Source organism: Canis lupus, chromosome 38 (assembly GCF_003254725.2).
Source record: "Canis lupus dingo isolate Sandy chromosome 38, ASM325472v2, whole genome shotgun sequence".
Taxonomy (NCBI): domain Eukaryota; kingdom Metazoa; phylum Chordata; class Mammalia; order Carnivora; family Canidae; genus Canis; species Canis lupus.
In genome coordinates this window covers 7,617,090-7,761,268 of record NC_064280.1, presented here as the reverse complement: position 1 = coordinate 7,761,268, position 144,179 = coordinate 7,617,090, and the positions used below count along the sequence as shown (strand labels likewise).

Here is a 144,179-nt window from a genome sequence, read left to right as displayed (position 1 = left end):
TTTTGAACATCTACCTTACCTAAGAGTAACTTCAGATTCTAATAGCATAATTAACTGATGCCAGGTTTATTCTCATTGGCTGTTCCATATGTGATGATGACATATTTTTATAAAGGATATAACATTTGTTATATAGAGGCTTTCGATTAAAATAGGATTTTACTTTTACAAAAATCTAATTTCTATCATTTATATCTCTGCCTTCTTAAGGCCATAGTTAATTATTGTAGTGCAAGTGGGATAAAACTAGCTTACAGGTTATATGGCAGTGTTCTTATAGAAAACTTTGGCTTTACCCTGCAAATCTATTTAGGGAAAAACAGTGAGCTTGTGTAAGAAAGAAGCAACTCATAAAGAATGAGGACCATGTAACTAACTGATTTTCTGCAAAGAAAAATACTTGCATGAAAGAGATTCACGACAAGATTTAAGATGACAAATGTTATGAATAACATTCTAAATGGCTGAAGTCAACTGTGCTATAAACCATCTGGCAAATCTAAGTCCTAACTGAAATGCATATGAATTATTGCCATTTAATGGACTATTTAATGGACCCATGAAAAAATTATTTGGCAAAACAACAGGTTTTCAGTAAAAAGAATCAATCTTTCCGAGAACCAAACCTAGAGAATATTTCCTCATTCAAATATAAATACTATACAGGATCAAATGACATATTCTTTGATTTCAGAAAATAAAACCATATTTATTATGTGTAAATAAAAGATATACATGTCAGTGTCAAAGATAACATTTAGCAGTATGACAGAGTAGCATCCAAATCCATAGTCATCAATCACTAAAATGCATAAAATCTCTTTGAAGAAAAATAAAATTATACCTGTATAAGATTTTGGAAATAACAGTATAATTTCAAAGCATGGATTTTTAGTGGACATAGGTTAATGTGTTAAATTTTATTAAATCAATAATCTCACTCAATGATAAAATAATATTTAGTTAATATTTCAATAAGATATTACTATTGGAAAATATTATAATTCATGGCTGATCAGAAACAAATCCAAAACCATTGTGTTATGGGATTTTCAATTACTGAATTTACTGCATTATTTTCACATAGTCAAGCAGAAGTTGGCAATTATGCTACTGCAGCTTTATGTTCCTTGAATCATTGATGTGGCATTGCTCTTTAATGAGGTAAAATTATTTTCTCAGTTATGTCATAGCTTTCTGCATTATTATTAGGCTTGATTTTTTCTTACCATCAAGGTAGGTAGAGGGAGGCACAATAATTATTTATATGAAAGAAAAATTGTGTAGGCTGAGGGTATGACATACTCTTGATGTTCCATGAATACTCCTACTGAAGCTGTGATTTTAAAGCCATATATATACATTACTTAAAAAAATTATCCTAAACTGCAATATCTGGAACAAAATATATGAAAAAAAAACCTGTCTTGATAGGTAGAGTAGAATCACATACAATAAAAAGAGAAAGATAAAGGTAGGTTGTTTACATTCGGAGCTAATTAATTCACTTATTAAGAGTGCTGTATTTTTAAAAAATGTCATATTCCTTCATGAGACACAAAATCTAGTTCTTTGAATCAATCATTTAATCTTAATATTATATATATATAATATGTAGTACATATTAATCTTAATATTATATATATATATAGTATGTAGTACATAGTGTGTATGTGTGTGTATATATAGTTACTTGGAATAGGGCAAAGAGAATGATGACAAAAAAATCCATCAGGTACAAATTTGGCATAGCTGCTGGCATATCTAAATGGAATGTTTATGACACAGAAGTATCAGGGCATTTTTTTCACACTTTACAATAAAGTTTGGCAAACTATGACTCACTGTGTCTTTCTTTTAAGTAAAGTTTCTTTAAGTAAAGTTGTATTGGAACCCAGTCATGCTACAATGGTAGAGTTGAGTAGTTGTAACAGAAACAGTAGTCTCAAAGACCAAAGTATTTACTATCTGGTTCTTCATAGGGAAAGCTTCCTAAACTCTTTACAACATACCAGCTCTTTTTCATTGCACAAGACATCTAACTCTACTATGGCCCCATTTGTTTAATTTAGCAGCTAAACTGGAAATTCATCCATTAATGCAACATTTATTTGTTAATGCCATTAGGCCAACTGCTTGCTCTTCTAAGCACCAGGGATACAGCAAGGCTTTGATCCCATGGACCCTACTTTCTTTTTTTTTTTGTCTTTTTTTTTTGTCTTATATTTTCTTTATTGAAGTTTGATTTGCCAACATATAGTATCCAGGGAAACAAACAATAATACGCAAGTCAACATAATTTAAACAAGATTAATTTCAGGTCGTGATTTGCAGAATGAAGACATTCTCAGAAAGACCAAATCATAGAATGTTTGCAGGTAAGAAATGGTGGGGGAGGGGCATTAGATTGAACCAAGAAAAACTTTGCAGTAGAGGTGATCACTGAACCTAACCTGAATGGAGAGTGTTTATTCATGCAAACACTGGGGAAAGGGCTTTCAGGTAGAGAGAACAGCAATAATAAAGGCCCTAATTAATGTAAAAACAAACTCAGGTTCTTTTGGTTTGATTGATTGATTGATTGATTGATTGATTTTCCCAGGGAAAAGTAATGCAGCTGAACTGTAATGAAGAAGAAAACAGTGATAGTATTTGAAGAGATGTAAGCAAGACAGAACAACCTAGTGAGAAAATATCTAAGTATTAAATTAATATAAATTATATAATACGAAATAACATTATGATGTTAGCAAGGCAAAAATATTAAATGCCCTGGTATCTTGCTTTCCAAGCTTCTGGAAATGGTGATTATGTATCTCTTTCTTTGGCTCTCTTTTAAACCAAGACAAGATGTTACTTGGAGGCAGAGATGAAGAGGGGGTAAACACAAGCATGGACAGACACTCTCCCAAGATGACATCTAATGTCCTTTCTTGTTCTATGCCCTTCCACAATCTCTACACTTCTCACGCAGTACCCAGAGGGCATTATTGACTCCCATTGCACAACCCATTATTAAGTACGAGGCCTCTATACTTGGAAATGTCTCTGCCAGGATAGTGAAGACCTTTTGTGTTCTGCATGTTCTCCTTTGAAGTGTTTCCAGACGACTCAGAATTATATTTATGAAGGCACACCCTTAATCTCTGAGTCAATTATCAGATACCCTAAGCAATAATTTCTTTATCCAAGGATGCTCTGTCCTTTCTTTAGTTTATGTATACTTTGTGTACCAGCTTTAATAAGATGTCTTCTTTGGTAAAATAAATAATAAATAAATAAATAAAATAAAATAAAATAAAATAAAATAAAATAAAATAAAATAAAAATTTAAAAAAGAGAGAGACCCAGCCCTAATAGAGAATTGATGAACTAAGACAAAAAAAAAATCACTCTTCATATTTATTCAATAATTTGCACCTAATAAGGTGTCATTTTCTTAACACTATCAATACTGTGGCAGCCTTTTATGTATTCTTATTTTGATTTTTATTTATTTATTAATCAGAGACAGAGACACAGGCAGAGGGAAAAGCAGAGAGAGAAGCAGGCTCCATGCAGGGACTCCAGGATCACTCCCTGGGCTGAAGAGGGCACTAAACCGCTGAGCCATCCAGGGATCCCCAGCTACTAGCCTTTTAAATTAGGAAGACTTGGGCAGCCTGGGTGGCTCAGCGGTGTAGCACCTGCCTTCCGCCCAGGTGGTGATCCTGGAGACCTGGAATTGAGTCCCATGTCAGGATCCCTGCATGGGGCCTGTTTCTCCCTCTGCTTGTATCTCTGCCTCTTTCTCTGCATCTCTCTGTGTCTCTCATGGATAAATAAATCAAATCTTTAAAAATTAAAAAAAAAATTAGGAGGACTTGAGTTTGTGGATTCTTTTTTTTTACTGACTCACCTTATGAATTTGGGTGAAAAATTAATGTCTCTGAGACTCCATTTGCTTATATATACAATAGGAATAATAATATTTACATTGTAGGATTATAAATATACAAATATTTACTTTGTAATCCCTTTACTGGGGATTACAATTAGTGATTGTAAAAGTCTAAGGAGGTAGGTAGTATTTTTTAAATCAAGTAGAGAGAAATAACCACTATCATTAACTATCTACTATTTGTAAGCGCTCAAGTTAATAGTTTATATATATTGTGGATTTTTTTTATTAAAGCAGTAGTCTTAAATAGGTATCACTGGTCCCAGATTAATGATGAGGAAAATTTAACTTTTATAGGCATTTAGGAGAAGGTGACAAGTTCCTAGTGAATTCAGTATCCATGATTTATATGGATTATAGTAACAGTGATACATAATCTGTTTTTATGATATCACTCCTTTGCCTCGGGCCCTTGATCTGGCACAGATATTTGTCTTCCTGTCATGACACTGGCTCCACCTCACTATGACCTGGACTTTCTTCTTCAAGAACACAGCACCTACATAACTGGCTCCCAACCAGATAGCCTCTGTCTTGTATAATGAATTTGGCAATCCTGTATCAGCTAAAGCTAATACCATATATCCCACAATATCTTCAGTTATCAGATATCTGATGTGTCTTTCTTTTACATGACATAGAAGCTGGGTATTGCCAAGATTTTCAAAACTAGACTGCACCTTCCTTTTCAGTTCCAGCTTATTCATATCATCTGTCTTCTAGTCGGGCAGAGCTTCTCTCAGTTCCTCAAATACATCATAAACAATCATGTCACCATGTTTTTTGCCTTCCTTTCCTGGATTATCCTAATTTTATTCCTTCTATACTCACAAAGACCCTACTTTTTCTTCAAGACATGGGAAAAAATTAAATTAAATTATTTCCTTCATTCCGATCCCAAGACTGATTTTGTGGCTCCATGTTCAGATTTCTCCAAACATTTCATATGCAATTCTATTGCAGCACTTCACTGAAAGTACCTGTTTCATATGTGGCCTTGCAAAATAGTGGATCACATGAACTTAATCTTTTTATTTTTGCTTCTGTATACCCATGTAAATCAATGTTTTTGGCCTGTATAAAAAGCTGCAGAATAAGGAAATAATGTCACTTAGATTCATGCTTTTGATAGACTCTTACATCAATGGCCCACAGTGAATGATGCTCTCTCGTAGAGTCCTTCCTGCATTGATTCTGTGCTTGGTCATAAAACCTTTGATCAAAGGCATTGTAAGAAATGATGTTAACAGAGGCTTGACAGACACACTTGTACATTGGGGCTCACCTTCTTGGAATGTACCTATTTGGAAACCAGTCTACATTATGTAATAAAACTCATGCTAGAGTACTGCAGGATGAAACTATGTGGTAAGAGACTATAGAGGATGAGAGGCCATTGTGAACATTCCAGCTCCAGATGAGCTCACAGTTGATAAAACCACATGAGTAACCTCAGCTGCACTACATGGTGCAGAACTGCTCAGCTGACCAGTCAACTCACAGAATCATGACAAATAATAAATTATTGTTGTTTTGAGCCACTACATTTTGGACTAATTTTCTACACAGCAAGAAACACTGAAGCAATCCTCTAAAATCTTTTAATAAAAAATGTATAATGTCATATTAGATATATGGCTCTGTTTCTTTTGGAATTTAGAGACTGCATATTTTTACAACTTGGGGATTTTCCCACCATACTGACTATAAAACATGTTGAGATGGCCTCAACTATACCAATCCAAAGATATTCTGAAAAGTGTTTCCATTTACAAAGACTCAAATCAAACAAACGATGTCATCAGTAACAGTAAAACCAAAGAAGCAAGATATTCTGGGTCCTGCTAGATTTTCTTTTTGCATTTTCCAGCAAAGCATAATGATTTCTGACATGTCATCTTCTGCTCTCTTGCTTAAATACATTTTCTCTTTTCTATTCCTTGTCACTATTTCTAACTGTGCTGGATATTTTTCACTTGCCCCTTAGGCTAGATCCATATTTCCACTTTCTGTAGCCTACTCTATGATCTGGAAAGCTATTCAATTCAGATTGTGTCAATAAACCTCCCTGCTCTCTTTCAGGAAGGAAAGTATAGCAGGAAATTACAGGAATGAAGCTGGTGATTGATATCTACTTACTCATTTTCCTCCTTAAAGATTCCTATAAGCATCACTTGAACAAAAGTCACAGCTCTTCACAGGTAGCCCCCCTCCATGTTTTGGTAACCATTCCAACCCCTTGCTCCCATAAACAAGTAATATGAATGGTGTCTTAGTAGACCTAATATAATGCATAACCTTGGGTTTCACTAGAGTTTGCCCACATTTTGTAAATACTTCAATTAGTAAATGACCCTCAACTCTCAGATTTAAATATGCTGTCTATGTCCTTTCAGGACTCTGATTTATTACTTCAGTGTATCTTCCTGAAGGTCATTCATACAAATGTCCCAGCTCACTTACAATCCAGCCATCTCTAAATGGACATGACAGCTGAGATTCCAGGTAATATTTAGCCAGTGGAGCCACAGTTGCTCTTTTCCTTGAGTCAACATTACAAGTGAAATGTGCAATGTTCATGCTTTTACATGGTATATGAATTTATAAAGTTCGTGTTCACTCATGAAAATAAAAAGAAATAATAGAAATGCTTCATAGTTGATGAAAGGATAACAAAAACTATTAAAAGTTAGTGTCTTTGTCTTCTTTCTTTTTTTCTCATATTTTCCTTTCTCTTTCTTATTCAGAAGTATGAGAGTTGACTCTCATGTCTCAGGAATCATTTTTATGTCTTTGAGAGGTTTTTTAAGAATGCTTTTGAATCTGCCAGAATGGCTTAAATGAACAATGCTTTATGCAGTCATAGTTACTGCTTATTTGACAAGTTCCTTCCCTTTGACTGTTTGTCTTTGAAAGGATTTCTTATCAGATGACGTTTATTTTTTTCTTTTTTTCTTTTTCCAAATTGTGTTGTGTAGAGTGAGGATTCTACAATGAATATATAACCTATGTATGTTTTATCAAGGGCATTAGATGAGCTGCTCAAAGTCACAGCTTCAGAGAACCTGAAAGTTTTTAAGGAATAATGGAGGCTTCTGGAATGTCCATTAGGAAATGCCTCTGATATCTTGGTCTGTTCATCATTCCAAAACTGTATTAGTGGATAAGAAGCATTTAGGGATAGATTATTAAGTCAAAAATGTTAACTTGCCATTTATCCTCTTCTCTACAGATCCAGTAATTCAGGTCTTACCTATGGATAAGGACTTTGGGGAAAAAAGTATTAGTATGTATTTATTTATTTTTAAAGATTTTATTTATTTATTCATGAGAGAGACAGAGAGAGAGAGAGAGAGAGAGAGAGAGTCAGAGACACACAGGCAGAGGGAGAAGCAAGCTCCATGCAGGGAGCCTAACATGGAACTCAATCCTGGGTCTCCAGGATCAAGCCCTGGGCTGAAGACAGTGCTAAACCACTGAGCCACTTGGCTGCCCAAGTATTAGTATTTAGTCATATTTAGTAAATTTTTGTGATATTAGGAAATCACTGTCAACTAGATTCCCATAAGAATGAAAATAAAACTAAATGTAGAATTTCCCTTAGAATCTTAATTTCTGAATTTATATACATACCATTTTAAAGAGCCAGAGTGTAAGCTCAAGAGATTAATAAATTGAAAAGTTCAGTATACTGAAGATATTTCATGTGACTTTAACTCAAAAGTGGCAAATCAAAAAGAAAAACCTTACAGGGGATCCCTGGGTGGCTCAGCGGTTTGGCGCCTGCCTTTGGCCCAGGGCCTGATCCTGGAGACCCCGGGATCGAATCCCACGTCGGGCTCCCTGCATGGAGCCTGCTTTTCCCTCTGCCTGTGTCTCTGCCTCTCTCTCTCTCTCTCTCTCTCTCTGTCTGTCTATCATGAATAAATAAATCTTAAAAAAAAAAAAGAAAAGCCTTACAAATTTTAACCTTACATTTTTTATAGATACACACATACATGCTTATGTGTATAAAGTTTACATATACATATATATTGTTTTTATTCCTCTAGAACTTTATTTACTAAAATTACTAAGTAATGATCTTGCCTATTCTTCCATTCTAAAAGCCAAGGTTAATCAAAATGAAAGAAAATGGTCTCCCTGTTTAAATAATCCATTCATACTGAATGGAATTTGAAAAATTATACTAATTGCATTTTGTTCTACGGTAAATACTCCTGATGTTGAAATTTATTTAGCTATTAAGTAATTTCTATAAGAAAAGAAATTCTAACTGATGACTGAGACTGAGCTGGCTTTGTATGCAAACAGACTAAATATATTGGAAAGGCTGTAGAGTTCAAATTCCCCACAGCTTTTTACAAATCAGGATTAAGGAGAAGCATTTTTGACAAAAGCCCCCCAGGAGGCATTAAGAAAATGCAGTGGGACTGTTTTTAACCTTTGTATAGTTTGTTGAACTTTCTTCAAGTACCTAGGCTAATTATATTTGGTCCTCTGTGGTAACAAGATTTTCCCTCAACATGATACCTAAGATGTTTTCTGCCTCTGTGCTGACAAACAAAAGAAATCAAACAGTGCATATCTGGGATGGACATTTAATACTGAATCATTCCAGAACGTGTGTGTGTGTGTGTGTGTGTGTGTGTGTGTGTGTGTATTTCTTGACAATTTTCCCAAACTGCATAGATTCAGCATCTAAGTTACAGAAACTCAGCAGAGTACTCCCTGGAATAAGTCATGTGTAAGCTACCAGAAATCATTCAGAAAGAAAAACAAAAAAGAGCCTTATAGGAATGAGTTCATGGTAGAGAAAGTGCAAAAATATTAGTGAGGGGAAATTATTTACAATCAGGGAAATAATACATGATGTGAATCCTCGGATTGTTCTGTAACCTTCCTCTAATTCTTCCTAGGGAGGAGAGGGGGAAAAATAGTGAAAATTAAAGCAGTTTTACTAAAATCTTTTTAAGATACTGAGATCCCATGGCAGTATTAATGTATGTTCTAAAATGCAGAGGAACGCAAGATTACTGTATTAATCTGAACGCAATCAGGACAAGAGAAATCACATAGTAATTTGAACAAAGAAAGCTTAATGTCAAAAACACAACACAAATGAGGTACAAATATTCTATGAAAAAATGACAAGCTAAAACAGGTTGTTCTTGGTCTTATACACCAACACAGTACTACAGTAATCGCTAGTTAGAACATTTCATTCAAGTTTGGTTCTAGGTATTCATGGAGATCAACACAGGATTGTAACTGATCCTTAGAGAATCCTTTACTTTCATATATACACAGAATCTAGATTATCTTTCAAAACAAAAGTCAACTGTGATATCTCTTTATTCAAAATCCAGTTTCTCAGCATATTGAGCATGAAAACCACAGTAACTACAAGAGCCCAGATGGTCCTAAATCAAATGATCCTAAGGCACAACCACTATTTAACCCTGCATCACCCTTCCACTATAAGATGACTGCTCCAGTTACACTGGCTTCCCCTATATTCCACCCAAAATACTTCAAGAATTCTCACAAGTCAATGGATTTTATATGTTTGGTACTTGCTGATTTCTATTTATAGCACGATTTCCCAAAATACAGAAGTACTGCTCAATGTTATAACAAAGGAGACCTTCATGGCAACCTTACATGAAGTGACAATCACTTATGCTCAGCGTTATTATTGTTTTCCCCATCCCTCAATGGGTAGAAATTTGGTTTGTTTCCTACTATGTACTCATATGCCTCAGAACAATGAAGATCATTCAATAAGCCATTCTTACCACAAGTTGGAATGCTCTAGACCTTGATCTAGAAGATATTTCTTTTTATATATAGCATCCAGCTCACTAAATGTCTCAAATATTTAAAATGAATTAATAAATGAAGGTGTTAAAATGACATTCCTCTCTTGCTATGAATCAGGATTTTTGTTGTCACTAATGCAAAAAAATATATAGCCATTGCCTCTGCCTTCACAGACTTCGGGTTTATTGTTTAGGCCAATCATCATAAAAAAAAAGGGTAGTCAAAACAAAACAGTTGAGGTAGAAGAAAATATAATTTAGAAAAATGTAGCATAGTTTAGAGCAGTTCATGAAGACTTTCTGGAAAAAGGAACTGGGTTCAGTTCTGAACAGAGTTGGTGAGGGAAAGTGGGGTGTTAATGCAGCCAGAGAGAAGAGCACAAGCATACTATTGAAATATGAAATATGCTTTGGGAGAATACGTGAAACTAGTATATATTTTATGCTCCATGGACCATAGGGAGAAGAATGTCAGCCTTTCTTTCTACTTTATAACTCTCTCATCCCAAATAGATTTCTAAAAAATATATTCATAGATTTAGGACAGTTCAAACTTTTAAGTTATTTTAAAAGCACTAGTCAGAAAGGTACCTGACCCCATTATCAAGCTTATTTTAATTTCCCATATTTTTGCTTCTTACATTTCTTACCTTGATGCTGGAACCGAAATACAAAAATCCTTTGTTGACATATATATCATACATGACACTCATGAGTAAGCTGATACTTGGTGTTTTTTTATACTTAACTCATGACCCAGTCTAAAATTCTTCAAACAAATCATGATTTTGTCAATAACATCATTGAATAAAGCAAACTCATTTTTTTTAAATATTTTTTAAAGATCTTATTTATTCATGAGAGACAGAGAGAGAAGCAAAGGCAAAGACATAGGCAGAGGGAGAAGCAGACTCCCTGTGGGGAGCCTGATGCAGGATTCAAGCCCAGGACTCTGGAATCGTGACCTGAGCCAAAGGAAGATGCTCAAACACTGAGCCACCCAGGTGTCCCATTAATCTTCAAATTTTTAATTAATTTTAATTTTTTTTTAAATTTATGTATCTTAACTTTCAGTAAAAACTGAGCAAACACAAAAATACTATCATGTGTCTATTATCAGAATATTTATAGTATATCATAAATGTTACTACAACTCTATACCACATGCTCTTGATAGACGACATAATTTCTTTTTTCAATTTTCCAATTCATTTATTTTTAAGTCTCTTAGAACTGTGAAATGCAGTTATATTCTTGGATCCGTTTATTATAGCTCTGAAATGCATTCTCACTGGCAACTAAATATGGCATAATTACCTAGAACTACAAAAGAAGCTTCAGATGTAAACTGAATAAATGATTTGTCTTTATTTGCTGATCCTAGTCCCCTTATACTTTATATAAGATTTTTTAAAGTCATCATAATATAGGAGAGTTTCTTCCCATTTTTTCAATATATATTTAAAGGCTTAATGGGTCCTATTGATACTGAACTTGTGCAAATAATTTGTAAGATGTAGAAAGTTGTTTAAGTATTCTGAATATACTCTCTACATTGTTCATGATATTGACAGCACTAATTTTCTCCCAAATCAAGAATATATCTATTTAGAAATGAAGGTCTGATTTAGACTGGACTCCCAGGATCTCATTATTTTACATTGAATGTTTTTGGATTTGTTAGTTAAATCTGTAAAATTATGGTATTATTCACAGTGAGTAAGAAAATTATAGAAGACTAATGAAAATATAATGCTCACAAATACACAACATACACACACAGTAATTTCTCAATAAGAAGTGATGCTTTGGGGATCCCTGGGTGGTGCAGCGGTTTGGCGCCTGCCTTTGGCCCAGGGCGCGATCCTGGAGACCCGGGATCGAATCCCACGTCGGGCTCCCGGTGCATGGAGCCTGCTTCTCCCTCTGCCTGTGTCTCTGCCCCTCTCTCTCTCTCTGTGACTATCATGAATAAATAAATAAAATATTTAAAAAAAAAAGAAGTGATGCTTTAGTTAATGTCTCTCTAGTCTTTCAGATATTTTGCAACTCAATCCATACTCATTTTTAAAGAGGCTATTTGTATTAAAATGTGTTTGCTAAGGCTCTTGGGTGGCTCAGTGGTTGAGAGTCTGCCTTTGGCTAGGGTTGTGATCCTGGGGTCCTGGAATCAAGTCCTGCATTGAGCTCCCAATGGATCCTACTTCTCCTTCTGCCTATGTCTCTTGCTCCTCTGTATCTCTCACAAGTAAATAAACAAGATCTTTAAAATTTGTTTAAAAATGAGTTTGCTTTATTCAGTGATGACATTACTGACAAAATAATGATTTGTTTGAAGAATTTTAGACTGGGTCATGAGTTAAGTATAAAAAAGCAGCAAGTATCAGCTTACTCATGAGTGTCACTTATGACAACAGAATGCTCTACACTGGCTACTTGTATAAGGAAAAGAGACATAAAACATGCCCTTACCAGTCTATAGTGGTATGTGTATGACAGACACAATGACTGCATTTAGTCACAGATAGTAACAATTCACCTAGCCATTAAACTAAAGCCAAACATCTATTCTTCATCAAACCTCCCCATCAAAGCAAGGTGTAAAGCACCTTTACAAGGTAAAGTGAATGAGACAAGTGAAGCACTTGGCTGGGATATGAAATTTAAGGGGCACGAAAATACTCAAGTAATCAACAATGTTTTAATGAAATATTTTTTAAAATTAACAAACCAAAAACATGCTAAAGAATGATATAGGGAACTCAGTGACTCCATCAAGCATAGTAACATTCATTTATAGGATTCCCAACAGAAGAAAGAGAAAAATAGGTAGAAAATTTATTTGAGGAAATCACACCTCAAAACTTCCATATCCTGGGAAAGGAAACAGAATTCCAGATCCAGGAGGTACAGAGAACTCCCATCAAAGTCAACAAAAGCAAGTCAACACCAAGACATATTGTAATTAAATTTGCAAAATATAGTCATAAAGAAAAAAATCTTAAAAGCAGCATGACTAAAGAAGTGAAATTTAGGACAAGATACATTAGGCTGGCTGCAGTTATTACCACAGAAACTTAGGAAGCCAGAAGCGAGTAGCATGATATAGTCAACAGGCTGAATGGGGAAAATCTTCAGCTGAGATACTCTATCAGTAAGGCTATCATTCAGAATAGAAGAGATAGAGAGTTTCCCAGACAAACAAAAACTAAAGGAGTTCATGACCATTAAACCAGTTCTGCAAGAAATATTAAAGGGGACTCTATGAGTGAAAAGGAAAAACCAAAAGTGACAAAGAGTAGAAAGGATCAGAGAAAATCTCCAGAAAGAATGACAAAAGAAGTAATGAAATGGCACCGAATGCATGTCTTTCAATAAATAGTCTGAATGTAAATGGACTAAATGTTCAATTAAAAGACATTTTGTCAGAATGGATTAAAAAACAAGACCAATGTGGGGTGCCTGGGTGGCATATTTGCTTAAGCATCTTCTACCTTAAGCTCAGGTCATGATCTCAGGGTCCTGGGATCAAGCCCCACACAAAGCTCCCTATGCAGAGGGGAATCTGCTTCACCTTCTCCCTCTGCCCTTGCCTCAGCTTGTGCATGCTCTCTCTCCCTCTCTCTAACTCAAATAAATAAAATCTTTAAAAAAATAACTAACAAGATCTATCTATATGCTGCCTATAAGACACTTCTTTTAGATCTAAAGACTCTTACAGATCAAAAGTGAGGGATAAAGGGAGAAACTGTATCACACAAATGGACATAAAAAAGTTGGAATTGCAAAACTTCTATCAGACAAATTAGACTTTTTTGTTCTTGAATTTTTTACCCAGTTTTGGGATCAGGATAGTACTGGTCTCACGGAATGATTTTTAATATGTTCCCTCTCTCCCATTACTTATAAGATTTTGATAAAAAATTGTCATTAATTACATTTTTAAAATATTTAGTAGAATTCACCATTGAAACCATGTGGTCAGGGATCCCTGGGTGGCGCAGCGGTTTGGCGCCTGCCTTTGACCCAGGGCGCGATCCTGGAGACCCGGGATCGAGTCCCACATCGGGCTCCCAGTGCTTGGAGCCTGCTTCTCCCTCTGCCTGTGTCTCTGCCTCTCTCTCTCTCTCTCCGTGTGACTATCATGAATGAATAAATTAAAAAAAAAAAAAGAAAAAAATTAAAAGAAACCATGTGGTCTTGGGCTTTTTTGTGCTGGGAGGTTTTTTATTCAAAATTCAACTTTCATTCTTGTTATTGGTCTAAGATTTCCTACTTCTTGGATTCAAGATTCATGATTCAGTCTTGGTAACTTGTGCATTTTAGGAATCGTCTGTTGTTGTTGTTTTTCCATGTTACCTGATTTGTTAGTATATAATTGTTTATAGTAACATGTTATCACACTATATTTCTGTGGTTATCTGTTGTATTCTCTTTTACTTCTTATTTTTGAGTCTTCTTTTCTTATTTAATGTAGTTAAAGCATTACCAATATATATATATATATATATATATTTTTTTTTTTTTGAAAAACTGGTCATTTCTTCCAATTCTATATTGCTGTTTATTCTGGTCTCTATTTTATTTATGTCTGATCTTTCCTTGTTCTTTCCTTCTTTTTCTAAATTTCAGCTAAGTTTCTTCTTTTTCTACTTCTTTCTGGTGTAATGTTATGTATTTGAACTTTCTTAATACAAACATTTATAGCATAAATTTCCCTGTAACATCTGCTTTTGCCGCATCTCATACAATTTGGAATACTGTGCTTTATTTCTCTTCTGTTTAGAGATGTATTTTGATTTTCCATTTATTTGGTCCACTGCTTATGCAGTAGTGTGTTGTTTAATATTTACATATTAAATATTTAATATTTACATCATATACTTCAGCTTTGTTTTATTGTTGATCTTTAGAATCAACAACATACCTGGTTGGAAAATATACCTATGTATCATTTTGGTCTTCTTAAATTTGTGATATTTGTTAAGTCTCTTTTTATTGTGATTTAACCAGGTGATTCTTTTGTGTGTACCTGAAGAAAATGTGTATTGTATTTTTCTTAAGTGGAATGTTTTATATATATCATTTAGAACCATGTATTCTGAAATATACTTCAAGTAAAAAATGTTGTTTTTGAAAAAATAATTACCAAGAGTACTCATTTAAAATAAAATGTATCAGAGGGGAGGTGGATGAGAGGTTGGGTGAAACAAGTGAAGAGGACAAGTATACTTATCATGATGAGCACTGAGTAATGATGTACAGAATTGTTGAATCACTATATTATACCCCTGAAACTAATATAACATTAAATGTTAACTAGATGGAATTAAAATTAAAAACTTAATTAAAAAAAGAAATAAAACTTAAAATAAAACCATGTCAATATTATTGATTTTCTCTTTTGCTCTCTCCACTTTGTTCCAATCACTATGAATGAGACAAAGAGACATGTTAAGGACACTCAAGGCATAGTTATTTTTCCAAAAGTAGATCCTGATACTTAATTTACATGATTGGTGTTAATTTATCTACTTTCTGTTAATGCAAAATAAAACTATTTGCAGGTTGAAAATGGGGATTGTGACAGGACCAACTGACCAACAGATTATTTATCTGCAGATACACCCTTAGTGTTTTTCCAAAAGAAATGAGATATTGTACCTACCAGTAATCCAAGTTCTTAGATTGCAGATGGTAAGGGCTGATTATTACTGAATATCAGGAGTAATTTTTTAAATTATTTATTTACTCATAAGATATACACACAGAGAAGCAGAGACAAAGGCAGAGGGAGAAGCAGGTTCTTCATGGGGAGCCCAATGTGGGACTCAATCCCAAGACTCTGGGATCACAACCTGAGCCAATGCCAGACACTCAACCACTGAGCCACCCAGGTGTCTCTGAATATTAGGAGTAATTAATGACACCTAGGAATAAACCAGGAAAGAAAGGGGAAATGGCAAAATAACAGTTCTCAAAGTCTGAGGCCAAACCAAGCCTATAAAAATGGAAGATCTTCCTTTGATAAGAAATTCTTAACTGATAGAGGTATTGAAACCAGGGAGAATTGTCAGATGATGGACAGTATATTATATATTGATCCACAAATCAGATGCAAGACTTATCTATCTACCTATCTGCCAAATGCAAATAGTAACCGTGCTCAAGCACAGTACAAGTAAATGGAGTACCACTCCATCTTATTGCTTAGCATAGAGAATCATTAAGAGTTCCCAGTGCTATTATATTTCAGTATGTGTATATGTATATATTTGTGTGTGGTTTTATACTTAAGTGTTTCCATGGCAACAGAGATAGTTTGATCTAGGGTGAGAGTGACAGTACAAAGATTGACTATGGGGAAAATTAAATAGATCATAATATCTCAGCCTTCTTGAGTTTAGATGAGTTACTTAACTTACATATTAACCTTTGAAAATAAAGTGAGCCTTTTTAGGGACCGTAGATTTTAAGACAGATAACTGAAGTTTTAGAATCACTGATTTTTATTTTCCATTAGATAACCTGCACTTTGGCAGAAAGACTTGCCAGAATTATCAAATAAAAATATAGAGTGGAAATCTAAATTTGAATTTAAGATAATGAATAATGCTTAATATATGTATACACCAAATTACTCATTGTTGATCTGAAATTCAAATGTAACTGTGCCCTATATTTTACCTGCCAACTGTATGCTCTTTTTTCAACATAAGATGCTTTATCTGTATATCTACCATACCATTAACTCCAAGTAAATACTCACTACATGTTTACCTGCTCGGCTTGTTATTTAACTGCATTCTTGTTCCCCATTCCACTTCTAATAGCTGGTTCTAGTCCCATGGTTGACAACCCTCTGTTGGAACCCAAGGTTCATTTACTCAGAGTTAATCAACCTTGTTTGTTTGTTTGTTTTATTACTCATTCTGGTGACTGTTAAAACATATTTTCGTTTTGTGTTTTTTTATTTTGTTTTGTTTTTTTGCATTTTATTAACTACTCTCCAACTTGCATACACTTTTAACATTACAGTTGTACTGTATTATCTCTTTATTTACTGTGACGTTTATAAAACCACAAACCATTATAATATCTAAGATATTTTGTTTCTCCCAAACCAGTTGATTTCCTGAGGCAATACTTTCCCCATTAAGAATGCATGCATTAATCCTTAAAGACAGATCTTATCCTGTGCTATTAAGTGGATATGCCTCAATATCAAATATTTCATATTTCTACTGTAGAAAATAGGAAATCATCTCATATCTCACCCTACTGCCCCCCCCCCAAATAAAAGAGCAACATTATACTCTACATGTCTGTCTACATATGCCAAATACCTAAAACCTCTGTAAGAGGTCATTTCTAAGGTATGTAAAGACTCATAAAAGGAAGAGAACCTACTGATGTTCATGCTTTCTTGAACATCTTAATCCTTTAAATTATAAGATTTAGAGATATTTGAAAATTCAAGTTTTTAATTTTTTTGAATAAGCAATTGAAAAATAAAATTAGAAAGATTTAGATTTTTAAGAGTTTATAAAGATAACATTTTTTCATAGTTCATTTTACTAGTGACACATGTATTTATCAGCTTGCCATATGTTGGCACAGCTGTGATGATTTTATCCAAATCTCTACAGATTTTTCTTCCCTGCTCAGAAACATTTTTCAATGTGGGAGCAGAGTGCCTTTGTGCTGTTAGGCCATGGTATAGAGTTAGCATATGTTCTCCAATACTTTTTGGCAAGACTGGCAACCACTATCCATTTATTTATGAGGTTCTCTATCTCTTTTTTTAAGGCTTTTGCAGATTTAAGTAGCCTTTTAAAAATGGGCATGACAGAAAACAACCCTCAACAAAGTAGGTATAAATGGAATATACCTTAACATTATAAGGGCCATATACAAAAGATCCACAGCTAACATCATTCTCAACGGAGAAAAACTGAGAGCTTTTCCTCTATAATCAGGAACAAAACAGACATGTCCATTCTCTCCATTACTATTTAACATAGTCCTGAAAGTCTTAGCGTCAGCAATCAGAAAACTCAAGGAAATGAAAGGCATCCAAATTTGCAAGGAAGAAACAAACTTTCACTATTTGCAGATGACATGATTCTCTATGTAGAAAACCTAAAAACTCCACCAAAACTTATTAGAATACACAGATTCAACAAAGCTGAAGGATACAAAATCAATGCACAGAAATCTGTTGCATTTCTATATGCCAATAATGAAACAGGAGAAAGGGAGTCAAGGGATCAATCTCATTTACAATTGCACCAAAACCCAATAAGATATCTAGGAATAAACGTGATTGAAGATCTATACTCTGAAAACTATAGGATACTTATGAATGAAACTGAAGAGGGCACAAAGAAACAAAAAAACATTCCATGCTTATGGATTAAAAGAACAAACATTGTTAAAATGTCTATACTACCCAAAGAAATCTACACATTTAATGCAATCTCTATCAAAACTCCACCAGCATTTTTCACAGAGCTAGAAAAAACAATCCTAAATTTGTATGGGACCACAAAAGTCCCTGAATGCCCAAAGCAATCCTGAAAAAGAAAAGAAAAGCTGGAGGCATCCTGAGTCTGAACTTCAAGCTATACTACAAAGCTGCAGTCATCAAGATAGTATGGTACTGGAACAAAAATAGACACATAAATTGATAGAACACAACAGAATATCCAGAAATGGACCCATAAGTACATGGTCAAATAATATTTGACAAAGCAGGAAAGAATATCCAATGGAAAAACAAAAACAAAAACAGTCTTTTCAACAAATGGTGATGGGAAAACTGGACAGCAATATGCAGAAGAATGAAACTTGACCACTTAATTTCATCATATACAAAAATAAATTTTAATGGATTAATGAGGGGCACCTAGGTGACTCAGTTGGTTAAGTATCTGCCTTTGGCTCAGGTCATGATCCCAGCATCCTGAGATCCAGCCCCACATTGGGCTCCCCGCTCCTTGGGGTGCTTGCTTTTCCTTCTCTCTCTGTCTGCCACTTCCCCTGCTTATGCTATCTCTCTCTCTGTCAAATAAATAAATAAAATATTATTAAAAGAAATAAAATGGATTAAAGACCTAAATGTGAGACAGAAAACCATCAAAATCCTAGAGAACACAGGCATCAACCTCTATGACCTTGGCCGTAGTGAATTCTTACTAGTCACCTCACTGGAGGCAAGGGAAACAAAAGCAAAATGAACTACTGGGACTTCATCAAGATAAAAAGTTCTTCACATAAAAAGGAAACAATCAACAAAACAAAAAGGCAGCCTATACGATGGGAGAAGGTATCTGTAATGACATATCCAATAAAGGGTTGATATCTCAATCCATAAAGACCTCATAAAATTCAACACCCAAAAAACAATCCAGTTAAGAAATGGGCAGAAGACATGAGTAGACATTTTTCCAAAAAAGAAATTCAGATGGCCAATAAATACATGAAAAATGTTCAATATCATTCATCAACAGGATAAAACAGATCAAAACCACAGTGAGTTATCATCTCACACCTGTCATCTCACATCTGGCTAAAATTAACAACACAAGAAACAACAGATGTTGGTGAGAACATGGAAAAAGGGGAGCTCTCTTACTTAGTTGGTAGGAATGCAAACTGGTGCAGCCACTTTGCAAAACAATATGGAGGTTCCTCAAAAAGTTAAAAATACAATTACCCTATGACCCAACAATTGCACTACTAGGTATTTATCTGAAGGATACAAAAATACAGATTCAAAGGAGTACAACCTGGGGCACCTGGGTGGATCAGTGGTTGAGTATCTGCCTTTGGATCAGGTCATAATCCCTGGGTCCTGGGATTTAGTCTCACAACAGGAGCCTGCTTCCCTCTCTGCCTATGTATTTGCTTCTCTCTGTGTGTCTGTAATGAATAAATAAATAAAATCTTTAAAAAGGGGTACAACCCTGACTTTTATAGTATATTTATCAACAATTCCCAAAGTATGGAGAAAGCACAAATGTTCATTGACTGATGAATGGATAAAGAGGATATGTGTATACATACACACACAGAGAGACACACACACATGATGGGATGTTACTCAGCCATCAGAAAGAATTCAATCTTGCCATTTACAATGATATGGATGGACCTAGAGTGTATTATGCTAAGTGAAACAAGTCAGTCAGAGAAAGACATATGATTTCACTCATATGTGGAATTTAAGAAACAAAACATATGGAACATATGGAAAGGAATTTAAAATGGAGAGAGGGGGAGCAAACCACAAGAGTCTCAATGAGAGAGAACAAACTGAGGGTTGAAGGAGGGAGGCGTGTGGGGGATGGGCTAAATGGGTGCTGAGTATTAAGGAGAGCATGTGTTATGATGAGCAACTGGTGTTATATATAAGTGATGAATCACTAAATTCTACTCCTGAAACCAGTATTACACTATATGTTAAATAACTAGAATTTAAATAAAAATTTGAAAGAAAAATAGGATAACAAATACTCTATTGTACTTTGGGATGAAATTTGATAGCATTTTATCATATCTCCTGTAGAAACATATGATGTCCTTTGCTCCTTGTTGACCTCTTACTTACTTAAAAATCACTTATTCGAACTAATGCCTTTAGTTTTACATATTTAATTTTGACATACAAAAAACTGTATATATTTAATGTATACAATTTGATACTTAGACAAATGAATTAAATCCATAGACATATCCATCACCTTCAGAGTTTTCTGTGTCTCTTTCTGTGCATGTGTTGTAAGAATTTAATATGAACTCTACCCTCTCACCAAATTTTAGAGTACATACTATAATTCTGTTGACTATAGGCATTACATTGATATAATTTATAGAAGATATCCAGAACTAATTAATCTTGCATGACTAAGACTGCATACTATCCGAACAACCACTCTCATTTTTATGTCACATGACTGATGGTAAACACCATTCCATTCTCTGCTTCTTTTTTTAAAGATTTTATTTATTTCTTCATGAAAGACACAGAGAGAGAGAGTTTGCCTATTTTAGCAGAATGTTAATTGCTATATCATTTAATAGTTCAATTTTTAATTTTTGAGAAATTTCCATTTTTTTCCACAGCAGTTGCACTACTTTACATTCTCACCAACAATATTTTTTTAAAGATTTTATTTATTTATTCATGAGAGACACAGAGAGAGGGAGAGGCAGAGACACAGACAGAGGGAGAAGGGAGAAGCAGTTTCCATGCAGGGAGCTTGATGTGGGACTCAATCCCGGGTCTCCAGGATCAGGCCCTGGGCCAAAGGTGGCACTAAACCACTGAGCCACCCAGGCTGCCCCTCACCAACAATATTATATATGAATTCCAATTTAACCAAATACTGCTTTTTGTTTGTTTGCTTTGTTTTTTGATAAGAATGATAATAACTTAAGGTGGTAACTCACTGTGGTTTTGACTTGCATTTCCCTGACGATTAATGATGTTGAGCATCTTCTTATATACCTGCTTGCCTTTATAGGCCTTCTTTTGGAGGAATGTCTATTCAAGTATTTTTCTCACTTTTCAATTGTTTTTGTTTGTTTGTTTACTATTGAGTTGTAAAAATTCCTTACGTATTTTGGATTATCCTCTTATCAGATATATGTTTTACAAATATTTTCTTACATTCCATAGAATGTCCTTTCATTCCAAATATATTGCAAAGCTACAGTAACTAAAGCAGTATGGTACTGGCATAAGATAGGCATATAGTGCAATGGGACAGAATAGAGCACCCAGAATTATACACACACACATTTAGTCAACTAATCTTCAGCAAGTGTGCAAAGAGTACACTGTTAGGGAATAGTCTCTTCAACAAGTGGGAAAGTTGGGAAAATTTCCACATTCCGAATAATGAAATTGGACCCTGTCTTACATCATACACAAAAATAAACTCAAAATAAAGATGCAAATAGAAGTTCTGAAGCTGTAAGGCTCCTAGAAAAACATGAGGGGGGAGTTTCTTTCTTTTTTTTTTCCTCATAAACTTTTGTTTAAATGGGTCTCAAAATTCTGTGACAGATTTTTAGTCAAGTTGTTTCCATTAAAAAGTATTGATTTTAAAAACTAATAACTTAAAACAGCCACACATGCACAACAAACAAATGGTCCATAAAACATTCTCCTTTCCTTCTGAAGGTTTTACGAGCATTGTTACCATTAACCAGTCTTTTACTATTAAACTTAAATGGCCAATTGACACAAACAGTTCTGAGACTGTTCTTCTACCACTGATTAAGACTGGGGTGGCAAGTATTGGGGATAATATTCATTTAGCCTTCCGAGCTTTCTGGGCAGACTTGGTGACTCTGCCAGCTCCAGCTGCCTTCTTGTCCACTGCTTTGATGACACCCACAGCAACCGTCTGTCTCATGTCACGAACAGCACAACGGCCCGAGGAGGATAGTCAGAGAAGCTCTCAACACACATAGGTTTGCCAGGAACCATATCAACAATGGCAGCATCCTCAGATTTCAAGAAATTGGGATCATCTTCCATCTTTTTTTCCAGAACGATGATCTATCTTCTCCTTCAGCTCAGCAAACTTGCAAGCAATGTGAGCTGTGTGATAATCCAGCACAGGTGCATATCCAGTAACAGTTTGGCCTGGATGGTTCAGGATAATCACCTGGGCCATGAGACCAGCTGCTTCCATTGGTGGGTCATTTTTGCTGTCACCAACCACATTGCCATGATGAAGATCTTTGACAGATACGTTCTTGACATTGAAGCCCACATTGTCCCCAGGAAGAGCCTCACTCAAAGCTTCATGGTGCATTTCAACATACTTGACTTCAGTTGTAACATTGACTGGAGCAAAGGTGACCACCATGCCAGGCTGAAGAACACCAGTCTCCACTCGACCCACTGGGCAGTACCAATACCACCAGTTTTGTAGACGTCCTGGAGAGGCAGACACAAGGGCTTATCAGTTGGATGCGTTGGTGGCAGAATGCAATGCAATCCAGGGCTTCAAGCAGTGTGGTTCTACTGGCATTCCCATCTTTACGGGTGACTTTCCGTCCCTTGAACCAAGGCATGTGAGCACTTGGCTCCAGCATGTTGTCACCATTCCAACCAGAAATTGGCACAAATGCTACTGTGTCAGGGTGGTAGCCAATTTTCTTAATGTAGGTGCTGACTTCCTTAACAATTTCCTCGTATCTCTTCTGGGTGTAGGGTGGCTCAGTGGAATCCATTTTGTTAACACCAATAATTAGTTGTTTTACACTCAGTGTGTAAGCCAGAAGGGCATGCTCACGGGTCTGCCCATTTTTGGAGATACCTGCTTCAAATTCACTGACACCAGCAGCAACAATCAGGACAGCACAGCCAGCCTGAGATGTGCCTGTAATCATGTTTTTGATAAAGTCTCTGTGTCCTGGGGCATCAATGATGGTCATATAATACTTGCTGGTCTCGAATTTCCACAGGGAGGTATCAATGGTGATACCATGTTCACGTTCAGCTTTCAGTTTTTCCAAGATCCAGGCCTACTTGAAGGAGCCTTTTCCCATCTCAGCAGTCTCCTTCTCAAAATTTTCGATGGTTCTTTTGTCAATCCCACCACATTTGTAGATCAGATGGCCAGTAGTGGTAGACTTGCCCGAATCTACGGGTCCAATGATGACGATATTGATGTGAGTCTTTTCCTTTCCCATTTTGGTTTAGGTTTAGTGGTGGTTTTCATGACACCTGTGTTCTGGCGGCAAACCCAAGGAGGGAGTTTCTTGAACATTGGTTTGTCAATGATTTCCTGGCAATGTGTATAACCCCAAAAGCACTATCAAAAGAGTAAAAATACACAGTGGGACAATAGTTGGACTAAAAAACTTACAATCATTTTTATTCTTCTTATATTGAAATTTAAAACCTTTCACACTGCTTCCCACAGGCTTACTTCAGTTTGACTTAACCCATGAGACATTTGTTAGTTTTCCATCATCAGTCCAATGGGAAATATTAGGAATTATATGACCATGTAACTGAAAAGGGCTGAGGATGAAGACAATTAACACAGGAGCAATAACAAGGGTGCTAGCTTGATCTCCCTCTCTTAGCCCCTGTTCCACTGTTCTACAAAGAAGCCAAGAAGCTGGGAAGATTCAGTGAGGTAGCAAAAAGTGTGTTTTGGCTACTGAAACTCATTTTTCAATGAAAAATCAAGACACATCAATCACTGGAAGGAGGCCTGCAATCTCCTTTTACTATGTCTATGTAACATTGTGATTTTCCTGTGTTAATAATGGAACAGATTTTCTCTTATTTTTCTTCTTTTGGAATTATGGTCAATAGTCAGTCTAAGACATATCTGACAATAGCAACAGAAAAGGCTTCTGGGAAAGACATAGAAGGCTAAAAGGAGGAAGAGGAGATCAGCAGGTAAATATGAAATAATACTCAGAACACAGAGAAGATCCAGAATCTCCTTCACACAGTATCACAGAGGTACTACTTCACATATTATATCGCCGATTTTTATCTGGCTAAATTTATTAGAGATCTTAGAACTCTTAGTGTTTGAATTAGGATTCCATTTATTGAGAGGCAGTTTCCAAGGGGTTTGCAAGACTTAGATTAGAACACAGAGCATCTTACATTGAGCAAAGTATTCATTCATTCATTCATTTATTCATCACATATTTTTAAATGGCTACTATAAGCTGGGAACTGAGTTAGTACTGAGGACATTTTAAGTTTATGCATATAATAGACACAGATCTTGACTGAATATAACTTAAATGATGTTATCTTTAGAAAAGGAGAATAAAATGCAGATCCTATTTTTAAGACAGAAGTGCAAGATCTAGGAAACAAAAAAATAAATCTAGTATTTAAATTGTGACACATTATCAGGAAGCATAACTTTCGTAAATCACTTAAGTAACACATGGAATTTACAAGGCTGCTTCTTTGACAAAGAATTTGATTCTTCATATTATTATGAAGAATAATATTATTTTCCTTCTGTCTCCATATAGGAATAATATATTGGCATAATGCTGACAGGTATGTGTTGGTAACACATTCTCAAGAAAGAAAACAAAACAAAAAACAGATTTCTAGCTTTTGGAAACTATGTTGTAAATACTACTACCCAATCTATTTTAAGTTACCACCTTTGCTGGCACAAGTCCTGAAATAACAGAGTCAGCTCACAGAAAACTACATAAGCAGATTCTAGCACATTAATGAATGCTGACCTCTGAATGCCTAATTGGTCTCTCAGCTATTAAAAGAACTAGCCAAATCTTTGGAATTAACCTTTGAAAACAATTTGTATTAAAACCTTAGTTTGTGGGTATCTCTCACTCTCAGTAGCTATCTGGTTCTGAAGGAGAGGAGGAAGTAGACACATTTATCTTATTTCCTTTCAACTTGTTAGCTTTCTGTCAGTGTTTATCTTAGAGATGGAATTAGGGCTTGCATTCCCAGGTGGTCAACTGGCCCAAATGATAGAAAAAAAATATATTTTTTGGAGTATAGAACCAGATCTATCCAAATCTATTACCCCATGCATAAAGAGCAAATCTATATATACGCAGAGTGTCTTGAATAATCATAATTCTTCTGAATACTTAATAAGTCCATATTACTACATGTTACAAATATATAGTGGAATCATAAAAGGAAAATATTCATTTAATACTTCATATTTCCTTGTCTTTTTAGGTACCTAGAAATTCCAGACAAGGCCTTACAAAGTCAGGTACTGGTTATCAAAAATAAGATGTAGGCTAACTCATGCCTGTCATAGATTTTAGTTTATTTCATTACTGATCTGTAAAAGAAAGAAAGAAAGAAAGAGAATGTGGAGGACAGATAAAGGTTGCAGGTAAAAACAAAACAAAACAAAACAAAAACAAAACAAAACAAAAAAAACCTATTGGTTTTAAAAATGTGGAAAAAAATCTGTGGGTTTTCTATTATTCAGGTCCCCATTACAATGGATAATCAAGAATTGACTACATTGTAATTAGAACTGAAGTTGAACAACACATCAAACAATTCACAATTTATATTATAATATAGCTCATCAACCCACTAAATATATATTAATAGAGCATTCAAAACCATGCAATTGGCATTTCAAAGGAAGCTTCCCACATCTGGGGTGATTTGGGATAAATTATTTAGTGCCCTCTCTGTCTTTCAACTATTTTTGGTGAGTTCTATTTTGCATAATATTGCAATCAGCCCTTGAGTAGAAAATGTTAATGTAGTGGAGGGGGGCAATCTTCATCTCTGGACAAAATTCTAAAGAAAATAATACAATCAAGAAAAGAACAGAGAAACCAAATTTTGAGGTAATTAGAAGAATAAATGAATGTTGATAAATTTTGAGATTATTCAAAAATTATAGGTTTTTAACTAACATTTGATTTTGGAATTTTCACTTTTTAGAAGTAGAATTTCAGTGAACTTGTCTCATGAAATTTTATTTAGCTATATTTCTCCCATAATATTATGATAATAGCCCAATATAATAGTATTTCAATCTGTTTGTTCTTTGATACTGCAAAATATTCTGATTTATCTGAATTTAGGAGTAACATTAATCATTATGCACTTCTGAGATGTAATGCTGGCAGAAGCTTGAGATAATGTATATTTGTTCCAATTTGCATGTAGTAGTAAATGAGACAGGTTCTAGGAACTGTAAGCTTGATGCTAAATGCCAACATTATTTGAGAAATCATTGTTAATCAGATTATTTATAGGTATTTAGGGGGGAAAAGCCATAGTCAAAAGTTATTGTTAGGAACTATTAGCTAAAGACAAATAAGAAAAATTCATTTCATGTTTTGATATGGTTGGAATAATCAGATGAATTTAGTATTTGAAAGATGATAGATGGTAGTACAGGGAATTAAATATTAGAATTATTGTATTTTTATTTAGCAAGTGTAAAATATTTCTTTTAAATATCGAGAGAAATAGGAACTCAATTACAATTATAATCATAGAGGCTATCATTTACCGAGCTCATTTCTATTCCAGAGACTGTTTTAGTTCTTTTAAAATCATCTAATCCTAACAACATTCCTAGAATATAAAGTGTTGTTACTCATTCTTATTTTAAGGACAAGAAACTGGGGTTGAATCAGAGACTATCCTGCTAAAGGTCATTTAGCTGTCAAATGAAGGAGCCTGGTTTAAAACCCAAAAGGTCTGAAAGCCAGGAGCTGTACTAACTGGTAAGCTGTTGGGCTAGAGAAAGACTGAACTGAGAAGCCACTTACATATCTTTGAGAGACCAGGGAGAAGTGGAGGAAAGATCATATTTTTTCATTCCAGAAATCACTACAAAATAAATACATAAAAAGAACAAAAAGAACAAATTTGAAGATATAAATTATTTTTTATCTGATTGTGAATAGAATAGAGATCCATCCAATAATGAAATGAGATTCCTTACAGAGTAGTGAACTCCTTTTCCTTGGATTTATTCAAAAGGATATTCTTGACCATAAGAAATATTGTGTACAAACTCTCCCTGCAAGGAGGATCACTCATTTTTCTCTTTAAGAAAAAAAAATGCACAAATTAGGACCTATTTTTTTAATTACTGATGCTAAGATAATAATTTCATTTTGATATTTTTTCCCCAAGAGGTAATAATACTCATCAAACTTAAATGTAAAGACATGTCCACATATTAAGTAGAAAAGGCCGGGATCCCTGGGTGGCGCAGTGGTTGGGCACCTGCCTTTGGCCCAGGGCACGATCCTGGAGACCCGGGATCGAATCCCACGTCGGGCTGCCGGTGCATGGAGCCTGCTTCTCCCTCTGCCTGTGTCTCTGCCTCTCTCTCTCTCTCTCTGTGACTATCATAAATAAATAAAAATTAAAAAAAAAAAAGGCCAAGTTTACTCTTGATTACTTGAAGAATTCTAAGCAAGAAATAGCAACATTTTTTTCTTTCCTTTACATCTTTTAACTTTAAAAATAGTTGTAGTTATTCTAAGGACATTGATTTTAAGTCATTTATCACTGAATGTTATATATATATGCCACAGTTCATCTCTAGTTTTATTATGAAATATTAGTAGGTGGATAAATGATATAACCCAGAAGAGATAAAAGGATACAGAGACGACAAATTAATGTATCACAAAAAAATTATTCTGAATCATTTTCCTTTCACTTGGCATAATTTCTGGCTCAAAGACTAATATGTAAATACATGTCTCTATGAATATAATACCATTTGATAAGCTGGAACTGTTTTATTTCTCAATCTCACTAGAGAATTCCATTGTTGATATGATTTTATCTATTGCTATGCACTAATATATTATTTTATCTCACTGTTTCCCAAAGGTAGTACTTTAAAATGTATGTTTCTTCTAGGTTTGACTCCTAAATATATCCGCTTTACACACTTTCTGCTTTCCATTGACTACAGGGTGATTTTGTTAAGTGCCGTCATTATCTTTCAAGAGGGCAAATACTGATTCTTCTTTGAATTAGAGACTAGCTTTCAAGCGTGTCCTTCAAATTTCACATGCAGTGAAATTCTCTATGTAGGTCCTAATGCTATAAACAAGACAACAAACCAGTTAAATCAGTTAAATTGTTACCATGCAGAATTGTTGAAAATGTTGGAAATAATTTTACTGATCCAAAGCAAATTCTCATAACTGATAATTAAGTGCATGTAATGTTTAGCATGATTAGGTAGGCAAACATGCATATAAGTTCATCTGCTAATATTTTTAGTCTACTTTTTATTCTAGCAAAGCCAATTTTTTTTCTCATAAATATATTAAACTTAGGTGTGTGTTTCCTGGCAACAGTAAACTACAACTACAGGGAAATATAAACATAATGTTTTTTTTTAAACATCTGTTTGTTTCTATCTTTCTTAAATCTATTCCTGTAGATTTTTTACTTTTCAGTTCCATTAAAGATCTATCCCCTTTTTTTAGGTAATATATAAATCTCCTATAATTTATTAAAGCATATCTTAGACTGTTTCACAGTCACTCTGGATGTTAGCAAAAAATATAGATTTCTGGTATCAACCCACATCTGTTTAATCCCATATCTATATCCAGGGTAGGAGCCCCACAACCTACACTCTGAACAAGCATTTCAACTAATCTTCTTACATTCTAAAATTCCAAGCCCATAGGTGCAATGTTTTTAAAAACTCATTCCGGTGTTGCATACACACACTATGAAATGGAAATTCTAGCTAATTTTTCATCTCATCACATTTTACTTTTCACAAAATGAGTATCATCCAAGAAATATGTATCTTCCCCCATGAAAATGGGTATAATTTTAAGCAGTTATAATGGTCATTTGCTACTCTGGCTTCTCCCTTGAAAATTTCTGTGCCACACTCAGTTTAAAAATAATTCTTTTTTTTTAAGATTATATTTATTTATTCATGACAGACACAAAGAGAGAGAGGCAGAGACACAGGCAGAGGGAGAAGCAGGCTCCATGCAGGGAGCCCAACGTGGGACTCGATCCCAGGTCTCCAGGATCACGCCCTGGGCTAAAGACAGTGCTAAACAGCTGAGCCACCCGGGCTGCCATAAAAATAATTTCTAAAATATCTCTTTCTGCTGAAGAGGAATTAAAATCTCCTTAATAGGGTTGGCAATTTTTTTAAAATAAAGAATAAAAGAAAACATTTATTGTTTATCAATCTTTATTAATACTTGTCATTTGTTATAATAGTTGCATAAAACTTTGTTGTAATCCAAAAAAGTCCAAAAACAAATATAAAAAAAAAATGGCACCTGTACTTTATTTGATCTCAGTAGTATATATCTGAAACCTTCTCTTCTCTATTTACCCAGCATTAAAAATGCATACTGTTGACTTGTTAATTAACTGACAATAATTTAAAACTGTATGTTGTACAACATAAGCCAGATACAATGCATTGATTGTGTCATTTTCCTATAATTGATGAATATTGCATTTACGTGGGTATTATATACAGATATATACACACATTACATACCTACATGTATATATAAACACATATATATCTCTATATACTATATATATACACATACACATAAAAAGAGAAAGACAAATGCAAACATAGTCATTTTAACTAAATATGGAAAAACAGCATATGAAAGTTATTTTAGTAACAGAAAAAGGTTTCAAAGAATCACAACATAAATGAAAGCACCAATCTGTTTCAAACCTAAAACATGAGTCTAACTTTTTATCATTATTTTTTTTGTAAATTTTTATTACATACCTGAGTAAGGCATTTCACCTCAGTTATTTACAAACTTTCTTATCCGTATTCATCAAATGTCCAAACTGTATTTCTTTTTTTATTTTTTAAGATTTTATTTACTTATTCATGAAAGACACAGAGAGAGAGAGAAAGAAGCAGAGACATAGGCAGAGGGAGAAGCAGGCCCCATGCAGGGAGTCCCCGGTGGGTCTCAATCCCGGGTCTCCAGGATCAGGCCTTGGGTCGAGGGCAGCGCTAAACCGCTGAGCCACCAGGGCTGCCCCCAAAGTGTAATTCAATTGGAAAGAATAGGTCTTGATTAGATAGAGTGAAGTATAAAATGTGCACATAGAAATTATAGAAAACATATTGACCTTTCATTCAAGGCCCTATAAGAGTACACAGAAAAATTTGTATATGTTAGTTAATTCCATGTTCCCTCAATGCCTCTCTCCCAACCTTTATTATCCTAATAACTTTAATTTGTGTTGTATCATAAAGAATTTGACCTTTGTCCTGGGTTCTTGGGAAGGAAACTAAATAGGAGGAATTTCACAATGAATAGGAATGTTTTGTTATTCAGAAGCCTTTGGATCACAGTGAGTTTATGCTATTCAGATGCCCCAGGATGAGGGCTGGCCACAAAAAAGACTAACCATGTGATTAAAGAATTGGGTCCTGGGCAGCCCTGGTGGCTCAGTGGTTTAGCGTCTACCTTCACCCCAGACCTGAACCTGGAGTCCTGGGATCGAGTTCCATGTCGGGCTCCCTGCATGGAGCCTGCTTCTCCCTCTGCCTGTGTCTCTGCCTCTCTCTCTCTCTCTCTCTCTCTCTCTCTCTCTCTCAAGAATAAATAAATAAAATCTTAAAAAAAAAAAAAAAAAAGAATTGGGTCTTTACCAGCCCAGCCTCCATGAACAGGATTGAGCTTAACTACTTGGTCTTTGATTCACTCATACATGCCAACATAATGAAAATCCAGTAAACTCTGGACACTAAAGCTCCCTGGAGCCTCCTGGCTGGCAAATACATGAATGAACCATAAGAGTGATGTGTCTGATTCCACAGAAGGGTATAGAAGCTCTGTATGTGAAGCCCTCTCAGATCTTGCCTTATATATACCTTTCATTTGTCTGGTCCTGATCAGTATCCTTTCTAATAAAACTGTAACCATTAGTGTAATGCTCTCCTGAGTTCTGAGCCTTTCTAGTTAACTATGAAACCAGAGGAAGCTATGGAAATGCTAGTATTTATAACCAGTTGATCAGAAGTGCAGGTGGCCCAGAGACTCCAAAGTGAAGTTTTGGCATCTATAGTGTGGCCAGTCTCATTGGAGACAGTGTCTTTGAATTTATGGGGTCTATACTAATTTCTGGTGGATAGTCTCAGAATTGTGTTACAATGCACTACTTAGTGTCAAAATAGTATGCTTCTCTTAAATAATTCCTCACCTCTTAAAGGAAACAAATCATTGTAGGCAGGCATACCATTGGTCTCCATGTATTTCTTCTAGCTCCATACAGATACAGATGCTCACCAATGCTTACTTACAGAGAAGGGGCTGTAGAGTCTTAGATTCAGATGTGAGAACCAGTGTCCAGTCAATAAGTTTGAAACTTGTAGAGAAAAATGATTTAATCTTATGAAAAGCAAAAATTGTGCTAATGCCTAATCTAGGATTAGATAGAAAACAAATGCAAAAGGCACATAGATCACAATTGCTACTTCTCTCTCATCCGTGACATAACACACAATGACATCCGAGGATAAAGTGAAAACAAAAGGTTCCTTGAACATGTGATCTATAAAAGAATGACCCAAATATGTTCCTCATTAGCCATTTTGTTGGGGAAAATTACACTATAAGTAAATGAAGAAAACATTCAAGTCATTTTCAATTGTATAGGTTTACACACAACCTTAGTGATAAGAAATACATATTACAATATCCCATAATCCTGTGAATTAAAGTTTATTTAATAAAGAAGCTACAGTGTAGGCTCCCTAACTTGAAGAATAACAGTTGATGTATATTATCAATTGAAGAACTGCCATCCTTGAAAGAATATTTAATTTATGGAGAGTCCAAATGTCCATTGACTGATGAATGGATAAAGGCAATGTGGTATATGTGTACAATGGAATATTACTCAACCATCCAAAAGAATGAAATCCTGCCATTTGCAATGGCATGGATAGAGTTAGGGAATATTATGCCAAGTGAAGTCAGTCAAGGAAGGACAAATACCACATGATTTCACTCATATGTGGAATTTAAGAAACAAAACAGGTGAACATATGGTAAGGGGAAAAAAAGAAGGAGACAAACTATAAGAGACTCATAACTATAGAGAACAAACTGAGGGTTGCTGAAGGGGAGATAGTCAGGGGATGAGCTTAATGGGTGATGGGCATTAAGGAGGGCACTTGTGATGAGCACTGGGTATTATATGTATATATATATACGTATATATGTATATATGTGTATATTATGTATATATAATGTATATCCACTTTCACTTCCACTATATATATATATATATATATACACATATATATATAATCACAATTGCTACTTCTCTCTCATCCATGGCATCACACACAATGACATATATATATATATATGTCTGTATTGATAATATGAAGCATATATATAAAATATATATAAGCACATTCATCTAAGAAGTATTATATTCCCTCTTTAAAAATCACACTATTATATCTGGTTTAAACTATCCAAAATGGGAAAATATTTGCTGCTTTGTTGTGTTTGGCTGCCTACAAAAGGCTAATTCTTCTTTACTCACTTTGCTAACTCACTAGCATATTTCTGTGTGGAATACTAGTGTATTTACCATCTCAAGACCTGAATACTTTACACCTAAAGGAATAATAATTGTATGTGTGCTGTTGAACTACTTGAGGGCAATGAACTACTCTTCCCTCTTGGTAAGGTGAAACCTTTATCAAAATCCTGTTAATATCATCAATATTAGAAGACAAAAGGTAAAAAAAAATATTGTCGTAACACTATAAGCAACAATGGTTTCTAAAAAAGGAATCTGAATACTGAAATTGGTTGTTTTAAAAACATGCTTGCTATCCAAGATAAGTACAATATGAACTTAATACTAAATGTATAGTCATAACCTAATGTATTATTTAAAATGATTGCAAGAAAATGGAGATTTTGAACTTGGATTTTCGGTCTTTATTCCTACCTGGTAATTATTACTTATCATAATGTGTAGATGTGCTCTCTCTTATTAGACTGTAAGCTCCTCTAAAATAGACATGCATCTTACACTTTTTTTTTAAAGAGAGAGAGAATGTGTGGGGTGGGGGGGAGGGCAGAAGGAGAGGGAGAGAATCTTAACAGACTCCATGCTGAGCACAGAATCTCATGTGGCCTTGAACTTATTACCTGACATTATGACCTGAGCTGAGAGAAAGAGTTGGAGGCTTAACCAACTGAACCACCCAGATAACCTTACATCTTATATGATCTTTGTAAATAACATTGTATATTGTACTTTGCCATTTAAATGTTTTAAAATTTCCCCATATTTTGAGGCAAAAACTCTCTCCCATGAACACACATCCTCTTCCACACTTAATTTCTTCCTTATTGCTAAATGCCTGGAGTTTCAAGGTATAGTTCAAAGGTCTCTGTTATCCTGTATATCATCATCCCTCAGACTATTGGCTTTAAATAATATCTACATATAATGTCTATATTCAGGTAAGTTCCAGTTCCAGCAGTGACCTCTTCAGTCAAATTCAATCTTATGAAGCCAATTGTTTACTTGATACCTTTTATAAGTTATCCATTAGGGATTCCAACTAAAACCTATCCTCCTTATACAGAGTGAGGGGGAAAAATAGAATTTCTTAAATCTATATTATTCACTCACACATTTTAATAGCTTCACTTCTTTTCCAATTAAACTTTCACATGTAATTACATATTTGTTTCAATTAATATTAAGTACAAGTTGAGATTAAAAGGAATCATACTCTATCTAGAGCCAAATCCACAATTTATGTATGCCAAATTTATCTATGAAAACACACCAAAATATATCAGCTGGAATAACATACTTACTCTTTGTGACATAGTCTCCACAGATTACAAATAGAAAAAGAATTTTGAATAGAATAATTCAAGTATAACTTTCTGGTATTTCACAAATATTTTATCCCAATTTCATTTTTAAAATTCAATATCAAATTACAAAAATAACATGTAATTTAATTATTTTAAAAACTTATAAAATAAAATAGGCATATGTTACATACCAGAGTATGGAAAATTTATATTAACTCTGCTGTTATATTAGCTAATTTTTTGTGGAAGCTAATTTTTGTGGAAATATCTATATAATGATTATATATACAAATATGATATGTGTTTTATCCATTCAACAACTGATCAAAATTAAACTTTTCTCTAACAGTACCCAACATCAAATCTCAGCTTGGCTACTTACCAGTCATGAGCTACTAGACAAGTAACTTAGTCTTCCATAATTTACTCTTCTTTAAAATGAGGATGATCATGGTATTAACTTAAGGAAGTTATATGAATAAAAATAGATAAAAATATAAAGCTCTCATAAGAGTGCTTGACCACAAAGTGCAATGTAGAAAAGAGAAGACAGGGTCAGGAGAATATTATAATAACCTAGTCAAGAAAAACTGGTGGCTTGCATGAGGAAGGTGCAGTGTTGTTGAGAAATGTGCAGATTTTGGATGTATTATATCTGGATGTATTATAATATACATTCCATCACAGGGATGAGAAGTGTGAAAGAAGACTCAAAGATGACTTTTGGTGTGACCAACTAAAAGACTATATTTGCTATTAAATGGGATAAGAAGTGGTTTTGGAATATTAATTTCAAGATGCTAATTAAAATATCTAGGTGGAGTATAAAGAGACAATTGGACTATAAATATTTGGGATCATCAATATACTAAATGATATTTAAAGCAATGAAACTGGATGAGATCACAAAGAGAGAATAATCTACAGAATAAATTCAAAGACTAAATTTTAGCATTCTAATATTAAAATATTAGTAGATAGGGTGGCCCGGGTGGCTCAGCGGTTTAGCGCCACTTTCAGCCCAGGGCCTGATCCTGGAGACCCAGGATCGAGTCTCACGTTGGGCTCCCTGCATGGAGCCTGCTTCTCCCTCTGCCTGTGTCTCTGCCTCTAGAGAGCTCTGTCTCTCATGAATAAATAAATAAAATCTTAAAAAAATATATTAGTAGATAAAGAGATATCAACATAAAGAAAATAAGATGGAACAGCCAGTGAAATAGAAAGAATGCCAGAATGTATGTCCTGTAGGCCAAGTAAAGAAAGTGTTTCCAGGAAGACAGTATATTAAGTTTGCCAAGGTGGATGAGGACTGAACACTGACTCTTTGTTCAATATACCTACTTAATAATAATGCCTTGTGTCGGGCAGCCCCAGTGGCCCAGCAGATTGGAGCTGCCTTTGGCCTGGGGTGTGATCCTGGAGACCTGGGATTGAGTCCCAGGTCAGACTCCCTGCATGGGGCCTGGTTCTCTTGCTCTCCCTCTGCCTCTCTCTCTCTCTCTGTCTGTCATGAATAAATAAATAAAATCTTAAATAATAATAATAATAATACCTTGTGTCAAAACATGAATAATGTTAGCAATTCTTGAGTGTTTTGATTCTTCATATTTCAATTTTCTCTTTCTTCCCACCCACAGTCTTGCTAGAGAAAAGAAAAAGCAATAATCATTGTTCTGACTTTGTATCAGTAATTCTTTAGGACCTAAAGATGCAGTTTGCATTGCAGAGTAAGTGTGTGTAAATGGAACTTTAATTTCATAAGAATGTATTATTTTAATTAAATAAATCAATATTTTATTATTTTATAAATTGCATCTCAGTATTCATTGTTAAAAGTTAAATTTGTCACATTCTTCAGTTCCCTTTATGACATCCCAATGTTTCCAGTGCTTTATAATTATATTTGGCTTGAAGCCTAAAGTTACTCAGCCCAATGATGCAATTTGTCATTTTTATGTGTAAGTTCCAAATGATTTCAATGTATTTCATGCATGTAAAAAATGCAGGACATGTCCCTGAAGATTGTGAGAACACAGTTTTGAATTACATGGTGAATTTTTATTCCTGAAATATTGACTTTTCTACTCAGGAAATAATATTGAATACCCTGTGGATACAATATGTAAAATGAATACCCAAGTAGAGCTAAGGATTTCTGAATTAGAGCTAACTGCTTTATTCACCAAGAGGCAATCACCAGAGTGACCTGGACTCTTTGTTCTCAGGATACATTCATCACCATGCCTGGTGCTCTTGTATAATACAGTAAGCAGCTTAAACTGTTACCTTAATCAACAAGCCTTTAATCAATTACTGATTCATTGATGAACTTTTTATGAAATATATGCTGTTTACATTGAGATATGTGCTGTAGAGGATATGAAAGAAAATTTCCTTTTATTTTTTTTATTTTTTATTTTTTTTAGAAAATTTCCTTTTATTCCTTGTTCCCAAGACCCCTACTTTCAGAAACATGGCTAAGGCATTAAAAAATTAAAAGAGAACAAAGCAATAAATATCTTTAGTTCTAAATTATGCTTACAAGCTATAGGACCCCGGCAAAGGGAAAGATGACTTCCCTTTGTGTGTGATTTAGTATGTACTTAAGCTTTCAGATTTCTTCTTTGTGGGCATGGAAAATCCATTTTCAGAAGAATGATGATGAACACTTCATGTAACAGTGTTTAAGCTCTGTCTCTCAGTAAGTATTTGCTAGAAAATAATTCTATGACTTTGAGAGGATTGGCTAGCCAGAGAGAAGGGAAGTGACCTGGTAATCAAAGCAGGCAAAAGAATTACCAAAGGAGGGATCCCTGGGTGGTGCAGCGGTTTGGCGCCTGCCTTTGGCCCAGGGCGCGATCCTGGAGACCCGGGATCGAATCCCACGTCGGGCTTCCGGTGCATGGAGCCTGCTTCTCCCTCTGCCTGTGTCTCTGCCTCTCTCTCTCTCTCTCTGTGACTATCATGAATAAATAAAAAAATTTAAAAAAAAAAAAAAAAAGAATTACCAAAGGAACAAAAGTGTAAATGTGCACAGCCTATTCAGAGCAAATACAATAACGATCTTGCTTAGAACAGAATGGAGATTCTATAGTAAAAATTAAAAAAAAAAAGAGTCTCACTTGCAGATTCCTCTGATAATATATTAAACCAGAATTACTTTCAGGAGATGAAGATTTTTACATTGACAATTTCTACTATATTATTCTCCTCAAATATCTATGTAGTTTTCTTTAATTGTCAACAAATAGCTATGTAAATACAGAGATAAATAATTTGAGAAAGGATATGACATAATTGTTAAAACTACTCTGCTAATCAAGACACAGGCAATAGATAATTAACATTCTGCTAAACAAATTGTTTCAGCTGATCTGATTAGGAAAAAAATGCATTGCTCCTACTATTTAATCTCTCTCTCTCTCTCTCTCTCTCTTTCCTAAGCCCTATGGCTTTCTTGCTCTGTTTTCAACTTTTTTTTTTCTTCTTGAATATTATCAGCCATAATAAGAATAGTCCAGGGTAAAAGGTATGATGAATCTGGGCTACCTACCACAAAGCCTATAGGAGAGAAACATTAGAAATTGAGAAAGGCCATGTAAGTGAAGGGTTTGGTGGTGTCACTGAGTCAAATACAGACTGGGGCAATTTATTTAGTAGCAGTGGCTAGTTTTGTTTATTTTTTGGTGTTGAATTTTTGTTTTTAAGTAAGCTCCATGCCCAGCATGGAGCCCAATGCAGGGCTTGAACCCACCACCCTGAGATCAAGACTTGAGCTGAGATAGAGTCAGACACTTAACTGACCGAGCCACCCAGGCACCCATAGGCTGGCTTTGTAAAAGATTGTTCAAAGAAAATGGAGAACTTAGAATTGAACTAAAAATAATAATGTGGGCAACAGATGAATCTGTGCTGGGTTCTGGGAGATCTCTGATTTATGGTGGAACTCAATTCCAGTGAATGGATATCTGACAAGTAGAATTGAGTAAGGGAACTAACTAGCAAGAATGGGTCACAGCATCAGAATTCTAGTCTAAGAAGCTGAGATTGGAGAGTCTGAGATAAAAACCAAGATAGGAGAAGTAGAGAATGGGATTAGAGAAGCTTGCAAATTAAGCAGTTTAGGAATTTGTTACATTTACCTTTGATGCACAAATATGAGGCTACTTTTAAATTGAAGAATTTCAACAGTTGTGAAGCAAGGGATGACCTCTGCAATCTAAAAGCACAGAAAAAAAAAAAAAAGCACAGAAAATTTAGGTTGTAGCTCCAAGAAAATAGGGGAACATATCCATATCGGTATAATTGTTTTCAGATATAAGTAGAATGACAACAAAAGCCATTGAGAATTTTTGAAAGCCTAAATGAAGAAGTAAAACAATGAACAAATAATGGTCCTGATCTTTGAGGCTAGGATAGTTAACATTACTCCAACTTCCACCAGATGATGGGACTGATCCTACTCTAGTTCTTAAGCCAAGCAATGAAGATGGCAGTACATTTTTCATAGACTCAGCAAAACATAAGACCCAAACAGATAGTAAACACTTGTTATTTCTTACTTTAGCAGTCTGTGGTAACTGAGACCATCTGTGTCAATGTGACTTAAAGTTTTGCCTGGAAAAGATAAGACCATAAAACAACAAATTACTGTTTGCTTTGGGAAATGCCTTAAGTGCAATTTATTGAAGACAAGAATCTTTTCACCTAAGCAACCATGCCTTTTCAGATAACAGTTTACTTGCCTTCAACACCATTTCCTTATGTGTCCACCAATCCCAAATGGCAATATTATGAATTTTACTCAATCCCAAATGAGTGTCCACCTTGGAGGATCATCTTAAAAGGATCTACCTTGAAGGCTGACTTTGACAGCCTTTTTTATTTTCCCAAAGTTTAAATTCAAGTTAGTTCACATATAGTGTAATAATAGTTTTGGGGGTAGAATTCAGTGATTCATCAGTTGCATATAGCACTCAGTGCTCTTTAGATGAAGTGCCCTCCTAAATACCAATCCCAATTACATCATCTCCTCACCCACTTCCCCTTCAGCAACTCTCTGTTTGTGCCTTAGTTAATTTATGGTTTGCCTCCTTCTCTATCTTTATCTTATTTTGTTTTCCTTCCTTTGCCTGTGTTCATCTGTTTTGTTTCTTAAATCCCACAGAGCAGTGAAATCATATGGTATTTGTCTTTCTCTGACTGAATGATTTCATTTAGTATATTGCATTCTAGTTCCAACCATGTCATTGCAAATGGCAATATTTCATTTCTTTTTTATGGCTGAGTAATATTTCACTGTGTGTGTGTGTGTGTGTGTGTGTGTGTGTGTGTGGTATGTATCAGGTACACATCTTCTTTATGATCAGTTAGTGGACATTTGAGCTCTTTAAATGTTTCAGCTATTGTAGATAGTGCTGCCATAAACACTGGGTGCATATGCCTCTTTGAACCACTATTTTTGTATCCTTTGGATACCTACCTACTACTGCAATTGCTGGATTGTAGGGTAGTTCTATTTTTAAACTTTTGAGGAAACTCCAAACTGTTTTCCAGAGTGGCTGCACCAGTTTGCATTCCCATCAACAGTGTAAGAGGGATGCCCCTTCTCTGCATCCTTGCCAATATCTGTTGTTTCCTGAGATATTAATTTTAGCCGTTCCTACAGATGTGAAGGGATAGCTTACTGTGGTTTTAGTTTGTATTTCCCTGATGATGGGTGATATTGAGCATCGTTTCATGTGTCTGTTAGCCATTTATACGTCTTCTTTGGAAAAATATCTATTCATGTCTGACAACCTTTTCTGAACCTTTTTCCCTTTCAAATCATCCCTAAATTCACCCATTTTGCAGTGAGTTTAAACTAGTTTTATCTTTGTATTTTAAAATGGGTTGTTTCATTATTGTACACCTGAAGTTAATGTTGTACTATATGTTAACTGGAATTTAAATAAAAAGTATAAACAAACTAATGAATAGGTTGGCTAATGCTGGTTTGGTAAATTCATCACCTTTCTTAAATTCAGTACCTTTCAACTCTTTCTTCTTGGCTACATTGATGGTTCTGGTTCCTGGCACTAAAGTTTGTTATGTTATTTATAACAAGAGAAGACATACTGGTGTTAGCACAGAGTGAGTACCTTAAACTCAGAAATATATAACACTATGTGCTGAACAAACTTCTGTAATTATATATAAAGTTAAGAGGTCTCTTAAACAAGAAAGATTATACAGTATTATAAAGGGTTGAAAGGTAAATGTGGATTTTAATGTAGGAAAGATCAAATTCAAAATGATGTACTACATTCATTATAAATAGAAGTTAAGCAACTAAACTATTATTAGTTATTATGAATAATTCACCAACTAAAGCATCATCAATACTAGCAAGAACTAAATTTGAGAATTTAATTAATGTTTAACAAACCAGAACTATTCTCCCTTATAGAACATGATAAATGACAAGGATATAAAGCACAATGTTTTTAGCATTTTTTATGTGTGAGGAGGGGTTGTTTTTTTTATCAAATAATATTATTATTAAAAGTCAGATTCTTAAGGTGACTTTTTGGAGCCTCTTATTCAATGCATTATTTAGAAAATTCAGATAAGCAAACCAAATTCTTATATTCTACTATACAAATACTGTTTCTGGAACATTATGTATATCAGAGCATCCATCTTTCATTCCCTCAAACTCTTCCAAAATATTGAAAAAGAAGAAAAAGCTCCAAACTTATTTTGAGGTCAGCATTACCAAAATCAGATAAAAACAATATAGAAAAACTAAAGGCCAGGGATGCCTGAGTGGCTTAGTGGTTGAGCATCTGCTTTTGGCTCAGGGCATGATCCCAAAGTTCCTGGATCGAGTTCTGCATCAGGCTCCTTGCATGGAGCCTGCTTCTCCTCCGTCTGCCTATGTCTCTGCCTCTCTCTCTGTCTCTCATGAATAAATAAATAAAATCTTTAAAAAAAAGAAAAAAGAAAAACTAAAGGCCAATATAGCTAATGATAACAGATGCAAAAATTCTCAACAAAATATGAGTAAACTGAATTCAACACTACATTTAAAAAAATCATACACCATGGAATATAAAGGTGATTCAATATATACAAATTAAGAAATGTGATATGCCACATTAAATAAAGATTAAAAATCATATTATCTCAGTAGGTGCAAAAAAAGCATAAGACAAAATTCAAAATCTTTCATGTTAAAAACTTTCAACAAATTCAGTATAAAAGACAAGACATAATCCCTAACATAATAAAGGCCATATATTACAAGCTCACAGTAATATTATATTCAATAGTGAAAGTTGAAAAATTTTCCTTTATGATCAGGAAGACAAAGATGCCCATTCTCACCATTCCTATTCAAAGTGGAAATCCTAGCTAGAGCATCAAGCAAGAAAAAGAAATAGTGGCATGGAAGAAGTAAAGCTGTCTCTGTTGCAGATGATATGATCTTATGTATAGAAAATCCTAGTATTCACCAGATACTATTAGAACTAATCAATCGAGTAATGTCACAAATACAAAACCAACATATAGAAATCAATTATGTTTCTACACGTGAACAAGAAATACCTGAAAAAGAAATAAAGAATACAGAGGCACATGGGTGCTTTAAGCATCTGCCTTTGGCTCAAGTCATGATCCCAGGGTCCTGGGATCAAGCCCAGCATCAGGCTCCCTTGCTCAGTGAGGAATCTGCTTCTCCTTTTCCCTCTACCCTTCCTCCCCTAAGTTGTGCACTCTCTCTCTCTCAAATAAATAAATAAAATCTTTTTAAAAAAGAAATAAAGAAATACCATTCATAATAGTTACAAAATGATAAAATGATAAAATTCTTAGGAATAAATTTAACTATGAAGGCAAAAAAAATGTGCCGAAAATTTTGATATTGATAAATTGAAAAAAAAAACACAAATGGAAAGATATTCCATGTTCATGGAAGAATTAACATTGTTAAAATGTCTAAACTACCTTAAGCAATCTATAGACTTAATACACTGCCTATAAAAATTCCAGTAGCATTTTCACAGAAATAGAAAAACAATCCTAAATTCATACATACAGAACAAAAACATCTGAATAGCCAAAGCAACATCTAGAAAACAAAACAAAACAAAACAAAACTGAGGGCGTTGCATTTCCTTATTTCAATTACATTACAAAGCGATAGTCATCAAAACAATATGGTACTGGAATAAACATATACAGACCAATAAAATAGAATCAAGAGCCTAGAAATAAGCTCTCACATTTGCAGTCAACTCATATTTGAGAAAAGATCCAAGAATAATCAATGTGGAAGAATAGTCCTTCATTGAATGGTGATGGGAACAGTGAATAATCTCTTTCAGAAGAATGAATTTGTACCTCTATATTATACAACTCACAAAATGAACTGAAAATAGATTAAAAACAGACGCATATGACTTGCAACTGTAAAACACCTAGAAACAAATAGAGGGAAAAACTCCTTGACCCTGGCCTTGGCAATGATTTTTCTTTTAGGGGGTGGGGTAGGATATGACATAAAAAGCCCAGCAATGAAAGCAAAATTTAGTAAGTGAGAGTACATCTCTGCACAGGAAAGTAAGTGATTAACAAAATGAAAAGGCAACCTTGGAATAAAAGAAATTATTTGCAAGCCAACTAACTACCTGCTAAGGAGATAATACCCAAAATATTCTAAAAAAAAAAAAAAAAAACTCATACAACTCAGTAAGAAAACAAAACACACTATGATTAAACATGAACAAACCATCTTGAACAGGTATTTTTTCAAAGCAGGTTTACAAATGGCCAACTATCACATGCAAATGTTCTCAACATCACTAATTGCCAGAGAAGTACAAATCAAAACCACAATAAACTATTACCTCACACATGTTAGGATGACTATTATTAAAAAGATATGTAAAATAAAAAAATAAAAATAAAAAAGATATGTAATTACAAGCATCAATGAGGATGTGAAGGAAATCCTGCTGGTGGGGATATACATTGGCACAACTATCATGGAAAGCAACATGAAGGCTCCTCAAAAATTAAATACAAAATTACCATTTGATCAATAATTATACATATATATCCAAAGAAAATGAAATCAGGATCTCAATGTACTCCCATGTCCATTTCAGCATTATTTATAATAATGAAGATATGAAAACAACCTAAGTACCCTTACAATAACAAATGAAACTTCGCATTATGCTGAAAAAAATAAGTCAGAGCAAAACAAATAGAAAAAAATAATAACAAATGGTATCACTCACATGTGGAATCTAAAAATGCTGAACTCCTAGAAACAGAATGTAGAATGGTGATTGCCAGAATCTGGGAAGTGAGAAAAATGGGAGATGTTGGCCAATGGGTACAAATTTCCAGGTACAAAATTAATAACTTCTGTAGATCTAATATACAATATGGTGAATATAGTCAATAATACTGTATTATATACCTGATAGCTTCTAAAAGTGTAGATCTTAAATGTTTTCACCAAAAAAAAAAAAAAAAGGTTATTATATGAGGGGATGTACTAGAGGTGGTAACTAACCATACTGTGGTAATACTTTTCAATATATATATGAAATCATCACATTGTACATATTAGACTTAAACAATATTGTATGTCAATTATATCTCAATAAACTTGGAAAAAAACATTTCTAAATGTAGAAAGGTTTTACATTCTCATGGGTAGGGTTATATAATACGAGTTAGGCAAGGAAATATGAGGGAAGTGACAGTTGATCCCAGGTAGAAGCTTTACGAGACAACAAATGGTTTACTACATATTGTTATTTGATTTTGATTCTTCTATCATGACAGTTTATGTCCAAGTAGAGACTCCAGAGGTGTCTGGGCAGCTCATTTGGTTAGGCATCTGCCTTCAATTTACGTTCCTGGTATTGAGCCCTGTATCAGGCTCCCCACTCACAGGGAGTCTACTTCTCCCTCTCCTTCTGCCCCTCCCCCTGCTCATGCTTGCTCTCTCCACTCACCGCTCTCAAATAAATAAATACAATCTTAAGAAAAAGAGAAAGATTCCATCACTCAGGATACTTAAGTGAATCATGAGAGCACATATTCCTTCAGAATCTACAACGGTCATCTAGCATAAGTAAAAGCTAAACATTTGTATTTCATGCTACTCTAATTTCAAGTTTGCCTTGGAATCTTATTGTTAAAGTCTAGTTACACTCCATGGTATTCTTTTATTTTAAGATTTTATTTATTTATTCATAAGAGACAGAGAGAGGCAGAAACATAGGTAGAGGGAGAAGCAGGCTCCATGCAGGGAGCCCCATGCAGGAGTCAATTGCAGTATCCTGGGATCGTCCCTGAGTCGAAGGCAGACTCAACCACTGAGCCACCCAGGCATCCTGTATGGTATTTAGTTCTTAATATAAGTTCTTAATATAATCAGTATTTTCTGCCTATTCTTATCAGCATGTCAGTTTTTGTTTTTGTTTTATTTTTTTCACTGTTATCATTTAAAACTATGCTGTCATATGGTCATCATTAGTGAACCTAAAATTTAGCAATTCACAATACCAGTTAATTGTAAAATAACACCAATAATAATTAAAATTTTCATACAGATACTTTATGTCTATACAGTAAGGGTTAACTCAGCAACACTGTTGTCCCACTTTTGTGCATTCCAGAAAAAAGACTGGCTTTTGACTATCTCTTGAAAGAAAACCTCTGAGATGTTGGTTAAATGTTTTTGTATGTCTGAGACCTTGCACTACGTTTTATCAGTGTGACCAGATTATAGTAACCGTGTGATTTATGGTAAACAACCATATTTATGCCTGAGGTCCTGGGCTATGCTATACTAATTTGACTTCTGGGGGTCTAGAGATTAAGTAGCTATCATAGTCATGCAATACATGCTCACAGAATAAACTCCCCCCCCCCCCAAAAAAAAAAATCTCTTGACCTATGCTTGGGTAACATTCCCTGGCTAGCAGACTTTGGAACTTGTTGACACTATCATTGCTGGGAGAATTAAGTTCACCACTAAAGGATTCTACTAGGAAGGGATGTTTGGAAAATCATACATGATTTCTCCAGGACTTCACCTTATACATCTTTCCCCTTTGCTAATTTTAATCTATCCTTCCACTAAAATAAATTATAATTATAAAATATAACAGCTTTTCTGAGTTCTGTGGTTTCTTCTAGTAAATTTTGCAGCCAGAGGGTGGTCTTAGGAAACACCTGACACAGTACAAAAGTTGAGATATCTTATAAGATTATTTACTAAATTTGTTTACAAAAATTGAAAATCATGACACTAAAAGCAAAGGCAAAAACAAAAACAAACATGTGAGACATATCAAACTGAAAAGTTCTGCACAGCAAAGAAAACCCTCAACAAAATGAAAAGGCAACTTGCAGAATGAAAAACTATTTATAAATCATGTATCTGTTGAAGAACATCTAAAATATAAAAATAATTTATATAATGCAATAACAAAAAAATCAATTAAAATGAGATCTGAATAGACATTATTCTAAACAAGCTATGCAGATATACAAAAATTATATGAAAAGATGTTCAACATCACCAAACACCACGGAAATGTAAATTAAAACTATAATGACATATCATTTCACAACTTTAGAATGGCTGTTAACAAAAAGGCAAGAGATGGGTTTTGGTGAGGATATGTACAAAAGGGAACAACTGTGCCCTGTTGGTAGGAATGTAAACCAGTATAGCCACTGTGGAAAACAATGTCGTTTCCTCAAAAAATTAAAATGAGAACCACCATATGATCCAGCAATTGCACGTCTAGGTATCTATCAAAAGTAAACACAAATACTACCTTGAAAAGATATTGGTACCTTCATGTTCATTGCAGCATTATTTACAAATAGCCAAACACGGAAATAACCGTGTTATTTCCATCCATGGAAGACTAAATAAAGAAAATGTGGTGTGTTTGTGTATGTGTGTGTATATATATGAATTTTATATATAATCCACATATTTATATATATAATTGATATATATATGATGAAATATTCAGCTATTAAAAAGGAAATTATGCCATTTCTGACAATATGGATGGACTTATGCTAAGTGAAATAAGTCAGAAGAAACAAAATATGATCTCACTTAAGTTGAATCTTAAAAAAAAAATTCTTAAAGATAACAAATTGCTGATTGCCAGAGGCAGGGAATAGGGGGTGGAAAAATAGATGAAAGTGGTCAAAAAGGATACATTTACAGTTATAAAATAAAGAAGTCCTGGAATGCAATGTACAAGATAATGACTATAATTAATAACATTGTATTATATATTTGACTGTTGCCAAGACAGTGAATCTTAGAAGTTCTCATCACACACAAACACACAGAATGATAACTATGTATAATGACAATGTTAATTAGGTTTATTGTGATCATTATTGCTAAATACACAAATATTGAATCATTATGTTGTGCATGTGAAACTAATACAATGTTACATGGCAATTATATCTCAAAAAATCATCTAAAAACTAATAAAATACAACTCTATCCCTCCCCCCCCAAAAAAAAGACTAACCACAGCAAACAATGAAGAAAATGTAGAGCAACTAAAACTCTCATATACTGCTTTCGAGTATATAAAGTGATAAACCATATTGGGAAAATAAGAGTTTCTTGTAAAGGTAAACATATATCTACCCTCTGAACCAACGATTCTACTCCTAGGTCTTCACCCCAAATCAGTAACAACATAAGTCCACATCAATACTTGCACAAGTATGTTTCTAGCAGTTGTAGTCATGGTAATCAAAACTTGAAGAACCTAAAAGTTCATCAATAAAACAATGTTTGAACAAAGCACATTTATTCCCATATGGAAATAAATAAGTGAAAAAAATGTATACAGTCAATATGAATTGGAGAAAAAGAGGCCAGGCACAAAAGAACAGAGAATATATGATCTAAGTTTAAGAAGTTCAAGAACAAAAAAAAAAAAAAAAAAAAAAAGAAGTTCAAGAACATGCAGAATAATCTATGATATAAATCTAAATAGGGAAGGAAGGAAGAAAGGAAGGAAGGAAGGAAGGAAGGAAGGAAGGAAGGAAGGAAGGAAGGAAGGAAGAAGAAGGAAAGAAGAAAAAGAAAGAAAGAAAGAAAGAAAGAAGAAAGAAAGAAAGAAAGAAGAAAGAAAGAAAGAAAGAAAGAAAGAAAGAAAGAAAGAAAGAAAGAAAGAAGGAAGGAAGGAAGGAAGGAAGGAAGGAAGGAAGGAAGGAAGGAAGGAAAGAAAGAAAGAAAGAAAGAAAGAAAGAAAGAAAGAAAGAAAGAAAATCTAAATAGTTATTTTATGTGTTATGGGAATGAAATGGAAAAAAAAGATGTGAGGAGCTTTCTAGAGTATGGAAATATTCTATGCCTTGGTTAGGATGTTTGTCACATGAAAGAATTTCTGTCCAAACTTATTATCTTGTATAATTTTGATCCATAACTTTCATTATATATAAATTTTACTTTGTTTAAAAATGGGTATTATCTGAATTTTCTTTGCATTAGAACTACAAGAACCCTTTTTGCTATTTCTTTAATTTTTTTCTTCCTTTCTTTTATTTTTTTTTTAATTTTTATTTATTTATGATAGTCACAGAGAGAGAAAGAGAGAGAGGCAGAGACATAGGCAGAGGGAGAAGCAGGCTCCATGCACCGGGAGCCTGCTTCTCCCTCTGCCTATGTCTCTGCCTCTCTCTCTCTCACTGTGTGCCTATCATAAATAAATAAATAAAATTAAAAAAAAATAAAAGAAGGTTGATCTTGTTTTCTTTGCAGACTTCTTTCAGGAGCCTCACTGCAGTGACATCTGAATGAATAAGTTGACAATGTCAAACACTATGTTCGTTTTTCCTTTCCATGCAATTTGTTTCAACATCGATGGGTAATATAATTCTATCAAATAAGATGCTAAATTATTTGAACATTTCCTGGGGAAAAGTTATCTTATTCTTAATGCACATATGGTTTCATCTTCTTGTTTTAATTGTCATGTTTGTTTGAACTGGTACATGTTTTGTGACCATTGCTAATGCCAGCCTAAAAACAACCTCACAAAAAAAGACAAAGATGGGAAAATTTGGTCCTCTCTGATGGCATTGGTTCAGTGACTTTTTGGGTGTATATAAAAGCTCCATATTACTAAAGCTACTTGAACCTGTGCCCTTTTTTAACTTGAAGCTGAAAATGTTCTAGTGATATATCAATTTAGAAATTTTCCTTATCTGTTTAGAAAGCAATAGAACTGGATTGTTTTTCCAGTTCTCAATGGAAATGGAGCACAACAGACGAGCAGATGAACAAAATTCTATCAGCAGCAATTCATTAAATAATAAATATATAGATTAATCATGTAGTCAGTGTTACTACTCAATTGCCTTGACCATCATAAACTTACCTAATAGCCTAGGACAAACATTTTTTTTTTGTTCCTGTATGCCCCAGTATGACAAAAAATGATAATATGTTGCAGTATAATCATTAGTGATTTAAGACACAAGAGAAAAAAGACTCTAAGTACCACAATCATCTTTAAGATACACAGCATAACATGCAATATTAAATTAGTACATTTACTCTGAGTAAGCAAATATGTAATTCCAAGTAATGTATTATTTACTAGAACTAAATTCATTTTCAAATTTTATTTCCAACATTAATGATTAAAAAATGAATGTTATTACTTAGTATTGCCTTTAGCTTGACTTTACAGAACAACTTTCGTATTGCAAAATATGTATCGAAAGTCTAAGAATATTAAAAGAAATTTTATCACAGTTTTTCTTAATAATATACTAATTTAATCATTTGGAAGAATTTAGCTTTCTAGAAAGAACTCTCAATTGTTCTGAAACCAAAACTATTCTGTCCTTAGGAAGAGAACTGATTGGAAAGTTACAAAATATACACAGTAGATTTAAACAATGAATACAGAGTAGACAGTTTCACTTTGATTTCTTCTAGTCAATTTCACTTTTAGTTCTCATGCAAAACTTCACTTTTAGCTCTCATGAGGTGCTAACAGAATATTTAAACACTAAAGAGAACCACTTTCAATTGTTTAAGATCGTAATATGATTTACATTAATTCTGTATTCTAAAGACTCTTAAGATACATATTCAAGAACCATACTTTGTACATTGCTTCTTTAAACTTGCAAACAGTACCTTAATGGATTATAAGAAGTGTTATTTGGTAGGGATGAAGGTACTCTGTTTGAATGGAATTTTTTATTTAGGCTTACCACATATTTCCAGTGAGTAAAGACACTGAATCTTAAATCACGAACACCGGATTATTAGGGCTGAGCAAGTTAACTCAGCCAATTGGCCCTTCTGAAAATAATTCCATTACTGAAGTCCATAAATTTTCAATTAATTTCCTTTTCATTACCTTTCCTTTCAATCTCATACACCCTTGGCTTTACATGTTCAGAACAATTCTCAAAAATAAACAAACAAAAAAAGGCACAAGAAGAGTTTCCTTTGTTGTTTATGAGAGTCCATAGTTCTCTTTCTCTGAGATGTTTGTTTCCTTTAATAGGGATTCCACTGAACAATAGAGTCTATTGTTGGTATCCTGAAAATTGTACCTTCCTATATTTATTTATTACCATGATTTCTTATAAAATATTTTTCTACGTTTCCTTAAAACACTGATAATTTTTCTTTGAGGAGGGACAGAGAGAGAGAGAGAGAAGAAACATAAAATGATATAAATCCATTTTTCACATACTACAGTTTAACTAATGTAACCTACACTATATAGCTGGACTACTTCATATTTAACATGAGGCTTTTACAGTACATTAAATAGTCCAATGCCATGGGAGTTTCATACATCAATAGACACTCTTTTGATAGTATATAATATTCAAACACTGACACTATAATATTAGCAGTACTGCTCTACTCCACATTATGACATGAACAGTATGAATAACTGAAATAGCATATCACAGCTATACTGTTAGGATTGCACAAAGGAAGCCACCATCACCTTAAGAAAACTTCTATTTTAAATCTGGGAGTTAATCATGCATCACTTTAGTGATTTGCTTTATATGTAGAATGTATCCTAAATCCTGATGATACTCTGTGATAATTATTAGAAAATAATAAAGAATCTAGCATGCAAGAATGAATCAAAACATTCTGAAACAAAAAGTAGCTTCGAATAGGATATTGCCCATAATATTCAGTAAGAATGCTTGTATTTCAGAATAAAATTGCTTCAACTAGATAATCAACAAATCAGTTTCTTCACAACTTTGTCAGATCACAGCATGCTTCCAAATTTAAGGAGAAGGAGTATAGACACCTCTAAAGGCAGGTCAAGTTTACAAAACATCAAACATTTTGCAGTTATAGAAGATACCCTTTTGTAGTTCCACATAATTTGTGTTTAGGTCAAAGTCTTCTGTTTCATAAATGTTTCTAGCAGTTTGATGAGAAATGAATGTTGTTAAATATCTAACAATAACGCTCACATTTACCTGATATCATTTGAACTACGTTGGCCATACAACAAGAATGAGGTGTTTTAAAAGTAAATACTATATAGAATTTTTTATATTTTATTTATTTATTCATGAGCAACACATAGAGACAGGTAGAGACACAAGCAGAGGGAGAAGCAGGCTCCCTGTGGGGAGCCTGATGTGGGATTCGATCCCAAGATCGTGCCCTGAGCCAAAGGCAGACAATCAACCACTGAGCCACCCAGGTGTCCCTTCTATATAATAATTTCTAATAGTAGTTATTTTCAAAGCAATTATATTTTCAAAACATATAGATATGGTAAGAAATTCTTTTCTTAATTATTAAATTTACTGTATCTATAACCCAGGCCACCTAAATAGCAAGATTTCATCCAGAAAATAATTCATCGAAAATTAACTGGATATTATCATTTACTAAGTAGATTACAGTTCTATGACTGAAATAAATTGCCAATTGGCTTTGTAGTATAGTCATTCTAACTTGACATACAGGCAAGGCAGCCATAGCAAAACCCAACATGGTTTAGTCATCCTCCTTGATCATAACTCCAGAAATTTGGTGACCCATAAAAATAAAAAGCATGCTGACCTTATAAACACATATATATCCTAGGCCTTGCACAGTGCCTGTAACATAGTAAATGCAATAAATTACTTGTTTAAGATGGCAAAGATTCCTCTAATCTTCATTTTGGCCATGAGTGAAACAAAGAAACAGCCTTTTATCCAGGAAGATCAAGAATCTCAGTAATCTCTCACAATTAACTCTCCCGTGTCTGTTGAGGCTAGGATTTGGTTTTCAAGATTTTAGTTAAAACACATGTTTTATTTCTAAAAACTCTGGTATGAATGCATAGTGTGATGCTGACTAAAACTTTTCTTTCATTATCACCTGATAACACTACTGAGAGCGAGAGAGAGAGACTTACCCTCAGAACACACCAACCACAGGAAAAGAATGGAGAAAATTAGTATTAATTGCATGCTTACTAATCATTAGCCACTTTTAATTTTTTTTTATTTTTTATTTTATTTTATTTTATTTTTAGCCACTTTTTTTTTTTTTTTTTTTAGCAAAGCAACTAATTTAACAAGCACATGTGCATTGTTTACAAGGTGTCAGGCTTTAGTCGGTACAATTTTCCACATACTATTTTATCTAGGTCTCAACAATCATCTTTTGAGATGAATATTACTAGCATCCTTTTGAATAAAATAGATACTCAAGATAAATAATTTTTTAAGACTCAGATATATTAAGAAATGAGAATTTAAAACAAGTATACCTAACTTATTAGGAGTTATTGCTTGTTCTCAAAACCCAAGCTTTCCCATGTATTCTGCGGTGTCATTGAAGGAATCCATCAACTAATCGCTCAAGGCATTCTCTGTGGCAGTGGTCTCATACCAGTGTGAGCAATTGCTACCCTGTGTGACCTCACTCCATTTAGTTTTATTTCAACAGTAATCGATGATAGCAATAAAAAGGTAATAAAATATGGATCTTTGCCCTAAGGTCTAGTATTTAGACATTATATCCATATAATTGGAAACAGAATTACATTTTGTTTAAGAAACAAAATGAGAGTTTTGTGTGTCTTTTTAAAGAGGATACAAATGGCAATACCTAATATACCATATTAAAAGTGCAATAATAATAATAATAATAATAATAATAATAATAAATACTTTTTTTTCTTTTTGAGATCACAATTTTCAGGAAAGATGTAAAGCCTTCATAATATTGTCCTTACTCCATAAAATAATATTCCTATCAAATACGATAACCTCCAATTTTGTAAAAGAGGGAAGTGAAAATCAGGGATGTTAACTTGCACTAAGACATAGAGTCACATGGCTGAGATTACAACACTATAGATTTAATAAGCATACATTTGTATCTGTTATATTGCACATGATAAAAGATACTTATAGGACGGGAAGAAGTTGATTTCTTTCACAGCAATTGAAGTCTTTAGGTTAGTGCGATCCATAGGACTACATCAGTGGAATTTGCAAAGTGGCTTTGCTATTTAAAGGTATTATGACCCAAATGCCTTTGAAATGATTGGATAACTTTTTTAAAAGCCATACAACATTGATTTTTCAGCTATGTCTGTAGTCAATGCACCAAAATCCCAAAGAAAGGAGAAAGAAAGTTTTGTCTGGACTCTATGCCTTAAGAATTGTAGATTCACTGGGTTTCTCTACACACAGTATTATGATTGGGGCAATCTCACAAACACAATTTTTCTTATTTAGAAAAATAAATAAGAATAGTGCCATAGTTCATTTTTAATAAGGCAACATAAAATAAGACAGGTATTTTCATTTAACTATAGAATACATAAAATTACTTTTTATATATGGTTCTAAATTGATTTTGAAATAATTCTCATTTGTATCAATTAAAATGTTTACTTTAAATATTTATTTAAAGAGCAAATAGTAACTGAATCTTCTTTCAAGATCCAGGAATGATATATTTTTTTCTTCCCCAGGAATCAACACAAGCCATTTCCTCTGAATAAATCTGTGAACCTCTTATAGAAAAACATGCTGAAGAAAAAACTTGAACTTCTAATCAGGCAAGATGTCCTTGAATCAATCACATGTGTCTTGTTCAGCTTCACCAATTAGGCCACCACACAGCTTAATGCTAAGGTGATGTCATAGAAGACTGTCAGATTTCTAATACATTAGTGCTTTTTTGTATATGACTCTTAGTCTTCATTTTTGAATCTCTGGCATATGATTTTAGAATTTCCCAGCTAACAGAGTAGTGATATTGCAGGTGATGTTTTTCTTAAGAATAGGTTTTTTTTAATGCAATAATTTAAAAAGAATTATTTTAAATAATTTAAAAAGAACAACAGATATGCAGAATGTTCTTCACAATTTCATGTGAAAACCATATGAACACCTTGAAGTCCAGGGAGCAAGATAAATGAGAAAAAAAGGTTAGTTGTGTTGATTTTAAATAGGAATGGTACCAACAGGACTGGCTAAGGGACTAGATAGAGGATGTTAGAAAGTAAGAATCAAGAATGCGTTTGATACACACTAACTCACTGTTTCTGGTTTAATAATTAAAATTGATGAGTCTGTTTTTCCAAGAATATTGATAAATTTGTGTCTGTGGGATGGTATTGAACACACATACACACAGATTATTGTATCTTTACCATATTATAGACTAGGGCTTCATTTAATTGCTTTATATGTAATGATCATTTTTAAGCTTTGGGTCATCCTATGACATAGAAAATTGTATTACCACAAATAAAATGAGGAAAATGAGGCACAGAATATTCAAGAAGAGGCTTTCACAAGGTTGCTCATATAAATATGAAGTGGCAGGTACAGAAGTGAAACCACAATACTCTGTCTCCAAATCAAGGGTTTTAAGCACTATTCCATAATGCTTCCCAAACCTGTCCTATTCATATAGGTATTCAAGGTGGGGGCGGGGAGGGGGGTATCATTATAAATTTGATCCTAAAAACAGCATATCTAAAGCAAGGTCAAAGGTGTAAATTAAACAAACTGAATTAAATAAGTATAGAATTTAAAGTTAAGGGATATTTTGTGATTTGTTGAAACAACTATTTCAGAAAGAAAAATATAAAAATTTGATATCTGAAAAAAAAATTGACATCTGTCTCTTAATTTTTACTTCTAGCTTATATTTAGCTATTAGTGAATTTAGCTATTAGTGCATTGTTATTTGAGTGGGGTTTTTTTTTCCTCCTACGTATCACAAGTTGGATACACATTTTTCTTCTTTTACATTCATTTTTATTTTATTATTTTTTAAAAAGATTTATTTATTTATTCAGAGAGAAGCAGAGATATAGGCATAGGGAGAAGCAGGCTCCATGCAGGGAGTCCGATGTGGGACTCGATCCCGGATCCTGGGATCATGCCTTGAGCTGAAGGCAGAAGCTCAACTGCTGAACCACCCAGGTGCCCCTTTTACATTCATTTTTAAAAAGAATCTCTATTTCAGTGTGATCATCTACTCTCATCTGCCTTTCAAACTTACTCTGTTTTCTCCTTTTTTTTTTTTCCTCATGTAGAACAAAAGCTGCATGTATAATTCAGATGAATTGTGACCATAGTGGGTATGGCTTGACTTACACTCACATATAAACAAGGTAACAGACTCAATTTTACTGTTACTTAGGTTCATCTCCCTCACATGCTCACATCTTGAATACCCCCAAACTGGATTCAAACTGTGTTCAAATATATCTGGCTAATGAATATTTGTCATGTTTACCATGTTTACTGTCCTAAGTTTCAGTTTTCCCATCTGTTAGACATAGACATAGAAAAATACATTACCTTCCTCATATGGTTATGAGATTTAAATGATATAGAAATTATTCTAGAATTTTATTCATCTATACTATAGCGATTATGTTGATTCTTTTATGTTGATTTTATCTATTAAAATTCCTGCTTGTTTGTTGTTCTTAGTGTAATCTAATTACATAAGCTATTACTTCCAGACTATGATAGTATTGACAGTATATTCCTGTATTGATCTCAACTTTAATGATAATTTTTCATTATTTTGTCATGCTGTACTTATGTTAATTATACTATGTTCATTATATTATGTTGATTATGCTATACTATATTACATAATGTCATAGGACTACTTAAAAATATAATTATTTATATTGTATGTATTATATTCATATTACTATACTACATATTAATATATATGAATTACATATTCTATTTCTATATTTTTAATTTATAGTTAGTATGAATATATTATCCAGCTATTTGTATTTAATAAGGTTTTTAATTGAAATGAAAGTTACTTTTGGTCAAAGATTATTAATATCTAAAGAGAGTATCATGTTTTTAATCTTTGACCCTATTCATGTGGGTGAAATAAATATATTTCTGAAGTTGGGAACATCTTTCCAGGGAGATGCAGTGCTTGTGTGTGTTGTGTCCTTCTCTTAAGGGCTGTAAGATTTGATTTAGTAAAAGTAAAAGGGAGAGGGGAATAAACAGTGGTTTTAGATGAAGTTAGAGAGACAGGATAAGACTAAAATAATAACCTGATTTTAGGAATTTAAAATCAATTCATAAGGAATTTATATTCTATTTTAAGTGCATACCATTTTATACTCTCTCTTCTCTGATACATTATCCTCTTTCTTTCTCAGCTGATGAACTTGCTTATTTGACTGAGAAATAAGCAATCAGAAGAGAATTTCTTAATGATCCCATTCTAAATCTAAAACCTCTCTACATCTGTACTCTGCCTTCCTTCATCTAAAAATTAATGAAAAGTCTCTGCTACTGTCTCAGCCAACAAAGGCACTCAGACACTTTTTTTTAAACCTGTTTCTTCAGGGGATTGGCTATTACAATTAATCTCTATCTTTTACATCAATTTTTTTCACCATTATATTTTACTCTACTTAAAAATTACTATCAGGCCACAAGCATTGAAATTTCTCCCATCTGAAACTATAACGGCATCAGTGATAACAACAAAAAATACCAAAGCAAATAGAGTTGTGAAACTGTTTCTCTCCAATGCTACTTTTCTTTTTCCCTTTATAGCAAAACTCCTTTAAAAGTTGCTTATATTAAAAAAAAAAAAAAGTTGCTTATATTTACTGTTTGCAAGTCTTTGTTAAAGTTGAACATGAATTACATGTTCTGTTTTTTTCTATATTTTATTTTATTTTATTTTATTTTATTTTATTTTATTATTTTTATTCATGGGAGACAGAGAAAGAGAGGCAGAGACATAGGCAGAGGGAGAAGTAGGACCCCAGGATCATGTCCTGAGCCAAAGGCAGATGCTCAACCACTGAGCCACCCAGATGCCCCTGCATTACATATTCTGATTCCTAAATACCCTTTAAAATTCTTTCCTTTTCTAACCTTATTCACCCTTGATCAAACTGCTAAAGCAGTAATGACCTCCTAGATTGGCCTCAACATTCTCTCACCTGAAGGCCTTTCTACTCTACTTCTTTCTGCATACAGCACTCTTCTGCATATTGTTAACATGATACTCTCTTCTTCCATTTAAATATTTTATTAAATAGCTACAAAGAGATCTTTTTTGACACTATACAATGTTGCTTTTCATTACTTTTTAAAATTCTCCATTCTCAATTCCTAGAACAATATCTGATATTTAAAGAATATATCGCTTCAAAAAGTAATTGTTGGAAGCAAGATAGAATCTACAAAGCCCACTTTTGAAGGTTATTTCAATATCTAGAGGCAAATGAACAAAGAAATAGAGACATGTTAAAAGAGTAATTTAGAAATACTCTCTTCTTTTAGAAACAAGGGCTAAACATTAAAATAAATTCTCTTTCAAGCCACAGGAAATGCAAATTGCAATGTTACATACACAACACATACACGCTGATTTCAGTTTTGCTTACAAAAAAAAGAGAAGGATAGAGAAAAACTTACTCACTGTACTGGATAAAATTACTTCCATAAGCCATGTATGTATGATGTTCTTTCTAGCTTGTGTTAGTTATTCAGAATAAGTGAGTTACACTTAAGAAAGATTTTTAAATTTGCCAAACTTTATATCGGAATTTATTTTAAGAGAAATATCTGCACATTTAAAGTTTGATTTCCTGAACCAATTAGTATATATACATTTCGGGAACATATACATAGACCTATATATATGGGCACCTACAGAACTTTCAGCATGATACAATATTAAGTGCAAAGAGCAAACAACTAAATGTCAAGAAAAACTTGATTTCAACCCTAGAGATGCTGTTTGAATTAGTAGTTTAATCTCTCTGGATCTCAATTTCCATATCTGTACAAAGTGGAAATAATAATACTTGGTCTATGCAGTATTTCTGAGATCAAATAAGTAATCTATGTGGTATACTTGAGAAGTACTTAAGCACTACATATAAATGAAATGTTTTACATAAAATCCAGTAAATCTCTTTATGAAAATGAGATTCTATTACATTTACCAAAAAGTGTAAGCAAATACATAATTGGGAATGAGTTGTTGACCAAAAATGATATACTTGTTTTCAGAAAGTGTTCCATTTTTGTTAGAAAAATTCCACATTTTCAGTCACCTAAAAAATTGGAAACTTGACTTAGAGCATTTAAAGCTTTATTTGCACCATGTTCAGCAAAAATACATTGGTCATTCTCCTTTAAAGATCTCATTTATTACTTGTCAAATGGGACAGAATTCAATACACAACTGTTTTTCCACTGGGGTAGTTTCTTGGCTGAGGTGAGTATGTCAGGTAGAGTCAGACAGTTAAAGAATTAAAATGTCCTAAATAGCACAGCAGCAAAAGTGTGATATGTGGCTCCTAGAGAATTTAAACAGTATAAAACCAATGGGTATTTTTCTTTAATATATTTACTTGGCTCAGAGCAGGGGTGGTATTGGTAGAATGAAGAGTACTGGTGGAGGAGGGAAAAAATTGGCAAATTCTGCCTTGAAGTTAAAGATCACTTAAGAAATGGAAAGCTGGGCAGCCCCGGTGGCACAGCGGTTTAGCACCGCCTTCAGCCCAAGATGTGATCCTGGAGACCCAGGATCGAGTCCCACGTCGGGCTCCCTGCATGGAGCCTGCTTCTCCCTCTGCCTGTGTCTCTGCCTCTCTTTCGCTCTCTCTGAATAAATAAATAAATAAGTATTAAAAAAAAAAGAAAGAAATGGACAGCTCAGGAAGCTGTGCCTTATACTAGCTGCTTAAGTGCTAAGTTGGTTGGAAGAGGGATAGAGTGTTGATAGTGAGTAGATGCACAAACATTTCTGCAATAAGCTATCTGAAAGACCTTAAAAAACAGCTATGTCAGCCAGGAGTTTTGGAAACCTAGGAGAATTCCACTTTAATTGTTTCCTTTAAAAATAAAAAACTAAAACTCAAGCAGCAAAATGTTAAGAGACCTAATGGAGAGATGAAGATATTCTTTCTATAATCGGCAAAACCCTAAGTTGTTTTTTGTTTTGATTTGTTTTGTTTTTTGGCCAGCTAAGCAGTTAGAAGAGGTTCCAGTATTATGTTGAATTATAGTCTCAACAGTGTTTGAGAAAGTGTTACATAGAACCCGACGGCTATACCAACTGACAGGAAATTCCCAATTCATTTCCTTTTTGTTCAATACTACTACTACTACTACTAAAAAAAAAAAAAAAAAAAATACCCTGATGGGTGAAGGATAAGATTAAGGACATCTTAATTATTTACCTCATCTTTGGGGAGAAGGAGAAAGTAAAATACTGAACCAATTGAGGTCACTGATTTTCTTTGCATGATAACACAAGGTAAATTTTTATGCTTCTTACTATATCACTTTAAGGTAACACTTTATGGGTTATTATGACACTTCTAAAAATGAGATTGCTAACGAATATTCTTGGCATGAAAATAATAAATGTGACTACCTCTCCTTGCATAGAATCTGGGATCATCCTTCTTCATTCTTTGACAAGTTCTTGGCAATTTCAATAACCGCTTGGAGAATCTTTCCAATTCTTCAACCGATTAGTTCCATTCTCCTCATTTCCAAAAATCTGTGTGTAAACTCAAGTCATCCCTTCACGTGATCATATCTTAGATCTTGTCATGGAACCAATGGCTGCACCCACTCAATAATCTCTGCCTCAGACATCCCCCTCTCTAATTACTATCTCTGATGATCTATTTCTCTTTGTCAAATTCACCTGCTTGGCCATACCATCTAATATGCTGACTCCAACAAGAATTCACACCACCATGATCTCCTACCTATTGACCCTACCATTTTTCTCTCTCAATTATCTCTTCATTTATCATTTGTACCTACCCTAGACAACATAGCTTATATTTATTAGTGTATTGATTTTTCTAATGTAGAAATTAAAGCTCAGAGCAATTAAATACCGTGTCCAAGCAATCATAGGATTCCAAATGAGATTTTCCAACTGCAAAATCTTGACTCTTCCTTTTAACTATTATAACAAAATTCCAGAATGATAAATAGTATCTGATAAAACTTGGATGCACATAAGAATTTAACTGGAGATCTTTAAGTAATGCCCTGATTTAATATCTTTTCCTTCTTGGAAAATCATCTAAAATCTATAAACTTCCTCAACAGACAAATGCTCACAGAACAAAAGGTTGCCTGAAACTTCAAAGGACTTTTGAACCATCTGAAATAAATGAATAATTTACTCATGAATAAAAAGTTAAGAACTCACAAATTACTCCTGGGAGGAATCATGTCTTGTGGGTGTCTGTATATTACACAACATTAGGAGCTAATCTTAAGAAAAATAATTCATTATAAACATAAATAGTGGCCAGCCCTTGAAAAAGGCCAGTATGGAGGAAGTATAAGCTTCACTAGCTTCATTGTTATTCCATTTGTGACTATACCATGTTGCCTTCCAAAGCAACTACTTTGTATACTCACCCCACCTTCCAAAAATAACACCCAGTGATCTTGGTAAATTAATGAATGGGAGTCATTTAGTCTGAAATTCATTTAGAGTAAAAAAACAAGAGTTTTTTGCAGGTGAAATTTAGGGAAAATTTCTAAGTACTTATTGTCATTGTACTTTATGTATTAATAAAATACATATAATAAAGTAACTATTTTCATATTTCTTTATGTATTAATATTTTAATTTGCCTGTTAAGTAGTTCCAAGGAAAAGTAAATATTTAATTGATAAATCCAAACAGTATTGAAAGTAACACAACTAAGTATAGTCCTAAATAGAAAACCACCCTTTAGTCTTTATCTTTCATGATTTAGAAATTATTGCAGGGATCCCTGGGTGGCGCAGCGGTTTGGTGCCTGCCTTTGGCCCAGGGCGCGATCCTGGAGACCCGGGATCGAATCCCACGTCGGGCTCCCAGTGTATGGAGCCTGCTTCTCCCTCTGCCTATGTCTCTGCTTCTCTCTCTTTCTCTGTGTGACTATCATAAATAAATAAAGAATTTAAAAAAAAAAAAAAGAAATTATTGCACCTAAAATGCTGCCATCCCTGGCCCCAGTGATTATGAGTCCAACATCATTTTTTAATAGATTTTATTTATTTATTCATGAGAAACACACACACACAGAGAAAGAGGCAAAGACCTAGGCAGAGGGAGAAGGAGGCTCCATGGAGGGAGCCCGAGGTGGGACTCGATCCCGGGTCTCCAGGATCAGGCCCTGGGCCGAAGGCGGCGCTAAACTGCTGAGCCACCCGGGCTGCCCCCAACATCATTTTCTACAACGCTCTTTTTTTTTTTTTTTTTTTTTTTCTCCTCAGGTGTATATGCCTCTTTTAAACCAAAATTCTAGCCAGGTCTTTGTGTCAATCCAAACAGTAAGTTCCATTTGAGATTATAAATGTAATTCAAAACTAATCTGCATTCTGAGTTTACCTATTACAGAATATTCTTTTGTCATTTTTATATTATCATAGGAATATTGTCATTTGTAATGTATTTTTCAAAACTATTATTAGTCACAAAGCAATATTACATGCTATAAGCAGTCTTAAGTATTCTTATAATGATAGATGCTATAGCAACAAATAGAATAGAAATTGGTTAATATTAATGATTTCAGTCTTTGATTATAAAAATAGAATCACATTCTACATATTATCAATTCAAAATGTCTTATTGCATTATATAAGGGATACTTTTTCTTGGAAACCATAAATCATGAATTAAAATTAATATATTATAGGACCGTAGATAGATAATCCTTAAGCTAAAATTTGAAATGCCTCATTTATGTTGCTAAATGTTATTTTTACATTAAGATTCATTCCAGCTGTTTGACATATTTAAACTGAAATAAATATTAAGTATTTACAACTTTCAAAATAAGTTAAGCGAAGATTTTTTGTCATCTTAGGTTCTTTGACTACTGAAGTTGTTACAATAACAAAATAATAATTTTATTAAAAATCAGATAAAATGCCAACACTAGTATGTCACCTCCAGCCACTAAAGAAAGAACTATTTTGTAAGAATTTAAGAATCTCATCACTGGGACGCCTGGGTGGCTCAGCGGTTGAGCATCTGCCTTGGGCTCAGGGCGTGATCCCCGGGGTCTGGGATCGAGTTCCACATTGGGCTCCTTGCAGGGAGCCTGCTTCTCCCTCTGCCTGTGTCTCTGCCTCTCTCTGTGTCTATCATAAATATATAAGTGAAACCGAAAAAAAAAAAAAAAAAGAATCTCATCACTGCTGTACTATCACCTGACATGCTTATTTTTTTCTCATTTGTAAAGTGCCTGCCTACATAGAAAGGTGACATGACAATAATAGCTAGCACTTAATAATTCTATGTGTTATGAACTGTTTTAATGTTTCTCCTATGTTAATTCCTATGTTAATTATCCTACGGCCTGGCCTTGCCTTGCCTGTGAAAATAACCTTCTCTTAATCAACTCTATTAAGTGGCTTTTGATCAGAAGTATCTTCACTGGATTCTTAATTTCCAAAATAGTACTCCTATGACCATTCCACAGATAACTATGCCTTATTATCCGAAATTAACAGTCCTTGCTATGACTATTCTAGGTTTTATTCTGGTAATTGAACTCAACCTTCTATCACAAAACCTAAAATCTGGTCATCTTTCAAACCTATTCAAATGCTCAAATGATATTTTCCAGCCATTACACACCACCTTCCACTACTCATAAATTTATCAGCAAGTCAAAAATCAGTACCACTATTACTAGATTTAATCTGATTAGAACCAAAATTCACCTACTTCCAGATTAAAACTTCCACATTAATCTGATAACAAATATCTGATTCAACTACATTTTTCTTCTTTATCCCATTAATCTTAAGCTTACTCCTATTTAATTTATACATTAACCTTCATAATAACCAGAACATTGATGAGTAGAAGTCAGCCAAGTCAGAACCACCAGTCAAGTCTCACATCTACACAACAGAGCAACTCCTATAGCTTCCTCAGAAATAACTTACTTACATCCCAATCCATTAAATTCAAACATAATTTCCATTTTACCCTTTTTCAAGGTATAAAAGATCACTATAACCTCTATCAACAATTCTAAAAAAAAAAAATCCTCAGGATGGTCATATTAGAGGGTCAATTTTCAGAATAATGTTTACTAAGCCAAAGCCCTTATTTAACCAAAAATGACCAATATCTGTCATTCCTGAAATAAATTACTAAATAAATTTAAAAACATTAAACATAAAAAAGATCCACCAATATTGGTTAGAATTCCACAACCAATTCCACCACTCACAAGCAACCCTAGTCCACCATAAATAGGTGAAGTTTTCAAAGAAAAACCTGGAAAGTAATCACAAAACTAGTTCTTAAAACAAATATGTGTCATCGATTTTCTCATGTGAAATTTGACCATAACCAATGACATGAAAAATCACCACTGTATTTCAACTATAAGAATTAAAATTTTTAAAAAAATTAAAGAATGATAATAACATCTGAAAATCCCACTCACTAATCAAGATTATCAACAACTCATTCATTGACCTACCAGCCCCATCAAAAGTCTCTCAGTCACTGGATCCTTTTAGGAATGTGTTTAGTCTTATAAATTTTAACAGGATTATTCCTAGCTATACAGTATACATCAGATATAATAACTGCCCTTTCATCAGTAAACTATATACACAAATTATGGATGAATTATCTGATATATACACACCAATAGAACCTCCATATTTTACATCTGACTACTCACTTATGTAGAGTGAGCCTATACTACAGATATTATAGAGAATATAGATATTATCTTCTTAGAAAGATGAAATATTAGAATTATTCTATTATTCACAGTAATAGCCACAGCAATTATAGATTATCCCAACCTGAGGCAAAAATCCTTCGGAGGATCAACAGTCATCACTGGTATTACAGGCCCTACACTGTCACTAGTCAAGTAGAAAGAATCCAAGGAGGATTATCAGCTGAAAAAGGTAGTACTTCCTGATTTTTCACTTTTACTTCATCCTCCTATTAATCATCTCAGCCAAAGTAGTCATATACTTATTATTTCTCCAATCAATGGGATCTAATAAACTATCAGGAACTTCACTCAACAAAGACAAAATTCCATTCCACCATTATTAAACAATTGGACATCCAAGGATTTTTATTCCTAATTTTTGGGTTATCCAATTTAGTATTATTTTCACCTGATCTTCTGGGAGACCTAAACAATCTCTGGCCAGTCTTCTCAATAGTCCCACACACATCAAGCTAGAATGATATTTCTTATTCACCTACTCAATCCTATGGTCCATCCCTAATAAATTAAACAACATGTTAGCCCTTATTTTCTTCACCACAATCCTGGCAATCATCCCTGTACTTCATATATCAAAACAACAAAACATCATATTCTAGCTCCTCAGTCATTGTCCTATTCTGATTACTTGCAGCAGATCTGTCGACACTAACATGAAATGAAGGACAACCAAATGAGTATCCATTCATCATGATTAGCCAACTAGCATCAATAATGTATTTTCTCTTTATTCTCATATCAATTACAAGCATTATTGAAAAACCCTTCTAAATAAAGAGTTTTGTAGTATATTTATTACTCTGGGTAAATCAGAAAAGAAGAATAATATTTATCCTTAAGACTCAAGGAAGAAACTTCAGCTCCACCATCAGCAGCCAAGGCTAAAATTCTATTTAAACTACTGGAAACTTGTGCATGAAAAGTGAAGCATTTTTATCATGTACTATATCAGTATTAAAAATAAATCATCTACTGGGGTGCCCAGGTGGCTCAGCGATTTAGCGTCTGCCTTTGGCTCAGGGCCTGATCCTGGATTCGGGATCGAGTCCTTCATCGGGCTTCTTGCATGGAGCGGGCTTCTCCTCCCTCTGCCTGTATCTCTGCCTCTCTTTCTGTGTCTCTCATGAATAAATAAATAATCTTTAAAAAATAAATCCTATATCATTCCATAACTATGTAATTTATACATCCAGTGGTCGCATGTGTTAGTACACATATATATTCTACATAATATAAACTATGTATAATCACTCTTTAACAGCTTATCCCATGCATATAAGGGTGTGCATTATTGATTTTGCAAAATACATAAAATGGTATATCATGCATACAATTATAAATCCTATGAATATCTACAGCAAAATTAACATGATTAATATTACATAGCACATAATATTATTGGTTGGATATACCCCATTAAGTCAAATTATTACCAGACAACATGCCTATCATAACTGATAACCACATTTAATTATGAATCTTCAAGAAACCTTTCTACAAATGTGTCCCTCTTCTCTCTCTCTGGGTCCATAACATTTGGTGGTGTCTAGAAATTAACTATGTCTGACATTTCATTCTTACTTCAGGACCATGTCACCTAAAATCGCCCACTCTTCCCTTTTAAATAATATTTCTCAATGCACTAATGACTAATTGGTCCATGCCCACATATAACTGTCATGCATTGCATTTGGCAATCTTTCTTTCTTTTTTTTTTAATTTTTGGAATGCTATGCCTTAGCTAAAGCTATCAAAGGCCTTAACATAGTCAAGCAAACTGTAGCTAAGCTTAAACTGAGTATTACTTACCATCATTATAAACCATAAGGTATAATTCAGTCAATGATTACCGGACATAGAAGAACCTGTGTATACACATACATACAAGCTTATCAAATAAATGATTACCTTAGCACACTCTTTAACCTGCATAAACCTTATACTGTATGTATTTATTAGCTATCTCACCAAATCACAAAAACAAGATTAATTATATATATATAAAGCTTATCTTTCATCTCATATATATTTTAATGATAGCTAAAATATTCAAACTCCTGATCCTACAAATGAAAACTCTATTCAAGATGATCTTAAAACTTTCCCACTGATACCAACATGCTACTTTAATCCATAAAGTAACCACAGATAGACATCTTCCTGGGTTGGATTTTTTTTTTAAATCAAAATCAGAGTATATTAAACTAAAAAATAAATTAAGTATGTTCAAAATTCTTTTTTTTGAGCTTGATTTTATTTACTTATTTGTTTAATAATAAATTTATTTTTTATTGGTGTTCAATTTGCCAACATACAGAATAACACCCAGTGCTCATCCCATCAAGTGCCCCCCTCAGTGCCCGTCACCCATTCACCCCCACCCTCCACCCTCCTCCCCTTTCACCACCCCTAGTTCGTTTCCCAGAGTCAGGAGTCTTTATGTTCTGTCTCCCTTTCTGATATTTCCTACCCATTTCTTCTCCCTTCCCTTCTATTCCTTTCCACTATTATTTATATTCCCCAAATAAATGAGAACATATAATGTTTGTCCTTCTCCGACTGACTTATTTCACTCAGCATAATACCCTCCAGTTCCATCCACGTTGAAACAAATGGTGGGTAACCACAAATGTTGGAGAGGATGCAAGATTCTTGACCCTAACAGAGAAGAATATTCAACAAGTAATTCCACTATCTATAAATTTGCTATTTAAAAGTATAAATCCCAGTAGATAGGGATCCTCAGTACCTCACCCACTTTGCCATTCTTTTATCCTTACTTTTTCTACTTAATCCACTAAGCCTTCTTTCAATTAATACTACTATGAAGCTCTTGCCTTCCATTGGAACTTTGCAAATGCTACCACCTCTGTTTAGAATATGATCTCCTCTAGTTTCCTCTGTGCTTTTCACTTGTTGAACATATGTTTATCTGTTAGTTCACATGTTGACCAGCCAACTTGTTTCCTCCAAATTCACTTCAGGCAACTCTGCTTACAGCTATTATGGGATTGCATAACTGTCCCCCTAAGTATGTATATAAGGCTATACTGACACAATTAATAGTAATTTTTTAGTTCATGTTCTTTCTCACTAGAGTCCAAGTGCCATGAAAAAAAAAAAAAAAAGAACCGTGCTAATTTTAGGGCTTCCATAGTGTCCCACGTGCTTAAGGACAAGGTTTGTGTCTACTATTGTGTAGCTGTCCCCAATTTTTATTGTAGGATGAAATAATCCGTGTACACAAAATAAGAACAAAGCTTGCTGCTCTTTCTACATTTTTAAGTTCTGTCCACGACTCATTGCTTGTTTTTTGACTTCCTCTCTATATAGGTCAATTCATCAAACAGATGAATCAAACAAAATATTCAATGAGTGTTTAATTGCTATTAATTATGTCTTGATTTTCACACTCAAAAAAAATGTATAGCTTTTTTATTTTTATCTTCTCTAATAATTTTCTCTCCAACCTGTATCTTGAAGGTTCCAAATAAGTCTCCCCTATTAGGATACCAGCCTTCTTTCCATAGTAAATGAGATATTAAGTTACTTTCATTTTTATCACAGAGATATTAAGTTAAATAAAGAAAATAATGCGTACCATTGGTACATTATCTTTAATAATAAATCTAAATGCCTCTGTATTTCATTGAAAGACTATATACTACAGGAAAATAGATCATGTATTAATACATTCTATAATTGTCATTGCTAACTAATTGTTCTTTAACATACACCGTCAAAATTTCCAAAGGAAAGATAAAAGGCCCATGCGCCGTTATACCAAACCCACCAATATAAAAAAAGGGACTCTCTGCGATGCAAGCTAAAAATTTTTATAGCAGAATGAAGGAAGGGCAATCATTGCATCACTACTTTCTTTTCCTGCTAAAAGCCAGATTGTTCTCCTGGTGTAGTTTTCTAGAGCTCTTTCTTTTTGGCCCAGTTTTACATGACTTAAACAGTAAGGCTGATGCAACTTCCCTAGAGAGAGAACTTCCTACAGTTTAATAAGTCTCCTTATTAGGATGCTTTTCCTTGTTGATCAGCCGTTGTACATATTCATTATGTAATTTCTTTATATTACATACGGTCATTATCTGGAAACAAAATGTTCAAAGCTCTAATTCATAATGTTTATGATAGTTATAATTTATTATTATTTATTACTAAAAGCAATAGTTTATTACTACTATTAGTAGTACCATTAGGAAATACTCTAAATGCTATGGGCTTGACTTGACATTAATTAATTAATTAAAAAAGGAACAAAATGCTAGCAAATACAAATGTGTAAATAACACATGCTAAGGAATTATCAACTTAATTAGATAGGGAGACCTGGTCCTTCATCATTTCATTTTATTAAAATAATGCTTCATTTTTCCTGACTAGTCAGTATTTTTTTTGAAAATTATTTGTTAACTTATTCTTCTGAATATAACAGAATTAGAATTATGGATTTATGACACAATAGTGAACTGCAATCAGAGGCATGACAATAAAAGAACAGTTCTCCATTCACTGAACTGCATTTAAATATAAATCCAAAAGAATGTTGCCTGAAACACAAACAGGGAACAATGTTCCCTGTTCAGCAGAACATAAAGCTGATTATGGAAAATGATTTGGTCAGTGAAAGAGTTGAATACTATTAAGAAACAAAGATGCTAGATAACAGGAGTACAATTAATTTATGATCAGTTTAATTATTTTTAATAATAGTTCAACTTCACAAGTACTTCAGAGGCACTGAAATGTGATAAAATTATATTAAGAACACATAACCAGGTTGATATAGAATTTCAAAACAAAGGATTTTTTATAGCTGCATAACTTCTAATATAAACAATATTATGACACATATTATGTAACTGTATTATGTAAATATCTAGATATTCAAAATTTTATTTTCTTAACAAAAAAATTCCATTTCATTGACCGTATATTTCAGTGTTTTGATATACAATGTATAAAGTATATCACTTACTTCTATTAAGGCACATAATATCAATAATTATAATTGCAATTATTTATTCATGGTTGGAAAATAGGTTCTGACAATTTCTTCATCAACTTTGTAAGCCTCTGCCACATACTTAGTAAGAAATTATCCTTTGAACTGTTTTATCATGGGGCTGTGCTCCAGATTATAATTGCTTTGATCAAAACTGTCCTTTAACTTGTAGCTGAATAGTAATTATCATCAGGAGGTCCTACACACGGTACAATAGCAATTTGAATTTAAGTTTGTAGAAAATTCTATAAAAAGCAAATAAAAAGATAAGGTATCTAAAGTTTGAAGTAGGTAGTTGAGGTTAACAACTTTGACTTCTCATCAAAATTTGCTGAAAATTTTTGAAATAGTACAAAGTAAAGTTGCCAAGATGCTAAAACTTGAGCTAATGGCAGTTTTCTAAACATATTTTACCAAAGTCCTTGGGAAATCAACAATCTACAGTAAATATCAGGATGACAAACTCTTCCAGGTTGTAACTGACTAACTCAGTAGGTAATTTGCAGAGAAAAAATGAGAGAAGTCTTCTCTAAGTATAAGTCTCATCAATTTCTTTATAGGTTCTTCATGGGTAGATTATCAACTAAGTGTTACACATATTTAGATATTAAAAATATGGCCTGAAAAGTCACTAACAAGTAAACAAAAAAATAGTTTGTTGATTCCATATCTTCACACATTCTATTTCTGATGGCACTGAATATTACCCAACTTATTATGTTTTATCCTATGAGACACAAAACCAAATCATGTATGTTTTATCAAGTGCTTTAACAGGCATTATATTGTTTGATATACCACATTTACCATATTTGCACAATTGTGAAATTATTTTGAAAATTTAATTAGTTTGTCAGCCAACGTATATTTATTGAACACTTTTTCTTAGCCTGGTAATGTGCTAAGTCTGGGATATTTACTCAGTCTCTCACATCATGGAGTTTAGTGATCTAGTTGGGTGGTTTAGTCAGAGGGATGTATAATACAAAAATAATTATAGATAATTAAATAATTTCAAGTTTGCAAAATGAGGCAAGAAAAGGAAAGCTTAACCTTAAAAAGGTTAAGAAAGCAAAGCTTAACCTTATTTTCTTATTTTCCCAAGGAAATATATCCAAGAAAATATTGATTCAGAACTCAAACTTACATGTACAACTTTATCCCTCTGTACTACATTGCACCTAGAATCTCTACACCAAACCCGTGTTGTGACCTCATGTGAGAGCAGAGCATCAGCTGGTGAGGGGAATAAGGGAAAATCAGCCACTTCTATCAGTCTCTCCCTAAAGCATTAAGCCACCAAAATTTTAAGACCTATTTTTTTTAATTACTTTTTTTTTCAATTTATCTATGATAGTCATACAGAGAGAGAGAGAGAGAGGCAGAGACATAGGCAGAGGGAGAAGCAGGCTCCATGCACTGGGAGCCCGACGTGGGATTCAATCCCGGGTCTCCAGGATCGCGCCCTGGGCCAAAGGCAGGCACCAAACCGCTGCGCCACCCAGGGATCCCAAGACCTATTTTTAAAACAACTATATAGTACTGATATATTATGGTACTTCTTAGAAAATAGTTCCAATAACAGTTTCTGACATATTTTGATATATTTAGGAATTTACATAAAAGAAAGACAACTTTCTTGGGCCATAGACACTGAAATTTTATACATATTTAGATATTAAAAATATGGCCTTCATTCTCATAACCTTAATAAGTTGTTTTCATGAAAACAGGAGCTATGCATTTCTGATCCCTGTAATCCCTTCCAGTGCTTCAAAGGCTGGTGAATTGCAGGCATTTCAGTTCCTTCAAATGAGTGAAAAACTAAAATAGAGTGTAAGAAAAGGAAAAACATAAAATGAAGAATTATATGCCAATTGGAGGAAAAGTAGAAAAAGATTTGAGCAAAATGATTATTCAAGACCCTGGTGACCCATTAATACAATACCTGTGTGTGTTGATGTTAAAGAGAAGGATTTTGGTGTTTTCTTCACTCCGTATCAGAATAAACTGTCATCATTTGTATGTTCTTACAATTACTGCATGTTTAATCTATCTGCAGTAGGAATATTCCAGCTTAACAGCAAAGCACAGCCGTACATTTAAACAGTCCTTTAGAGACTGTGTTTTGTGATAAGCAGGGAGTTTTTGTTGGTTTGGTTGGTTTGGTTTTTGTTTTTGTTTTAAGATTTTATTTATTTGAGAGAGAGAGCGCATGAGCAGAGTGAGGGGCAAAGGGAGAAGCCTACTCACAGCTAAGCAGAGAGCCCAATGTGGGGCTCAATCCCAGGACTCCTGGATCATGACCTGAGCCAAAAGCAGCCACTTAACTGACTGAGCCAGGCATCCCAGGAGGGAGATTTTTACTTTACTTATGTCAAAGAAGAAAGAAAAAGGATGAGATGAGAGAAAGAAGCATAGAACCTGGGATATTTAAATAATGGAGAAGAATTTTTCAAATTATGCTTTGCTGGGATGATAATGATGATGACAATGATGATAATAATGATGACGATGGTGATTTATACTTAAAACCTATTAAGTTACACCATTTATTATAATAACTATTTTCTGCTACAAAGCATTTCCAAGAACTCAAAGAGAATTTCATACTGAAAATTTATGAGAATTACAGGGCATATTTTTCCTAGAATGATAAGATTTGCAACAATGAAATATTGTGGAAATTTCTGAAAATAGGATCTTATCTTGTTTGAAGAAAAATAAAAAGCCTGTGTTCCTAATAAAAGTTAAATTGACGAACCTTAGAGTAAATCTTAAGGTTGTTAAGCTATTCACTTTCCTTGAAGGCAGGACTTCTTTAAGTTCTCATTGACTTCTTATCATGGGAATATTTGGTAAGACTAATATTATTTCTGTGGTAGACAGAATTCTAAGAACAGCTCCCAATGACTCTTACCTTCACCCTTGAGTGTTGGTGGATTTTTTGAATGATGATATATTATCTAAGATGCTATATTATAAAGCAAAAGGGAAATAATTTGAGTGGGTTCAATGTAATCCCATAAACACATAAAAGAAACTTTCTCTGGCTGGTGGTAGAAGGAAAAGTCAGAGAAATCTGAAGTACTGGATGAATTTGGCAGGCCCTTCTTGGCCTGAATTTGGAGAGGACCACATGTAAGGATTGGACACTAGGCAGTGATTCCAATTTGACAGCCATTGGAAAAAAAAAAAAAAAGTTATATATACACAGGCATGTGCAAACATGAAATTTTCCAAAATAATTCAGCACCAAATTTGAATCACGTAAATAGGAGGCTTCTCTAGACATCTAGAAAATCTTATTTTGGTATTAAATAAATGAATATGGTATAATATCTAGAAATATATTACATATAAATATGCTATAATTATAAATAACCATAATATCTAGAAAACAATTCTGAGCCAGGAACAGTTTATTTAATTTAATCTTTCTTGCTTTTTTAAAGGTTATTTCTTTTCAGACTATAATCAATAGAAGTATAACACATCCTTTTTATTAATTGAGTCCAGTTAGTAAAACCACAGAATAACTTCTTATTTTATTCCTAATAGTCTGATTTTTACTCATATCTCACTTTTTTTAATCAAATGTGAATAATGTCAGAAAACTACCACACTAAACAAAACAAAACATGAATAATTACTGATATTTGTATTCCATCTTACAGGTTCTAAAGAACTTAATCCCAAATCCATTTTGCAATTAGAAGGGATATAATTAAATTAGCAAAACACTTTTACATACAATATTTACTACTGAAATAATCTCTGTACCTTCCTCTCAGGTTTGGTAGTAGATCTAAAACTATTCTAAAATGTAAGGACTTGGGCAACTGGGTGGCTCAGTGGTTGAGCATCTGCCTTCGGCTCAGGTGGTGACCCCGGGGTCCTGGGATCGAGTCCCACATCGGGCTCCCCACAGGGAGTCGGCTTCTCCCTCTGCCTGTGTCTCTGCCTCTCTCTCTGTGTCTCTCATGAATAAATAAATAAAATATTTTTAAAAATAAAATTATATTAAAAATAAGGTCTTAAAATGAACAAACAAACAAAAAACACACAAAAAGTAGGGATAAGACACTCCTTAGAGTCTTAGGAAAAAATAAATTCCCAGGGTGCCTGGGTGGCTCAGCAGGTTAAGCATTTGCATTGGCTCAGGTCATGATCCCAGGGTCCTGGGATTGGGCCCTATGTGGGGCTCCCTGCTCAGCGGGGAGTCTGCTTCTCCCTCTGTCCTTCCACCTTGTTCGTGTGTGCTCTCTCTTTCTCTCCCTCTCTCAGATAAATAAATTTTAAAAAAATTAAAATTAAGGGATGTGTGGGTGGCTCAACAGTTGAGTGTCGTCTGCCTTTGGGCGTGATTCTGAAGTCCTGGGATGGAGTTGCACATGGGACTCCCTGCATGGTGCCTGCTTCTCCCTCCGCCTGTGTCTCTGCCTCTCTCTCTGTGTCTCTCATGAATAAATAAATAAAATCTTTAAAAATTAAAATTAAAATTAAAAAATGAATAGATTCTCTTTCCTAAAAATTGAAAGTGATATTTGAAACATATAGTAACTAATCACTAATTCCATGTGTCACCAAGATCAACTCATGTTTGCCTGTTTCTTTCCCTAGAATTGAGATGAAACATAAGAACATCTACTATTTTCAGAGTATGATTTTGAATTCTTTATAGTTCAGTTTTAAGTTACTAAAATGATTCTACAACTGTCAAATTCATGCATAGGCAGCAGTTTAACAAAGTTCTTTAGAATACCAACTAAATATTTTATGAGATGTATAAAATTGTATAATATTATCTCCTAAGAGCTATTCAGTAGATATCTGTCAAATAAAATAAAAGAACAGAACTGCTGGTTATGAAGTCATTTAAATACCACTATATTTAAGAAAGAGTAAAACTGTCCCTTGTTGGCTTTTAAATATTTCTTGCAATTCCTACATATGTAGAATATTATCCTATACATATAGGCTATACAATGCTATGCCATATATATATATATATATATATATATATATATATACTATTAAGTTTTTAAATAAGCAGTATTAAATTAAATTGTATAGAGAAAAACAAAACAGCATAAATCTAGTAATGTACTTTCAGATATTTTTTTTTTTATTCTGAAAATAATGTCAAAAAGTAAAACTGCAAGGCTATATACATTTGCTCTTCAGATAACTAACACAGTTCTAGGTGATTGCAGACAGCTACTACTTTATTCTTAAACTCAGCTACTCTATTTGTTAAAATTCATTTTATATCAGGAAGAGATCAAGTGCAGTAAAAGAATAATACATTTATAAATAAAATAATGATTGATATAATTATAAAGAAAATTTAAAATAGTGACTATTATGTAGTTAGTTGCAGCACTATTATTTTGTTTTATTTTTTTTTAAGATTTATTTATTTATTCGTGAGAGACATTGAGAGAGAGAGGCAGACACAGGCAGAGGGAGAAGCAGGCTCCTCCCAGGGAGCCTGACATGGGACTTGATCCTGGGTCTCCAGGATCATGCCCTGGACTGGAGGTGGCGCTAAACCGCTGAGCCACCCAGGTCGTCCAGTATTATTATTTTATAATAAAAGTCAATGTATTTCAAATTAAACAATTACATTGTACCTACTTTTGGCAATTTTTCCAGCACACTTTAGGCATTTGGGGCCTTTTGACTTCATGTGTTTAATCCTTCATTCACTCAAATAAATAAATAAGTAAATAAAATAGAGGGGGAGAGAGAGAGAGAGAGAGAGAGAGAGAGAATTAGTTCTAATGACTATAAAGGGAAAATAAAAAAGACAATGCCCACTTTATTATGAAGCTTATATCTGAGAACTGCAGACTTGGCACAAATGAGTGTATCCAACAAAATCCACTCCACCCCCCACACACTAAGAAACCAAAATCTAGCAGGGTTTTTTTCTATTCAAGGTTGCATCCCTTGACCAACAGTGTCCTTAATGAGAAAGTTCAATGTTGCCAAAAGTATTTACTGTTTGTTCTAGACAAAATGTGTAGGCCCCTGACCTCTCTCTTCTTAGAACACTGACTTTAGAAAACTTGCAATAGCAAATCCTTTTTCTACCCCTTTGAGAATTAAATGTTTTACAACCCAGAAATGTCTTTCTCAAGGACCTATGAACTATCCCTTTGAAATGTAATCATCAAAATGTGCTTCAGTACTCTTCCTTTAGCCCATTCTAGCATTTTTAAAGCCTTCCACCTTTTAGGAGCTTCTCTTCCCATTAGAGTAGTCCAAATAAAACCTGTCTAGGTGCCTTTGATAAATGCCCAGCACTGTTTCTCTTGGACAGTTTCTTGGAGTTGTCACTCAGATCTGGATAGGAACCATCATCGGACTATGGGACACAACTGAGCCTCTCAGCATTCTCCAAGACCTTTGTTTGCTTGCTTATTTGTGTATCCAGTGGTGAGTCTGGCTCCTGACCTAGTGTCCCAGACATATACCTGATGAATTAACATGAGGACAGATTGATTTGATTCTTAAGTTGATGAATACACTCTAGAATCTGGTTGAGAGGGCCAGGCTTACCTGTTTGTAAGGTACAGAGACTGAGTTAGAGTCCCAGGCTTCTCTGTTTGCAAAATATTCAATAAGAACACGGAAACTTCTTAGGCCACTAGAACTTTCCCTTCTTAACTTCATTCATACTACGTGCTTTACCATGATAGCCCTAATTCTACCCACTTTCTTTCTTGCTGGCAAAACTTTAGTAAAAACCCTCTTGAGCTGAAATAGCTTCTCTCAGGCTACTGAGGTTTCTCCAAATTAGTCTACTTGAGAGGACGGAACCCCTAGAGCAAAAGGGAACAAAACTCTTAGATACTCAGTGGTCTGCTTACTTTGACAAGAATGAAGAAGCTAAAGAGAGAGAGAGAGAGAGAGAGAGGGAGAGAGAAACTAGAGAACTCAAACCCTCCTTCAAATTTTCAAGGCTCTTAAATGATATCATTTGAAAAATCTGACTCAACAAGTGCCCTAGAGCCCCTGCAGTAACTTCGCATTCTTCTCCTAGCTTTCCCCTGCTTCTTTTCTCTCAGAGTGTTCTCCACCAGCAGTACCTCCAGCTCTTCAACCCTCTGTAAGCATCAAGTTCACCAGGGTCTCCATCATCTGCAGATGAAACCCAGGATGCAGTCCATACTGAACTTGAAAACTTGGGTTTTCAAGTTCTCTAACCAAAGTTTAGAGAACTTGAAAAATGTATCCCACAGCATGCTCCAGAATTGTGGGTTCCCACTGATTGCAACACTTGCTAAAACTGTAAGGAAGAGGGACACTGAGCCCAGGACTGCCTGGTCCTCAGAGTAGAGGGAAAATTTGAAGCTCCCACCACCTTATATGAAAATTACTGGTCCCCTCCAAGGATAGAAATGCCCAATTCTTTCAACTGCCACTAAACTCACAGGGGAAATGTCTCTAGAAGTTGAAGGGCACTTCACCACATTTCTCATCAACACTGGAGCATTACATTCTCCTTTCCCACCACCATATTTCCTGCCTCCTTTCCCTGGAGTCACAAAACTACCAGTGAGGGATTTTGATAATTCACCTCCTGATCTGCCTCTTCCTCAGCTTTTTATGATTTCTACAGAATCTGTTAAAGATCAGCACAACTTCCTTTTTAGTTAAACTACCACAATAATTCTATCAAGAGGGATGCCAGGGTGCTCAGTGGTTGAGCATCTGCCTTCAGCTCAGGGTGTGATCCTGGAGTTCTGGGATCAAGTCCCACATCAGGCTTCCTGTGGGGAGTCTGCTTCTCCCTCTGCCAGTGTCTCTGCCTCTCTATGTCTCTCATGAAAAAAAATACAAAATCTTAAAAAAAAAATTAAATAACTCTATCAAGAAAGGATCTTCTCATGAATTGGGATATCAAAATTCATTATACTCCATGAAGGAGTCCTTGTATAGATCCCCAACTCCTCCCATTTATGCTTGTGTACCTTTATCTTACCTTCTCAAGCTCCTCTTACCATTCACCCTAGTATTCATACAACTAAGGACTTAAGTCAATAATTAGACAAAATTATTTCTTTGTGGCCAAAAAAATCTCTGATTAGGTACATACTTCTAATATGTACCCACTCTAACCTGCATGTCTTCTAAATGGCTAGAAAGTTTTCCCTGCTGAAACACCTCAGCAACATCAGTTGCCAAATGTCTACTATGTCTACTGACAGAGGGTCACATTTTACTGGCAAAATTACACAGCAAGAGGCACCTGGCTCCAGTCAGTTAAATGTCTGCCTTTGGCTCAGGTCATGATCCCAGGGCCCTGGGATCGAGTCCTTTGTTGGACTCCCTGCTCAGCGGGGAGTCTGCTTCTCCCTCTCCTTCTGCCCCTCCACCCCTGCTCATGTTCTCTCTCTCATTCTTCTCTCTCTCTGAAATAAATTAATAAAGTCTTTTTAAAAAATATTATTAAATTAAAATCCTCACTCCTACCTCCTCAGTGATGGCCTTCTTTTTGAATCATTGTAGGAAGATCCATGAGAATGCTCTAGTCGTCCTCACTAACAGAGGATGCCAATCTAACTAACTTGGAGAGAGATGGGCAGAGATTAACTTAATGTACACAGTTCTATAATCAATAAGAAGTCAAGGACACCTTTCTCCTCAGACACTCTGGTCAGTCCTTACATGATTACAAAGAGATCTGGTATTCTGGAAATATCACCTCTGGAAAACTAACCTTGAATCCAAATGAAAAAGGTCCTCACACTGTTTTACTCATTGCTTTCACAGTCCCCCCCTCCAGCTCTAAAATTGGTATCCCCTTAATAATTGCCCCACTTATGATTTTAGATGTGGCTCTGGCAAGTAACATAAACACCAACCAGATAGGTCTCCTCTTTCGAATGATAGTAAACTTAATGACTCTCAAGGCTCAAACCATGCATGGCCTCTTTAAATAAAAAAATGTGGTGTTTTACTAGCAATCAGTTTAATGAATATAGTTGCCCTGTGGGACTCAGTAAATTGTCTGTGTCCCTATGGCAAGGTGAAATCTATTTTCCTGAGACTGGATTTGTTGTAAGGGCCAACCTCCCTTTATAGACACCATTTTCCTTTAATGTCCCTGTGATGTCAATATTATTTATCTGATATAGGATACACCAAAAAACAAACAAACAAGCAAACGAAAAATTTGGTTAAATGGGACCAAAATACTCAATCAGGAAATAACAGCATGACCTTTTCTTTGGAGTCTACTACCAATTAGCCCTTTGAGAGTCTGTTACAACCACTAGAGGTAGCAACCGAGGCTATTGTGCTCTTAAGGGATATTATTTTATACGCAGTCATAAAGCATACTAAGTACTGTCAACCCCCTTGACTGACCCCTGTTTCGTGGCTTATACTGTCCCTCAGGTGGCTGTCTAAAACAAACTTCTCAAAGTGAACATTAGAAACACGAAATATCTTGGAAACTCTGTTCCTTAAACTCCTGAACAAACCATTACTACAGCAGCCTTAAACAGGTCTTTGAGAAAGTCATGGACTCAAGCTAAACTTTCAAGGAACTCTGTTTTCAGTATCTTACTTATCATCATTTCAGCCTTCTTCTATACTGGAAGATATACTACAAGACTACAAATGGTGTTAGAAAAGTTAGCCTAGAATTGGAACAATCTATCTCTAACTTAGGACAACCTATTTTCATTAAACTATAAAATATTTGAGCTTCACAAAATGACTTTATAAAACAAGCCTGTCTTAGTCTATGTCCTGGCATCTGAAGATGTCTATGCACTGGTGGGTTCCCAAAGCTGTGCATTTGTAAACAATAGTTACAAAAAAAGTTTGTTAAGAAATAGTCATAGCAGAGATGAATGTGTCAGAAACAGTCAACAGAATTTACACCCCTCCAGAAAAGAACCAGCTTGACTCTTTTTAAGTGGTTTCCTTCACTTACTGGATGGCTTAGGGGACTCCTTCAGGGATCTGGATTCTTTACATTATTCCCAATAATCATCCTTTTGTCTCTTGAATGTATCATTGTCTCTATGAAACAGTTGTGTCACTGTGACACAATCAGTGACACAAGATTGCTTCATCTGGCAATGTGACCTCTCCTGAATTGCACCATGGTTGGAAGCGAAGGTTGGACTCTTTCAAAATCCTTGACATGATAATTAGTAATTGTTCTGAAAATAAGAGATCCACTTTCTCCCCTGAACAAAAATGAAGTGAGAACTGCAAAATTTGGCCCAAATGACTCCATCCAACACCCCATTCACATTCTCATGTGTGAGCTTGCACACACAAACACACACACACACACACACACACAGATTTGGTCAAACTTTAGCATGAATACTATCAGCACAAGGCCTTCTGCTGAGGATGAACCCAGCTTCCTTAAAATACAGATCTGAGAAAGTACAATACTTCCATAAGAATTTAATATTTGTTTCAACCAAAAACCTGACTATTGACCTCTGACTTCCCTTTCCATGGAGCATTTACTTTTGAAAATTTGCAGTTATAAATTCTTTTTCTGTTCCATCAAGATGTAAATCTTTTACAACCCCCAAAATACCTTCTTTTTCAAAGACCTAGGAGTCATCCCCTTGAAATGAAATCATCAAGAACAGAACCCCTGTCCCTGTCTCTGTGAGAGAGTAGGAGGCTAAATTCAATAAACCATGATTAGCAAACACAGATGGCCTAATCACATTGACCAATCCCTCCCTCCTATCCCACTCACTCCCCCCTCCTAAATCGTTTAGGACTTTTCCTTTAGCACATCCAGCATTTAAAAAGCCTCCTGTCTCTCTCTATCCCTCTTTGATACATCTCAGTGTGGTAAACAGACATTAACCAAATAAACAGACACATAATGCAATGAATGAAAGTAGTTTTTAATGCTGCTCCTGAAAATAATAAAGTGCTATAGGAGAGAGGAAAAACAGTACTTTTTTGGTGATGCGCTAGTTTAAACACTAAGAATGAGAAAAAAATCATATAAAGAATATTGTAGGAGCATCAAGACAAACTGAAAAATATAAGGAGTAATGAAGAAGACTGGGTGTAATAGGAATGACAGATGATGATATGCCTTGAATATAAACAGAAAAGAAGAATAGTGAAGCTGAACATGGTGAAAAGCACATCATACTCCACCTTCTTAGTCACTGAAAGAATTTCTATTTTATTACAAATATTTGAGAAATCACTGAAGGCAAGAAATGTTTTAGAAATCACTGAAGGCAAGAAATGAATAGAGAATAAATCATTTTATTTTCCTTTTTTTCACTGTAGGCCCCATGTGCAAAATAGTTTGGAAGAGAGAAAATATGTTAGTAAAAAAGAGCTATTAGGTTAGCGGGGCTGTCTAGGTGAGAAGAAAGGTGGTAGGTAAGAATAGTTGGCTGTGAAATATAGCTTTTGGCCAAGAATCATTGCTTGAGTATTGGGGATCAGATAAAGACAATATGTAAGAGATCTCTAAAGTTTCTGACTTCAATAACTGGGGAGATTGTTATTCCAGTTCTTGAGACTTGGCAAAAAAATTAGTCTTTAAAGGACAAAAAATTAAAGATTGCAATTTTGGCTTGGATAAGTTTAGAAGTCTATGAGCTATCCAAGTGGAAATATCAAAAGCTCAGTGAGAATATCTTGGCTGAAGCTATACATGTGAAAGTGGATGGTATTTAAGTGAATGGGATAACTCTCAAGTGATGACAGAGGGGAAAAAATATACAGAAGACAGTACCTATGATCTGAGAATCTGCATTATTTAGAAAAAAGAGATGTCTAAGAATGGTGGTCAGTGAGGCATGAGGGATGGCTGAAGAGGAAACTACCAGAAAAGCCCTGAGTAGATTTCTAAAAGTGAGGGAATGGTCAATTCTGTCAAATGCTACTAACTACTCAAATACAACAAAAAAAATTTAAAAAAAACAGCAACCTTGGATTTGATCAAAGTAGAAATAATAACTTTGACAAAAGTAATTTCAGTGGAGTTGTAGAATCTCCATTTGGAGAACTGGGGAGTGGGTTGTAGCAATATGTCAGTTCAGACTATTAAAACCTAAAAACTTACAGTACAATACTGGGAATACTAGCTAATTGTCACTTTTAAAAATCATACACAAATCATGACTGCAGCAAGGAAAAAAAATACCAGAAAAAAAGAAAATGAAACTGAATACTTAAGATTAGTTCAAAAGCTAATGGTATAATGGGGAGATAAGTAAAGAGAGAAAAGTTAGCATTTTAGTAACTAAAGGGTTACTAAGTGTTATATTGAAACAAACCTGCCAGGGGCACCTGGATGGCTTAGTGGTTGAAGGGTCTGCCTTTGGCTCAGGTCCTGATCCCAGGGTCCTGGGATGGAGGCTCATCAGGCTCATCAGGCTCCCTCCAGGGAGCCTGCCTCTCCCTCTGCCTATGTCTCTGCCTCTCTCTGCACGTCTCTCAAGAAAAATAAATAAATCTTAAAAAAAAAAAAAAAAAAAGAAACAAACCTGCCACTTTTCTGCCTGCTTACAGAGCACTTTCTTATTCTCCAACCCCTTTTTTGTTGTTGTTTTTCTTTTTAATATTTTCATACACAGGAAAAGTTTGGGCGAATTCTGAATATTTTTTCAGAGCTCTGACTTGTTAGCTCCATTCACCTATTTATTATTTATGGCATGGAAAATGGTGATCACTTTTTAATTAACCACTCATATCTTATCTCTCCTACCAAATGGTCATAATTATGCTTTCTAAATTTCTAAAACCAAATCTGACAAGGTCTGCACTTCTTTAAAAAATCCAATAGAATACTATCATGTTCAGGTTAAAATAATAGCTTGCTAATGAGGTGGCTCCCCCCACTACCCTGCCAAGTTCAGTTCCCTTAATTTCACCAGAGCATCTTATTCAGCCAAATCAATTTGCCAACATCAGAAATCACTATGTATCTCTGCTTTGGTTGCTACATTTGATATAAGGTCTTTTTAAGTTTTTCTTCACCTAGTCCCTCTGATAATCAACCTCACCTTTTCATGGTTCTTGATTAAACTCAAATTACTCCTTAAAATATTTTCTGACTGCTTTTCCCTCTTTCAGGCAGGAAATCCTTCTCTAGTCTTCCATAATGCCTTGATCTCCTTTTGTATAGTAACATTTACCACACTTTGTAATATGAAATTACCCTAGTTGACTATTATCTCCTTCAAGGTAGACCATATTCTTTTGAGCAGAGCTTAAAGTCAATAATAAACGTTAAATTAATAACTAAAAATATTCAGCATTCATTCATTATTTTCACATGTTAAACTGGTCTTAGTTGAAATCATTGTTCTGTGTTCACTTATTCTTGAGTCTATCTTTGTTTCCATTCTTAAAGTCATTTCTTATCTCTTACATGTTTTAATTCACTTCTTATAAAATATGTTACTTTGAAAACCTTTTCTTTTTTTTTTTTCTTTTTTTTAATAGGGGGAGGCGTACAGGGAGAGGGAGAAGCAGACTCCCTGCTCACCAGGGAGTCGATGTGGGGCTCGATCCCAGGACCCTGAGATCATGACCTGAGCCAAAGGCAGACATCCAACCGTGCCCCAAAAACCTTTGGTTGAATTTAAAAAAAAAATCCACATTAAACAGCTTTAAACAATAATAAAAGTCACCGATAACAAAATTGCAATTCTGATAAAGAACATGCACTAGTGTTATAGTATCTAATTATTCAATATGGCAAAAATTACCCTGTTTAGGGAATCTTATTGATATAAGTTGGGTCACACGTCAACTTCTGTTGGGGGCATACAATGCAACAATTGGCTTAGGTGTGGTTTCTGAACTAAGTGTTTAAGAGGGACATTGGCCTAGAATCATGAGGGGCCAATTTTCACCCTGGGCCCAGGTCACTACCAGTTCTCAGTCAATGCCTTTATTCTAAGCCAACTAAGAGAGCTTGGTGGTGTTATTGGAGAGGTAACACAATGTTCACTATACATGATTCTTCATTTAAATCTAAAATATTTAAATATATATGTTTGGATTTAAAAAAAATCGTATGGTGATGGATGGTAACTAGACATGGTGATCATTTTTGAGTTATAAAAAATATCAAATTATACATCTGACTTATACCAATTTAACTCGATAAAAAATGCATTTCTTTAAAGTGCTGCTTTTAAACAAAATTGATGCTTATCACTTCTTTTTGAGGTTATTTTTTTCCAAAAATATTTAACAGGGAAATAGAATTAAACTATACCCTTTATCATATAGATAATTAAAGATTTTATGTATTTATGTATGTATGTATGTATTTAATGTATTTATTTGAAAGAGAGTGAGCAAGAGAGGAGGAGTGGGGAGAGGGGCAAAGGGAGAGGGAGAAGCAGACTCCCCTGCTAAGCAGGGAGGCCGACTTAGGGGTTGATTCTAGGATCCTGGGATCATGACCTGAGAACAAAGGCAGATGCTTAACTGACTGAGCCACTCAGGTGCCTCCCCTCGCATAGATTATTATTTTAAAATCATTTTGATATGAATGGTTAACAGTAATTAACTGACTTTAAGAAAGTATCTGCAAAATAAAGACATGCACTTGCTTTAGAATGACTGATTCTTGCAAAATGTTGATTATTTAATGCATATAAAAATACAAGTGAAACAGGTTTAATGTTTTTTTCATTTCTGATTTTTTCTCACTTAATACAATTTTTTATCCTATTTAATTTGAAGATGAAAGATTATTAAGGACTCAAAAGTCAAGCATTATAAAATAAGGATGAATTCAATAGAATATATTAAATTGGAAGAGTTTTCATTCAAGATATTTTGATAATTTGTTTCTTCCAGGTAAGCTTGTTTGTATGTTAATAGCAATGGTAAGTTATTATAAAACAGTTACTTTACAAAAATAAATTTTTCCAATAAACTCACAAACAAAAAAATCAATTTGTGCTATATTTAGTGATTTATAATCTACAAAGTACATTCACAAAGTCTCTCATTTGCTTCCTATAAAAGCCCATTTAAGATAAGTTGGCAGAATTAAATATCAAATGATTTGTAGACTGCTAAGCACTGCTTCTAACAAATTCCTAGATGTCTACAATACCAGTGGAGCTTGCTGGTCAGAGTTAAGACTTACAAATGTTTTATGATAATAGCATTTTGATAAAAATCTACTTCAGGTTAAGCTCAGGAGTAATGTAAATTTACCAACTTTACTCCCTGAGTTCCTGGTTTTGTAGTAGAAACAAATTATTATTTCACATTGATTGATGAGAAAATGGAGATTCTGAGAGATTAAATTATGTAAGATAACGATAAGAGGAAGCAGAGCTGAAACTTGAATTTAAACCATTAATTCTCCATCAAGAGTTCTTTAACATTCAGCTTTTTACCATCACATCCTTTTATGTCCCTCATTTATGGGTTTGAAGAGGATTTATTATTCTGTCACAGACAAAATCACCAGACAACTTTGGCAACACCAGGAAACATGAGTGGGCTTCTTTAATGGTAATATAGGAAAGAGCTAGAGGAAAAAATAAATATCAAAGTTATGAGAAAATGAAAAGGATTATTGCAGATGGATCTAGGTAGGGGGTACAGAGCAATTAAGCCAATAGCTCCTACCTCCTCAATTATAAATTCTGCCATTAGGGAACCTCTGCTACATCAGCAGAGAACAAAACAGTGATTCCACTTCTATACAGCTTCCCTCTAAGGTAGCTTTCCACTAGCTGTGAGTTTAATGAAGGACAGGGATTTTGAGAGACTTTTACCAAGACAGTGTGAAACTACTGATTCCAGACTTGAAACAGTTAAAAGGGAACACACCCTAAGACCTATGACCAGAATAATGTTCACTATTTCTACCCCATGGGGTAGAAATTCCCATGGGGAATTCCTTGTTACCTGGAACTTCTTAATGAGAAACTGACCTTTTGTCTCAGACAAGATAAAAGATAAATGCCATTGACATGGCAGTAAGTAGAAATATGATCCTAGCTGAATATAAACATACTGGAGGAGTGAAGAGAGGTTCAAAATATAAAATTATAGATAGAAACTGGAGTAAAAAAGGTAAGGAGAAGCAGTTATTTCCTTCTCCTGGTTGTGCGTATTTGACCATAGGATTACTGGGGCAGAAGTCAAGAGGCAGCTTAGTAAGTGTCCATTGGATTTTTATGAGGGAAGATATCCCGGTATACTAAATAGGGTCATGAGTTGAGCATATATAACAATGAGAATTCCTCATCCAAATCCAATATCCAGGTCAGTTTACATACTGCCCTATGGGCCTTTAATGAAATAGATCCTGGACATTCTTTAAGAAGAAATTTGCAATTATTTTATAAGCAGCTCCCATGAATCTTTCTCCAAGCTTTCTTTAAAGAAATCTCAACTCATTCAAGATAAACTGGCAGAGGGACGCCTGGGTGGCTCAGCAGTTGAGTGCCTGCCTTCAGCCCAGGGCATGATCCTGGGATCCTGGGATCGAGTCCAATATCGGGCTTCCTGGATGGAGCCTACTTCTCCCTCTGCCTATGTCTCTACCTCTCTCTCTCCCTCTGTGTGTGTGTGTCTCTCATGAATAAATAAAATCTTTATTAAAAAAAGATAAAGTGGCAGAAATAAATACCTAATGATTTGTAGACTATTGAGCATTGTTTATAACGAATTTGTAGATCTCTATAGTATCACTGAGCTCACTGGTCACTGAGATTTACAAATGCTCATGATAATAGCATCTTAATGAACATCTACTTCATGTTAAGCTCAGGAGGGATATAAATTTACCAACTTGTTATTCCTCAAATTCCTGATTTTGTAGTAGAAACAAAATTTGTTTTGCTTCTTTGAGATCTTCACAATGGTTTCCCATCTTGTGAAGTCAATATTGTAACTGAAGAGAGAACCAATTAACACTTATGACCTTCTCCCTACCTAAATAGCAAATCAAGTAACAAATTACCATGTTCCTGGAAGATGGCACTGACTGGTGCCAGTATCCAACAAATTAGAGATGCAGGAGTGGCCAGCCTCACTTTCATTTAACTTTCTTGATTGGATTCATGGAAGATAGATAGTCCTTGGGGAAAGGGAGAGGAATTTATTAGAAGTTTAATGAGTTGGTGTCTCCAATTACATATGTTATTCCACATATAGTCTTCTTACTGGTGTAATTTAATACAGGGATTTTTTTAATCTCCTATGAAGCACAGTGACTTGGAGAATTACTTTCCTGTTCTTATAAATAAATGTTTGCTTTTACCTGACAAGAAGACCAGTATACCTTCAGAGTCATAACTCTCCAACACATCAATTCTGCAGCATTAAATCATATTCAGAATGAAGTGTCTATGAAATGTTTTTTGATCTATCGCACTGATGATTTCATGTTGGTATGTCCTAAAGTTTAAGAAGTACAAATGTCCTAAATTGCTTGCTAATATACATATGTATATAGGATATGTATTATCAGAAAATAAAAGTGTCTTTCAGTTAATTTATCAGTTGTGGTGATCTGAATAATGCTAGGATATTTTCTCCAAGAAGAATAGTAAGTTATTGTCTCTTATATCTCTATAAAAACATTAGCATTGATGGATCTCTAGACTTTAGAGAAAATATATATCTTATTTGGGTTTCTGCTTCAGCCTGCTGACCATGTGGACTCATAAGTTCTCTGAGTGGAGCTCATAGGAAGGGGAGTGTTACATCTCAGTTCAGGCTGAAGTATTCACAAAACTGTCATTGGCTCCTATGACCCTGCTGATGTTTGGTTTAAAGAGTGCATTGTGGTTATAAATTCTACACAAATTCTATAGAGAGCCACTGTAATTCAGAGTTTTATAGCAAAGCTATGTCTTCTGGAGCAAGTTATTGCTTTCCCTGAGAAGTAGTTTTTGACTGCTCTGTAGGCATAAACTTGATCATGAGATATCAGGAAACCAGGAAAGCCGAGTTCCCTTTCGTGAATTGAGTATAATCTGAATGATCTAATCAAATTAATTGAACATGCCTATCCACCATCTATTATTGGGTTGAGTGTTATAATCAGTTTTTGGCTGGAGGAGGTCCTGAAGGCACAAATAAGTTGCAGAAGCATGTCTGCTTCTCCACATGCCTACTTGTATCTTACTGACATTCCTCCCTCAATCTATATCTGTGGTCCTCAGGTAAGACTCCTATATTGTGTGGACTAAAGGGAGAGTGTTATACCTAGTTGACAAGTGATATTTATAGCTGCATCAACTAAGGTTGCATACACAGTGCCCCTATAAATGCAGAATATGCTACCCTTATCTTAGTTCTGAGAAATGGCAACTCTTTAACTTAGGCAGAGCATAACTTGCAATGTGTTTTTCATAATGGCTCAGACTTATCATGATATGTTAAACCAACTGGTCATGGCCTGCCCAACTATTAGATCAAGGGGCTTCTGATGGTCTGTGCAGAAGAGAAATAAGGAAGTCCTGCCATTGGTTAAAATCTAAGCAATGTAAATTACTGTCCACTTTTCAGGTGAAGGCAACATTAGTAAGAACAAATATCAATCTTTATGCATTGGATCAATGGCTTGGCTAGAGATTCAGAGACTTTGAAACAGATTCAAGAAGTTAGAAAACTGTTAACAAGAAAGTTTGGTAAGATATAATGGGATAGAGTAGAGCATATAACCAGAAGTATGTGGGAATATTTACATAACATATGAAATTTCAGCCCACTTTTGCAGAAGCAAAATTAAACAAAATGATCTGTTCTCTCGATATTATACAGCCACCTCTCCCTAGTATCCCACTTGCCAATGGGCTCATGAAAAGAAACAATAACAACAAGCACATAAGCTATGTTTGAGCTCATACAAGGACTTTACCTCAGTAAAAATGACCCAAATATCACTCTTTTGGTGCAACCTTTTAGTAGCATTGACACCAATATTTTCTTTTCTTTTTTTTTAAGATTTTATTAATTTATTTGACAGAGAGAGAGAAAGAGAGAGAGAGCAAGCACAAGCAGGGGGGCAGTAGAGGGAGGGAGAAAAGCAGACTCCCACAGAGCAGGGAGTCTGATGTGGGGCTTGATCTCAGGATCCTGAGATCACAACTCGAGCTGAAGGTAGATGCCCAACTGACTGAGCTCCACCCAGGTGCCCTGACCTCAATATTTTATCATACTTTATAACCTCACTGAGACTTTCAATGCAGTTTGATTACATTGGATTCTTTTCTTCATGGATGGAGGAGGAATTTATTTTGTCTTATAGAAAAACATTCTTTAAATTTATAGTTTACTTCCCTGTCATATTATCTGCCAGTATTTTTTTTAAGATTTATTTATTTATTTATGAGAGACATAGAGAGAGAGAGAGAGGCAGAGACACAGGAGGAGGGAGAAGCAGGCTCCACGCCAGGAGTCCGACGTGGGACTGATCCCGGGTCTCCAGGATCGCGCCCTGGGCCAAAGGCAGGCGCTAAACCACTGAGCCACCCAGGGATCCCCTCTGCCAGTATTTTTATTTCTGGATTTATTGAGTGCCTTTTACAATCATGACTTCCACCAATCTGATCAAGCACCGTATCTGATCAAAAGAACTCCAGAAGTTCATGTCTGTTTCTTCTACTTTATCAGGATAAGGAGCAGCAATAATCAGATCAAAGGTAGCCCTAGACTGTGTGGTAGGGGAAAGAAAAGCAATAACTCCCTTGGACTGGAATTTTCTCAATTGCTCTTCATAGGTCTTTGGATATGAGAACATTTCTTGTTTCCTTTTCCATGAAACCTCTCATGCATCCCAGCAGATAAGAGGGGGGCAGGTGGGGGGCAGATTCTTTCCTTTCAGGAGAAGGCACTCTCCCATTGCCTCTGACCATTTATAATGAGGAAGGCCCAAAGAGTTAGAGGTAGCTGGTAAAATTATTTGAGGCTTGTTTCTAGTTTAAGCAAAAAGGAACATTTTGCTCACTTATGAATCAAACTTGCCCACCAGGGAAGAGGACCGGGAAGAGGACCAGGCAAAGTTCAAAGGTCCCTGGTTAAAATGAAGCACATTAATTTCTTGGCATGGCCCTTCCACTGGGAACTTTTGGTGATTACCAGCAGTTTGTATGGATTTAGGGATGCTCTGTCCTAACTATGTAAGTCAAACAATTTCAGTGACAGAAAATACAATTTATTGTCAAATCCACAACTCAATGTAAAGGCATACATTTTTTTCATAAAACATTTACTAACGGTTGTTGTAAATCACAAAGATAATAAACACAACTGCAGTAGCCAAATGTATAAGCAGCCACTGGAAACGAATGAAACAAGAAAAGACAAATTAAAAGAATGTAGCATTAACCCTTCTTTTCTATCTGAACCAGATGAGATCCATTTCACCATAGAGGTCAAAACCAGTTAGGGTTTTTTGGTTGTTTATTTTTGGCTATCCTAATTCCTTAAACATTTCTCTCAAATACAACCTGAATACTATACACTTTTCAGTGTCTCCTAGCTGATTAAACAAGTACATCAAGGAATAAGAAGGTGAAAGAGAAAGAAGACAGAGCACTGATCATGAAACACTGAAAAATAAGTTTAAAAAGGAGAATGTGCTTTACAAAATGAATTTATATTGTACCAAATTGCCTGTAGGTTTTTTCAAAATAAGAACATATGTAATTTTAATTAATTTAGCACCAAGTCTATCTATCTAACCCAATTACAGAAATGCTATTAACTATTTAAATAATGAAATGTGTTTCAATCTCAAACTCCAACAGCCTATTTTATAGGTTTTCTTCTTCTGCCTTTCTTTCTCTTTTCTTCTCCCTGAAGGTGTCTTCCCCTCGCTCCTTCTGGCATGCCAGCATCGTCCCTGTCCTTCCAAGATGCAGTTTCTTCCTGTCTGTCTATGGAGACCCATACCTTTTCTTTGCCACTGCCTTCCCTTTCTCTCTCACTCTCATACTCTTCCTCCTTCACTACTTCCTCTTTCCCCCTTTCAACTACTTTTAAAAAGTTACATTATTCTCTATTTCTCAGAGGAGGAAGAGTATGAGCTATTTGGGGACAGAGTACCAAGAAAAAAACCTTTAACCTCTCCTCACCTGAAAATAATTGAAAATCTTCAGGAAATGACAGTATTTGAATTGTATTTTATATTGAGGTTTATGTTAAGGTCAGAAATCTCGGCTGAAATTTTTCTTGCTTAAGGCAGGAGAATAAAAATGCCAACCTGTCACATGTCTTTGCTTTGAATGTAATCTTAACTTACCTGCATTTGAGATATTCAAATTGCTTAATATAAGTTTCTAATTAAACTGTTCCAAGTGTGATGCATTTTTGATTGTGTAAAATCATCTCCATTTCCTGGCATTAAATGTAAAACTATTTCTGCCTGTAAGTGTCATCCCTTCTTTTTCTACAACAGAAAACATATCTGTCTATCTTCTAGGGGGCACTTTCCCTGACGTGAAACCTGGAAATGAAGGTTTTATCATTATCTACTGTGTCGTATTTAAATTCAAAAGGCTTTCCAGACAGCTATATAAAGAACATAAACTTAAAAAAAAAAAGGCCTAGGTCACCAACTGTATTTGAATGTTATAATTACAAGTGACAGAAAAATTTCATGTAACAGCATTCATGATGATGCCAACTTTTGTCATGTAGTGAAGGTTTAAATACCATTAAAGCATAGTATGCATACACTGCTTCATGATACTCATAGCTCCCCACAGAAAATAAAAATAAACACAAATACTAGCCTGGGCTCCATCATCAAATCCGGGTGGCAGAGGCTCCGAACTAATTCAGTGCAACATGCTTGAGCTAACCATGGTTTAAGCAAAACTAAATTTGAATAGAGACTTTTTCTACTATTACCTCTGCTACCTCTAATATAAGCTTCCACCCCCATTATCATTCCAGCACCAATAAAATACACCCAAAAATGGGAATGACCGCACAATTTCCCAAACACACAAAGAACATACCAATGCACAATATCAATATAGTTATTATCATCTTATGCGGTAAACTAACTTTACCACGTTTATTCAGTTTAATAACCTAGAGATATGGGGCAGAAAACAATGCTTTAATTATGCAAAAATATTTAATTTTTGAAATAAAGTAATTAAATGAACACAACGCATTGCCTCAGAGTATCCTTTCACAACGGTACCTAGAAGCTGTATTAATAAAGCTCAAATGTAACTTTATTCCCACATACATCAACAAAGAAAGCAAGTGTTTTCTGAAGGAACTGGAGGGAAAATATAATGCAGAATTTGGAACCAGATATTTGATTTATGATTTATCGAGTAGTTAAGTCATTTAGCTTCTGGAAGTTTTTGTTTTCTCACTTCTAAAACAGACTTAATAATTTGCAGCTTGTTGTGAGAATTAAATGTAATAGTTGTAAAGCACCAGAAAGTAACAGTACTCAAAAAATGATTCTACTTATATGATTATGAATTTATCATGATGAATACTATTGCATTAATCTGAAGAAAATTATTTGAGGTTGCTAATAAGTTGGAAAAAGGAGTTAAGTCAGTACCCGAATAAATCACGCACACAATATTCAATCAAGTTATAACTTTTATAGTATCTAGTAAAATTAATTTCAAAGCAAAGCTATAAAACTTGGAAATCATTAGATTAAGGTGAACATAACATTTTAAAGTATTAATGCATTAAAAACATGAGAAGACAAGTGTGTTGTCTTTTTGTTGTGATATGAATATTTCTTAGAAATCATTTTTTAAATCCTACTAAATGGATTGATGGAATGCTCTGGACTTACAAATGCTTTCTTTGAATCAAACTAGGATGCTGATAATATGATAAAGGCTAAAGTCTCCTGGGTCTAGCCTTGTCACAATTTGAGAATTCTGAATTAGATTCAATTTTCCTAACATAAGGAATTTAATTCATATTGCACATGTATTAAATTTGATTCTTGAACATACTCTTTTTACTCTAATTCTATAATGAGATATCCTAAGAAATACATTTCTCTATGGCTCTAATCAGTTTTTATATACAAACATATGTAATATAACTCATTAGTACCTTCTGTTTTTAACATAATTAGGCTCCTACAAAGGAAGATAAGAAAAGCTGTTAGATGTTTACTGAATTAGAAACCTATAGGACTATGGGTATAGACCAACTTTAGTGTTTCAGCTCCTGAAATGGTTCCAGCTTTCTGAGGAAAATTAGCTCTTGTAGATGCACAGGTCAAAATCAGGACAGTCTGTAGAATTTTCTTCAGGGATACAATTCTTAGTACAATAGGACTCCAGGAAATTTTTATATGATGCAATTAAGTAAAGGAATAAACAGAACATATTAAATAAATCCACTTCAACAGTTTATCTGAGCTTACCATGCATTATAAACATGGGAAATTTCAGTGAATAAAGCACTGAATAAAACATAGCTAATATTAAACAAAAAATAAAAATTAAATACAAACTTTTTTTAAGATTATTTATTTATTTATTCATGAGACACACAGAAAGAGAGAAGCATGGACATAGGCAGAGGGAGAAGCTGGTTCCATGCAGGGAACCCGATGTGGGACTCGATTCTGGGACTCCTGAGACGCTTAACTGCTGAACCACCCAGGCATCCCAAAATACAAACTTTAAAATAACATATCATGACAAGTGGTAATTAATGCTATGGAGAGGGAAAGAGAAAAAAATGACAGGAATGGGAAATAGGAAATGCTGTGTTGAAGGGTTGTAATTCTAAATATGGTGGTCATATCAAATGGAAAAAAAAGTTGTCTTTTTTCTTCCTTTCTTTCATTTATCTATTGTATAAATGCATCTCTAATAAAAGATGTTCATAAAGAATATATTAAAAATTACACCTTAATAATAAGTAGACAAAATGATATTAAAACATAGGCAGAATATTCAAACAGGGAGTATGGAAAAGATGAATTAATGGCCACTACACACACAGAAAAATACTCATCATCAGTCATTAGAAAAAGGGAAAAAATAATATCACTGCAAACACATTAGAATGGCAAACATTAAAAATATTGACAGTTTCAAGCCTTAAGAACAGTTGGAGCAACTAAAAAACCCTTATGCACTGCAAGTAGAAATGCAAAATGGTTCAATTACCTTGAAAAATATTTTGGTAGTTTCTTATAAAATTAAACACGTGCTCATCACTTGACCCAAGAGAAATGAAGACCTATTTCTATACAAAGACTTCTACACAAAATTTTGAAGTTGCTTTATATATAGTACCTCCAAACTGGAAACAATTCAAAACTAGAAACAATACAAATGTCTAATCAATGTCTTAAGCTGTTAGCTACTTGCTCCTTCGTGTGTCTTTTCCTTACCCTTCCGAAGATTGTTTCTTTCTTAAATACATCTGAAAGAAAGCATGTCTAATCCAATTAAATTTATCTTAATTTTACCAGAACATTTCAAAACAGGGTATAAGTTTTGAAAACACAATGGATTGACTGATTTGAAGTCAGTTGTGTATCCTTAGTCCATTCAGCTTGATCAGATTGGCCATATGATCCAGAATATGACAACAGTTATCTCTGAACATATTAATTCTGCTTTCATCAGCTGAGGCTGTAAAAGGTATCATTTGGTTTAGAAGTATCAGATCTAGAAATATCAGATACTGTGAATAAACTGTTTGGTACTAAATTGTGGATGGAAGGAAAAAAAAGGATGAAAAAAAATAACTTGGATTATTACGTAGCAGATTTCCTGTCACAACTGAAATGATACGAACAACTAATGAAAAAAATAAAATTCGGTCATTCTTCCATTTGCATATACCAGAGTAAATATACTGAAATAATGAGGCTAAAATAAAGGAATAACAACATTGTGGAACTGATGCTCAGCCATCTAACACAGATATCTATTATGAAGGAATGTATGTAGGTTTGTAATTCTTAGTCATTTTATTTTATTTTATTTTATTTTATTTTTTATAATATTTTATTTATTTATTCATGAGAGACACACACACACAGAGAGAGAGAGAGAGAGAGAGAGAGAGAGAGAGAAAGGCAGAGGGAGAAGCAGGCTCCATGCAGGGAGGCTGACGTGGGACTTGATCCCGGGACCCCAGGATCACTCCCTGGGCCGAATGCAGGTGCTAAACCACTGAACCACCCAGGGATCTCCAATTCTTAGTCATTTTAGAACATTATAATTGTTGCTGTTCATTATTACCATGATGTCATTCTAGATACTATGTCTACTGAATAATTTTAATTGATTGCATTATGATCAACATTGCTTTAAGTTTTTGAAAATCATTATGGTATATATATGACTTTTTCAAGGCATCAAAAACAAACATCAACTGAAATAATACAAAAGTATCAATATTTTATAGCAAAATTCTATGCAGCTTTTTAATGTAGATAATTATACTTCAAATAGTAGGACATTGGCATGGTAGTTAGAATAAGTTGGCATCATTACTGGGTTATAATGAAGAAGAAAGTCAATTTAAAAGGATACATACCCTGGTGCATTTATTTCTATTGTACCACCAATATTATATTTTTCTAGAATTACTCATTAGATTTTACTTATTTTTTTTCTCTATAGAGAGCCTATACAAGTGAAATGAAAGAGTCTGAGTATAGCTTATACCATGCACAAAATATCTCTGGTTATTGCCCCTATATAGCTGATGGACCATAAAGCATGATGCTTTTGAAAGGCCAAATATAAAACTGAGTTGTTAAAATGTATCACATCATTTTATAGATTAGGAAAGTGCTAAAATGATATTTCAAAGATGCCACAACAATTAAGCAAAAATGACCCCACCAATCATTTGTTAGGTTTAAAAATGCAGCCCCTCATAATTTAAATCACTCATTTGACATTTTACACAAAACTCAGGGACAGCCCTCATTTTTATGAGAAGAAGCATAACTGACTTGCACCTCCTTTCTTCCTTCAAGAAAATCTGGTGAAGGGGAATGAGTACAGTCTTAGAAGTTCAAAAAACCTAGTTTTAAATCCCTAACTGTCCAGCACTGACTAGCTATGAAACTTTGGAGGTCAATAATTTCTTTGGACATGAGCAGGAGTTGCTATAACAGTGTCAACAGGATTGACATGAGGATTTAAGATATGATGTCAGGCACATTATAAATGTTGTTCCAACACCCCCCACTCCCCTCAGGGGTCTAATAAAGGAACGGAAACATTTCAGCAGAAGCAATTGAAGACAGCAGCATGGTATACAACTCATGTGTTGGGTTTTTTGTTGCTTTTTTAAGAAACAATTATGCCAATTTTGGAATTATTGGATGTTCATTTTTAGGCACCTATAAGTAAAACTGAAGATATTCAGATATTTCTCATTAATTTGTAAAGTAAAAGAAGATGTTTAAAATGAAATAATAGTGGATATTAATAAAATTATAATTTATTTATATAAACTCTCCAATGTAATTTTTACTTGCATAGTATTTTATAATTATAAATGAATTGATAATGAGTTATATATTCCTTTTGATGCATTTTATACTATTCTCACATCTTTTCCTTTTATTTAGGTCCTGTCTTTATGCTGGGAATCATCAACTCCACATGGATGATAGATTCAATAATCTTCTATATCATATCTTTGACTTCACATCACTCCAATTTAATCTTACTTTTCACAGTCACTGTAGTAGTTCTTAGAGCTACTTTAACATACTACTACAATGTTAATGGCTTATAAATGTTTTTCTCACAGTTCTAGAGACCTTAAGTCCAAAATCAAGTTGTCAGAGCTACACTCCTCTGCAGTCTCTAGGGAAGACATCCCTTGCTCCTTCCAGCTTTTGATGCTTCCAGACATTCCCTTAATTCCAATCTCTGACTCTGTCTTCATAGAACATTATCTTTTCTCTTGTGTACCTTATAAGGATATCTGTCATTGGGTTTAGAGCCCACCTAGATAAATCAGGATGATCTCATTTGAAATCCATATATCTGAAAGGTACTTTTTCCAAATGAAGACACATTCACAGGTTCCTGGCATTAAGATATAGGTTTATATTTGGAAAGGCCACCATTCCATGCACTATAGTCATCATTTCAGTTTTCTCATCAGCCACAGTCTTTCTAATAAAAATTTAATTTTTCATGAGTTTGTTCCAGTCCTCCTCACAGGGATTCCAGTCACTTTTTCTCTGTATTCCTACAAAACTATATGATCCTTCCTTAATTTCTTTCCCAGAAAGCTAAAATCCTAAAACTTATCATATAAACTGTTTTCTTAAAGATTTCCCTATCATCATAACATTGCAAATACTTAGTAAAGCCCAAATATTGAAACAATTCAACCTCTATTTCTCTGACCTGCACACAGGATTCTCAGAAACACTGGTTTCATATGCAAACATGCAAACACACAGAGCTGCATTTTTATAATCTCACGATTGTCCATGCAACTGGGCTATAGGTATGCACTGGGCACACCATTTTTATTTTTCTTGTTAGATCTCTTAATCGATACATATTTTTAAAACTATTTTTTTCAAATATCTTATTCTAAATTTTCTTCATTCTTTTTCATCAGATGGTTATCAGCCATCTCTAAAAAAAAATCTGTTATGCTGATCCAATCACTGTTCCCCAGTTATAGTGGAATAAGCATTCTTCACCTTTTATCACAACCTGTACTTTCTATTCCATGGTATATTGGGGCCCCCAAGATCACCCCAAATTTCAGTAACTCACTAGAAGAGCTCACAAGACTCAGCATGTAGTTATATTTATGGTTATGATTTACTACAGAGGAAAGGCTACAAAGCAAACTCAGTAAAAGAAAAAGGCAAGTGGGGTACATCCAGAGGAAATCAAGAGTTCTCTCTTACTGGATTAATAAGACACCCTCAATTTCTCTGACAAGGAGTTATAACTTGTTGGAAATGCTGTCTACCAGAAAAGCTTATTAATTAGGGTCTTAGTGCCAAAGGCTTTTATTGGGGACTGGTCACATAGGCAGGCATTCTCTGCCTAGCACAAGCAAAGTCCCAGACTCCCAGAAGGGAAGTAAGTGTTCATCATAAAGCATATCATCTGTACAAATAAGTTAGGCATAATGAGCTACTCTTACCAGTTCTGGGGATGGTGGAAAATCTCCTGAAATTCACATTCCCTGATGACACCCACGGGTCTGAAGGCAGACGCTTGTCGGGATTGTAATCGCAACCTTCTCTTTGCTGTACATGTAGGCTCTGCCTAAGGCTACTAAGGAGTAGCCTTACCCTTTACATATTACTCCCTTACTTTCCTGCATTTTCCTTGTTTGTACACTTTGTTCTATTTTTGCACATTTTAATCAAACTATCTCCACACTCTCATATTTAAAAAATAAAAATAAAAATTTTCCCCACTCATGTTTCCCTTGAGCCACCACACTATCACTATCTTCACTGTTATATATAACAATCTTGATGGAATTTTCAATCCTGTATCTTTCATTTCCCCACCTAATTCTCATTCATCTAACTACTCTCTAACTCTATCCTCAAACAGTTCACTATATGATTACTTTAACATAAATCACCAACTGAAATTCTGGGTGCTAGATAAACCCAACTTTCTTACCATTTTAATCTGTCAGCAGCAGGCAATTCTTTTGAGAATGTTTGTTTTGTGATCCCTCTGGTCACTTCTCAGGCATATTTCCTCTGCCCAACCTCTAAATGCTGCTTTGGGACAGTACTTTGCCTAAGTTTACTTTCTGCCTCATATAATTAAATGGCCATTCTTCACTGGTCATGCATAAGTTGTTCTCCCACTCATATCACATGTGGGTGAACATAATAGGTATCTGATCTAAAGTCTCTCAAGTAATAGAAATATTATTAAAAATCTATTTAAAAATTTGTGAAGGGTATGCCCTTATGTTTAAAAAAATATGTCTTAAGATCATACATTCCCCAGATTCATTAAATAACTGCCATAGGAACTGGTCTCTGTCCATTTCTGGGATCTCATCCAGTCATCTGGTTAATCAGGTTTTATGTGCCAGGCTTTGTATTAGCCACTGGCGACAGACGTTTAATTGCTTACACATATTCCTTTTCCTTTTCTCCTTACTAAAAGTTATTGTGCAATTTCTGTACCACACAATTCCAAAAGTTATCATGTGCAAAAAGGTGACCCTGGAACTGTTGTATAATCCTTTTCTTTCACCTCTCTAATTCTGCTATTGCAAATAGGATGTCTGAAAATGGAGCCATCACCTTGAAACAATCAGGCAACAAGTATAATGAATAAAGCCAACACATTAAGGATGGCAGAGCAGGGAAATGGGTGAAGCCTGTGACCATGACTGCATTGTCGAACTGAGCTCTCTACCTATAAACTTGTGGAAAAAATAACCACTCGTTTCTTTAAGCCACCATTAATTGTGAGTTGCATTATTTATACTCTTGAAGTATTATTCTTTGGTTCTTATCCCAGGTTTCCTTGTCAGGTAGGTTGAGGTGAAGAGGAGAAATCCCTTACTGACTGAGATCCATTCTCTAACAATGCCGAGCTCAGGAAAGTAACAAGCAGTTGTGATCAGAGATGCTTTGAAAATATGCACGGCATTTGATTATTCTTAGTAGAAAATGAAGCAGTCTGCTAACTGCTAATCCGCACCGCATTCAGGGACTCAAAGAATGAGTACTAATAGCCAGTATTTATTGAGCACTTACAAGTACCAGTTATATGCTAAATCCTCCACAGCCATTATTTCAATCTAATCCTGACAATCAACCATTTTGTTGTATTACCCATTATAGTTATGAAAAAACAAAGGGTTGAAATAATAGAATTAATTCATCTATTGTTTGACAGCTGTTAATTGCTGTGGTCAGAATGTGAAGTCATTTTTAAATCATAGGCTACTGGAAAATTATGTATTATCCAGTCCAAACTTTTTTTATAAATTCCAGAAAAGTACTTAGCCTTGTACTAGATATCTCTACTGAAAATCCTGACAGACAACAAAAGAAATAAACATAACTCCAAACCTGAGCCTCCTCTTATATTAAAAATGAATTCCATACCTATACATGTATCTAAAGAAGCATTTTTTCTTTCACCCTATATTTCTGCTTACTGACTTGTCATATCCAATGAGTCATGAAGTCACATAATTTTTAAATTAATGAATAATTAATAATTAATAAAATATAAATGATTAATGAATAAAAGTATGACTGTATAAAGGGTCATGAAATCAGTTGAACAGGCCATAACCAACATTTTTAAAATAAAAGAGATTATGACAAGGTAAAAAATTAAAATCATGTAATCAGATCAATAAATGCACAAAAAGCAATTGACAGAATCTGACACCTGTTCATGATAAAAACTCTCACTAAACTAACAATAGAAGTGAACTTCCTCAACATGATAAAGATTGTCTTAAAAAATCTGAAGCTAACATCATACTTAATAGTGAGAAACTCAAATCTTCCCTACTAAGATCATATATGAGGAAAGGCTATCTTCTCTAGAAATTCCTTTCCAACATTATACTATACTGAGAGTTTCAGCTAATTCAATAAGGCAATAAATAAATAAATAAATAAATAAATAAATAAATAAATAAATAAGAATATATATGAACCAAAGATAACATTACTTTCCATGCAGAAAATTTGAAAAAAATCTACAAAAAATTTACTATAAGAAGCAATTATATCAAGTTTGCAGAATATAATATACAAAAGTTATTTGCCAACCTACATACCACCAATAAAGAAGTGGAATTTCAAGTTAAAAACACAATACCATTTATATGAACATCCTTCAAAATAAAATACTTAGGTATAAATCTGACAAAACACATATAAGATCTATAGGAGGAAAACTACAAAACTTGTCTGAATGAAATCAAAGAATTAAATGAATGAAGAGATATTTAATTTTCGCAGATAGGAAGATTCACTGTTCTTAAGACATCTGTTATTTCCAACTTGATCCATACATTCAAAGCATCTCAATCAAAATCCCAAGATGTCATTTGTGGAATCAATAAACTGATTCTAATGTTTAAATGAAAAGCAAAAAGCCCAGAATAGCCAAAACAATGTTAAAGAAAAAATCAAAGTCAGAGAACTAACCCTACCTATCTTCAAGGCCTGGAACAGAGCTTTAGTAATCTAGGCAGTGGTATTAACATAAGAACAGACAAATTTGGATGCCCACATGGCTCAGTGGGTTAAGCATCTGCCTTCAGCTCAGGACATGATCCCAGAGTTTCAGGATGGATCCCCCATTGGGCTCTCTGCTCAGCAGGGGAGTCTGCTTCTCCTTCTGCCCTCACCCTGCTGTGCTCTCTCTCTCTCTCTCTCTTTCTCTCAAGTAAATACAATCTTAAAAAGAAAAGAAAAAAGAATAGATGAGTTGGTCAATGGAAAATAATAAAAAGCCAAGAAATGTATCTCCATAAATATGATTTGTGGCTTAATCTAGTTTGAAATAAAATATGTGGATGCCAATAACAAAAAGCAGAAAAAAAGTTCTACCTATAGTAAGAAATCAGGGTCCAAAATAAATGTACATCTACTATTACTATTTTACAAAAATAGTAAAAGGATACATTTTCATCATTTATTATATTAAATTTTAAAAATTTGATTTTAATCACAAATGTTGAAAGTTTACTTATCTAAAAACCAATATTGGGGAATCTCGGTGGCTCAGTCAGTTAAGCATCTGTCTTCAGCTCAGGTCATGATCCCTTGGTCCTAATTTTGAGCCTTGCATCAGGCTCCTGCTTAGCGGGGAGCCTGCTTCTTCCTCTCCCTCTGCCACTTCCCCTACTTGTGCTCTCTATCAAATAAATAAATAAAATATTTAAAAATATATGATTTGCAATATTTGACAAAGAAACAAAGGCATGACAATGGAGTAAGTATAGTCTTTTCAACAAGCAATGCTGGAACAACTAGACATCCACATACCATAAAAAAAAAAAAAAAATCTAGACATCTAGACAGAGACCCTACATACTCCCCAAAGATTAGCTTAAAATAAATCACACATCTAAATGTAAAACATAAAACTATAAAACTCTTAGAAGATAATATAGGACAACCATAACCTAGGATATCATGAGTATGGCAATGACTTTTAGATACAACATGAGGCACAATCCATAAAACAATTGATAAACTGGACTTAATTAAAAACTTCTAATTTACAAAATACAATATCAAGACAATGAGAAGTCAAGCCACAGACTAGGAGAGATGTATGCAAAATATACAAAGAAATCTATTCAAAAAAATCCAAAATGTACAAAGAAATCAAAACTCAGGACATCTAGGTAGCTCAGTCAATTAAGCATCGGACTCTTGATTTCAGCTCAGGTCATGATCTCAGTGTTCGGAGATCGAGCCCTGTCTGGGAATGGGCCTACTTAAGATTCTCTCTCTCCTTCTCCCTCTACTCCTTTCCCCCTTCCCCCTGCTTGCACTGTCTTTCTCTCTCTCTCTCTCTCTCTCTCTCTTTCAAAAGAAAGAAAAAGAAAGAAAGAAAGAAAGAAAGAAAGAAAGAAAGAAAGAAAGAAAGAAAGAAAGAAAGAAAGATGTAGCAATAAATCGACCAACCTGATTAAAAAGACCTCAATAGACACTTCAAAAAAAGATATACAGATGGAAAATATAAGAAAAAAGATGCTGTATATCACAACTCATTAGGGAAATGCAAATTAAAATGAGATATCTCAACAGACCTATTAGAATCCTCAAAAATCAGGAACACTGACAATACCGAGTACTAGCAAAGAAGTGGTGGGAATGCAAATTGCACAGTCACTTTAGAAGACAGTTTGGTGGTTTCTTATAAAACTGTACATACTCTTGCCATACAATCCAGCTATTATATTCCTTGTTACCCAAAGGAGTTGAAAATTTATATCCACATAAAAACCTACACACAGATGGTTACAGTGAGCTTATTCATAATTTCTAAAACTTGGAAGCAACCACATCCTTCAGTAGGTGAATGGACAAATAAAATGTGGTACATCCCAGACAATGGCATATTATTCAGCACTTAAAAAAAAGACTATAAAGCCATGAAAAGACATAAGGAAATTTTAAATGTATAACTTAAAGAGGCTAATTTAAAATTATATATTTTTTAAAAAGATTTTATTTATTTATCATGAGAAACACACAGGGAGAGAAAGGCAGAGACACAGGCAGAGGGAGAGGCAGGCTCCACACAGGAAGCCCGATGTGGGATTCAGAGACACAGGCAGAGAGAGAGAAGCAGGCTGCATGTAGGAAGCCTGACATGGACTCGAGCCTGGGTCTCCAGGATCACTCCCTGAGTCAAAGGCAGTTGCTCAACTGCTGAGCCACCCAGGCATCCCTAAAATTATACATTTTAATTTCCAATTATACATCATTCTGGGAAAGGCAAAACTATTAAGAGAGTAAAAAGATCATGGGTTGCAGGGGTGGGGGTGTTGAGCAGATATACAAGCAGAACATGGAAGATTTTTACAGCAGTGAAAATACTTTGTATGATACCATAATGGGGGATGCAGGTCATTATGCGCTTGTTCAAACCCACAGAATATTCAACACCAAGAGTGAATCATAATGTAAATGGAAGACTTTAGCTTATTATGATGTGTCAATATAGATTCATCTAATGTAACAAATATACCATTCTGGTGGTAGATGATGATAATGGCATAGTCTATGTATGTGTGGAACAGGGTATATGGGAAACCACTGTAATTTTCCCTCAATCTTGCTGTTAGCTACTCTAAAAAGCTAAAATTTAAATTTAAAATTCTTATGCTGACAAAAAATTGACCAGTTACAGAATACTGTTGACCTTTAAACACAGGTGTTAGGGGTCCAACCACCACAGAGTCAAAAATCCATGAATAAATTTTATCCCCCCAAACTCAACTAATAGCCTACTGTTGACTAGAAGTCTTATTGATAACATAAACTGTATATTAACACAAATTTTGTTATATGTATTAATATGCTGTATTCTCATAATAAAATAAGCTAGAGAAAAGAAAATATTAAGAAAAACCTAGATGAGGGACATCTAGGTGACTCAGCAGTTTGGCGCCTTCCTTTGGCCCAGGGCATGATCCTGGAGACCCAGGCTCGAGTCCATGTCAGGCTTCCTACATGCAGCCTGCTTCTCTCTCTCTGCCTGTGTCTCTGCCTCTCTCTCTGTATCTCTCATGAATAAATAAATAAAATCTTAAAAAAAAAGAAAAATCTAGATGAGAAAATATATTTACAGTGCTGTTCAGTATTTACTAAAAACGTCTAAATATAAGTGAATCCATGCACTTCAAATCTGTGTTTTTTTGAGACTTCCAGTGAAGATGATACAGTGGGGATAACCTAAGGTCAGTTCATTCCATAGATACAATTAGATGTAATATCTACATCAGTATAAGTAACCCAGAAAATAAACTGAAGACTAGCAGAACAGACTCTGCACTGCTAAATGTAGAGAAGAGGCCACACGGAAGAGGGTAGGAAGAGTAGAGATGCAGTCAAGAGGTAAAGGAACCCATATGACTGCCCCTGAGAGAGAGGGGCACCTTGGGATGGAGAGGGGAGAGAAATAGATTCCACACCAAGCAACCCAGGTACAGGGAACCCACATGGGAAAGATGAATTCCCATTAAATTTGACTTTGAAAAGCAGAGGGGCTTAATTTTATGAGTTCTTATCATCACCACGATTTGACACCTGGAACTTTAAAAAGCAGCAGGCACTGCTCTAAGAAAGCCTGAAGGGTGATAGGGAACTGAGTTCCTACCCTTAAAGAAACAGTGCAACAAATAGCCTCACCGAGATACAGAATAGAAAATGTGGGTTGAAAAGCTCCTGGGGTATATGGGAAGGAGATTTATTTACTAATCTCATAGCTTGTACTGGAGGGGCAGGAATCTTTAGGAGATTTCTCCAGGAACAAATGAGCTGGCAGGCCCTATTTCCCTCCCCACTCCCCAGTTTAGACACAGAGACACCTACAGGAACCAGTGGAGCACCAACACTCTCCACCCAACATACCAACACTGCACACCCAGCTTGCACATTCTCCTAAGGACCTACCCCACCCACTACTCCCCTGGCCAGAGTCCATCCAAAGTGGTACCATAAGCCCAGCAGGGCACAAGTAGAGCCCACAGGGGAGAGCACCACACTAAAGTGATTCCTGCCCCAGGAGAGTGGAAGATAACTATACATGCCAGTCCCACTACTGCTGAGCAGTGGGCTGGAAGCCAACATCTGATCTACTGCAGGCCCCATCCACCAACAAAGGCTTCCTGAGGGACAACACAAGGAAATTGCCCTTAAGTTTGGTGCTATGGTATCTCTGGCAAATGCCTAGTCTGACTCAACTAAAGCCCAAGGCAACCCCAGACCCACTAGCAATGCAGGGACCAAACCCTGCCCACAACAGGCAAAGAAAGCCATTAAAGACCACTGAACTGAAGGAAATGTGGCTCAGCTATAGCAGCAGGGCTCAGGTAACACACACAGGAGACAGTCCTGAAAACCTAGTTTCTGATGAATAGAGGACATTGCACTATTATGCTACAGGACCTTTTTCTTCATAAGTCCACCACTTTTAAGACCATTAGTGTTCCTAATATACAGAAATGGACATAGAAAGTTAAACAAAATAGACAAGGAATATGTCCCAAAATTAAAGAGCAGGACAAAAATTACAACAAGAATGCTAAGTGAAACACAGATAAGTAATATGCCCAATAGAGAAACTAGAGTAATGGTCATAAAAATGCTCACTGAACTTGAGAAAATAGTAGAGGACCTCAGTGAGACCCTAAATAAAGAGATAGAAAATATAAAAAGAACCAATCAAACAGAGGAAACTCAGTAACTGAAATAAAATATATACTAGAAGAAATAAATAATAGTCTACAGAAAAATAGAACAGATTAGTGACCTAGAGGACAGAGTAATGGAAAGTAATCAAGCTAAATAGGAGAGAGAAAAAAGACTAATTAAAAATGAAAATAGATTTAAAAAACTAAAGGATAACATCAAGTATAATAATATTTGCCTAATAGGGATCCCAGAAGGAAGACAGGAAAAAGGATAGAAAACTTGTTTGAAGCAATAATATCTGACAATTCCTAAATGTGGAGAAGCAAACAGAAATCCAGATGCAGGAGACACAGAGAGTCCACAACAAAATCAACCCAAGAAGGTCCACACCAAGATACCATGATACCAAGATATGTGGCAATTAAAATGGCATAAAGTAGTGATAAAGAGGGAATTTTGAAAGTAGCAAGGGAAAAAAAAAAAAGCAAACAGTAACATACAAGGAAAACTTCAAAAATCTATCAGCTGATTTCTCAATAGAAACTTTGTAGGCCAGAAGAGACTGGCATGATACATTCGAAATGCTGGTTGGTGTGTGTGTGGGGGGGAGTAGCAGGGGAGGAATCTGCAATGAATAATATCCTATTCATCAAGCCTATAATTCAGGACAGAAGGAGATATAAAGAGGTTTCCAAAAACACAAGTTAAAAAGTCTATGATCACTAAACCAAGCCGTACAGGACATGTTAAAGAAAACTTTTTGACTGGAAAAGAAAAAATGTAAGTAGATGAAAAGTAGCAAGAATGGCAGTGAAATTAAGTATATATATATAAAGTAGTCAAGGGATTCACAAGATATAAGGATGTAAAACATGACACCATATATCGGAGTGCCTGGATGGCTCTCAGGGTACCTGTGTGGCTCAGTGATTGAGTGCCTGCTTTGGCTCAGGTAGTGATCCTGGGGTCCTGGGATTGAGTCCTGCATCAGGCTCCCCACAGAGAGCCTGCCTCTCCCTCTGCCTATGTCTCTGCCTCTCTCTCCTTCTCTATCTCTCATGAATAAATAAATATTTTTTTAAAGAATTACACCATATATCAAGTATGTGAGAGGTAAAGAATGAGTTCAAATGTAAGTGATCATCAACTTAATATAGACTACTATGTACATGTGATGTTATATTCAAACCTAATGATAACCACAAATCAAAATTCAGGAACAGATATGAAAAAAAGGAAGGAAGGAAGGAAGGAAGGAAGGAAGGAAGGAAGGAAGGAAGGAAGGAAGGAAGGAAGGAAGGAAGGAGAAAGAAAGAAAGAAAGAAAGAAAGAAAGAAAGAAAGAAAGAAAGAAAGAAAAAGTAATCCAAGTGTATCACTAAAAAAAGCCAGCAAATCATGAGAGAAGAGAGCAAGAGAAGAAAGGAACTGAGAACTACAAAAACAACCATAAAACAAGTACCAAAATGGCAATAAGCATACACCTATCAGTAATCACTTTAAATGTGAATGAACTAAATGCTCTAATAAAAAGACAAAAGGTGACAGAATGAATAAATAAGGAAGACAGACCCTATTGTATGCACCTTACAAAGAACTAATTTCAGACCTAGAAACATGCAGACTGAAAGTAAAGGAATTAAGATGCATTTGTCATGCAAATGCAATTGAAAAGAAAGCATGGTACCAAACTTACATAGGACAAAATAGACATTAAAACAAAGTCTGTAAAAAGAGACAAGAATACTATATAATAATAAAGGGAACGATTCGACAAGATATAACAATTATAAATATGTCTGCATCTGACAAAGTAACCAATAGTAATATAATAAGAGTAGATTTCCACACTCCATTCACATCAATGGATACATCATCCAAACAGAAAATCAACAAGGAAACACTGGCTTTTGAATGACACATGGGACCAGAAGGATCTAACAAATATTCAGAACATTCCATCCTAAAACAGTGGAATACACATTCTTTTGAAGTGCATATAGAACACTCTCCATAATATATCACATATTAGGCACAAAACAAGTCTCAACAAATTAAGAAAGACTGAGCTCATGCATCTTTTTTACCACAACACTATTAAAGCAAAAAAATCAACCACAAGAAAGAATCTGGAAAGACGATGAGTACATGAAGATTAAATAATGCTACTATACAATGAATGAGCTAACCAGGGAATCAAAGAGGAAATAAAAAAATACATGGAGACAAATGAAAATAAAAATCACAGTTTCAAATTTTTGGGATGCAGCAAAAGTTGTTCTAAGAGGGAATTTTATAGCAATCCAGGTCTACTTCAAGAAGAACAATTTCAAATGAACAGCTTAACTTTACATTTAAAGGAGCTATAAAAAGTACAAACAAAGCCCCAAACCAGAAGTAAGGAGATAATAAAGGTTAGAAACTAAATTAACAAAGTAGAAAATGAAGAAACAATAAAACAGATCAATGAACCCAGGAGCTGACTTTTTTAAAAGATCAGTAAAATTCATATGATGGAATGAGCACTGGATGTAATACTATATATTAGCAAACTGAATTTAAAATTTTAAAAAATAGTAAAAATAAACAAAAAAAAAGATCAACAACATTGATAATCCTGTCATCAGACTCATCAAAAAAGAAAAAGAGAGAGGAAGGGAGACAACTCAAACAAAATCATAAATGAAAGTGGAGAAATAACCATCAATACCACAGAATACTAAGGATTATAAGAGAATATTGTGAAAAATTATATACCAACAAATTGGACAACTGAGAAAAAATGGATAGATTTCTAGGAACATATAACCTCCCAAAACTGAATTAGGGAGAAATTGAAAATTTGAACAGACATATTACCAGCAATGAAATTGAGTCAGTAATCAAAAACCTCCCCGCAAACAAAAGCCTGAGATAAATAACCTTCACAGGTGAATTCTACCAAATATTGAAATAAGAATTAATATCTTTCTTTCTCAAAGTATTCCAAAAAATGAGAAGGAACATTTTCAAATTCATTCCAAATCTAGTGTTACCCTGATACCAAAATCAGATAAAGACGATATGAAAAAAAAAAAAGAGAGAGAATTATAGGTCAAAATCTCTGATAAACATAGATTCAAAAATGCTCAACAAAATCTTAGCAAACTGAATTCAACAATACGTTTTAAAAAATCATTCACAACAATCAAGTGGGATTTATTCCTGGGATCCAAGAGTGTTTTAATATTCACAGAATAATGAATGTGAATGTGACGCATCACATCAACAAAAGAAAGGATAAAAACCATATGGTCATTTCAATAGATGCAGCAAAAACATTTGCCAAAGTTCAATATCCTGTGCAAAGTAGGTCTTAGGGAGAACATGCCTCAATATAAGGTCATATATAACCCATGGCTAACATCATACTCAATGGTATATGGGCTTAGGGCTTTCCTTTAAGAAAATAAGACACAATTTTCTGTGACAATTCCTTTGTCACAATAAGACAAGTATGTCCATTCTTAACACTTTTATTCAACATAGTACTGGAAGTCCTAGCTATAGCAGTCAGACAACAAAAAGAAATAAAAGGCATCAAATTGGTAAGGAAGAATAAAACTCACACTGTTTGCAGATGACATGATACTCTATATAGAAAACCTGAAAGACTCCACCAAAAGACAAGTTGAACTGGCAAAGGAGTTCAGTAAAGAAAGTCACAGGATAAAAAATCAATATAGAAAAATCAGTTGCACTTCTATACACTAATAATTAAGTAGCAGAAAGAAAAATAAATAGAATAGTTTCATTTACAATTGCATCAAAATTAAGAAAATACCTCGGAATACATTTAGCCAAGGAGGTGAAAGCCATATAATCTGAAAGCTATAATACACTGATGAAAGAAACTGAAGATGACAAAACAAATAGCAAGACAGTCAAAACAGTATGGTACTGGCACAAAAACAGACACATAGATCATTAGAACAGAATACAGAGCCTAGGAATAAACCCACAATTATATGGTTAATTAGTCTTTGACAAAGGAGGCAAAATATGCAATAAGAATAAGAAAGTCTTTTCAACAACTGCTACAGGGAAAAACTGGATAGCAAAATGCAAAATAATGAAAATGGACCACTTTCTCATGCTACACACACACACACACAAAACCTCAAAATGGATAAAGGATCTAAATGTGAAACCTGAAATCATGGGATGCCTGGGTGGCTCAGCGGTAGAGCCTTTGGCCTAGGGTGTGCCTTTGGCCTAGGATGTGATCCTGGAGTCCGGGGATTGAGTCCCACATCAGGCTTCCTGCATGGAGCCTGCTTCATGCAGTACTTCTCTCTCTGCCTATGTCTCTGCCTCTCTCTCTCTGTGTCTCTCATGAATAAATAAATAAAATCTTAAAAAAAAAAAAAAAGAAACCTGAAATCGTCAAAAATCCTAGAAGAGCGCACAGGCATTGCTTTAACATTGTAACAACATTTTTTCTGTATATGTCTCCTGAGACAAGGGAAGTAAAAGCAAAAATAAACCACTGGGACTTCATCAAAATAAAAAGCTTCTGCACAGCATTAAAAACAATCAACAAAATTAAAAGGCAACCTACAGAATGGGAGAAGATAAATGCAAATGACACATCCAATAAAGGATTAGCATCCAAAATATATAAAGAACTCATGCAACACCAATTAAATAATAATCCAATTTAAAAAATGGGCAGGGAACATGAACAGACATTTCTTCAAAGATGACATACAGATGGTCAACAGACATGAAAAAATGCTCAATATCGCTTATCATCAGGGAAATGCAAATCAAAACCACAATGAGACATCACCTCCCACCTGTCAGATTTTGCTAAAAGCAAAATCATCACAAAAACAACAAGTGTTGGTGAGGATGTGAAGAAAAAGGAACCCACTGTTGGTGGGAATGCAAACTGATACAGCCACCGTGGAAGACAATACAGAAGCTCCTCAAAAAATTAAAAATTACTATGTGATCCAACAACTTCACTACTGGATATTTACTGAAAAAATATGAAAATGCAAAAAAAAAAAGAATATGAAAATGATAATTTTAAAAGATATATGCACCCCTATGCAGCATTGTTTACAGTAGGCAGATTATGGAAGCAGCCCAAACGTCTATCAATAGATGAATGGCTAAAGAAGTAGTACACATATATGATGGAATATTATTCCGCCATAAAAAATTATGGAATCTTGCCATTTATAACAACATGGATGGATCTAGATGGTATAATGCTAAGTGAAATGTCAGTTATAGAAAGACAATACCATATGATTTAAGAAATAAAACAAATGAAAAAGACAGGCAAACCAAAAAAAAAATAGACTCAACTATAGAGAAAAAACTGATGGCTACCAGAAGGGAGGTTGGGAGTAAGAGACTGGTTGAAATAGATTAAGGGGATTAAGAGCACTCTTATAATGATGAGCAGAGAGTAATGTATAGAATTGTTGAATCAAAAAAAAATTAAAAAAAAAAAGAATTGTTGAATCACTAGATTGTACACCTGAAATATAACACTGTATGTTAACTATACTGGAATTATTTTTTTTTTAAAAACACGGTTTTTATTTATTTATTTTTATTTTTTTAAACATGGTTTTTAATGACCAGCTATATAATATATTATCACATACATACATACATAAAATTTTATATATGTACATATTTGTATATACAGATAGTTTTGGTATATGTGGATATTCTATATCATACACAGACCCACAGGTAATTGATAAGCAGGATGAGAAAATGAATCAATCAGTAATTTAGAGGCCTCTGCTGAGTGACCTGTTCTGTGTTATATGCTCTGAAGGATATACAAAAAGGATCAGATGTCTTGATTGTCTTGCCCTTACAATTAGTTTTTAAACAGGAGGCTGACCAGAACTTTGGTTGAACATCTAACAGTCCTGGCCTTAGAAGTACCCTCAACAGTGCCATTGAGAATAGAAGGTTGAACCACTGAGTCAGGGATGTTCAAGTGGACAGATAGGATGGCAAATACTATATTTGAATGGGGCCAGCTCTTGCATATGGGGAATAGCCACTGAATGATTTGAGAAGACTCCACTCCTTTACCATTTAAAATTCTTTCTATAGAGTTAACTACTTTAGTTAACATTAAAAAATCAGTATTTTACAAAAGCCCTCTAATCGACTGTTTTCAGCCTCTTAAAGCCTATTTCCTCCAGGCCAACACAAAGCATGCCCTCATTTAATGTTATTTAACATCTTAAAATAAACATTATGACCAAAACATTTTAATTAAAAAGTAAAAAGAGCATAACATATCATAAGATGTAGTGTTGTTGTCTGAAACTAATACATCTTTCATACATATGTGAGAGTGTATGTGTAGTGAGAAGTGACAATAAACATATTTTCTACTTTGATCTGTGGTCAAAATATTTTAAAGGACATTTGTCAATTATATCTCTTCATTACTGAATCCACTCATTCCCTTCATTTAAATTTCTAATTTGTTATATATCAGCATCTCCTGAACTTTTTACATTCTTCCTAATTGTTCTCTTTGCCCCAAGTCTGTCCATTTATAATCCATCTTCTATACTTCCAGACCCCTGATTAGTTTTCAAGAAAAGCAAAAATCCTATAATGCTGCACTTTTCAAATTATTTTGTTTTTTCTCACCTTAAAATTGAGTACTTAATATGATATATATTTAGCTCAAGTTCTAGCCACTTTTTACCTCTTCCTCATATATGGTCTGGTCACATTGAGCTATTTTCAATTGACCAAAATACTCTTCCAATCTCTCTACTTTTTCAAAGACAATCTTACTAAGTACTAGGAAGTAGCAAATCTTTGCTATCTTATTTTTTTTTAAGATTTTATTTATTTATTCATGAGAGAGATAGGCAGAGACACAAGAAGAGGGAGAAACACACTCCATGCAGGGAGCCCAATGTGGGACTTGATCCCAGGACTCTGGGATCACACCCTGAGCCAAAGGCAGCCGACCAACCTGCTGAGCTCCCAGGCGTCCCCTATTTGCCATCTTATTATCTCACCTTCCTAGAACATTATCTTATTCATAATCTCTTCCTCCTTTGATTACTACTCATGTTTCATATTCAGAGAATTTGTTACATTTTCCTGTATGTGTTTCCTGTGAATTTTTTTATTTGCATTGCTTCTAGGGTTTAGTGGTCTTTAGAGTTACTTATAAGCTCATATGATACTTACATGGGATTTGAAAAGATGTTCCCTATGGATTCACACTTTTGTGAGCACATGACTTGGAGAGGGAACAACATTCTTAGGAATGAATACCCTTCCCCTAAACCTCTCTCTCTCTCTTTCTCTCTCTCTCTCTCTCTCTCAGACACACACCCCTACCTGATGGAATATGATCCTGATTTTATAACCCTTACATAATGACCAACAACTATTTGTTTATTTGTCTGCTTCACTAGATGATAAGACTCTTGAAGGGAAAAATTTTATTAGCCCTGTTCATTATTTTATCACCACTACCACAGTTCCTGCCACATAGTGTAGGGTCTCATTCCTTCATTTAGCAAGTATCAACTGAGTCAGTTCTGGGTGCTAGCCAATGTTCTAGGCGCTATAAGAGTGAAGAAAATAGTCAATATCCCTACTTCTAGTGAATTTACATTCAGTGAACTTATATTGTAGTGGAGGTTGTGAAGAAAAAAATATATAGTTTATGTTACTCAAATCAAGGATAAAGTCTAATTGACCTGATCGTTTGTCAAGAAGCAGCTAAAGACCAGGTAAGTTCTTGAGGCAAAGTATGTTTGGAGTTTTTGTAGGGCAAAGAAGAAAGTATGTTTCATTGCTGTTTGGATCGGGTTGCAGTTCCTTCGTGTATAAATGCTGGACAAATTCAGATTACTCCAGCTTTGTCTCCCTTATTTGGGATTATTACAATCTCAGAGCAGTTCCTTTGAGACCTTTGCAAGCCTTACAGTTTGTCTCTTCAACAAGGATTCAGGGGAGACACAGGTAGAAAAAAGAGAGGGATTGGGTTGTGGGGAAAGGGAGAGGAGACATGTCTGTATCATGTCTGTTTTAATTATTTTACAAAGGATAATTAAACTATTTTCTGATTGTTTTACAAAACTTTTATTTCCTTGCTAAATGTCTTATAAAGTCTATTCATTTAATATAACTATCACATTAGGAGGGTTACAGATGAGAAGACTAAGTCATACAGAGGTTAATTAACTTGTCCAGGGTTACATATCAAGACAATTGCAGAAGCAGGTTTCTAGACAATCTGTGTTCAAATTCACTACAATTAACTACTCCTGAATAAATAATTATTGAATAAATCAACAGTGAGCATCTTTTCCTTAGAAGGTAGAAACCAATTTTTCTAAAATCCTACAATGCTAATCTGGTATTTTACTGCCAACCCAGTTTTAAGAAGCTAATCTGAGCACTGCTGCATTGATTCTACTTGGTATTCATGATTTGAGGACTGATTCCAATCTCCCTAGAATTCTTCTCTAAAAGCCTATCTAAGGAATACTAATATAAATGAGAATTATTTTATATCTTACAGCTTAAAATGGAAAGCATAATACTATATAAATAAAATATAATAGATAGCACTTAATTAAACATAAAAGCAATTGTTCTTTTTTATTATGTCATTAATAGACATGGAAATTTCCTGCTTGAAGAAAAAAATGTTAAATGAAGTAGTGACATTTGAGTTTAACTGTAATGCAAAATATGCTTCCATATCAGTAAAATGTAAGTTAATGAGCCTAGTTCTTTCTTTTCTACTCTTAGGAGGTCTCTCTTGAGATGCTTTGAGGTCTTCTTAGGCTGATAAGGAGATTGAGAAGAAATCACATTCAATGCTCAGAGTCTGGTGGCATGATGCATCCCCTGTCCTTGTCACCCAATATAGCAGAAAATGAGGAAGAATAATCTGGAAACTTAAATTCTAGTTTTTATCCTATTTGCTTGATGTTACTTAATTTAGATACTTGACTTTACTTACCTTTCTAATAATGCTTTAGTTATCTCAGAATGTTGAAAAGTCTTCTATAAAATGTAAAAGAGTCATATACTCTCATAAGCTACATAATCATACATGCACAAATATACACATACATGTAAAACTACAAAATTACACCAATCTTCACTGTTAAGGCATGACTTAAGGAATGTCTCAAAAGCTCTCAATAGCTAGTTTTTCTGAATTATAATGTAAATGTATCATCTAGTCACTACTAAGATGATATTTATTTTTAAATGTTTTATTTATTTATTCATGAAAGACAGAGAGAGAGAGAGAGAGAGAGAGAGAGGCAGAGACACAGGCAGAGGGAGAAACAGGCTCCATGCAGGGAGCTCGACGTGGGACTCGATCCTGGGTCTCCAGGATCAGGCCCTGGGCTGAAGGCGGCGCTAAACCGCTGAGCCACCTGTGCTGATAGAAGATCATCTTTAATTCTAACTTTTAGGTATACAAGAAACAGGATCATGTGACTTTGAGTATCAATATTAGGACAAGAGAGTGGCTTGGTTCACTGGGCTTCTATAAGCTTCTACCCACTGGGACCCGCTGTTGTCCATCAGAATCCACAATAATTAATATCTCAATAATTTCTCATTTCCATAACTCTTCTCATGAGTGTCAGTTATTCAAAAAGGCAAAACTGACATTGTCATGTAAGTTCTTATACAACTATATTTTTAACTACAGAGAAAAGTTCAAATTCTTTAATAAGACATCAAACACTCCTTGCATTTGCCTTCATCTCCAGTATCTTCTATTACAATTTTCTAACAGTGTTTGGGAGAAACTTTGTAGGCACTTACAGGCCATAATGAAACGATTAGGTAGACAGATGGAAGCAACTGGAGGGTTTTGTTTCTAAGAGTGGAGTAATTATTTAACTAAAAAATCCCTTTGTCTTATGACAATTATAGAGAAAGTAAGAAAAAAATATAGAAGCAATTTAATAATCAACTTAGAAAGACCATGGTTTGTACTAAATAGTGATAAAAGAAAGAGATGGAGGATGTGGACAGATCTGGGATATATTTTGGCAGAATACTTGATTTTACATAGAATGTAAGACAATAAATTGAGAATGTCTTGAGTATCTGGAAAGATGGCTGTGTCATTTAAAGAAAGAGGGAAATTAGGCAACTTCTAGATTGGCCATGTGGAATTTGACATGTGTGTCAGACATAAAACAGAACTTTTAAGTAGGCAGTTTAAGTTCAGTGTAAATATCAAGTGACAGGTTGGGGATGGAAAGCCATCAGCATATAAAATGTATTTAAAGACACTGAAACACTATGCAATACAGATGATACCTAGATAAAACCTCAAAACCAAGCCCTGTGGTGCCCCAAGATTTATGTCAGGGGGAGGAGAAAGAACTGGTAAAGAAGACATAAAAATACTGACCAACGTGATAAGAAAAAATAAATCAGAATATTCAGTCTCATAACTGCATTTGTTTTCAATGGTATTAAAAATTACTGCAAATTTGGTGGCTTAAACTCACACAATTTTATATTTTTACATTTCTGGAGGTCAGAAGTCTAAAATGGGTTGGCAGGGCTGCATTTTAGGGAAGATCCTTTTTCTTTGTCTTTTTAAGATTCCAGAGGCTTCCTGCAGTCATTGATTCATGTTCTTGCATTACTCTGACCTCTGTTTCAGTTGCCACATCTTCTGATACTCTCCTTCATATCTCTTATAAATATTTTTATGACAACATTGGTCTTCCTCAAATAATCTAGGATAACCTCCCCATTTTATGAACCTTATTCTAATCTAATTAGCAAAGTCATTTTTACTATTTAAGATTTAAGCATATTTATAAATCCTGAGATTAAGATGTGCATATTTTAGGTTATTATTCAGCCTGTCACAGTAGCAAAGAGATTCAGGTGTACCAGAAGAGACACTGTGGTCAACTGTAGTTAAATATTGTAGAGATGTTGAATGAAATGAAGACAGAGAAGTGAATCTTGTGTTTGACAACTTACAGGTCATAGTAACTTCAACAATTACCCTTCCAGCACTCGGTTGTCATGGGTTAAAGAGTAACTGAGAAATGAGAAAGTGACAATGTATATAGAAAATTCTCTTCAGGGATCCCTGGGTGGTGCAGCGGTTTAGCGCTTGCCTTTGGCCCAGGGCACGATCCTGGAGACCCGGGATCGAATCCCACAGTCGGGCTCCCGGTGCATGGAGCCTGCTTCTCCCTTTGCCTGTGTCTCTGCCTCTCTCTCTCTCTGTGTGTGACTATCATAAATAAATAAAAATTAAAAAAAAATTCTCTTCAGATGTTCTCTTAAGAAAGGTTATAGGGAAATAATAGTTGGAAGAAAAGGTGGAGTTAAAGCAAAGCCTGTTATAAGGGTGAAAGTTACTAGATGGTCTTTGTATGCATATATACATAATTGGATAAATATGAAAAAATTGTTATGTGAAAGAATAATAAATAAATGCAAAAAATGGCATCCATAATGAAAAGAAAGAAGTATATAAGTGGATAATTGGAGTGGTTAATTTCTTCTAGATAACAGATACTTCATTTATTTATCTATAAAAACAGGAAAAACAGAAAATCTTTACAGATAAAGAATACAGAATTTGGTGATTGGAAGAAGATGAATGCATCTCATATTAAAGGCATCTTTTTTTTTTTTCCAATTTATTTGCAGGCAATATATTCAGCTGGGGTTTTCAAAGTGGCTTTAATTCTGAGGAAGAAGTACATATAATAGAACATTCTTCTCAGATACTGATTGGGAAAGCGTGCTCATTTAAGAACGTGATCATCACTTTAAAAAGAGTCAGCTTAGCTACAGGACTTTTCCCCTTTAGTATTTGGTTGCCTCTATACAGGTACTGATACATTTCAATTGATCAATGAATTCAAAGAGGACTTTCAAACTGGAGAGCACTGTAGGGGGAAAATGGAGAAAGTAAGTTAATTTTTGTGAATAAATTGTGTCTCTATCCATTTGTATTAAGTAAGCCTCACATCTAATTCACAGGAAAGCCCAATTACAATATCCCAAATAAATCAAACTCATCCTTTCCTATCTGCCTTCTATCTCTATAGGCTAGTGCAACGTAGCAACACCTCTTGCGTGGATTATTTCAATATCAACCTAAATTTTCTCTAGTCCATTTTCCATTGCAGACAAAAAAGAAAATAACAATTGCATCCAACTTTCTCCTATCACTACTATAAAATGTCTCATGTCTCAAATTATTCCTCATTACAATTAGGATAAAAACAAAAACATTTACATATGGCTTTAATGCACTGCATAGTTTGATCCCTTTCTTTGAATGGGTCATCCTTTTTAATCTCTTATTATCTCAGAATTCCAGGCGCTCTGAATTCCATTTAGTTTCCCAAATACTCCAAGTTTCTTCAAGGCTTTCATTAGGTTGTCCTTCCATTAAAAATAAAAACTCATTTCTGTCTTTGCCTAATCAAGTCTTAATAAGCTCTCAGATCTCAGTTGTATTTTGCCTCACAGAAGCCATTTCTATTCTTGCATATAAATTCAGACCAGTGATCATTTAATTAACAGCACATATAAAGGTTTAAGTAAATACATTTTTATGGAATTATATAATTAATGGCTATCACATGACTAGGTTGTAAATTACATAAAAAGAGGACCAGTTTTTCAAATTGCATATATATGTAAATTATAACCATATTTACATATTATATATGACTCATATTTTATATTTATACATATTGTACATAATTTTCTATATGATTTTACAGATGTAGGTTTTATATACACATTTTTCCTCCTATTTCTTGATCCCTACAGATCTTTTAAAAGACTGTATCCTGGAACTAAATAGAAAAAGTAAGGAAATATGAAAGCCTGGAAGGACAAAAAAGCTGTATATTTTTAAAAAGTCTATTTTTAAAATTTAACTGGTAATATAATATTATTTCACTTTTTTATATTTGTAATACTTCAAATATATAGGACTATCTTCTCAACCAGTATTAGAATTTTGTCACTTTTCTTTGTACAAGAACAGTTTCTAAATTTAAGTGTTCTGTTAAACAGAATACAATGATGGTTTTGAAATACAGAATATCTAAAAAAAATTTAAGAACAGATGTTGGTTAAAATTTTTAAGAAAAAAAAATGAGTTTGATTTCATACCTAAATTTAGAAGATTAACAATTTTCTTCCCATTTTAAACAGTTCCAAAACAATTTCTATTGAAAAAGGATAAACCTTAATATATTGTATATTGTTGTTATCTAATATTAATATAGATATATACACATATATACATATTTACATGCATGTATATGCACATATACATGCATGTAATCAGCAGGTATTTAGATATTCTTGGGAAGTATTATTCTTAATAATAATACTTTACTTGTTTTGAAAAAAGCCTTGGAGGTGGAAGACATTTTGTGAATATTCATTCTAATTCTGCTTCTAAGCATGTCCATTTATTCTAAGCAATATCAAACTTCTGATTTATTGAGAAAAGAAGCTTCCAGTACCTTCCAGAGTTGACACATTGTCATCCCACATCATGTTTCCAATCCTTTTTTTTTTTTTGCCTCATGGATTTCTTTTTTTTTTTTTTTTTTTTTTTTTTGCCTCATGGATTTCTATGCAACTGCACATAGTTAACTGCAATACCCTCCAGCATTCTGGAATTCCCAATCAGTTAATAAGTTCATGTTTATAAACATATAACAGACTTCATGTCATATCACCAAATGTATTGGAAGTAATTAAGCCAAAATGAAATATGACTAAATGGCTGCTCAATTAAAAAAGTACATATATATCCCTTTTAAATATTTGTTTTAAACCCACAGCTTCAACTTTAATCACAATTAATGTGAAATCAGTTATATTTGTAAGAAAACTTGTCATAGTATTTCTTTTTTTTCTTAGTTTAAGCCATTGTTCTTAATGATGTTTTGATATTTGGTTTGGTTTAGTTTAACTAAAGCCTCATTGTCTAAGAGTAAGCATGCCTCATAGCATTATAAAGTGTTGACTTTCTTCCAGAACTAAGGACTACGGATGCTACTGAGAGGCTGCATTCTATTTAATACTTGACCTAGATAGCAAAAAGGCCTGAGGGAAAAAAGGATATGAAAAGAAGGCAAGCAGGAAGGAAAGGATTAACAGGCACATGTTTCTAGATTATAACTTGCAAAGCATTAATTGTTCAGTTTTTATATTTAGTCTTTAACCCACGAGCACTTTGCCAAGAACTAACAGTCACTAAAGAAATGAATTGTTGACCTGAACAGGACAGATAGCCTTGGGGGCTAAAAGAAACCCACCCTTATCCTTCATACTATCAAGGAAGATTTTCTTTTCCCAGGAACTGTTTCTCATCTTATCATTGTCTGATTTCCCACTGTATGATTTCAATTTCTGTGTAACAGATTACTCCAAAATTTAGTACCTGAGACAATAATTATTATCTTAAAGTTTCTGAGGTTCATGGCTTAGCTGGGTGATTAGGCTTAGGATCTCTCCTGGTTATAACCAAACTGTTGAGGTTATTTGATGATTCTCTGGGTTTGGAGAAACTGCTTCCAGTCTCACATCTGTTGCTATTTGCAAGAGGCTTCTGTTCTGCTGTCTGTGTGTCTTTCCATGGCCATAATTCTTCCCTCCACATAACTATTCACACACAATATTACTAAAATGAAGTCTTCATCTCATACAAAATATCCATATAGTCAACAAAAGCTGTATTGAAAAAACAATGTATTATAAATAGGTATTGGTAGGGGCACTGTCAGGGTCTCAAGGCCATGAATAAGGAACTCCTCAAAAGCTGATTTTAAAAAGGATGATTTTTCTGAGGCTTGAACCCTCATGAAACTATCACCCCCCCATAATCACTTATAGGGAATAACATTGATTCTAATCTTATTACAGGGTCGTTTTATTTTCTAAAGTGGTTAATTGAAGAAAATAATGAAATCTCACAGCTTGATTCCTACTTTCTTAAATCCAGAAGAAAATAACCAGAATATTTTAGTTCCAAGCTGTGGTATTTAATAAGAAGGAGAAAAGATCTAAAACAAACAAAAATGAAAAAACTATCCAAATTCAAGATTTGGCTGTTTTTTAGAATTAAATCAAATTAGGCCCTTATTGGGACACCTGGGTGGCTCAGTGGTTGAGTGTCTGCCTTTGGCTCAGGTCCTGATCCCCGGATCCTGGGATCATGTCTCACATCAGGTTCTCCTCAGGGAGCCTGCTTCCCCCTCTACCTATGTCTCTGCCTTTCTCTGTGTATCTCTCATGAATAAATAAAATCTTAAAAAAATTAAAAAATAAAAGTATACAAATTAGATCCTTTAACAATATATATTAGCCATTTTTTAAACATTACCTAAAGTTTCCTATTCCTTTACTCTCAAACTGGGGTTTCTAGTCTTTTATTTTTCCGTCAGCAAATATCTCTTTTTCTCCTTTAGATAGATAGATGAATAGATTTCCCCATATCCTATATGCGTATATACCACAGAAAGAGAAAATATAAATATACATCTAAATAACCCAGTTAACTATAATGCAACCATATACAATTAGAATGAACTATAATGGAATGGATTTTAAAAACTTGTGAAGTCTCCCTCTGCCTGTGTCTCTGCCTCTCTCTCTCTCTCTCTCTCTCTCTGTGACTATCATAAATAAATAAAAAAAAATAAATAAATAAAAAAAAAATAAAAACTTGTGAAGTGGTTAAAGGAGGACTATAACAGGATACAGGTGGTGGATCAATCTCAAGCTCATTAATTTTTCTCATGTTTCATATCAGGAAAGCAATAAGATACTCTAACATTAAATTTTTAAAGTGTTAAATACATTATTCAAAAATGAACCTAGCCACCAGAAGAACTGAAAACAAATTATACACTTGAAATGTAACAGAGGAAGAATAAAAATAAAGAAATAGCATGCCAATTAGAGAAAAAAAATAAGACGACAGAATCATGTCAAACATACATTTGAAAAACTCAAACAAAATCAGCAACAATCTGGCTTCAAGTTACATAAATGAAATATGTAAATCAAAGTTACACAGTAATCTTGAAAGCAAACACATGAGCACGGAACACACCAACTCAACTCATTCAAAATAAAAACAAAATTAGGATATTAACATTAGGCAAAATGAAATAAAAGCTAATAGCACTAAAATAATGAAGTTAACATATGACCAAGATAGTTAAAATGATAAAAGCGGAAATTTTCAGTAAACAAGATGCCAACTTGAGATACACAGTTTCTTTTACATCAACATTTGTAAACCGTAGAAAGATTTAAGATTGATTTTCTAAAAATATAAGAAAGAATATACAATGTTTTGTAGCTTAGAATGTAAAGTACTTTTTAAAGCACGACTCCAAGACCAGAAGACCAAAGGATATGTTTAACCTAATCGTGAAAAAATATTCTAAGTGGTCGCAATTTTTTTCAAAGACAGTTTGCTAGTATTTGATTTAGGAATTTCTCTTCTTAGAATTCATCATACAGCTATACTCACCTATCGCGAGTGAGTAATGATCCCCAAAATATATAATCTCTAAAGTCTGGAAACTGTGAAGTTCATTTATATGGAAAGAAGGAGCTTTGCAGATGTGATTACACTAAAGGAACTTGAGATGGGAGGTCATTCTGAAATAACTAGATGTGTCCTAAATTTAATCAGAAGTGTCCTAACAACAAGGAGACAGATTTGGCTAAAGAAGAGAAGGCAATGTGCCTGTGCAGGCAGAGACTGCAGGCCACACGTCAAAGACCAGCAACCAACAAAAGCTGGAAAAATCACAAAACAAATTCTCCCCCAGAGCCTCTGAAAGGAGCAAAGCTCGCTGGCTCCTCAATTTCAGCTCCATAAGACTCAAACTCCCTGTCTCCAGAAACTCTAAGAGAATAAATTCCTGTTGTTTTAAGCTACTAAATGTGTGATTTTGTTACTGTAGCTGAGAAAATATTCTATCATCCCAAACCCTGAAGATATGCAATCAAAAATCCTTTTCTTAATGAAGATTTATTTTTATTTTTATTATATTTTTAAAAGATTTTTATTTATGTATTTGAGAGAGAGAGAGACAGACTGGCGATTGAGAGCGCAAGAATGAGAGAGGGAGAGGAAGAAGCAGACTCCCTACTGAGCACAGAGCCTAAGATGGGGCTCGATCCCAGGACCCTCGGATCATGACCTAAGCTGAAAGCAGATGCTTAACAGGCTGAGCCACCCAGAAGCCCTTAATGAAGATTTTTTAAAATAAAAATTTCAAAACAAAATAAATATCAACTAAGAGAAAATCAAAATGAAGACCAATGGATCATTACTACCAGCTCACCAAATCTTAAAACTTTATAAAGAAGTTCTAACTGGGTTCACTCATGTATACTGTTCAGATGTTCTCAACACCACATCACCGTCATAAGGCTATGTCTTCAGAGTAGCTTCAGGAGTGGGGAAAAGCAAGTGAAGCTCACATTTCAAGGACAGGGGAGGGCGGAAGGTACTTGAGTCCTGGGTGCAGCTCATTGGTCATTCAACGGTCACTTTTTTTAATGACATTCTCCAAGAGTAAATCCAACAATTTAGGTGAAATGGGCAAATTTCTTGGAAAATAATTATCAGAGCTTTCTCAGGAAGTAACAGGGTCCCCAAATAGCAAAATATCAAAATAACTGAAATTCTAATAAACAACAAAAGTCTTCCCTAAAATAAAACTCCAAGCAAGATCACAGATGGTTTTACTGGTGAATTTTGCCAAACATTTAAGTATAATACCAATTCTGCAGAAAATCTTATAATAAAATTTTAAAAAGTAAAAATAACACTCCAAACATTGTATCTTTTCACTCTGGCTGATGCAGATGTAATCTCCTGCATTACATACACGTAGCCTCACATTACAAACCATAAATGAGCTTTGGGAATTTCCTGTCTTGCAGGTTCTTGATGATTCTTTGCTAGCCTGCGGAATTTCTCACCACAAATGTGCAGATGAGTATTTAGGCACAAATTAAAAGGATCCCTCGGCTGATCTCCAAAGATCTCTTTGCAAGCTTCCTCTTGCCCAAACCAGGCATCTGGCCTCGCTGAACTTCAATTTCTGTCTCTATCATTCATCATCAGACTTCCAGTTGAATTCTTTCTCCCTGTACAGTGACCTGAAAACTATCTCCAGCCAGGATGCTATGGCAATCACAGAGCTAAACTAGCTTATGTCCCTTTTTTCACAGATCACAGCCATATTGGAGTCCATTTTGCAATGTCTAAAAAAGTGTTTATTTTCTCTCCTTTTCTACTTGTTTACAGCACGAGTTCAATTCTCATAGTAGTTAATTCTTTCTGAGTCAAGGCAGAAATCTCATTAAGTTTTAAGAAGCGAAAACATAACAAAAGATATGAGACCCTTTAAGTAGGTGTGACCTTAAGAACATAATTGAGAGAGGACCTAGTCTCAACGTGTTAGAAAATGACTAACACTGATATGATGGAAAGTCCACAGTAAAGCTGAACCTAATGAGGAAGGCTCTGTTGACAACTCTCCAATTACCTTGACTAGCCTATATACTATCTGAATTTATTATTAACATTTACAATTAGGACCTTATTAAAGCAAGATGAATGAATCTTATACCAAAAGAATATCTATTTGTATCATAGTAACATTACCTATTCAAAAATACTAATTTTAACAATATGTGTCAAACAAAAGTTTGATTAAAAGAATCAACATAACAGCTATCTTCAGATATTATGAGGAAAGGCTCTATGCAGTTGATTGCTCCCTGAGTTATAAGTACTCGAAAACGTAAAGGAGAAATAAAAGCTCTTTAAGAATAGCTTTCTCACAGAGTCAGTTTTGTAAGCATTTTGTGTCTATTGTACTGGTTAAATGAGTTGCACTGTTTCAGTATTCTGGGTCATAAATTATATTCTATTTATCTTCCTAAGAATATCCTCTGGGCTAAAATGTTTGTTGTTGTTGTTGTTGTTGTTGTTTGCTTGTTTTTATATATGGAGCTAAGTTAGAAAGAGTAGTTATAAACACTAGGTCTCAAGGAACATGATGATCTTTCATTTGTACAAGAATGCCATCTTGAGGGATCCCTGGGTGGCGCAGAGGTTTGGCGCCTGCCTTTGGCCCAGGGCGCGATCCTGGAGACCCCGGATCGAATCCCACATCGGGCTCCCGGTGCATGGAGCCTGCTTCTCCCTCTGCCTGTGTCTCTGCCTCTCTCTCTCTCTGTGACTATCATGAATAAATAAATAAATAAAAATCTTAAAAAAAAAAAAAAAAGAATGCCATCTTGGGATCACTTGCTATTAGAAAATATTTTTCTTATGCATGACATTTGGAAATACCTAGCAACGTGACCTTAATTAAATTCATTCTTTTCTATCTATGTATCTATGTATGCCTGTGTGTGTGTGTCTCCATTCACTTCCTCTGTTCCACGCAACCCTGTGCCCCTTTTAGGGCTTCAGATCAACTCATCTACGTCCCTCAGCTTTAAGTACAGAAGGCCACTGCTCCTAATAAAATGACAATATGAATTATCATAATATCATCTCTGATGCTAAAAATCCCATTCATCCTCACTTGACAACCTGGAAGTCATATGGACGGTAATAATAAAATTTGTGAAATTTACGATGTTACAGAAGTTTGAGAATATCAACGGGGATTGGTAGAAATAATTAATGACATACAATCATATATTCAAAATCAAATAGAAGTGAGAAATAAAATTCCGTCCCTGTGTCTCTATCTAATTGGTATTGCATATGAGTAGGCTGATTGATAATATTGTTTCAGACTATGAATTAAGGTGCATGCTTTTTATATAATTCAATTCCCCACCCTCTGTGAGGGGCACCTGGTGAACTAGAGCAATAAAGCATCACCACTAAGATAATTTTCATCCCAGGAGATTGTTGTACAGCACAGAACATTAATTATAGCTACTAAGGAGGGAAAGACAGTGTCCATCAAACTCTCAGACTGGGAATAATTACCAGGATTGGCAGGTAAGATCACATGGGGAAAGTTTCCTAGAATCTATCCCCCCCCCCCCCCTGAACATACTGAGGAGCCAAAGAAAACCTAATACCAGAGAAAACCTAATGATCCTGCTGTTGTTATATCTGGAATCTGTGTAACAGAAAGTTCAATTACATGTGCACTTATGCTAATACAATTTAACTTAGCATTTAGGAACCCGGAATTGGAAGGCTGATAAACCAAAGTTTGATGTGGCTCTATCACTCACTAACTTTAAACAATGGGGTGGGCCTTTTGTTTATCTATTGAACAAATACCTCCTCTTCTTCCTTGGTAAGTAAACCTGAATTCTATTGACATAATTCAGTATTGTATTAGCACCAATCCTCTGAAGGCAGACCCTGAGACAAAGATTAAAATGCAATTATTGGAAAGGTGCTAATTAGAGATGCAAATGTAAAAATGAGAGAGTAAGGCAAGTGAAAGATCAAAACAAATTCAATATTGTGGCAATGGTGATGGTTGCTTTAGAGGAAGCTAGGAAGGGACTCTGATAGGTTACTCAGAAAGTGCACTGCTTCCATGTTAGGACTTTGGTAGGGGAAAATCATCTCAGAGGAGTTCAATGAAAGCAGGAGGAAGTTCTGATTCTCTCCTACCTCCCTTCCCTCATTTCTCACTGATTAAAGTATACCTGAGAGTTAAATTCTCCATGCTTTTATATTTTACCATTGGGCTCCACAGCAGCCAGGCTCCATACTTCATCACAAACTGCAAGTGAAAGAGAGAACAGAGAGCTTACCAAGAGAAAGAAATAAAGGAGGTAGATGGAAGAATCTGAGAAGGTTGCACAAGGTGTTTGTCTAATACTGTGACATTTACCAAGCCCTAGTAAATGATTTCTGGAGGAATTGGGGTTGGTAGAAGTCATTCACAATGTTCCTTTTACATTTGTTAGTGATTGATTGAAAAGTGGGCAAAGCTTTCATGCTGGATTGTTTTAAGAGTGTCCTGGAAAACATTTTCTTTTCCAATTTATAAAGAGATAAGACCAAGGAGAATCCCACTGTTTTTGAATGCCTAGATTTGACGTAATCTAGAATGGATGAGGAGGAGAGCAGTGTCATGGTTAAGGACATGAGATTTGGAGATTTAGTTCAGATCCTGGCTTTGCACAATAGTGACAATCACAGCAATCTCAGATCATAAAGGCTCAATGAGTTAAGATATGAAAATATCTTGTAATGCAGTAAGTGGGAAACAAAATTTACCTTATTATACTGATAGGTTCTCAATAATGTGAATGTTGATAAGTACAACTTGTCTCCTTGAATACTGTGTAAATTATTCAACTTCAGACAATCTCAGGTTTCCTCAATGTAAGGCAGTAATGAGTGACATGATTTCAAATACTTGGGAAAGACTAATTTACCTGTAAAAGTAAGTACTTTATCAGCTATTATTTGAAAAGAAGGGCAGCGATACATAAAGTATTTTGAATCCCACAGAAGAGCCCTTATAAATCCAAGTTTTTACTGTTTTTTCTCATACTGCTTTTACCAAGTTATTGGTTGATTTGAAGCCTTTTGAAAAGTAATCTGCTCCTCTCTGAACTTACATTTCCTCAGTAAAATTCATATCCTAATGAAAAATATTGCTAAATATTACGTCTCTGAATCATCCCGTCATCCTTAATGTTAGTGTCCTATTTATCCACATTAGGCATTTCAGTATTTCAGTTGATTTATGTCTTGGGGAAAGTTCTTAGGAAATAAGTTATTTTATTCATCTATTTATTCTCCTTCTATCTTTCTGCCTTTTGTTCTGTGGCCTCAATGTTATCAAGGATATAGCTTATTCGTATTTCAGCATTTTCACTTAAACTCTTTTATTCAACTTCATTCCATATTATAAAAGTGGAATTTAATAATTTCCTACTACATATTTTGTTCTTTAATAAAAAAATTTCACACATCCTCTTTTAAGGGCACAGATGAATATCAGTCTACCCACCATTGTCTCTTTCATTATCTTTTAATCCTAGGTGACATGTACTCTGATAGCAACTATCATTGTTACCTTTTAAAAAAAATAATAATTCTCCACTTATTCTGAGAAGAATCTTTTTAAAAGAACGCTTTGACTATTGCTTTCTCCCAAGACAGTTTGAGTCACATACTTCCTAATGGCTTTGCTATTCTGATAAAATATTTTCAAGAGGCCACTTCAATCTTTTAATAAAAGAAAGACTTCATCTGTAGAGTCAAGATGTTTAAGGTAATGGTAACATGAGTAAAATAATTTCTGAAGATCATGGTGACTATATGATTGCACTTTTTACGAAGAAAGCAAAGTTTTAAATACATTTGACCTTTTGTTTTACATTAATAAAAATTATTGTTTTGATTTCAAAGGAAGATACAGAAAATTTGCTTGTCTTGTTCATAAAATGACCAAGCACTAACTTCTGGGCATTATGATTCTAGAGTTTTTGTGCCTAAGTATGAAACATGAACAACCAATGCTGAATACTGAATAGACTTCAGGAAAATAATGAGTAGACATTGAAAAGTGCATTATTATATTAAAGTAGTAAGTTCAGGGAGTGAATAGGGCTTCTTAGGACAATTTCAGTTATATCAGTGAACTTTTTTTGTTATGTAATTTTTATTTCTATAAATTTTGTACTCTACATTGAGGCTTTTTAGAGATCTTTAGGTTTCATTTTAGAGATTTTTTTCCCAGTCTCATCAACTTAGTTATTCTATTAATTTTTGACAATTTATTCCAGAACAATTAATTATCCTCCCTGATAATTAATCTTTCCAGTTGCTGTAGGTTTCCTACAAAAGCTGTATTCTTCCCCATAGACACTTGCAAATACCCTTATTCCAGCAGGCATTTCATTGTTCTTTGTTTAAAAACCTGCCCTTTCTACTGCTCAAAAGCAAAAACTCCTTATATTCATCCATCTTTATAGCAATGGCTCTTATTGTGATATTTTAAAATGTTTTTTAAAAATGGCACATCAGAGCAAAAGCATTTAAACAAAATAGAAATATATTGATTTTCATGTTTTCATAAACATTCTAGGGGTATGTCTGATTTGAGATAAACTATGATCCAAAATGTAAGATGAGGGATGCCTGGGTGGCTCAGTGGTTGAGCGTCTGCCTTTGGCTCAGGGCATGATCCTGGAGTCCCAGGATTGAGTCCTGTATCAGGCTCCCTGCATGGAGTTGCTTCTCCCTCTGCCTATGTCTCTGCCTCTCTCTCTGTCTCTCTCTCGCTCTCTGTCTCTCTCTCTGTCTCTCGTAAATAAATAAATAAAATCTTAAAAAATAAAACACAAAAGGTCAGATGATTTTAAATAAGGTATCTTATCCCCCACCCCCACCCCCCGCCCATTTCATTCTCAAATAGACATGACCCTCAGGCTGACAATATTCCAGGTTAAATCTGATCTGTGCAAGCTAATTCAGTGGCAATGAGTGTCTTGTCTCAGCTATTCAAACAAAATTCTGAGAATTGCAAATCATTGTCTCTAATTAGGTTAAATACTTATAATGTGGCCAAGGGCATAAAAAACATTAATTTTAGCATAGGTACAACAACCTCTCTTGAAACATTTAGTTGAGTCACTTTAGATCTATTGGGTTTCCTAATTGTAGGTAAAATAGCACTCTTGTTGTAGTAAGAGAGAAGTTTTGCTGTTGTTCTATTAGCAAGAAGTTTAAAATACTTTGACCAAGCTCTACAGTGAGCTTCCAGAAATGACCTGAAGAACTACAATCCAAAATTATCTTAGCAGGAGTAATGACACTATCAGCAATACTGAAATTAAGCTCCCTCTGCTTCAGTAACGAGCTGCCACCTCTCTCAACTAGAACTGCACCAGTACCACAGGTCTCACACACTCTTCCATCTACTCACTTTGCTCATTTCTGAATACCTCAAGCATGTCCATTGGACTGATGGTAATTAAGGCACATCTCTGCTCAGTAGCATGAAAAAGTAAGGATATAAATAGTTGTTTGCCTCTAAAATAGGAAAGCAGAGTGAACACTGAAGAAATCCCAAATGTTCAGAGGTTTTAAGAGATGTAGGGTAATTAGAAATTGTGCATATATATCTCCACTCAAACAGATGGACTAAAATTGAAGAATGCTTTATACCCATGGAAAGTGATATTCTTTTTCTTTCTTTTTTTTTTGTAACCAGTCAATAAATAAGAATTGTAAGCAGTAATAGTAGTAGTGATAATAATTAATAATAATAATAATAGTATATTTCATTATTTTAATGTGTCCAGAAGTTAAACATTCAACACAGTATCTGTTAGTGGAATGAATCATTCTTAAAATAAAATTGAATCTAGTATATATGTGAAACAAAACCAGATGTTCTTATATCCTGTTTTAGAGCACAGAATAAGCAATGACATCAACATAATCAATATAGCATCAACAATATCAATATAGCACAAACAGAACTTTTAAAAACTATTACCAGCATATGTAAAGATAAAGGATATTACAAAGTATATGAAAATAGAAATTTGTCATGATTCCAAAATGACAAACTTAAAATGAAATTCTTCCAAGGGTCATTGAATAGAGATAATAGCATATTTTGTGGTTTGAGGGGAAATCAGTAAACTTATTTAATTTAGACAATTAAAACTATATACAATAATATTCATAATGCTGTACAGTCACCAATCAATGATTCACCTTAAAGTAGGGAGCTGACATTTTGGCGGCTTTCAGACTCTTTGTTCTAAGAAATTACAGCCAATTTCAAGACTCAGCCTCTCATTTTCCCCTATGATGCAGAAAAACTAGTAAGTCCAGAGACAAAAATGATATCTTCAGAGGCAAAAATATGTTGGCAGAAACTGGCATTTAGTTCTATTCATGTCATGAGAATTTTTTTTTTTGCATTAAGTCTGAGTAGTAACATTACAGACCTATGAGAAAGGGAATATTAATAAAAGTTAAAACAGTTATGTGGAAAGAGATTCCACATTCATGGATTGGAAGAATATTATTAAAATGTCTATACAACCAAAGATTCAGTGCAATCCCAATCAAAGTCTTAATGGCAGAAACAAACTCTAAAAGTCATATGGAACTACAAAATTTCCAAATAGTCAAAGGAACATTCAGTAAGAACAACTTTGGAGGCATCATACTCCCTGATTTCAAGACATACTACAGAGCTACAGTAATCAAAAAGGAATGGTACTAGCATAAAAATAGACATGAGAACCAGTGCAACAGAACAGAGACAATGAAACAAATCCATGCATCTTCAATTAACTTAACTTCAACAAGACTAGCCAAAAACACAAAATGGGGAAAGAACAGTCTCTACAATAAATATTGCTAGGCAAACTGACCCTTGTCTCACACCACATACAAAAATCAAATCAAAATGGATTAAAGACTTAAATATAAAACCTGAAGCCATAAACTTCTAGGAAAAAAAAACAAAAAAAAAAAACAGGACAAAAACTTCCACACATTGGCCTGGACAATATTTATTTTACATAGGACATCAAAAAAAAAAAAAAAAAAAAGACAACAAAAGCAAAAATAGACAAATCTAATTGTATCAAAGTAAACAGCTTCTGCACAACAGACTGAAAGGCAAACTACAAAATAGAAGAAATATCTGTGAACTATATATCTGATAAAGAGTTAATACCCAAAATATCTAAGGGGGGGTCATATAATTCAATAGGAAAAAAACTCCTTAATTTTAAAATGGGGAAAGGGGGCAGCCGGGGTGGTTCAGTGGTTTAGCGCCACCTTCAGCCCAGGGCATGATCCTGGAGTCCTGGGATCAAGTCCCATGTCAGGCTCCCTGCATGGAGCCTGCTTCTTCCTCTGCCAATGTCTCTGCCTCTCTCTCTCTCTCTCTCTCTCCTTCTCTCTCTCTCTCTCTGAGTCTCTCATGAATAAATAAATAAAATCTTTAAAAAATAAAATGGGTAAAGGACCATTTTCCTAAGAGCTACAAAGATTCAATTATCCAAGACAATTAAGTTCCAGAGAACTGGTATACAGCAATGTGGCTATAGTTGAAAATATTACATCATGTACTTGAAATTTGCTAAGAGGATAGATCTTGAGTAATTCTCACCACAGAAGGAGAGGCATAAGGGGGAGAGGGAGAAGAAAGAAGGGGATGAAAAGAAAATGGTAAAGGTATGAAGTAATGAATGTGCTGATTAGCTTGGTTGTGGTGAATACTTTACCTGATTGGGTCATCAGGTTATAAACCTTAAATACATACAAGATTTGATTGTCAGTTATACCTCAATAAAGCTGGGGGAGGAAAAGAGACATGATGGATGATTTTGCTTAAGCATGGATCTTGGGGCTTAAGAGAAAATTGAAGTATTTGGAGGAATATCCTTCTAGATGTTCCTAACCTTAATAGGCCAAGCAATGTCAGGTAGAGACCACATTAGGTTAGGAGTACTCTGGTGGTTTTAGGGGATTTGAAATAGTTCACTTATGCCATTTTTGCTTTAGGTGATAGGAGAGAAAGCAGCTTTTCTTCCTACTTTTTTTTTTCTTAGTTTTATTATCTATGTAGCAAGACACTTGTTTTGAAACTCCAATGAACAGAACTAAGCACTTATCTTTTGAGGGGAAAAAATATGCATAGTTGCAGTAGGTATTAGGAGAGGTATTTAGGTCCTAACCTTGGATAGAAGATTTGGGCAGAAGCCATTCAAAATACACATCAGGCAAATGTATTCCTTTTAAAAATGTTCCATTTTCTTTTAAGCAAGAAAAACAGTAGGCGATGAGCTTGAATAAGAAAAATACTAAAAAAAAAAAAAAAAAAAAGAAAATACTTATTCATTTCATAACTAATTTAAGAATCACTTTTATTTTACTTTCACTTAATAAGTAGTGTTTAAGATTTTTTATTGTTTTTAAATAATCCCAACACCCAATATGGTGCTCAAACTTAAAACCCTGATATCGAGGGTCACATACTCTACTGACTGAGCCAGTCAGGTGTCCCGGTGATCAGTGTTTCTTTCTTTTCTTTTCTTTTCTTTTTTTCTTTTCTTTTCTTTCTTTTCTTTTCTTTTCTTTTCTTTTCTTTTCTTTTCTTTCTTTTTTTTCTCTTTTCTTTTCTTTTCTTTTCTTTTCTTTTCTTTTTCTTTTCTTTTCTTTTCTTCTTTTTTTAAGATTTTATTTATTTACCCATGAGAGACACAGAGAGAGAGAGGTGAGACACAGGCAGAGGGAGAAGCAGGCTCCATGCAGGGAGCCCGATGTGGGACTCAATCCCAGGTCTCCAGGATCACACCCTAGACTGAAGGTGGCACCAACCTCTGAGCCACCCCGGGCTGCCCTGGTCAGTGTTTCTGAAAGGGCGTTCCACATTATCATCACAGAATGGTCTACAAATAAAGTGCTCCATGCTCAATTAGGACTGTGGAAAAGGCATATAACATAATCCTCCTATATAGATACAACATAATCCATACATTAAATCCAGCATGAATTCCTGACAAAAAAAAATATTATATTTAGACAAATCATGAGGTTTTATTCCCCTCACGTAAAAGTCCAGGTAAATCTCTACTTAGCTTTACAAAATTCATTCATTCAACCTAATTTATTACGCAACCATAATGTGAAAGCTCAGTGACACAGTTAACCAAAATACCATAATTGTTCCATATATTATATACATTAAGAAAAGCCACCTATAGCTAAATATATTAAAGTTTGCTCACTATTAATCATTGTTTCTATATCTTACTATGCTTATATCTTTGGATAAAGGATTACTTATATGTCTTTTATCTTTTAAAATATTTTATTAAATATTTTATTTATTTATTCATGAGAGACAAAGAGAGGCAGAGAGATAGGCAGAGGGAGGAACAGGATCCCTGTGGGTAGCCTGATGTGGGACTAGATCCCAGGACCCTGGGATCACAACCTTGGTCAAAGGCAGAGACTCAACCACTGAACCACCCAGGTGCCCCCATATGTATTTGTTTTATGAAAGCTACTAGCAGTGGGAAATTATTAGGATTCCATAATTTAAACTCTTAAATTCTCATAACTATGTTTTGTTTTCAACAGTAGGCTTTGATGCAATCAAATAAAGGTATAGAATCCTTTTAATGATTCTCAAAGAAACCATTTAAAGTATTTCCACTTGACAAAATAAATTTCAGTAGAAAGAAACCAATTAACCAAAACATTTTTTTTTTACTCTTTAAAAGTCATTAGTGATTTTTCTCCCCAACAAGAACATCTCTCTTGAAATTAATTTTTGATTAAGTGATTCAAATCAAAATATTAAACACTCTGGTGGATATAGAAGCAGTGATACTGGATAGTAGCACTTTTTGAATTTAAATATAGAATAATAAGATTTAAATTAAAGTTTCCAATGATGCATTTAATTTAGCCCTAATAAGATTTTGGTAATGTTAAATAAATGCCAATGAATTCCCAAAATCATATTTTAATATACAATGACAGCTATGTGTATTAATTAAATGTATTTAAATCTTTTAATGACTATTACAAAAATCAGAATCCTATGAGTGTTGCAATCAATATGATGTAGAACAAAGAACAGAGGAATGAGATTGAAGGTGACTAACTTCTAGCTGATTTGACTAGATCAGATGCTATGTTATTCTGAAGGATATGAAATCCTTCAAATAACTACCACATTTCTGAATTAAAAGGACAACACTATCATACTTAAAGACAAATACTGAAAACAGCTACTGATTTCTGTTGACTACAGAACTTTTGAAATCCATTCTTATTCTTCCTAAGGTTGTCTCAAAACTCCAGACCCTAGCAAAACAGAGGCACTGAAGATAGCAATCCTTGTGCATGACTGGCTGGGCATGTTTTGTAGTGTCAAATGTGCTTCTACTTTTGAAATATGCTCCTACCCTAAATTAAACAGGATCCACGGTTTAATATTCAGCAGCAAATATAATTCAGTAAGATGGTTCCATTGTAAAATACACTAAATGCTAAAAGGCATGTCTACATTTCTCTTGAAATGTAAATATAACAGTTTAATTTTCAGGAGCTCCATACGACTACAGAAAACAGCAAACTAATTGATTAGGTGTTGCTACATCCAAATAGAAAGGATAATAAAAAACCTGATCCTCATTCCTGAGGAACTCACATCTGTATAAAAATTAAGGAAACTGCACCCCTTCCTCACTACCCACCCATACATACACACAGTTTATCTAGACAATAATGATGGAATAAGGTCATGGTGGGGCATAAGAGGGGGGGTGTTTCAGGCTTACCAAGCTTCTTTCAACTCCTCCAAGAAGAAATACTTGCCTGTATAATGCTCTTTAACTGTAATATTTCCTCTGCTGGGCACATTTTCATTAGCTCTCATTATTCTAAAATTCCCTAAATATGCCGGTTTTCACTTCAAAAGCTCCAGTTTCTCTTTAAGGCTTTAGGTTGGACATCAATGGTTCCAGAAAGTCTTTAAAATTCCCTGAGGGATCCCTGGGTGGTGCAGCGGTTTGGCGCCTGCCTTTGGCCCAGGGCGCAATCCTGGAGACCCGGGATCGAATCCCACGTCGGGCTCCCTGCATGGAGCCTGCTTCTCCCTCTGCCTGTGTCTCTGCCTCTCTGTCTCTCTGTGTGACTATCATGAATAAATAAATAAAATCTTAAAAAAATAAAATAAATAAAATTCCCTGAAATCACCTCTGTGTTCACAGAGTACTATACACTCCTCCAACAGAGTAGTTACTGATTTACATTTTAACCTACTGCTTGAACACTAGCTTGTACACCCTGGAAATGATGGAGTTTTTTATTTTTTTATTTTTTTTTATTTTGTATTTATTTATTTTTTTATTTTTTTAAGTAAACTCTGCTTCCAAGATGTGGCTCAAACTCATGTCCTTGAGATCAAGAGTGGCATGATCTACCAAATTAGCCAGCCAGGCAACCCAAAGGTTGGAGTCTTCATGTTATGTTCATGGCATATAAATGACACCTGATTTTTTGCCCAATGAATGAATGCATGAATGTTTAAATGAAAAGACTAGGAAGTCTGAGACCAAAATAACAGAAGTACTATGCTGAGAGAGACCAAAGTAGATCCAATACTGTTAATTTGAGGACTAAAGTTTCTCATAAGGCTTATAAAAGTAATTTTTTTTAAAAAAATGAGTATAATTTGGGTACTTTTAAAAGGCTCATTAACAGGGAGCCTGGGTGGCTTAGGTCATGATGTCGTGGTGCTGTTATCAAGCCCCTCATCTGACTCTCTACTCAATGGTGAGTGTGCTTCTCTCTCTCCTTCTATACTTTCTTCCTCTCCTCTGTGCTCTCTCAAATAAATAAAATATTTAAAAAAATAAAAGAATCATTAACTTTTGCACACAAAGATTCTGAATTACATTGTATAAGAAAAATTCATGTTTAAAGAGTAGTCAATAACACTATACTCATTTGTGATGAAAATTTATGTGTGCTGTTTCTTCAGTGGGCCACCAGAAAGTCAAATACTTTATAGAAAGCAATTCACAATAAATTTTTTTAAAAGGTCTAGGAAGACTGCAAATCTACCTAAAACAAATGAAAATTAATAGATGTGTGTGTATACACATAAATGCATATATATTCCTTGGAAGAATTTAATTACATCAAAGTATAGGTAATATTGAAAGACTGTGTAGAAAAGCTAATATAGACAATTTTAGGTCTCTTTCAAGTATATTGACCATTGTTCTGGATATAAATTCATAGTAATATTTGCTCTGTTTGAGAAATTATTTAATTGTGGGAATCTACTGATTCTGGCTGCTGTCTACCCCCCTTCCATTTTGCAAATCAGTTTGATTTTAATTTTTATAATATAATTTACTACTAATTTTCATTTCTTCTTTTCAGTTGGTTTTCCCTTTTTCATTTTGAACATTTTTTCTAAATTCATATTATAGAATAGTTTTTACAAAGAGGGGCTAAGCAGCTGTATAAATTATTTTAAAAGACCTTATTGAAACTTAAACAAGGGATCTCTGGATAGCTCAGCGGTTTAGCACCCTCCTTCAGGCCCAGGGAGTGATCCTGGAGTTCCGGGATGGAGTCCCACGTTGGGCTCCTTCCGTGGAACCTACTTCTCCTTCTGCCTGTGTCTCTGCCTCTCTCCCTCTCTCTCTGTATCTCTCATGAATAAATAAATAAAATCTTAAAAAAAATAAAAGAAACTTAAACAATTGAGTGTTAGTTCCCCAAAGTCACATGAGATGCAGTACATATATTTATATATATTGACATTGATAAAATAAATTTTAGAAGTTACTTTAGAATATTTTAGATCTTCCCACTTTATTTATATTTTAAATTTTTATTTATATTCCAGTTAGTTAACATGTCGTTCAATATTGGTTTCAGGAGCAGAATTTAGTGATTTATCACTTACATATAACACTCAGTGCTCATCACAAGTACCCTAGAAGTACCCTCCTTAATCCTCATTACCCATTTAGCTCATCCCCCCTACTACCTCCTTTCTAGCAGCCCTCAGTTTGTTCTCTATAGTTAAGAGTTTCTTTTATGTTTTGCCTCTTTTGTTTCCCCTATATTCATTTGTTTCATTTTTTTAAATTCTAGTTATAAGTGAAATCATACAGTATTTGTCTTTCTTTGACTGACATTTCACGTAGCATAATACACTCTAGCTCCATCCACACCACTGAAAATGGCAAAATTTCATTATTTTGTGTGACTGAGTAATATTCTGTTGTGTATACATATTCATCAGTCAATGGACACTTGGGCTTTTTCCATATTTTGGCTATTGTAGATAAAGCTGTAATAAACATCATGATGCATATATTCCTTTGAATAAGTATTTTTGTATCCTTTGGGTAAATAACTAGTAGTACAATTGTTGGATCATAGGATAGTTCTATTTTTAACCTTTTGAGGAACCTTCATACTGTTTTCCAGTTTGCATTCCCATGAACAGTGCAAAAGGGTTCCCCTTTCTCCACATCCTTAGCAACATCTGTTGTTTCCTGTGCTGTTCATTTTAACCATTCTGGTAGGTGTGAGGTGATACCTCCTTATAGTTTTGATTTGTATTTCCCTGATGATGAGTGATGTTCAACATCTTTTCATATGTTCATTAGCCATCTGTATGTCTTCTTTGGAAAAATGTCTATTCAGGTCTTCAACCCATTCTTAACTGGATTTTTTTTTGGGGGGGGGTTGAGGTTGTACTTTTTAAAAGATTTTAAGTGATACATCTAGCTATGGAAATATCTAGCTATGAAAATTACTCAATTTTTTAAAGAAAATCACGTGAATATGACAATAGCATGGCAATTTAAAATCCCTTCCTCAATTCTGTCTAAATCACACATAAGCACACACACTATCAGCCAATAATAAAAAAATAGGTTATGATTATAAGGAATTAAATTTGATTTTGAGCAGACATAAAACAAACTAAACTAAAAGCAATATTAAAATAAATATTATCAAAAATGTAAGCCAATGTAGTACCACATAACTATACTTCTTATGGTAATTACTTTTCATGCTAATACATATGATTTTTTTCATCTACAAAATAAAAACAAAGAATTTATTTTAGCATACCTTATACTGAATTAGTTTCCCTGGACATTTATAAAGAGTCTACCTAAGTTCATTTTAATTATTTAATTCATTTAATTATTATCTTAGATAAACTGACCTTCGTTCTACAATCTCAATCATAGCTAGCTAAGCTCAATTGGCTAACATTTAGTCTAACATCAAACATTAAATAAGATATTTTCAATACACTTCTGTGACACAACTGACTGTCCCTTTGTATTAACATGCTCTGATTTCAAGTTTGTTATTTTAAAATATACATAGTAAACAAGAGATGATTTCAATTAATTCGGTGGGGTCCTAAGGAGAGTTGCCTGGTGTTTATTCTAAAAAAAAGAGAGAGAGAGAGAGAATAACTGAGGAAAGTCTGAAATATCTAGAACACTTTCAGATTATAGAAGTCCTTAATTCAAATTATACACAATCTGATTTATTTATTTATTATTTATTTATTCACAATCTGATTTAAAACACTTGCTGGTAGAGTAATTTAAGATAACAAGCTTTTTAATTTTTCTAGTAGGATGTCAGATTTGGATACAGATCCTTTGTTTCTTCCTTCTTCTATAGTAATATCACAAGCAACAGGCAAAATATTCCTAAACTACTCAAAAGAGATTTCTATTAAATAACATCAACTTGGAATTTTATGCAAGGTAAAATTAAATTAAATTTTACCATATTAAAAGGACTCTAAAACTATAAAGCATCATACTATGTCATGCCCAAAGGCCTTGTGAAATAAAAGTGGACATAAAGACTTCATTAAAAAGACAAATCCTTTGAACATCATATCAGAAAGTAGGGTAGTCTGTTTCCCTAAGTCCTCAAGGCTTAAATTTAAACATGACTACTATTAAATGGCTCTAGCAATTATGACCAAGAATTACAAAGACACTAGACATTGCCAAAAAAGTAATAAAATTGCTCTCCCTCCCAAGATAACAAGCAGATTGTATGTAAAATTATTTTTAAGAGATCATTACTTAAGTTAATTTAGTATCTAATACATGTTAGGGATTGAGTCAAACACTGAAGAGACAGAGATGAACAAGGCAATCAAAGAATTTTAAAAGAACCAGAAAGAGAAACAAGTTAATTATATGACAGGAAGCCTTTTGGAATATATAAATACATAAATGATGGACAGCCCTCAATTGGTTTGAAAATGAGTTGTGAAGAAATAATGAATGAATGCAAAGATTCTTTTGAGAAAAAAAATGGTTCTTTTCAAGAAATGAAGTATAGTAAATGATCGAAGTAAGCAGAAAAGGGAAAAGTTATATAAAAAAAAGTTTTAGAATTATGTGGTGGTCAGATCATGTACAGCTTATGAGAGTTTGGTAGGGGGTTTTGTCTTTTATTCTAAGGGTGATGACAAATCACTGTTTCAGCAGAGCATGACAAGATTTATCTCTAATGTAGAGCTCACTGTGGTTTGGGATTGAGGTAAAAGTGGATGACCAAAAATCATCTAGAGTGTACTTATTTTATAGTAATGTAGGGAATTAATAATGGTATTATGGGAGTATCAAAAACACAAGAGGTAGAATTGTCAGGATTAATGATTTGAATTGATTGGACTTAAATGACTACAAAGAGGGAAGTTTTAAAGATGATTCACAGGTTTCTGATAAAAGTAACTGGAGGTAATTACTAATGTAGTTAAATCATGAAATGATAAAATGATAAAAGGATAAAATCTCACCTTTTGGTTTTCTTCACAACAAAGTTATTATAGATTCATCTCAACCAACAAGCATGACAGATTAGCCAAAATATATACATATTATACAAGAACTAATAAAAGGCTTTGCTTTTTCTGTAGTTAAACTGTAAGATAGTCTCATAATTTTAATGTAGAAATCTTTTGGGCAAATTGTACATTAAAAAGGAGAGGGACACCTGCGTAGCTCAGTGGTTCAATGTCTGCCTTTGGCTCAGTTCATGACCCCAGGGTCCTGGGATAGATTCCTGCATCAGGCTCCTCACAGGGAACCTGCTTCTCCCTCTGCCTATGTTTCTGCCTCTCTCTGTATGTCGCTTATGAATAAATAAATAAAATCTTTATAAATAAATAAATAAAAAATAAAAATTTGAAGATTTTTATTGTAAAAGATTTAATCAGGTCAGTCCAGGTGGTTCAGCAGTTTAGCGCCTGCCTTCAGCCCAGGGTGTGATCCTGGAGACCGGGATCGAGTCCCATGTTGGGCTCCCTGCGTGGAGCCTGCTTCTCCCTCTGCCTGTATCTGTCTCTCTCTCTCTGTGTCTCTCATGATTAAATAAATAAAATCTAAAAAAATAAAAAATAATAAATAAATAAATAAATAAATAAATAGAATCTTAAAAAAATCAAATAAATAAAAGATTTAATCATTAACAAAAAGAATGTACCAAAGCTATTAAGAAAAATTGTTTTATAAATTTCTATTTTACACATCCTATAATAGCCAAGTGAAAATGTTGAGTCTCAAGTATGATATACGTTCTAGAGCCTGCAGGATAGCTTTAATTGCATCTCCTTTCAGGTGGTTATCAAAAGCATGGATGTGGATGATAAAACCCATAAGGAGAATATAGTATGAGAACAAAGGATAAAGATGTAAATACCCTAGAACAAACAAACAAACACCACCACCACAACTGAAGAAATAAGCAAAATAAGAGGAGTCCCAAGAAGAAAAGCCCTAGAGTTTGAAAGAGAAAATAAGTTAATGATATCTTCATATACAGGGAAGAGGAATTCCAGAAAGCAGCAGAGACATGGACACAAATTCATGTAAATATAAATTTGACTTGACTATAGACAAAAAAAAACACAAAACAGTTAACATAAAAAGATTGTGACAAATAATAATCATTGTCCTATAATTTGATTGATACAGTATACATTTTACTAAGCTTAAGTAAGATGAGAAAGAAAATTAACCATTTAAATCACAATGTTTATCATTTTGTGTAATGGTGGTATAAACAGAAGTCAGACTTTACTAGTTCAGAAAGAAATGGAGGTTGGAGAAATGAATATAGGGTAGAACTAGGGCTCCTGAACATTCTTTAGATAATGAACTTCAATCAGTGGAGACTTGGAGAGGGTTTCCCAGTAATACTAAGTGTTCTCCAAGCTATTTGCAGTGACTCCAGACTTGCCACTACTGATGAGTGGCAGATGCTCAGATGGATGTGACAAACATGGTTTTTATCTGGCTGAAGGATGAAAATGTAACCTTCAAACACAAGATGAAAAATTAGTGATTCAGAGATGGACTCAAAAGAATTTAGCTTAAATGACAGAATGGAAGTGGATGACTTGGATATCAATATAGTTAAGAAATGAAAAAATAAACAATAAATAGTGTAAGTCAGTTAGTGTAAATCAGCTAAATACTTGTGAAAATATTCTGAATCTGGAAACCACATAATTCTCTTAAATAGAGGAGGAAGCTGAGGATAAATTACATTATTATATTTCCAAAGTTTATGCAGCTAAGCCAAAAATAGGACTACATCCCACAAAGTTGTTTTCACCTATTCCCATTTCTATCTAAGAGTCATATCACTGATGTATGGTCTTATAAAACATTTCCTGAAAATCTACAAAACTGAGTTCACAAATCAATGTTTCTTCTCTGAAGTTTTTGTGTTAAGAAATATTTTTTTAAGTACATCCCCCTATTTGTAACAAGTAGGGCTGAATAGGATTAATGAAACGTATATTGATGTTTATGTGTGTTCTTAATAGCCACAATACTCAGATCCATTGCCAACATAGTTACATTAAATTCCAACTCAATTTAAAACTACATTTGATGGACTCGTATTTCAATTCAGAAGAAACCTGTTTATTAACATTAATTTTTCTCAAAACAAACTTCACTTCTTCATCAGAAATTTCAGCTCTCATTGTCTTGACAGAACTATACCACCGCATGAGTTTATCATCCTGAAGAGACGTGAAGTGACAATTGTGATTAGGGAAGAGATGATACTGATGATGATCCCCCTTTATTTGCATTTGACTCAGAAAACCTCAGGAGAGAGAAAAGACAACTCTGGTTTACGAAAGAGTTCAGACTGATTGAATTGTTAGAATTAGTTTGTTCAACACATCCTCCAGAGACATAAGTTATGTCATGAACCTGATTCATAGAGTAACAAAGAGTACCCACTGTGCACTTCTAATGTGCAAGTTCAATGGTTGTTTATCTTAATAATGAGTCTCTGGTTTGCTAAAAGAGGCGTATGTTAGGCAACATGATGTATCATCCACTCCTCAAATGCAACTGTGTAGAGAAAAATGGGTATAGAATTTGCAAATCTTATCCTAATGTGAAAACAGAATGAAATTGGTTTTTAGTGAAAATATTTCAGGCCAAAGTACAGAATATTTCATAGCAAATACAAATATTAAATAATTAAATAAGAAAAAATATTCTAAGAGAAATTAACATGTATAGTACAAGGTCTTTTTCCAACTCTAATCATCAGATTATCTGGCATATAAATCTTATAGAATTATTATGCAACATACACATTTATTCTCTTCCATATGAACATTCTCATAGCAAGTGACACTTTTTAAAGTCACTAGTATTTCCTAATTGTTGTATTATATGTTTAATGTCTGGTATTTTCCTACAATTTTCTTGTTGACATTTAGCAATATTTTGTCTCATTTAATTCCTTCAATCTCCCTGATGTATATAAATAACTAGCAATAGATTACAGGCAAATTTTTAAAAATGTTTTTGTATTTTTAGGAATTAGTAGTGAATGTTTTATGAAAAACCCAATGTACACATTAAACCTCTATCTAGGTGATATATAATACATAATAGCTCTGAGAATGATTTCATTAAAGAAATTGTTTAATTTGCTTAACGAACTTTTTTCTCAAATTATGTAGTCATGAAATACTATACCTCCATCCCCTTCTCCTTGCACAATCACAAATTAATATCTTGCTGAAGGATATTTGTCAGATTTTTGTGAGAAAACCTATTTTAAAGTATTATCACTCATAATTAATAGCTTCAAATGGGAATAATACTTCTAAATTAAGTAAATGGAAAAGGAATTTATAATTACTGAGACCCTGTTATGTTCCAGATGCTACAATGACCACATTTTTTGCTATCATCATTAACGATGATGCTTTAAAAAATTCTGTCTTGGAGATACTGCAAGCAAAAAAGGGTGCTATTCCCACATTTAAATAAGAAAAAAATAAAACTGGAAAACCTGAAAACTGAAAACTTTTATTACACTCATCAGAGAATGAAGTTGTGAGGCAAACAACTGACCCAAAACATTTTGTGAGGCTTTCACCTGCAGGTAAGGAACAGGACCAGGACATTTACTCACCTGGCATCATGGGCTAGGGTAAAAAAGTGAAGCATCTGGGACTATAGAGAGGAAAAGGGAAGTTTCACACTCTGGAAGGATTTTCCTACAAGAGCTCTACTAGATGACTAGTAAGAAAAATGAGAGAGATTTCTGAAAATAATTTGTGATACAGGCTGTATGAGAGGAATAGCAGCCACTGCCATAATCCTCTAAGAACTTTCTCTAGATTTCCTCTATAGAACAAAAGCTTTAAACTAAAAGGGTAAAGACAATGAAACTACCTTGAAAGCTCTAGTAGAAACTCCCCGTATCTAGTAGAGAAATTCAATAAATAAATAATAGACAGACAGCTGGATAGACACATAAATGTTCTGTGGGAGAGGAGGAGAATCTCCACCTCTGGGGGGAAACAGATTCAGCATTTTATCTGTAGCAGATACAGAACACTGAGAAGGCCATTCCCCACCCCACCCCCCCAGGATTCAGCCAAAGAGTAAGGCTTTTTCAGATCAACAGCGAAACTTCCACCTACGCCTCCACCACCACACTAGCAAGCTTCAAGGAAAAGAACAATGGAATTCCACTGAGGGCTGCAAAAGACACTTTCTTAGGAAACAGTACAAAGGGAAGACCAAGACCAGAAGTCAAGTAGGCAGACTCAAAGCCAACAGCAATTTGCCTTAAACAAATCCCTGAAAAACTAGCCCATACTGTAAACCCAACGTATAGCTGGGGAAATTTGAAGCTTCTTAGGCACTTACAATGACCAGAGCTATAACAAATATCAAACCCAAAAAAACTTCTAACTATATTAACACAAATCTCTACATAAAGGCCTTGCAGAACCAAAAGAATCTGTGAATGTGCAAATAGGTGCATAAAAATGTGAAAAAAAACCCTGAAATGCAAATAGAAAAAGTAAAGCAGACAAACACGCACACAGAAATACCATTATTCATGTAGTAACCTTACCAACCTGATTTCAATACTGATAAAAAGGAAATCTAGAACATGGAGTATTCTGCAAGAAAACTAATTTAGACTCTTCTAAAATGTCAAAGTCACAAAACAGGAAAAATGGTTGGGGAACCTTTCTAGATAAACAAATGAAACCAACAAAGCAATAAATAAACCTTGAGGATTAGAGTCTGCTAGAAACATGTGTGGGAGAGACTGAAAAAAAGAAAAAGGAAAAAGAAAAAGCAACAGCGCCACCACCATCACTGGTGTCAAATGATTATATGGATGTTATTACATTATTCTTTTGACTTCTTTGTAGGGTTAATTTTTTTTTTAACCTTAAGAGAAAAAAAAATGTTTTTCTTTTGCCTGGCCTTTTTATAGAATTTTGAAGACCATGTTAGTCTCATAGGAGGAGATCAAATTAAAAATTGCTGAATGAATGAATAATATAAAACAGTGTTTTTTAGCTTCCTCTGTTATAGAAAAAAGTTATATCTTATATCTTTCTCTGTTATTAAGGAAATATTTTTGAAAATCCTTTTAAATCCATGCCCAGATGTCTCAAAATTCCAAAAGAAAGTCATTTTAAATAACACAAATATATACTTGATGAGTTTTAAGTCAGGTCAGAATTATTAGTTTCTATATTGCTTTTCAAGTTTTCAGGTGGACTAATATTCAGGATATGTTTATACACACAAATTATATTGAATGTAAATCCATAGGAATTGAACAATGGTTCAATAAATCAAGATTAGACCTAAGAAAAATTATTTCC

General features: G+C 34.3%; 1 long non-coding RNA gene across 1 annotated transcript; it reads right to left on the bottom strand.

Moving 5' to 3' along the window:
• Positions 1-38,279: 38,279 nt before the first annotated feature.
• Positions 38,280-97,217, bottom strand: LOC112642925 (uncharacterized). The gene is made up of 3 exons (XR_003125504.2): positions 97,116-97,217; positions 38,700-38,754; positions 38,280-38,356 (listed from the first exon to the last, which is right to left on the bottom strand). It is a non-coding gene; the product is annotated as an uncharacterized LOC112642925 (long non-coding RNA).
• Positions 97,218-144,179: the final 46,962 nt, after the last annotated feature.